The 108934-nt window shown below is 41.7% G+C and overlaps 3 protein-coding genes, 1 long non-coding RNA gene and 1 other non-coding gene across 5 annotated transcripts; 2 read left to right on the forward strand and 3 right to left on the reverse strand.

The window, feature by feature from the left end:
• Window positions 1-6684: 6684 nt before the first annotated feature.
• On the forward strand, window positions 6685-7864 carry C4H6orf141 (chromosome 4 C6orf141 homolog). Its single transcript, XM_007523300.2, has one exon. The coding sequence runs from the start codon at window positions 6788-6790 to the stop codon at window positions 7298-7300; it is 513 nt and encodes a 170-aa protein (XP_007523362.1). The 5' UTR covers window positions 6685-6787; the 3' UTR covers window positions 7301-7864.
• Window positions 7865-7882: 18 nt separating this feature from the next.
• LOC132537983 (uncharacterized) lies at window positions 7883-17851 on the forward strand. Its single transcript, XR_009549380.1, has 3 exons — window positions 7883-8174; window positions 12427-12651; window positions 16277-17851. It is a non-coding gene; the product is annotated as an uncharacterized LOC132537983 (long non-coding RNA).
• Window positions 17852-18895: 1044 nt separating this feature from the next.
• Window positions 18896-46129, reverse strand: LOC103113740 (cytochrome P450 2K6-like). Its single transcript, XM_007523299.1, has 9 exons — window positions 45944-46129; window positions 40862-41024; window positions 34901-35050; window positions 32651-32811; window positions 29955-30128; window positions 28936-29077; window positions 28011-28195; window positions 25075-25216; window positions 18896-19083 (listed from the first exon to the last, which is right to left on the reverse strand). The coding sequence occupies exons 1-9, from the start codon at window positions 46127-46129 to the stop codon at window positions 18896-18898; spliced, it is 1491 nt and encodes a 496-aa protein (XP_007523361.1).
• A 10185-nt stretch (window positions 46130-56314) lies between these two features.
• On the reverse strand, window positions 56315-56421 carry LOC132538397 (U6 spliceosomal RNA). The gene has a single exon (XR_009549765.1). It is a non-coding gene; the product is annotated as a U6 spliceosomal RNA (small nuclear RNA).
• Window positions 56422-56567: 146 nt separating this feature from the next.
• On the reverse strand, window positions 56568-80148 carry RHAG (Rh associated glycoprotein). Its single transcript, XM_007523298.2, has 10 exons — window positions 79985-80148; window positions 70235-70418; window positions 68929-69079; window positions 66172-66319; window positions 65759-65925; window positions 61114-61251; window positions 60194-60315; window positions 58189-58262; window positions 57893-57966; window positions 56568-57260 (listed from the first exon to the last, which is right to left on the reverse strand). Exons 1-10 carry the CDS (start codon window positions 80139-80141, stop codon window positions 57186-57188), a joined length of 1290 nt encoding a protein of 429 aa, XP_007523360.1. The 5' UTR covers window positions 80142-80148; the 3' UTR covers window positions 56568-57185.
• Window positions 80149-108934: the final 28786 nt, after the last annotated feature.

The raw sequence follows: 108934 nt of genomic DNA on the forward strand, positions 1-108934 counted from the left end.
GTTTTGGAAATAGTTAGTAGATCTATTTTAGGTATATTTTAAGGGGCCCATGACTTCATTAGTTTTTGCCTGATCCTGACATCTAATATGCAGGTAGATACAAGTTATTGTCTGGGGAGATGATGTCATGGCTGGAAAAAGGCCTAGAGAGCTGGATCATGGCAGAGAGTAGCTCATAAATATGGGGAAAGTTTCTGAATATTGTTGACTGTAAACCCCATCGATTTGATCTGGGGTCCAAATTCAGCACAGGAGCCTGTGTAGCCTCTGCATCCCTGTAGGTCCGAACGTGCATTCTGTGGCCATCAATAGGCACATTCCGAGTTGCACCAATCTCTGCTTTTAAATGTGCATAGTTGTAAAGATCTATGCATAATCAAGCTGCATTCTCTTTACAGAGAGTAACTGTCGGGCTGAGCTTCACTGATGGGAGACAGACGACCAGGGACTCATGGTTGAGCTGTAGGCAGGATCTCTTTATTCATGCAGAACACAGCGCAATCTAAGCCGAGCTAAACTAAACTAAAAACTAAACTAAAACGAACAATGCTGTCCTTATATATACTTTCCAAGTAGGGTGGGAACAGGATGTGACATAGAGAGGGTGGAGAGAAAAGTGACTGGTGAAAATCAGGGTGTGACAAGGAGAGGGGGCGGAGCAAAAAGACATCATGAACCAATGGGGATTAAACCTATGCCATGCAGTGGTTATGTAAATAGAATACAGTGGTTATGTAAATAGAATGCAGTGTTAAGCAGGGGGGATTAAACCAAATGAAACAGAAGGGGTTTTTAGAAGCAGAATTAGAAGCATACCAACAAGTAACCTCATACTATTCTCAAACTTACACTTGGTGTTCACTTGGGCGGCTTGTTTGGTCCTTCCTCCATTTATTTACTTATTTAATCATAGACAGCTATAGACTGAGTGATACTATGTTTATGTCACTACTGAATAGGAATATTTTCTCACCAGACTATGTGGTGTTAATTTTCTTGGTCCGTGATAACAAAAGTATTTCTAGTCAGTATACGAATGACTCACAATAACTCCACTGGCTTCTACTCAGTACAGCTGTTTCATTGTTGGCTTTATTTTCGGATATAACTGAGCAAGCAGCTCAGTCTGGGATAGGCTCAGACTTTGCAATGTTTCTTCAAGTTTCTGTTCAGAAGTAGCCTATGGCATGTGCTTGCATCTTATACGCTGAAAACAAGTCACATGACCAAAATTAACATCCGTGGATATGGAGTGTCAGAAATCATGATGCGCTTTTGCATAGAAAACCATAGAAAAATAGGTCATGTATTTTTCCAACTTCCCAAAAAAAAAAAAAAAAAAAAAGCATGACTTTTCCAACAACCCAGTAGAAAAATTTCCTATCAAAGAAGCTCTATGTGGGAGTCAAGAGGTAGTGCTGCAGTGGGTTAAGCACACTTGGCACAAAGCGCAAGGATTGGTGTAAGGATCCTGGTTCAAGCCCCGGCTCCCCACCCACAGGGGAATCGCTTAACAGGCATCAACAGGTGTCTATCATTCTCTCCCCCTCCCAGTCTTCCCCTCCTCTCTCCATGTCTCTCTGTCCTATCCAACAACGACAACATCAACAATAACAATAATAACTACAACAATAAAAAAGGGCAACAACAACAACAAAAAGGGAATAAACAAAGAAGCTCTATGCATTCCGTGGTGCAAAAGAAGGAAGAGGAGGAGGAGAACAGAGGAAAGGAAGAAAAAAAATAAATATAGGCAGGAAGAAAGAAAGGAGAGAAAAGAAAGAGAGGGAAGGAGGGAAGAAAGGAGGGGAAAATGAAGAGAGTTAAAAAAAAAAAAAGAAAGAAGTCTCAAAATATGACCCTTTTTCAGGAAGAGGAAGGAAAACCTTTGAGATAATAATGCAAAGCACCATACACTCCAGAACTAAGGAACATAGTCTATACTAGAGCTATTTTTAAAAATCATAATTGTACACATTGCAGATGAAGAATGTCAATGTTTGAAAACAAAGACATTATTTTAGACCTATGAAAAAAGAAATAAATGTCAGGTCAAAACTATCCTCTCTCTCTCTCTCTCTCTCTTTCCCTTCTTCCCCTTATTTGTTTCTTGATTTATTTATCCCATCACCAAAGGTCTGTGTTCCCATTCCCACCCCCATAGATCGCCACTATAGTTCTGTGACCATTTTTCACATTGATATAGTCAGTTGTCCATATTCCGCATTTGAGTGAAAACATCCTGTAGTTGTCCTTCACCTCTTCACTTGCTTCACTGGGCATCATCTTCTCTAATTACCAGTCATCTTCTCCTTTATCCCAAGGACACAATGTCATCTTTTCTTATTGCTGAGCAATACTCTGTTGAGTATATGTCCTGTAACTTTTTTTTTAAAAGACTGAATTTCTTTTTTTTTTAATATTTATTTATTTATTTCTTCCCTTTTGTTGCCCTTGTTTTCCCATCACTTTTTTATCCAGTCATCTGTTGAAGGGCATTTTGGTTTTTTCAAAACTATTCACTATAGATACTTATATTTTCATTACTGCACCATTTCTTAGAATACTACTTTATTCAGAATACCCCACTGGTCACTTCTGTCTTTTAGTTATGTGGTAGTGGTGAGTTTAATAACTTCATGCTAGCTATCAAGCTGAAGCAAAAATTACTATATGTTAACTGTATTTTCAACCACCAGGTTCCAGATGTTAGCATGATGCCAACCAGACTTCCCTGGACAGACAACCCCACCAATGTGTCCTGGAGCTCCACTTACCCAGAGCTCACTAGGGAAAAAGAAAGACAGGCTGGCAGTATGGACCGACCTGTCAATGCCCATGTTCAGCGGGGAAGCAATTACAGAAGCCAGACCTTCCACCTTCTGCATCCCACAATGACCCTGGGTCCATACTCCCAGAGGGATAAAGAAAAGGAAAGCTATCAGGGGAGGGGAGGGGATACAGAGATCTGGTGGTGGGAATTGTGTGCAGTTGAACCCCTCTTATCCTATGGTTTAGTCAATGTTTCCTTTTTATAAATAAAAAATTAAATTTAAAACAATTACTAAAGTCATGGCTCCCTTGTAATATACCTAAAATGGACTTCCTAGCTTCTCTCTACCTGAAGACTCCTATTCTTATCTGCTCTATTTTTACTTTTTGGCTCCTGTTTATTAAGTATTTTGTCCTTCTTTATATCTTACCATATCTCAACCACCAAGTTACAGATGCTATCATGACTCTATCCTGACCTCCCTGGGTGGACAGCCTCACCAATGTGTCCTGGAACCCTGCAAGCAACAAATGCTGGAGAGGCTGTGGGGACAGAGGAACCCTTCTGCACTGCTGGTGGGAATGTAAATTGGTCCAGCCTCTGTGGAGAGCAGTCTGGAGAATTCTCACAAGGCTAGACATGGACCTCCCATATGACCTAGTAATTCCTCTCCTGGGGATATGCCCCAAGGATTCCATAACACCCAGTCAAAATGATATGTGTACGCTTATGTTCATAGAAGCACAATTCATAATAGCTAAAACTGGAAAGAACCCAGGTGCCCAACAACAGATGAGTGGCTGAGAAAGCTGTGGTACATATACACAGTGGAATACTACACAGCTATTAAGAACAATAACCCACCTTCTCTGACCCATCTTGGACAGAGCTAGAATGAATTATATTAAGTGAGCTAAGTCAGAAAGATAAAGATGAGTATGGGATGATCCCACTCATCAACAGAAGTTGAGAAAGAAGAACAGAATCTTTGCCCTGCAGGGGGAAACGCTTGAACCCTTGTCCATGTGCGCTGTAATGTGTACACTTAACTAGGTGCTCCATCACCTGGCCCACTTCATTAACATAATTTGCCATCACTTTATCCTTGAGGGATAAAAAAAAAAAAAAAAAAGCTCTGACCTTATCAAATGAAACGAAGTTAGTCCAGGTACCCGCTTTCCTCATAGACTGATTTGCTTAAAGTAGAACTTACAATGTTAAGGGAGGACTTCTTAAAAACAGCAAAAACTTCAAGATGCCATTTGGATGGTTTCCTCCCATGTCCCTGTCTCCTGGAACTGTGGCTGCAATTTAGCACAAATCCAGTAATTACCGGTTAAAGAAATGCATAGCAAAGAGCGTGACATCCTAGACTTAATATCGACAGGTAATCGAAAACAGACGAAGCCTTTAAAGATGTCCTTATGTGTTCTTTCCTTGTTTGTGGCAGAAGTTTTTCTTTATTTGGGACTCCATTGTTTACCAGAACTCGACTGGTGTTTTTCAAAGTTCGCAAGGAAACTACATTCTGGTTGGTCGTTAAAGAATATGTTTAAATATATAGAATATCTGAAACAAGTCTTTCTAAAATACTCACAAAAAAAATGCAGCTGTGATTTAATAGAAAATTAGTTCAAAGATCAGGCTCCGAAGTAGCCAAATCTAAGGCTGGTCTTCTCACACCTCCTTTTTTTGTTGTTGTTGTTGTTGAATCAGGGAATTCTCTTTCCAAATTTCTTTCATCCTACTACTTAGTTCACCATATACTGGCAGAAGTTCCTAGGATTGCAGTTGTTTTGCTCAGTCAGACAGAAAAACAGTTGTTTTTTTTTTTTCTTATAGATAAAGGCCCCATTACCAAGTACAGACTAGAAATCGCAAAGTAACATTCCCTTTCTATTAGCTAGCTTTTCCCCAGTAACCTCAAGCAAAGATTAGTGTCAGAGATTAGCTAAGCAGTAGATACAAGACTACACAGAGCCGTCGGGCTGCGCGGCCGGGGAGGAGAGAGAAGAGACAGGAGCGAGAGGGGAGACAAATCTTTATTCAGCAGGCACCTCAGAGTTAGGTGAGCTACAGTGGTTCGGGCCACATGGAGCTAGCAAGATGGCCGCCTCAAAGAGGGCTAACCGGAACAGCATGGGGCTGTATAGGATAAAAGCCGGAAGTGGCGAGTCGGATGGGATTGGCTAGGAAACAAGGCAGTCAGGGTAGGAACCAAGGCACTCTGGGAAGCTTGGGTTTCAGCTCTCACCGGACTTGGCGATGCCCTGAGGGTATCTGTACAATACCCTAACACAGAGACACAATTTTTTTTTTTAACCTCTAAGATTAAAGAAAAGGGGAAAAACTTTAAAATGTGTATAAAAAGTAAATTCCTTTAAGGGTTTTTGGTTTGTTTGATCACTTATCTTAAATTATAGAAACTAATTTCCTGGGGAAAAATTATATAGAGAGAAGATAGGTGGAATCATTTACCTACAAATCTTGACAATCAAAGAATGAACAACAAACTAACTCATTATCCACTTTCTCAGTGTCAGCAATTTCCAATCCGATTCTTTGATTGACACTGAATAACCTTAACATAAGGGGATAAGGGGGAGGGTGGATTCAGAGTGGACACAAAACTCTTTTCTTGCTGACACCTATTTTGTAGAAATATAAACTCCAGACAACAATCCTGCAAGTCAATATTTCCTCAATAAAGTAAATAAAGTGATAAAGAAGCTGGGAGGGGGAGCAAAAGATTAATTACCCTTTTCAGAAAAAAATTAATTAAATCAAAATATATATTCAGATTTCCATAGTCTGTTACTTTGATGGGGTCTCCTTAGCCGTGGGCTTTTCAGGAAACTAGTACTACCTTGGTTTTGGCTCCAGGAAAAAAAAAAAAAAAAAAGAAGGGGTGTGCGGTGCGGTAGACTGGCAACCAATGTTGAGCTTAGAAGAAAGGACAGAACCGGGCAGGGGTAGATAGCATAATGGTTATGCATAGACTCTCGTGCCTCCAAAGTCCCAGGTTCAATCTCCTGCACCACCATAAGCCAGAGCTGAGCAGTGCTCTAGTAAAAAAAAAAAAAGAACAGAGAAGAAAAAAAATAGAAAGGACAGAACCAGAAATACAGCAAGGCATCAATCAGGTCAGAGGTTAAGAAGGTGAAAAGGGGGAGTTGGGCTTTAGCGCAGCGGCTTAAGGGCATATGGCGCAAAGCGCAGCGGCTTAAGGGCATATGGCGCAAAGCACAAGGATTAGCGTAAGAATCCTGGTTCGAGCCCCCGGCTCCCCACCTGCAGGGGAGTCGCTTCACAGGCGGTGAAGCAGGTCTGCAGGTGTCTGTCTTTCTCTCCCCCTCTCTGTCTTCCCCTCCTCTCTCCATTTCTCTCTGTCCTATCCAACAACAAACGACTTCAACAACAACAATAATAATAACCACAACAAGGCTACAACAACGTAAGGATCCCGGTTCGAGCCCCCGGCTCCCCACCTGCAGGGGAGTCGCTTCACAGGCGGTGAAGCAGGTCTGCAGGTGTCTGTCTTTCTCTCCCCCTCTCTGTCTTCCCCTCCTCTCTTCATTTCTATGTGTTCTATCCAACAACGACAATAACTACAACAATAAAACAACAAGGGCAACAAAAGGGAATAAAAAACTAATAAAATAAAATATTTAAAAAAAGAAGAAGAAGGAGGAGGAGGAGGAGGAGGAGGAGGAGAAGGAGAAGGAGGAGAAGGAGAAGGAGAAGAAGAAGAGGAAGAAGAATGTGAAAAGGAACTAGCAGTGTGGGAGGAGGAGAAAGGTGAGTTTCTGCGCTGAGAGGACAGACAGCAGCTGTGTGAACTCCTGCAGGGCCCGAGGCAGCAGGCGGAGCTCAGCTCTGCCCCGACCTCCTCCGCCTGCCCAGGTCTCCAGCTCTCCCGAAGTTGCCCCGGGAGACACACCCTGGATCTGTCATTTCCGCGCTTTCCGGAGCTCAGAGCGAATGTGCGGTATGAACCCGTGAAAGAACCGAGGCATGAATGAGCCTCCTCCCCGCAGGCTGGGGGCCCGGAGTCCGCGGGGAGCCGAGAACCCCGCAGACCTGCGCCCCCCGGAGCGCGCGCCCTGGGGAGGGGGGGTGGCGCGCGGCTTCCAGGGCGCCCCCCGCGCTGAGCCCCGCAGCTGCGGGCATGGAGGGGGCCCGGACGGCGCCCCGGAGGACGGAGACTCCGAGTCCTGGGTGAGGGACAAGGTGCTTTTCCTATTGCACCCGGAGAGGTGGCTGGGAACTCCGGGGCAGCCTGCGCGGGCAGAGGGGCCGCCTGGAGAGCAGCTGCCCGGGGCGCTGGGGTCACAACACCCGGGGCTCCACGGCCCGCCTCCTGCGGGTCCGCCGGGGGATCGGGTGCCTAGGCCCGTGCTGGTGCGGGTGGAGGACTACCAGGTGACCCGGGAGGTGATGCAGACCGCGTGGACGCGGGCCCGGCTGACCACGCGCACCGAGGAGCGCTCCGTGACCGCAGTCACCTTCCGGGCCAGCCGCGCCTGAGGCTGGATGCGGGCGCTGCGCCTCGCCGCGGACCCCAAGCGCAGGCTGTGGGGAGGAGCTTTTCCAGATCCCCAAAGCCAGGGACTCCTCTCCCACCCACCCCACGCCGAGGATACTTCAACAGGAAGGAGAAACCCCTGGAATGTTCATGGCTGGCAAGATAATCCTTAAAAAAACAAAAGAAGAAGGAGAAGGAGAAGGAGAAGGAGAAGAAAGAAAGTTCTTCTGGGACCTCCAACTTTAAGAAACTGAGGCTCTGTGTCTAGGGAAGCAGAAATACCCAATACTGATTGCAGCAGTGAAGACAACATTAGTACCTCCTTTACGGCATAAGCACTGGGACAGTTTTTGCCAACTCAAAAGAAGAAGGAAAAAAGGTGATTTTTTTTTTTTTCAAATGGACAAAGTGCAGGGAAAAAAAATAAATAAGAAAATCTGTTAACTTTTCATTTTGCAGTAGTTATCAGTGGATCTAGTCCCTGCCTACCCCCATTTCTCTAAGAATGCAAACAAAGCAGGGGAATCCAGCGGTAGTGCAGCTGGTTAGGCGCACGTGGCGCGAAGCACAAGGATCCAGGTTCGAGGCCCCGGTTCCCCACCTTATAGGGGCGTCCCATCACAGGCGGTGAAGCAGGTCTGCAGGTGTCTCTCTCTCCCTCTCTGTCTTCCCGTCTTCTCTCCATTTCTCTCTGCCCTAACAACGACGACACCAATAACAACAACAATAATAACTATGACAAGGGCAACGAAATGGAAAATAAATTAATTAAAAAGGAAGAAAGCAAAGCAGAAGAGAAATGTCGGGTCTGCTCAGGGGTGGGACTAGATGGAGAAGTTTGTAAAGAAAAAAAAAAGAAATCTGCAGCTTAAAGCGGTAAGTAAATAAAAGCTTTTACTTTTTTACTTGTTCCCTTTTTTAATGAGTGCTTTAATAGTGATAAACATGATAACAAGATTGTGGGATAATAGGGGTACAATTCCACACAGTTCCCACCACCAGAGTTCCGTGTCCCCTCCCCTCCATTGGAAGCTTCCCTTGTCTTTTGCTCTTTATAGACCTTTATTAAAAAATACTTGAATCCAATAAACATGCTTTTGATTAGATTTTTTAATTATTTTTTAAAGAATTCATTTATTTATTCATGAGAAAGATAGGAGGAGAGAAAGAACCAGACATCACTCTGGTACATGTGCTGCCGGGGATCGAACCCAGGACCTCATGGTTGAGAATCCAATGCTTTATCCACTTGGCCACCTCTCGTACCACAGATTTTTAAAAATTATTTAAATATTTAAATGGTCCTATAAATCTTACGATGTAAAAGTTGACAAATGTTTGGTTTTCCACAAAATGACTTCTATCTTCTTCCTGTGCTTAGTTTTTTTTATTACTATTTGCCATCAAGATTGATGTTCTTAAAAAATCTCCTCGGAGTCGGGCGGTAGCGCAGCAGGTTAAGCGGAGGTGGCGCAAAGCACAAGGACCAGCGTAAGGATCCCTGTTCGAGCCCCTGGCTCCTCACCTGCAGGGGAGTCGCTTCACAGGCGGTGAAGCAGGTCTGCAGGTGTCTATCTTTCCCCTCCTCTCTCAATTTCTCTCTCTCCTATCCAACAATGACGACATCAATAACAACAACAATAACTGCAACAATGAAAAAAAAAAAAACAGCCAGCGCAACAAAAGGGAATAAATAAATATTTTTAAAAATCTCATGTCTACCGCAACAAGTTATTTTATTTATTCCTTTAAAAAATTAAACACTTGCCTTTGCTTATTCTTTAATACTCTGACCGGGTTTGGAGCAGAGCACTCATTCTGGAGATAAACTGCTGGAATTTATCACTGTTCAAAGGGCATTTAGTTACTGTGAAACTAACAAAACCTGTGGAACTCTGACTTTTGAAACCTAGATTAAATATGCTACATGCTACACGTTTTGTTCATGCTTACTAAGATGTAAAAATGATCACCTTCCTCCTAAAAGGTTGAGGATGACCTTTAGAAAATGTATTATTATTCATTTCTTTTATTTTTATTATTTATTTATTTATTCCCTTTTGTTGCCCTTGTTTTATTGTTGTAGTAATTATTGTTGTTGTTATTGATGTCGTCATTGTTGGATAGGACAGAGAGAAATGGAGAAAGAAGGGGAAGACAGAGGGGGGAGAGAAAGACAGACACCTGCAGACCTGCTTCACCGCCTGTGAAGTGACTCCCCTGCAGGTGGGGGCTCAAACCGGGATCCTTACGCTTGCTTGCTGGTCCTTGTGCTTTGCGCCACCTGCGCTTAACCTACTGCGCTACTGCCTGACTCCCCTTATTATTATTTATTTACATTTATTTCTTGCCAGAGCCCTGTTCAACTCTGGCTTATGGTAGGGTGAGGGATAGAACCTGGACTACCAAGCCTTAGGCAAGAAAGTCTCTTTGTATAACTGTTATGCCATCCCCCTGCCCAGAAAACACTTAACCTCTATGGAGTCAAAAGATGACTGAGGACATCCTGTGTTTTCTAACTCATGTTTATAAGAAGCACTAAGGGAGTCGGGCGGTAGCATAGAGGGTTAAGTGCAGGTAGCACAAAGCACAAGAATCGGCAATAAGGATCCCGGTTCCAGCCCCCGGCTCCCCACCTGCAGGGGAGTCATTTCACAGGAAGTGAAGCAGGTGTGCAGGTGTCTGTCTTTCTCTTGCCCTCCTCTCTCCATTTCTCTCTGTCCTATACAGCAGCAACAACAATAATAACTACAACAACAATGAAACAACGAAGGCAACAAAAGGGAATGAATAAACTTTTTTTTTTTAAAAAAAAAGAGGAAGTACTATAATCAGGCTGATGTCCATGGCCTATGAGCTGGAGAATCATCACTAGCAGTTTTCAGGCTTTTGAGGTTCTCACATGAAAGAGGATTCAGAACCTTAGGCCACATGTGTTCAGAATTGTTTTATAGGTAGAAAGGGTAATAATGGGCCCCGTAAAACAAATAATTTTTTTCCTCCAACAGTCCTGGCTACTGCGTGAGATTAAAAATTCTGGACAAATTTCATGTTTCAATACATTTGGTTGTGTTTTGTCATATGCTTCCATCAATCATGGAGCACTACCCAAAGTGAGTCTCTTTAACAGTGACCAAAAACAGTGGCAGCGTCATTTAGTTACCTTGTTTATGGAGCCAAACTCAACTGCATTTTCCTGGGTTCAAAACAGACTTCGTTCAGGTGACTTAGGATGAGTGCTAGCCTCAGTGCCCTTATTTGTTAGTTAGGGATAATAGGTGCTTCCAACCTCATTACTCCCTCACCTGAGATTAATAAATGTAAAAATATGTATTTTTAAAGTTTTTTTTCCTTGCCTCCGGAGCTATTGCTGGGACTCAGTGCCTGCACCATGAATCCACCATTCCTGGAGGCTATCTCCCCCCCCCCTTTGTTGCCCCCGTTGCCGTAGCCCTGCTGTGGTCAGCATTGTTGACGCTGATGTCATTCACTGTTGCATAGGACAGAGAGAAATCAAGAGGAGGGGAAGAGAAGACAGAGAGGGGGAGAGAAAGACAGACACCAGCAGACCCGATACACCACCTGTGAAGCGACTCCCCTGCAGGTGGGGAGCTGGGGGCTCGAACCTGGATCCTTACTCTGGTCCTTGCGCTTTGCGCCATGCGCACCCAACCCACAGCGCTACCACTCAACCGCCTATTTTTAAAGTTTTAATTAGTGATTTAATGATGATTAACAAGACTGTAACATAACAGGGGTACAATTCCACACAGTCCCCACTACCAGAGTCCCCATCCCCTCCATTGGAAACCTCCCTATTCTTTATCCCTCTGGGAGTATGGACCAAAATTCTTTATAGGGTGCAGAAAAGTGGGAGTTTTGGCTTCTATAATTGCTTCTCTGCTGGACATGGATATTAGCAGGTGGATCCCTACCCCCCAGCCTGTCTCTTATCTTTCACTAGTGGGGCAGGGCTCTGGAGAGGTGAGGTTCCAGGACACATTGGTGAGGTTGTCTGCTCAAGGAAGTCAGGATGGCGTCATGGTAGCATCTGCAACTTGGTGGCTGAAAGATGATAAGATATAAAGCAGGACAAATTTTTTAATAAACAGGAGCAAAAAAATATTGAAAACAGTGCTTGACATATAGCAAATGCTCACAGTCAATTCTTCATATTATTAATGCTGTTATTTTTCATCCTAGTCAGATTTTAGTGGCTTTGTTTATTACAGGAAAACAAAACGGCAGGCCAGAATGGTTCCTGCTTTCTTATCTATGTCCATTCTTCTTCTGTCACTGGGCACCTAGGTTGTTTCCAGCTCTCGACTATTGTAAATAATGCTACAATAATTGTATGTTAGGGAGGGGTGTTCCTTCAAGTTAGAGACTGTACTTTTCAGTAGATACTCAAAGACGGGATAATTGGATCATATCAAACTTTTACCCATGTTATTTTCCATAATGGCTAAACCAATATACAATCAAACTGAAAAATTATTATTATTATTATATTATTATTACTATTATTATTTTGCCTCCAGGGTTATTGCTGGGGCTCAGTGCCTGCACCATGAACCCACTGCTCCTAGAGGCCTTTTTTTTGTTTCCTCTTTTGTTGCCCTTGTTGTTGTAGCCTTGTTGTGGTTTATTGTTGTTGTTGATGTCATTCGTTCTTGGATAGGACAGAGAGAAATGAAGAGAGATGGGGAAGACAGAGAGGGGGAGAGGAAGACAGACATCTGCAGACCTGCTTCACTACCTGTGAAGGTGGGGAGCCAGGGGCTCGAACTGGGATCCTTATGCCAGCCCTTGCACTTTGCGTCATGTGTGCTTAACCCACTACACTACCGCCCTACCCCCCAAATTATTATTATTTATTTACTTATTTTGTATTTTTCCTTTTGCCTCAGGATTACTGCTGGGGCTTGGGGCCTGCACTATGTATCCACTGTTCCTGGCAGCCTGTCTTTTAAGGGGAGGGGAAGATAGAGAGGGAGACAGCAAGAGAGACACCTGCAGACCTGCTTCACTGCTTCCACCCTACCTGGTAATGTGCTTACAGGTTTTCTTTAAACAGCTAACCACTGAAATGAAAGTCAGTTGAAATACTGTTGAATTTACTTCACAGGCTTACATCTTCCAAGCAGAAGCCCGTCTTGTGATGAGCCTGAGGGAGCTTTTCTCATTCACAGTGTCCTGGAAGGACATGAAGGAGAAGGAGAAGGTGTTACATTCACTGCAAAAAAAAAAAAAAAAAAAAAGAATTGAGGAAGTGATATTCTACAAGGAAAGAGGAAAGTGAAGTAGAGAAAATAAAAGCTCACGTCCACCCCTGGATGTCTTTTGAGATTTGGTATGTTTACAGTCTGGTTTTATTTATGTGACACTTTTTTTTTGGTGAGTTTTTGTACAAACATACATGCATTTCTTTTTCTAAACATAAGCAATATTCATCATATGTAGATGGTTGATTGTATAAATTCTGAAAAAAAAGATATTTAAAGTGACTTCATCACGGTGCAAACAGTTATAGTAATCATGGATTTTGCATGCTTAGGGGTTGTGATGAAAAAAAACAGAAGAAATAATGAAACACAGGGCCCGTGATGCCATCAAGAGCTGCTGTCTGAGCCGGCTGTCAGCATAAACCTCTGTGAAGCTACATGGCCACGAGTCAACAGGAATCAAGAGCACTGTGTGTGTGTGTGCGTGTGTGTGTATGTGTGTGTGTGTGTGGCCTTTGACCTGAGATGCCGTTACGTGACACATGACTAAAGGGAGAGCATCATCTCTGCATAAACTAACATAGACTGATGTTGTGTAAGGTGTGGGTTGTGAAGTAGTAATTCGGGCATCTCCGAAATGGTACTAAGGTGGTGTAGTGGGTAAAGCATTGGACGCTCACGCATGAGGTCCCAAGTTCAATCCCCAGCAGCACATGTACCAGAGTGATGACTGGTCCCCCCCCCTTAGTCTCCCACCGTTCTCATTAATAAATAGGTTTTTTTTCCCAAAAAATGGTACTTAGGGCACAGTGCCATAGCACAATCCCACGTAACACTGAGGCTCAAACCTGGCCCCAGGAGCACTCAGCCCAGTGAGTTGCACAGACTGGTACATTGGTAGAGTACAGACTGGAACATAAGCTTGGAGCCCAAGGTTCTATCTTGGCACCACGTACAACAGAGTCAATACTTCTCATTAAAAAAAAAAAGAAGTGAGATAGATTTAGGAGCTGAGCCAACTCTGTGGTATCTCTTTCTTCTCTCATCTCTGTCTCTGAAAATGTGGCCAGTAGTGATGATATCACTCGTGCTTAGAGTCCAATTACTTCCTCCTCTGTCTCTTGTCACTCTCTCTCTCTCTGAAATTCTTTAGCAATCTGAAGATATTTAAAAATGGACAACTCTTAGCCCCCATCCAACTCTATTGAATGAGAACTTGAATTCTTGCTAGATTCCTAGATGACGTGCTAAAACTTGAGAAACTGATATATACAGTCTATTGAATTCTTACCTATTTTGCCATTCACAAAACACAGTTTTTCCCCTATATTCCCTGCATTAGCATTATTATCTCTATGTTGTCATCATAGAAATAATACCTTGCAGGGATATTAAAATATTCAGAGATTTTACAAACTGAACTTTTATTGATAGTGATTTGTAAATCAGGAAAAATAACTCCAAAATGCTTTGTCGTTTAAAAAAATGTATTAAAGTTTCTTTTTTTCCTAATGAAACATTAATTGTGTTTAATTTCTTTCAGTAATGCAGTCCTTTTATTATCTAAGAAATACATATACTTAAAAAATATATATATATATACTTAAACTACATATACTTAAAATCTCCCTAAGGGGGAGTCAAGCAGTAGCGCAGCAGGTTAAGTACACGTGGCGCAAAGCACAAGGACCGGCATAAGGGTCCTGGTTTGAGCCCCTGACTCCCCACCTGCAGGGGTGTTGCTTCACAAGCAGTGAAGCGGGTCTGCAGGTGTCTGTCTTTCTCTCCCCCTCTCTGTCTTCCCCTCCTCTCTCCATTTCTCTCTGTCCTATCCAACAAGGATAACATCAGTAACAACAACAATAATAACCACAACAAAAAGACAACAAGGGCAACAAAGGGGAATAAATAAATAAATGAAAATCTCCCCAAGGGGAAGAAGACAGGGAATCATTAAAGAACGCAGCACAGTTGCAACACCTCTGAGTCAGGACTTGTCAGCCATCTCTGAATTACGAGGGGGTAAGAGAAAAAGATGGAGCAAGAATTGTAATCTCCTGACTCAGATAGGAAAACAAATGCTATCACTCTTAGGCACCCTGAATCTTTATGACTCCTCTCTGTACTATGCTCTTTAATTAGGAAGGGCAAATCTTGAACTACTTCTCTAGATGAAGATAAGAAACAGTTCAGTTTACTTTGGAGAGAGGAAGGAATTAAGATCACTTCTCATGCTGACAGTGCTTACCAGCAAATCTAGGGCTTGGTTAGCTTCAAAGCAAGGAATTTAAATTCAAACTTAGATGTGTACTCTAAAACAGAGTTAGTATTTTTGGAAAATGCATTCACTGCAAAGAAAAAATAGAGACTTTTTTTTTCCCAAACGTTGATATAGGAAGGGAGTCGGCCAATACTGCCTGTGCTTGTCAGGCAAGTGAAGGCAGGCAGAGCAGTGGGGAATATTTATAGCAACCAAGGTGACCTTAAGGTCCTCAGCTTGGCTATTTTTTTTTTTTCAGTGTGGTCTCGGGAGCATGTCTGTGGACTTATGACTAGGCCAGTATTAACTCAGATCCTTGAGACTGTAAGATTAACACTGTACAGGCCTTTCTAGCCCAAAAGGAGAGATGGTTAAATGTACAAATTTACAAGTAAGGGGACCAGGCAGTGGCACACCTGGTTAAGCATGCATAGTACTAAGTGTAAGGACCGAGGCTGGAGCCCCCAGACCCCGCCTGCAAGGGGGGGACGTTTCATGAGCAGTGAAGCAGGTCTGCAGGTGTTTCTCTCTCTCTCCCTTTCGATCTCCCTTCCCTTCTCAATTTCTCTCTGTCCTGTCAAATAAAAATTGAAAGAAAAAAAATGGCCACCGGGAGCTGTGGATTCGTAGTGCTGGCACCAATCCCCAGCAATAACTCTGGTGGCAAAAAAAAAAAGACAACTAATCAACATGTTGGCATGGAAGAAGGATTCTGTAACCTCTTCTTAGTAGCACACCAAGAACTAGGGGGTGAGCAGGATTTATCTCAAGGGGTGAACAATAAACAGTACATTGCTTTCAGAGATTTTGAAATGATGAATCGGGAGTAAAAGTGTGTCTGCTTTTTATTTTTACCATATACTAAGTTACCAAATGTTCTTCTCTTGAAAAACAAAAACCTTCTGATCTAAATTATAAAACCATCTTGTAAATACAGTTTGAATTCTAATAACATAAACGGAAATTTCAAATTAGCACAGCCTTTTTTTTTTTCTTTACTACTTATCTCTGTATGGAAGGGAACTTAAAGACCTCTCCATGCTTTTCTAATACCTGACGCTCTTCCCCTCCCCTGCCACACACAGATTCAGATACAGGTATTTACTTTTGGAATAAAAAGACTATACTTTCAGAGATCGTGTCTATAGTTCTTTATTTTCAGAGTAAATTCCCTGGGGTTCAGAATATGTGGAATTCACTTATGCTACAATTTGTTTCTTCAATCTCTGTATATTTCCCTGTGTACAATTCAAGGGTAGATTCAGGGTGAATGCTAACACAGCAATTATTATGATTACGAGTCAGGATTACTTCACTTTTGACATATATGACATGTACAATTTTAAATAGGAAAGCAACCAAATGATTTTGCTTGATAGCTGCAAATTTTGTTCCTATGCGAAATATTTTGCTGAATTTGAAAATATATTTAACCTGAAATTTCTTTTTTTTTTCCCCTCTTTTCACTCTCCCCCCCTTCTCTTTTCCAACAGGGATACCCCCTAGGACTCAGTGTCTGCATTACTCCACTGTTCCTGGCACCCATTTTTGTTTGTTTGTTTGTTTGACAGAGGGTAAGGGACTGAGAGAAAGAGGAGATACAGAGAGAAGGAGACACCACAGCTCTGCTCCAAAGCTTGTGAAAATTCCCCTGTAAGTGGGAAGCAGTGACTCGAACCTGAGTCTTTTTATCTGCTAACACATATCCACTATTAGGTGCACCACCACCACACCCCATAGATTTATGTCTTTTATTTTTCAACTAAAGCATGAATCAAGTTGCATGAGTGGTACAATTTAGTCCCTTTTACTTTTACAGACTTTCTGATTTTGTTACCGTTTATTTCTTAGCTACTTGACAGTTATTTACATGTTATTATATCAGGCAAAGGGATTAAATCATTTGCTTTGCTTTAAAACTGTTGCTGGACATTATTGTCTCACACTGGTGTTCAAGATTATCTGTCATTATTTAGGTCATGGCCCAGATATAGGCGTAAAGACAGCTGACCTAAGGGGCTGGAATGAAAACTCACCTTTCCTGACCTCTCACTGAAACAGGCTCTGTTTCTCTCCGTGTGACAGAAGGCAGCCCGCTAATGAAAACTATGAGCTTTTATTTACAGTTGATAGACTCTTGAGCCCCAGCTGAACACTGACAACGTGCAACCTATTGAACGTGTTCAAACAATAAATTAAAGGAAGCACATTCCTTCTCTTTATCATTTGCAATTTCTTTTTTTTTAATCTTTAATATTTATTTATTTTCCCTTTTGTTGCCTTTGTGGTTTGTTGTTGTTGTTGTTGTTGGTGTAGTTATTGTTGTTGTTATTGATGCCGTCGTTGTTAGATAGGACAGAGAAAAATGGAGAGGAGAGGGGGAGACAAAGATAGACACCTGCAGACTTGCTTCACCGCCATTGAAGCGACTCCCCTGCAAGTGGGGAGCCAGGGCTCAAACCAGGATCCTTACACCGGTCCTTGCGCTTCACACCACGTGCGCTTAACCCGCTGCTCTACTGCCCGACTCCCTATCATTTGCAATTTTATCTAATTCACCTGGGACTTCAGGGAACCTTATTCTCTGTTAACCTATTCTAAGATGATTTTATGGAAATCCTTTGGTTTAAGATGACCAAGAAGACAGTAATAATAACTAACCCTTAGTTTGGACTTTGTTTAGATAAGTTTCTTTTTAACTCCTCTTCTTAGGATGAAAACTTTCCACTGTAAATTCTTTCTCTGGCATTTTGAGAAGGATCGTTAAAATATCTCTTAACAGAAAGAATAATATGGGCTGATCTCACTCATAAACAGAAGTTGAAAAACAAAAGCAGAAGGGAAAACACAAGCATAACTTGGACTGGAGTTGGTGTATTGCACCAAAGTAAAAAAGACTGGGGGGCAGGGGGTGAGGGAGTTCAGGTCCTGGAAGACAGAGGAGGAACTAGTAGGGTTTGAACTGTTATTTGGAAAACTGAGAAATGTTACACGTGTACAAACTACTGTATTTTATTTTACTGTTGACTGTAAGCCATTAATTCCCCAATAAAGGAATTTAAAAAAGATATCTCTTAGCACTTTCCAAAGACTATCTTTCTCAAGAACCTGGGAGTCATACCTTTGAAATACAATCCTTAAAGAAGATAAAACCCATTATCTCCCAGAGTCTGTGGGAGGGTAGGAGCCTAAAGTCTATGGACATTAATTAGAGAACACAAATACCTTGTTTAATCACAGAGAGAAGAAACAGTCTCCCTCTCTAGTACCTTTCACTTGGTCTGCTCAGCTGTAAAAACCTTTTCCCACATTCTTTCAGCAGGGCTGAATTCACACTAAGTCCTGTCATCTCTTCACTACTGCAACAGCCTTACACATAATGATTCTTGACAGCTTAACTTTGATGCGTTGTTTGCTTTACTAGAAATTAGTTGAGAACAGGAAAGGAGCAGTATCTTTGACTTCATCGTGGCTAAAGACGTTTGCATCTCAGAGGAACTCGGAGTAATTTCTTCGTGCTACTGACAGTGACTATATACTCTCGATATTCTTTGCTGGAGCTTCACAGGACAGAACACAGGTAGGTGTCTGTGGTTTTCAGGATCCAGTTACATCTAGAGCAGAGCAGTCACCTTCTGTGCCACACTTGTTATACTCACAGCCAATTACTATTATTAATGCCCCCACCGCTTTTATTATTCACAAAATGAAGTCAGTGGACTATGCTTGTTGTTATCCTCATTTAAGTCTTGAAATTTTTTATTTCATTTTAAAGCTGTTCATGGACAGCTTGGGTCAAATCATAATCAAATGCCCCTTCCCCCAACCAGTCAGAATTATTAAATGCTGATATTCAGATATCCACATGCAGAGGTTCTACTTCTCATCAGTTCTGTTCATTTTGCTCAGTCTTAGAGAATGGTAGAAAAGTATGGAGCTTAACACATGGACAGCCTGACCTGACATTAAGAACTTTCTGCCACGATGCACTTGTTTACTTAATTTTTAACGTGTTTCACAAGATATCGGTTCTGGCAAAGTAGAGAAAGGAAGTCCATGCTAAGGACCATAAGACAAAACCAAGACCTGAGACTGCACCTCTTGTGCAAAACCTAGGTCCTAAGCAGAGCACATATCTTCTGTGGCATCGGTTGACTGGTGAAGCCAATATCTGGGCTTAAGTCCAGGTCCAGATGGGAAACCCCAGGAGGTGGCTGGAAGGTGAATTTCTGCATGAGACTGGTGAAGAAAAGGAAGAGTTCCATTTTGGCCAGAGATTCACCAGCACACATCCGGCGACCTGGGAAGAGAAACATGGTGATGGGTGAAGGACCTATCAGCATAATAATCTGGGGAAAAATCTTTATATCTAGACAAAGGCAAATCCATTCTACACTTGACTTTCCTGCTTTTGAATGTCTGCGTCATTCATTTTACCTCATCTGAATATTGTGGACTCTGCTTCCAACCATAAGCACTGGAAATATAAAATTGAGTACACCTTGCAGGATGCCAGGAGGGAACAGAGCAATTAGACATTTACCTGTAAGTATAAGAATATTAGGACAAGTCGGGGATGGGGGATAGCGCAGCGGGTTAAGCGCACGTGGTGCAAATGCAAGGACCGGCCAGCGTAAGGATCCTGGCTGAGCCCCCGGCTCCCCACCTGCAGGGGAGTCGCTTCACAAGTGGTGAAGCAGGTCTGCAGGTGTCTATCTTTCTATGCCCCCTCTGCCTTCCCCTCCTCTCTCCATTTCTTTCTGTCCTATCCAACGATAACATCAATAACAACACCAACAACTATAACAAAACAACAAGGGCATAAATAAATATTAAAAATAATAATAAAAGAATATTAGGACACAAAGTCAAGTGTGGAGTGAGAACAAATAGCTAATGACAGCAAAACAACTCATCCTTTCTGAAAGAGCTTTCTATCTCTGCTCTTGTATAAAGAGGTAACAGATGTGGAAGTTGTAGGAGTGGTCATGACACATTTGAAGGAAGAAAGCAATTTAACTCGAGATAAAGCATAGACCAGGAGATATAAATCTCACATCTGAGAACTGAAGGATTGGTAGAAATTAATGCAGAAGCACTTTAAGAAGAGAAACTTGTTTGATATTATTTTTAAACCAGAAATTATTTAGGAATATGTCAAACTGTCTGAAAAGTGAAGTGTGTTAAAATTGAAGCAAGAGGTCTCCTAGGTAATTTATTTTTTTTGCTAAGGCAACTGAGATCTTTAGAGTATATGTTTCTTAAAACGTGATGTGTAGGGGGCTGGGCGGTAGCACAGCAGGTTAAGTGCACATAGCACAAAGCACAAGGGCTGACGTAAGGATCCCGGTTCAAGCCTCCAGATCCCCACCAGCAGTGGGTTCGCTTCACAAGCGGTGAAGCAAGTCTACAGATATCTAGCTTTCTCTCCCCCTCTTTCTTCCCCTCCTCCCTCCATTTCTCTCTGCCCTATCCAACAACAATGACAGCAATAATAATAACAACAACAATAACAATAAACAACAAGGACAAGAGGGAAAAATAGCCTCCAGGAGCAGCGGATTTGTAGTTCAGGCACTGAGCCCCAGCAATAACCCTGGAGGCACACATACACACACACACACACACACACATACACACACACATACACACACACACACACACACACACACACACACACACAAAAGTGATGTGTTGAGAAAAGTATGTTGTTGTTTTTTCCCCAACTTGCAGTGAGTGAGTCTTGTGGTCACATTATAGAGCAGAGGCAATATAGTTGATTAAAATGTAGCATTAATATGGTGTGGTGTCTGCTTATAGTCCTTCTGAGACCTAGATAGATCTTTTCATTCCTGCTCTCAGAATCCATAAATCTCAAAGATTTATTTGTTGGATAGAGACAGAGAAATCAAGAGGAAACGGGGAGCTAGAGAGGGGCAGAGAAAGAGAGGTACCTGCAACAGCTCAGCTTCACCTCTCATGAAGCTTCCTGGCAGATGGGGACCAGGCCTTGAACCCAGGACCTTGTACACTGAAATGTGCTAGAATGTGCACTCAGTTGGTGTTCCACTGGTCAGTCCCCGGATCTGTACATCTTATACCTGCTATGCTTCAAGTAAAATTTCATGAACAGTTAATTTCTTTTTCTCTGTTCCTTTATTTACTTTGGGAGATAACTCCATAAGTATTCTGGGCACAGAATATTCTAAAGTTTAAATTTATATTAAAATGTATATATTTTACAAGCAGTGAAAATATCTTAAATGCACACCTAATTTGTATAGGCTGTCCAGTGACTACATTAACTTCACAAATGAGAGAACATTTTCTTAGTGTGCCAAGTAAGGATGCCAGGATTTTAAGCTATGGTAAGCCATAGATAAAATACATTTGCCTTCTGGAAGTGTTAATTAAATAAAAGTGGCCATTCAAATCTAAAAATCTATGCTTCATGTCAGTGACATACATACAGGTACTGAGCTTAACTTTGAGAATACTGATGTCAAAGGACCTATTGCCAAGGAGTTGAATCTAGCAGAGAACTCAGTAATTATATTACAGTGTTGCAAACTATACAGTAGGAAGCTGAAGGAGTCCATGAAAAGGAAATCTTTTTTTTTTTTTCCAGTCATATCATTTTACTGATTCCAGAAGAAATGCATGATCGAATAATGTCACCTAAGTGCATGATGAACAGAACACATGTCATCTACCATATGGTTAGTTTTTGTCTTGTTACCTAATAAGATAAAGCTTGTGACATTATAATTACTATTAAGGATAAACAGGTGACAATGTTGACGTGTCTAAAATAGTCTTAGGAAATGAATGTAAGTATTATTTAAATAAGAAATGATCTCATAGGGGCTGGGTGGTGGTGCGCCTGATTAAGCGTACATATTCCCAAGCACGAGTAAAGCTTCACAGCGGTGAAGCAGGGCTGCAGGTGTCTCTCTCTCTCTTCCTCTGTGTCTCTCCTCTCCTCTCAGTTTCCCTCTGTGCTATGGAATAAAGTGGAGGGGAAAAAAATAAAGGAAAAATGCTCATCAGGAATAGTGGATTCATAGTACTGGCACTGAGCCCCAGTGATAACCCTGGAGGCAAAAAAAAAAAAATTATGTATTTTTGAAAGGAAATGCTTTATGCAAAACTAATTAGGAATGATCTTTGAGGGAGTTGGGTGGTAGCGCAGCCAAGTTAGGTGCAGCAAAGACCGGTGTAAGGAATGATCTTTGAGGCTTTACTTAATCGTGTAAGACTGAGTAAAGACTTTTTTTTTAAGTAGTTTTTTGTTTGTTTGTTTTTAAATTTATTATTTATTTATTTATTCCCTTTTGTTGCCCTTGTTGTTTTATTGTTGTAGTTATTATTGTTGTTGCTGTTGTTATTGGATAGGACAGAGAGAAATGGAGAGAGGAGGGGAAGACAGAGAGAGAGGGGAGAGAAAGACAGACACCTGCAGACCTGTTTCACCGCCTGGGAAGCGACTTCCCTGCAGGTGGGGAGCCGGGGGCTGGAACCGGGATCCTTATGCCGGTCCTTGTGCTTTACGCCACCTGCGCTTAACCCGCTGCGCTACAGCCCGACTCCCAAGACTTTTTTGTTTACATCAAGTAAGAACTGCAGAGAGCAAAATCCACATGTTAAAGTTAGAAAAGAATTGGGGAAGAGTGCCTTAAATGGAATTAGAGGAACATGGAGATTTAAAGAGAGTTCAAACACAAAATTATCTCTGTAGCATGATTTTTCATACTGTAGCAATTTTGCGATAATCATGCCAAGGCATAATGTCTACGAGATAAAATTGTTACCACTGTGGCCAGAGAGAGATCTCACCAGATAGGATGCATGCAAGCGGCCCATGTTGGAGTCTCAGCACCTTACGGAAGAACCATGATGGCCTGAGGGAAGCCGTGGTGTGAAGGAAGCTATAGTCCTATTCTGTGGTCTCTCTGTCTTCCTTAGTCTCTCTCTCACCTTCCCACCCTCCTTCCTTCCCTCCCTCTCTCATCCCTTCTCTGTAATTTTCTCTTGAATGAAAACGAGCTGATGTGGAAGTAGTAAAGCCCTGGTTCACATAAATAAATTCTTAATATTCCTGGATTTATTATTGTTGTTGTTGTTATTAGAATAATTGTTGAAAGAGAGATAGAGACAGAGAGAAAATAGAGCCCTGATCAACTCTAGCTTATGGTGGTGCTGGGGACAAAACCGGGACCTCGGACCCTCAGGCATGAATGTCTTCTACACCACCATTATGCTGTCTCCCCAGTCCTATGCCTGAATTTCTGAAAGTTGAAACAAATAAGTCAATTAACTAATTAAAAACTCCAGAATACCTAGTGATTCCAGAATTTCTTCTTTTTATTTTAATTTTTAAAATATTTATTTATTTTCCCTTTTGTTGCCCTTGTTTTTGATTGTTGTAGTTATTATTGTTGTTGTTGATGATGCCCTCATTGTTAGATATGACAAAGAGAAATGGAGAGAGGAGGAGAAGTCAGAGAAGTGGAGAGAAAGATAGACACCTGCAGACCTGCTTCACCTCTTATGAAGTGACTCCCCTGCAGGTGTGGAGCCGGGGGCTCAAACTGGGATCCTTACTGGGTCCTTGTGCTTCACGCCAAGTGTGCTTAACCCACTGTGCTACTGCCCGACTCTCTGATTCCAGAATTTCTAAGGTAAGCTGGGTGAAGTGTGTTGAGGATCAGTCATTCTAAAAAGTTGAGGCCAGAGGCCAGGTGGTGGAGCACATGATTGAGCACACATGTCACCGGGCACAAGGACCCAGATTCAAGGCCCCCAGTCCCCACCTGCAAAAGGAAAGCTTTGAGGGTGGTGAAGCAGGGCTGCAGGTGTCTCTCTTTCTCCCTCTCTACTAACCCCTTCACTCTTTGATTTCTAGCTGCCTCTATCCAATAAATAAATAGATAATTTTTAAAAAATTAAATATATGTCTAAATTTAATTAATTAATTAATTAAAAATAAATATTCTGGCTACTGTTAGTCATTTAAATTAATTAATTAAAAATAAATATTATGGCTACTGTTAGTCATTTCTTATCTAAAGAAACCTGCAGGCACAGGTGTGGAAGAAACCACAGTGACCTGGGCATAAGGTTTCTCAGAGTTCCACAGAAAATGAGTAATTGTTTTATTGTTCACAGGGGAAAGGGTGTGTTAAGTAGAACGTAATCTTCTCTCTAAATGTTAACTACTAAAAGTCTAAGATGTGATAAAGGTATCTGGTAAACAACCTTATGTGTAATAAAATAGCAGCTCCATCTCTTCACTGTAAAATAAGGAATTGAAGTTAAGTGCAATTCAAGTGTCCCCTAGAGATAACTTATCTATGTCACTGTGGCTTTTTTTTTCAAAATACAATTCAAGAGAGTGAGAATAATGCTGTATTTACATATAGTTTCCCTTTAGCTCTGATTTCAGATGTGAAATTTCATTTTTATTACAACGTATGAGTCACTAGCACTTGTAACATTTTCTTATATAGTCACTGTATGTGTGTGTGTGTTTGAGAGAGAGAGAGAGAGAGAGGGAGGGAGAGAGAGAGGGAGGGAGAGAGAGAGAGGGAGGGAGAGGGAGAGGGAGAGGGAGAGGGAGAGGGAGAGGGAGAGGGAGAGGGAGAGGGAGAGGGAGAGGGAGAGGGAGAGGGAGAGGGAGAGGGAGAGGGAGAGGGAGAGGGAGAGGGAGAGGGAGAGGGAGAGGGAGAGGTCTGATTGTGGTTTGTATCTCTCTGTGTGTGGTAGTTACCAGAGCTGCAGAAAACCCACCCCCTTAGTGTTGAGTTGTTTTCCTATTACTGATTAGGTGTCTGGAGTAAGTGCTAAGTCATTGTTTGTATAAATTCAAGGATCAAGTCCTGTTCTGCTAAAACTCCTGGCAAGGGAACATTTTTATCAGGATCTTAGGTCTCCAGGTAATTACAGAGAAACTTCGTTAAGATCCCTGCATTTCAACTTGTGCTGGACCCACACACTTCCTCCTCTTCCTATCTTCCACAAAGAAGTCTAAGAAACACTGATATTTATACACACGATAACATTTCTCTGGTCAGAGCAAAGTACCCTTCCTGTTGCCTCCTTGCTGAACTTTCTCTTCAAATTCCTGAGGTTCTAAGTCTAGACTCAGCTGTAAAGAATTTGCAAAATGTCTGGGAGAGAACCATGGCATGGCTATTTCTACATGGAAAAACAAACACCTTAACATAATTCTAAAACAAGGTCAAATCTCTTCAGATTTTCCCAGTCACTTTTCTCAGTTAAGATATCCTACCAGCTGAGAAAGGCATGAATGCTTCTTTCTTGACAAACTTTCCAGAAGAATTGAGGAAATGCTCAGGATTAAATGTGTCTGGCTTTTCCCACTGTGTTTGATCTTGAAGAACAGAGGTCAGCAAAGCAACAATCTCAGTGCCCTAAAAATTAAAGAAAAAAAAATTATTTGTGACAGAGATTAGATTCTTCCATGAATAAATAATAAATACAATTCTTTAGAGATGTAGAGTTATTTTGACTGGTCATTTCTGAGAAGCAGTAATGCTAGAAGAACATGGATAAACATGGGACTAGGGAAGTGCAGGAGTGTTAGATGTTAGTTGTTTTTTTTTTGAGTTAGTGTTAGTTGAGATTTTGGAATATTCACTTACTCTACCAAATTTTCTTTCCGTTTCTACTTGAAACAGAATTCAGAACTGGAAAAAATTCTTTTTTTTTTTTAAAGTTATATTTATTTATTTATTGGATAGAGACAACCAGAAATCGAGAGGGAAGGGAGTGGTGGAGAGGGAGAGAGACAGAGAGACACCTGCAACCTTGCTTCACCACTTGTGAAGCTTTTCCCCCTGCAGGTGGGTGCTGGGGACTTGAACCTGAGTCCTTGTACATTGTAACATGTGCGCTCAATCAGATGAGCTACAGCCTGGCCCCCAAAATGGTGATTCTTCTTTTTTTTTTTTTTTTTGGTCTTTTTTTTTTAATTTACTTATTTAAAAAGCCATAGGGTAAGAGGGATACAACTCCACACAGTTCCCACCACCAGAACTCTGTATCCCATCCCCTCCCCCTGAAAGCTTTCCTATTCTTTATCCCTCTGGGAGCATGGATCCAGGGTCATTGTGGGATGCAGAAGGTGGAAGGTCTGGCTTCTGTAATTGCTTCCCCACTGAACATGGGCATTGACAGGTCGATCCATACTCCCAGCCTGCCTCTCTCTTTCCCTAGTGTGGCGGGGTTCTGGAGAAGCAGGGCTCCAGGACACACTGATGGGGTCGTCTGCCCAGGGAGGTCCAGTTAGCATTATCTTAGCATCTGGAACCTGGTGGCTAAAAAAAGAGTTAACATACAAAGCCAAACAAATTGTTGATTAATCATGAACCTAATGGCTAGAATAGTGCAGATGAAGAGCTGGGGGGTCTCCATTTTGTAGATAGTAGGCCTATTTTAGTTATACTCCATGACTATACTAGTTTTTTTTTCTTTTTTTTTTCTTTTTTTTTTTCTGAGCTTGACATCTAATATGCAGGTGGAACCAAGTTATTGTTTGGGGAGATGATGTCATGGCTGGAAAAAGGACGAGAAAGCTAGATCAGGGAAGAGAGTAGCTCCCAATTATGGGAAAGGGGTATAAATATTGTTGACTGTAAACACCATTGATTTGATGTGATCTGGGACCCATATTCAGCTTAGGAGCCTATGTGACCTCTGCATCCCTATAGATCTGAGCTCACATTCTGTGGTCATGAGTAGGAACGTTCCAAGCTGCCCCAATATCAGGATCCATCTTCCTCAGGTGTAGCAAAGAGTATGTTGTCCAGCCTCCCTTCAGAGGATGGAACATTCTCTACCGTTGTTGATCCAAGTTGAGGGCAAGGTCCTATGGGGGCCCACAAAGGGGTCTATTGTGTTGTGGAAAAAAATTCTTACTTTGTCATTTTTTTTGCTAAGTGACAATAGTATAGTGTTTGACTTGATAAGTTCTAGTTCCTAAATTTCTATAGTAGGTTTTCTCTGTCTTCATCAGGTAGCTGTGAACCTCAGGTGAAATGGTCCTTAATGAAAGAAGCGGGTGTCTTTTTTGGCAGGTTTGGAGGCTCAGTCAAGGTTTGCTAACAAAGTTAGAAAATATTGCAGTTATAACTGTGTTATCACATGAATGTATAATCTTGAGTCATGAAACACAAGTACCTGTTTTAAAATATTTTGTTTTAAATTATATCTATTTACATAGGCATTATTTTTTAAATTTTTTAAATATTTATTTATTTTCCCTTTTGCTGCCCTTGTTATGTTTACTGATGTCATTGTTGTTGGATAGGACAGATAGAAATGGAGAGAGAAGGGGAAGCCAGAGACGGAGAGAGAAAGACAGACACCTGCAGACCTGCTGCACCGCCTGTGAAGTGACTCTCCTGCAGGTGGGGAGCCGGGGGCTCGAACCGGGATCCTTACACCTGTCCTTGTGCTTTGCGCCACGTGGGCTTAACCCGCTGCGCCACTACCCGACTCCCTTACATAGGCATTATAAAGAGACTTTCTCTTCATCATAACCACTGTATTAGATTAACTTGTTTTCACAAAGAGAAGATTGGGACTCAGTGAAGGTGACCATCCTAAAACGCAGTAACCTTATAGGTCAACTATATCCCTTGTAACTGTGACCTTTTCTAACTAGATTCCAGCCAGGGCTATTCCAAGAACTAAAGTCCCACTACTTACCACTGTTGCCTTACTGATCTTTTTCTTCCTTCCTTCCTTTATTTATTTGTTAGTTAGAGACCGAGAGAAATTGAGAGGAGAGAAGGAGATAGAGAGGAAAAGAGACAGAGACACCTTTAGCCCTGCTTCACCACGCGTGAAGTTGCTTAAAAGAATCACAAATATGGTGTCCAGCAGCAGTTCAGTATATTTCTGCTTGAGTCCTTCTCTCTCTCCCACAGCCTGCTCTCACTCTCAAGGAATAACCATCAACCTCCAGACAGTGATTTTCCTGTCTTTACCAGAAATTCCAGCTATTCTCTGATAAAATTCCTTAAGTTACTTTGTTGTCATATTTTTTTGCGGGGGGGGGGCAACTTTCTATGGTTAAGGTGCCACAGTTCCACCTCAGAAGTGCCCCTCTATCAACTTCATTCAGAGATTCTGTGATTTACAATAGCTGACATTTTTCCCCTAGCCCCTCGCCCGTTGTCCCACCCTCCTTCAACCTTTTACCTTTGGAATAAAGAAATTTTTGAAGGTGACATCCATGGTGGTTGCATGAGGTAAGCCCACTGGTAGGATGTTAGCCACTCTCTGTATCTCGTGAATGACGGCATCTGTGTACGGCATTTGAACGCTGTGTGCTATTTGAGGCCGGGCGGACCCCACGACTCTGGTGATCTCATCATGAACCTTTTCTGGATACAATGGAAACAGAGTGATTACAATTTCAGGTGGTGATCAGTGTTGCCACAATCGTCCTCGTTTTTTTTATGTGTGAAAGTCAAACCCAAGTGCTCTCTGAGTTCTGGCTCATCCTTCACTCGGGACAATGCCCACTCCTTATCTCTACTCAACCTCTCTTCCTAACAGTCCTATGGGGCCGCCTAGAGACTGAGTAATGTCTTCAAACTGTTCAGGAGGCATATGGTACAAAATCTACTATCCCACAATGAAAGAGAGAGAGAAAGAGAAAGAAAGAGTGAGAGAAAGAGAGAGTGAGAGAGAAAAAGAGAGAGAAAGAAAGGAAGGAAGGAGGGAGGGAAGGAAGAAGTGTCTAGACTATCCTTTAGGATGTGAACAAAAGGTGTCCACTATAGCAGTGCCATTCTACACCATCCAACTTCAGGGTATTTCAGACCCCTTCCTTCCAGTCAGTACTCTGAAATCTTTTTTTTTTTTAATTAATCTTTTTTCCCTTTTGTTGCCCTTGCTTACTGTTACTGTTATTATTGTTGGATAGGACAGAGAGAAATGGAGAGAGGAGGGGAAGACAGAGAGGGGGAGAGAAAGACAGACACCTGCAGACCTGCTTCACTGCCTGTAGGGAGCCAGGGGCTCGAATGGGATCTCTATGCCGGTCCTTGCACTTTGTGCCATATACACTTAATCCACTGCCACCCAGCACCCCGTACTCTGGACTCTTTAAGTGACTTACTCTGGACCTCTGGATGACGCATCATAAGCAGAATCCCCCAGCGCAGTGTAGAACTTGTGGTCTCTGTACCCGCCCCAAAGAGATTACTAACCATTGCCACTAAGTTTTCGTCACTAAAATAGTTCGTAGATTCATTTTTCTCCTGAAAGCAGATAAAATGTTAATAGTGAAATAATTATATAATGAACAATCATAACAAGTAACTTATTGTTAATTTAAAAAAATAAGCTGTTGTATTTTTCCCCAAGTGGGGTAGATTTTTTTTTACATAATACTGTTTTGAGATTGTTCTGCAGAATTGTACTATTAAACACATCTCACATGTTGATGACAATAAAGAATCCTAATTTCAGTAAAGACTCTTTGCCACTTAAAATGATCGGAAAGCAGTTACACTTGAGTGCCTAGAATATTAGTGGCACCATTTCTTTAAGACAAATAATCTTTCTCAGATTTAAGAACTAAAACTCATTTTTTCAAGTCTTGGAATAAAAAGAACACTAACTATGAAAACTAACATATCCAAATGGTGCGAGCGCAAGGTCCAGCTTAAGGATCCCGGTTCGAGCCCCCGGTTCCCCACCTGCAGGGTAGTCGCTTCACAGGCGGTGAAGCAGGTTTACAGGTGTCTGTCTTTCTCTCCCCCTCTCTGTCTTCCCCTCCTCTCTCCATTTCTCTCTCTCCTATCCAACAACGATGGCAGCAATTAACAACAACAATAACAACAACAATGACACAATAAGCAAAGGCAACAAAACAAGGACAACAAAAGGGAAGAAAAAAAACTAATATATCTAGGAGTTTGTCAGTTTTCCCCAGATAGAGACATGAAAAGTGGTGGAAAATATTCCAGTATGTAAAATGTAAAAACATTCTTTATAGTATACAGAGTGGGCATTAAATCAATAACTGAACTGAGTCTGGCTGTTCTTCAGAAGGAATGTTTTTATTCAGATGCTATTAATTGCACCGAGTAGTAAACACAACACTTAGGTCACTCCCAAAGAAAACACTATTACCTCCTGTTGTCTGATCAAAAAGGCATCAATAAAACTTCTTGGATCGTTTTTGTCTAAGTTCTGGCGATGATCTAGGAAAGTTGTCCTTATAAAAGAATATAATTCATCTCTATTCCTGAGTACTTTTTTATGGCTTTCCAGGAGGAACCCCAAAGCAGGAAACATATTAAATAGCTAAAATAAAAAAATAATAAATAAGCATATGTAAGCCTTGTAAGAATGATATTATTATTATTATTATAGAGGACATTATAATAGTCCGTACAGAGTGAATGTTACCTCAGCTAACAATAGCAGACTAAAATAGACAAAAAATATTCTATACTCACTGGAGTTTCAATTCTGACATAACTTACAGTGAACTATGTGTTGATGGGCTATTTTGCAAACTATGCTAGTTAGATACGACATGGAGCCACACTGATTTCATAAAGAGAACTGAAAACCTGTTTTTCTTTTTAAATTCCAGGTAATTTCAGGTAACTAGTTTAGATCTCTGTAACACACTAAATTACTTACTTTTTGGTGTTTTGAAAGATTTATTTATGTCATGAGAGAGGCCAGGAAAATGCACAATTCTGGCATCTAGCTGGGTCAGCATTGACTCTGTTGTCTATGGGGCATTAGACATGAGAGCCTCATGCTCTAGGACTGAGCTGTCTACCTAGCACCCAAGATAGCTTTAGTTCCCACATCGACACTTAACCTAATACTCCTTGATCCACAGAATGTTTAAGGAAGATTTCCCTATCTATTAAGTTTTTTGGTTTTGTCATTATGTTCATTTTTTGAAAGGTAAGCTTTCTATATTCTAACAAATTCTAATAGGAGTTCCTAACTTCCCCCCAAATGATTAAATAAACATCAGATATAAAAGTTTATGCCTAAGGGCCAGGTGGTGGCAGACCTGGTTGAGTGCACACTTTACCAAGGGGAAACCTCTGTTTCCCAACTATAAGGGGGAAGACTTCTGAGTGCTGAGGCAGTTCTGCGGGTGTCTGTCTTTCTCTCTCCCTCTCTATCTCCCACTCTTCTCTCGATTGCTCTCTATTCTATCAAATAAAATAGAAGAGGGGGCAGGGAGAGGAGACAAGAAGAGAGGAGAAGAGAGAAGAGGGGAGGGGAGGGGAGGGGAGGGGAGGGGAGGGGAAGAGAGAAGAGGCAAGGGGAGGATGGGAGGGGGAGGGGAGGAGAGGAGAGGGGAGGAGAGGGGAGGGGAGGAGAGGAGAGGAGAGAGGAGGGAGGAGAGGAGGGGAAGGGAAGGGAGGGCAGGAGAGGAGAGGAGAGGAGAGGAGAGGAGAGGAGAGGAGAGGAGAGGAGAGGAGAGGAGAGGAGAGGAGAGGAGAGGAGAGGAGAGGAGAGGAGAGGAGAAAGGGAGGGGAGGCTGCCTGGAACAGAAGATTCATTTTGCAGTCACCAAGCTCCAGTGGTAACCCTGATAGCAATTAAAAAACAACAGTTTGTGCCTGAAGTTAAACATTGTCATTGCCTGAACAATGCATAAGTAGAGTAAATCTGCATCATAAAATACTTGAAGCAGTAATTTGCACTGGGAGGCTTATATGCACAAACCAACCAAATTTATGCCAGCTCTCTACTAGAAATGTTTGAAAAGGAAATTCTCCAATAAGTATCTTCCCATGATCTTTTGAAGTGTTGAGTACTTTTTAAAAAGTTCAAAAGTAGGAACAAAGTCCTACTAACAAAGTCCCAAAACCTAGATATAGGCCAGTTCCCATAAGATAGAGCATATGTGCACATGTATCCATAAATTAGGGCAAAATATAGACCTGAAAGCAAAAATACACAATAGTCTGTAGTGAGTCAGTATCAAGTTCATAATGAAATAGTGTCTACTTAGACTTAGATACCCTCCTCACCTACTTCCTATTACAATTCTCTCACTCACTCCAAAGCTAACTTTATCAAAGCAAGGACTGCAAAAGCTGAATAAGGGCAAGAGACTGGCATACTTTAACGATGACTCTTTAGTCACTATCAGGCCACCCAGTCAGCTGGGGCCTAATGGGGGAGTCCTGAATCTCCCAAACAGTCATGATGGGCCTAGACCTCAAATAAATCCCTCTCTCCATTGTTTCTGGTCATCTCTATCAGGAACAACACAATAGACCCTGTTGTAGGACCCATAGGACCTTGCCCTCAACTTGGGTCAACAATGGCAGAGAATGTGCCATCCTCTGAAGGGAGGCTGGACAACATACTCTATGCTACACCTGAGGAAGATGGGTTGATATTGAGGCAGCTTGGAATGTTCCTACTCATGACCACGGAATGTGAGCTCAGATCTACATGGATGCAGAGGTCACACAGGCTCCTAAGCTAATTGTGGGCCCCCAGATCACATCAAATCGATGGGGTTTACAATCAACAATATTTATACCCCTTTCCCATATTAGGGAGCAAAAAACAAAAAAGTAGGAACTATACAGTGGTTCACCTGCTTAAGCACTCACATTACAGTACACAAGGACCCAGGTTCAAGCCCTTCATAGCCACCTGCAAAGGGAAACCTTCACAAGGGGTGAAGCAAGGCTGTGGGTGTCTCTGTCTCTCTCCCTCTTTATCTCCTCCTCCCCTCTCAATTTCTGTCTCTATCAAATAATAAATAAATAAAAATATTTTAAAAGATCATTTTTTAAAAAACACTGAAAGTAAAATATGAATGGTGCAGTTACCACAATTTTAGGATGTCCAAGAAGTTTGACGTTTTCACCGATCAAGGACAAAAGTCTCAGGAATTGAGTGTCTTCATAGTTAAATCGCTTCCCAAATAGGATAGACACAATGACATTAGCAACAGAAGCATTCATCACTGTCTTGATCTCAAAGGGCTTTCCTACAGCAACAACAAAAATCTATTAATCGTATTGAAAATGTCCACATAGAATGTTAAATTAGAGGAGTCGGGTGGTAGTGCAGTGGGTTAAGCACACATGGTGCAAAGCGCAAGGACTGACGTGAGGATCCCTGTTAGAGCCCCCAGCTCCCCACCTGCAGGGGAGTCGATTTACAGGCGGTGAAGCAGGTCTGCAGGTGTCTATCTTTCTCTCCCCCTCTTTGTCTTCCCCTCCTCTCTCCATTTCTCTCTGCCCTATCCAACAATGACAACATCAATAACAACAATAATAACTACAACAACAATAAAAAACAAGGGCAACAAAAAGGAAATAAATAAATAAGAATGTTAAATTAGTTTGTTGACTGATTTCACAGAAAGATACTGATTATTGGTGCCTAGGTCTTTCAATAAGAGGTGAGACTAAAGTGAACCTTGAAAAAGACCAAAAATTTGGTCAAAAGATTGACACAAGGAATACTAAAATTAAATGACAAAAAAAAAAAAAAGTCTACCTGCGACTTAGTTAAATAATCAGTCGGTGCCAGGTGAGACGTTTCAGTACTTGTGTGGCTGAGGAGGGGAGAGCTGAGGTTGACTGTCTGGGATAACTTCACTTCAGCTACTAAGCTGCATTCAAGTTTAGAAGCCATAAAAGTTGAAATCGATTTACCTCAAAGAACTTCACTGAGAAAATATCTTGTTTCAGTCTCTTCTGCTACTGGATCTGGGTTTCCTCAACATCACAGAAGGCTTCTTAGAGTAAAAATATGTATGGGGGGGGGGGGGGGGGAGCCGGGCGGTAGCGCAGCCGGTTAAGCGCACGTGGCCGCAAAGTGCAAGGATCAGCTTAAGGATCCTGGTTCGAGCCCCCAGCTCCCCACCTGCAGGGGAGCTGCTTCACTGGCTTCCCCTTCTGTCTCCATTTCTCTCTATCCTATCCAACTACAACGACATCAATAACAAAACAATAATAACTACAAAAACAATGAAGAGCAACAAGGGCAACAAAAGGGAAAATTAAAAAGTTAAAAAATATATACGTCTGGGGGCCAGGTGGTGGCAGACCTGGTTGACTGCACATATTACGGTTCACAAAGGCCTGGGTTTAAGTCCCTGGTCCTTCCTTTCTTCCTTCATCTCTCCTTCCCTCCCTACTTCTCTCTCTTCTTTCTTTCTTTTATTAAATAGGACAAAGAGAAATTGAGAGAGGAGTAGAAGACAGAGAAGGAAAGAGAAAGACACCTGCAGACCTGCTTCATCGCTTTTGAAATGTCTCCGCTGCAGTGAGGGTTGGACTGGAACCCTTGCTTATGGTAACGTGTGCTTTTACCAGTGTCTGGAGGCCCTCAACATTATTTCTTGAAGGGCATGTCATTCTAGCGGCTGTGGTTCAACTTTCTTTCTTTCTTTTTTTTTTTTTGATATTTATTTATTTTCTTTTGTTGCCCTTGTTTTGTTGTTGTAGTTATTATTGTTGTTGATGTCGTTGTTGTTGGATAGGACAGAGAGACATGGAGAGAGGAAGGGAAGACAGAGAGAAGGAGAGAAAGACAGACACCTGCAGACCTGCTTCACCGCCTGTGAAGTGACTCCCCTCCTGGTGGGGAGCCAGGGGCTCCAACCGGGATCCATACTCCAGACCTTGCGCTCTGCGCCACGTGCCCTTAACCCACTGCACCACATCCTGGCTCCCCTGTGATTCAACTTTCATATCAGCACATGCATTTACTGTGGAGACTCTAATCTAGGGACTACATACGTAGTCATCAGGGCTATCCTGTTGATGTTAATTTCCTGATTTTGAAATCCATATATTGGTTATGTAAGAATATATGTATGCTTATTTTAGGGAAACACATTAAAGTTTTTGCAGAATAAAAGGACAGAGATCTGCAAAGTGCCCTCACTTATAAAAGGAGGAGCCAGAAATGTATACTACTGACATTTAGGAAAACTTTCACAAGAGCATGTATATCTTGGAATCTTCCTAAAATGTCTAAAATCCTGTCAAAACTTTAAAAAATACCATTTGTTGCTTTCTTTCTTATGAAGCATTGGATGTGGTATTAGTGTTCTGGCTACGCACCTCTGTGGGATTCAAAGTTCTTTAGGAGATGTTTGCATTCCTCTGTGATTGTGTCTTCTATGATTCGCTTGCCCATACCAAAGTTCCTTAAGGTAGTCAAGCTGAATCTTCTCATGGTTTTCCAAGTTTTCCCATGAGAGAAAACAATTCCTAGTGATGGAAAAGGTTTTGAAAATAGTTAATCGGAGTTGGGTGGTGCCAAGCGCAAGGACCGGCGGAAGGATCCCGGTTTGAGCCTCCGGCTCCCCACCTGCAGGGGAGTAGCTTCGCAGTCGGTGAAGCAGGTCTGCAGGTGTCTGTCTTTCTCTTCCCCTCTCTGTCTTCCCCTCCTCTTTCCATTTCTCTCTGTCCTATCCAACAACGACGACATCTATAACAAGAACAATAGTAACTACAACAACAACAACAAAGGGCAACAAAAGGAAATAAATAAATAAATACAAAAAAATTTTTAAAAAGGAAATAGTTCATCGAAGCTTTTACAATTCAACTGACAGAGACAAACAACAATTTGTTGAATTTTAATTCCCTTGTTGAAAGTTCAGTGCTTGGGGGGACAGGTCAGTGTCAGAACACACCGGCAAGGCCAAGGTCATGAATTTGATCCCCAAGCACTGCAGGGGCCAAAGCCGATCAGCGCTTTGGTCTATCTCTTATTGAAAGCATAGAGGGGGGAAATTGCATTAAAAGAATATTGAGACATTACCTATTTGTCATAGATAGATTACTTTCGAAAACTTCATAAGCTTTCTCTTTAAATCACATAAATCATTTTGAACTAAATCGGTCTTTTGTCAGGTTTATGACCTGGGAACTCTTCTTCAGTGACCTAGGAGCTTTCTCTTAGGAATATAAATATCGATGGAGAGTACTTCATTTGCGTCAGCTTAATTTCAGGGAGTATATTCCTCCAAGTTATACAACTACCACCTGTCATAAAAGTAACAGAAACTTATTTTAAAATTTTTAATCTTTATTTATTTATTGGATAGAGACTGCCAGAAATCAAGAGGGAAGGGGGTGAGAGAGGAAAAGAGACAGCGAGACACCTGCAACCATGCTTCACCACTCACAAAGCTTTCCCCTTGCAAGTGGAGACTGGAGCCTCGAACCCCGGGTCCTTGCACATTGTAACATGTGCGTTTAACCAAGTGCTCCACCCCCTGGCCCCAAGTAACTTATTTTTCTTCCATAGAAAGCTGATAAGCACAGATGGTGACTCCAGGTCTCCGGTGAATCTAGCAGGGTGTGAGTAGACCTCAGTGTGCTGGTAAGCCCTCACACTTCAGGCACAGTTGCTGCTGTCTTGAGGACACGTTCACAGCACGAGCTGTATACAAGAGTGAGATCTCTGCTTTCATTTGGTTCTAAATTAATATTAATATACAATATTTTAAATTTTTAAGAATTTTTTAATTAATTCAATTTTTTATTTCTTTACTGGGGAATTAGTATTTTACATTAATTAGTAAATACAATAGTTTGTACATGCATAACACTTCCCAGTTTTCCACATAACAATACAACCCCCACTAGGTCCTCTGTCATTCTTCTTGGACCTGTATTCTCCCCACCCACACACCCCAGAGTCTTTCACTTTGATGCAGTACGCCAACTCCAGTTCAGGTTCTACTTGTGTTTTCTCTTCTGATCTTGTTTTTCAGCTTCTGCCTAAGAGTGAGATCATCCCATATTCATCCTTCGTTTCTGACTTATTTCACTTAACATGAATTTTTCACGGTCCATTCAAGATCGGCTGAAAACGGTGAAGTCACCATTTTTTACAGCTGAGTAGTATTCCATTATATATATATACCACAACTTGCTCAGCCACTCATCTGTTGTTGGACACCTGGGTTGCTTCCAGGTTTTGGCTATTACAAAGTGTGCTGCCAAGATCATATGTGTACACAGATCTTTTTGGATGGGTGTGTTGTGTTCCTTAGGATATATCCCCAGGAGAGGAATTACAGGATCATAGGGCAGGTCCATTTCTAGCCTTCTGAGAGTTCTCCTGACTGTTCTCCACAGAGGTTGGACCAATTTACATCCCCACCAGCAGTGTAGGAGGGTTCCTTTGACCCCACAACCTCTCCAGCATTTGCTGCTGTTACCTTTTCTGATGTGTGACATTCTCACAGGAGTGAAGTACAGTAAAGCTTCACACACTGACTCTCTCTATCCACTTTTAAAGTTCCATAGCCAGGGGGCTGGGTCAGCATAAGCCCCCCGGCTGCCCACCTGCAGGGGGGGATCACTTTGCAAGCGGTGAAGCAGGTCTGCAGGTGTCTGTCTTTCTCTCCTCCTCTCTGTCTTCCCCTCCTCTCTTGACTTCTCTCTGTCCTATCCAACAACAACAACAGCTATAACCACAATAACAACCACAACAAGGGCAACAAAATGGAAAAAATGGCTTCCAGGAGGCTATGAGTCCAGTAGACTTGTAGTGCAGGCACTGAGCCCCAGTGATAACCTGGAGGCAAAAAAATAAAATAAAACAAAGAAAGAAAGAACATTCCATAGCCATTATATCAACAAGGCCTCTATGTCTTCCTCCTCACCCCTCCTATATTTGGTGTAGCTTTCACAGTCTGAGAATCAGCTTAGTATTATTATTATTTATTTATTTATTTTTGAATAGAGACAGAGAAATTGAGAAATAAGAGGAAGATAGAGAGGGAGAGAGACAGAGAGACACTTACAGCCCTGCTTCACCACTCATGAAGCTTTCCCCCAGAGGTGGGGACCAAGGGCTTGAACCGGGGTCCTCGCACACTGTAATGGGAGTCCTTAACCAGGTGCCCCACCCACCCCCTGCACAGAATCATTTTAGTTATCATTATTTGAAGTATGAGCTACTTTTCTGTCTTTGCAATCTCTCAATCAGGTGTCTGCAAACTACAGCACATTCTGGCTTAATACTTATTTAATAATAATTTTGTGGTTTGGAGGGAGATCTCATCAGAAAGATCATGTGACTTGCTGGGGCTCAAACCTGATTCACATTCGCAGCAAGTGCGTGTACCATATCTGCTGAAACAACTGGCTTTTCCATGTGTCTTGGCTAAAAGAACCAATAGTGATCATTTAGTATAATCTATCTACTGAAAACATAATGAAAGAAGTTTCCAAGGTTACCCACATCTCTCCATGTGAGAATTTGTGGTGATAGTGACACTATTCTTTGTGTTCCAGAACTTCCCCTCAGCCCTTCCTTCACTTTTTTTTTTTCACTTTTCCTATGAAGACTTAAGAGATGGAAAAAATTTCTGAGTTTGACTGAGAGCCATAAATAGTACATAAGAAAAGACAAATGAAAGTAAAGTATTAGACATGAGGCAGTATTCGTCTTACTAGTCTCAACATAAAATTAAAAAAAGAAGAAAAGAAAGAAAGAAAGAAAGAAAGAGAAAGAAAGAAAGAAAGAAAGAGAAAGAAAGAAAGAAAGAAAGAAAGAAAGAAAGAAAGAAAGAAAGAAAGAAAAGAGTGTCTCTCTAGAACTGTCATGGCTCCCACATGGTAGAAAAACTTTCTGTGAAAAGTAACCGGTGAAGGTAATATTCCACTCACATTCAATTTTTACATTAATATATTATTCTGCATTTTGATTCTGTAGTACTCTTTTCAAATATGTGACACTCAGACGATCCTCATAATTAAAGATTTACATTTTGTGTTGTTATTTTTTCCAGTTTACACTTCAGAAGAGTCAAAAGTTTGCCTAGAGTTCTGAGTAAAGCAACAGCTTCACGTTCTTGCAGCTACAAAGACCATCAGTTTAGCGACATGTGCAAGTGACTTTTTCTTCATTACTTGTCCCAAAGTCATAAATATATATTTTATGTAGCAAAATAACTTTAAAGCTAAGCCACAAATACTCTAAAATTATCAAATGGCAGCAAAATATTAAATTTTCCTTCTGTTTCTTCAAAATGGCTCTGGACAATTTTTATCCCCTTTTGAATGGTTTTGCCTCACTGGACTGTGAGGGAGGGCCTACAGCTGTTTTATTCTTTGCACAGTATTCCCTATGACTTTTTAAGCTATTTTTTAAAAGTTTGTTTAATCATTAAAATGAGTGCCTTGGGGTATAAAATCAGGTGTATTAAGGATAAAGATTAGAAAGATCTTGTTTGTAGTTATAAAATCTGTCAGCAATACTGAGGTATTGTGGTAAATAACAAATATTCCAAAATTTAAAAAAAATCACAAGTACTAAGAAATATGAGCACACTGGATAAATTAAATTTGTTTTCAGTGATTTTTCTCAAAATTTTTAATACATTAAATGAATCCAAAGAGAGAGAAGCCCATGGCATGCAGCATATTTCAAATTCAATTCACTCTTACTGCTTTTTCCATATAGAACATCTAACTGCATCTTCTGAATGTCCTCATATTTTGACAGCAATAATACAGAAAAAGATTTTTTTACAAAGATTAAAGCATTAAAATGACTAAGTGGTGTTACTAGAAGCCAATATTAGTGAACTAAAATTAATGTCAAAGTGAAATCATTCCTGTTTTTAAACTTATTAAGTCAATATCATGGAGTTACTGTTGGTATTTAAGAGTTAATTCAGGGAGTCCGGCAGTAGCACAGTGGGTTAAACCAAGTGGCCCAAAGTGCAAGGACCGGCGAAAGGATCCTGGTTCGAGTCCCTGGCTCCCCACCTGCAGGGGAGTCACCTCACAGGCGGTGAAGCAGGTATGCAGGTGTCTGTCTTTCTCTCCCCCTCTCTGTCTTCCCCTTCTCCTATTTCTCTCTGTCCTGTCCAGCAACAATGACATCAATAATAGCTACAACAATAAAAAAACAACAAGGGGAACAAAAGGGAATAAATATTTTTAAAAAGAGTTACTTTAATAACTAAGAGTTATTAGCATAGTGAAATGTCATAAAATGTCATGAAATGTCATGAACATCACCAAAGTACTTAGCAAAAGCCTTATGAACAAGGGAAAACACAAAGCAGAACTTGGTCTGGAGTTGGTGTATTGCTCCTAAATAAAAGACTCTGGGGTAGGAGAAGAATTCAGGTCCTGGAAGACAGAAGAGGACCTAGTGGGGTGTGAATTGTTATGTGGATAACTGGGAAATGTTACACAGGTATAAACTGTTGTATTTTACTGTCAACTATAAATCATTAATTCCCCAATAAAGAAATTAAAAAAAAAATTCTTCTGAACAAGATACTGCATATCCACAAGGGTTCAGTGTATTTATAAGCTGAGTGTACTCTTTAATAGCTCCATGTCAGCCACTGAGACTTTATTTTATTAGATAAAAACAGGGAGGAGACGAGAGGAAGCAGCAGTGCTTCACCACTTGTGAAGCTTCTCCCCCTACAGATGAGGAGCTAGGGCTGGAATATGGGAACATCTGTGCTCAGTCAGATGTGCCACCAGCAGGCTCCCAATTCTGACCTCTTGGAGCTGATGATCTCTTTATTTTTACATTTCCCTGGCACTGTGCTTTCACCTAGTAGGTGGTAAATAGTTATTTGTCCACGATCAGCAATTATCATGTACAATGAAATTAAAGCATAAATCATTAAAAAATTCCCCAAGCAAATCTTAGTTATAAATATATATGTTGGGGAGTCGGGCGGTCGGGCTGTAGCGCAGGGAGCAAAGCGCAAGGACCAGCGTAAGGATCCTGGTTTGAGCCCCCGGCTCCCCACCTGCAGAGGAGTCGCTTCACAAGCTGTGAAGCAGGTCTGCAGGTGCCTGTCTTTCTCTCCCCTTCTCTGTCTTCCCCTCCTCTCTCCATTTCTCTCTGTCCTATCTAACAACGATGACATCAACAATAATTACAACAATAAAACAACGAGGGGATATTTCCCCATCTATATAATGGGGAGAAATTGAAACCATTGTGGAAATTGTGCAAGAGAACACAGTGCAATTAGTGCAGTAATCTTAGACACTAATGTGCCGTCTCAGTTTAGTGTTCATTACCTTTCCCTTCAAAAAGCCTTTCAAATATCGGCACTCGGGGTCGTTCTTCAAACTGATCGGCATGATTGACCAAGGCATCCTTCACTGTTTCGTATCCAGAGAGCACCACCACCTTCTTTGGTCCCATGTGTAAACTATAAATAGAGCCATACTTCTGGGAGAGCTTAGGTGCATGACAAAAACAGAAGCAATACATAATCTTTTCGATAGATATTTCCATTTTATGAATAAAGATTTAAAAACAAAAAAAAAGCAACTAAAACATCATGCCATGGTACAAAATTAACCAAATTTTATTCTTTGATAATTTAGCTACTTTCCTCAAACTAGTTTCATGATCTTACAAAATGAGAGTATGGGAATCGTTCACGAGAGACTCCTGTTTCTGCGCTATCATGTGGTTATTTCCAGCTGGTGGCTCCAATGCTTTTTGCTTTGAGATTTCATTGTCATACTTCTCTGGTATCATGCCATTGGCTGGTAGTGTCTCCTTATCACATTTCTTTTTTAAAATTTTTATTTATTTATAAAAAAGAAACACTGACAAAAACCATAGGATAAGAGGAGTACAACTCCACACAGTTCCCACCACCAGAATTCCATACCCCATCCCTTCCCCTGATAGCTTTCCTATTCTCTGTCCCTCTGGGAGGATGGACCCAGGGTCATTATGGGGTACAGAAGGTGGAAGGTCTGGCTTCTGTAATTGCTTCCCTGCTGAACATGGATGTTGGCAGGTGGATCCATACTCCTAGCCTGTTTCTCTCTTTCCCTAGTGAAGCTCTGGGTAAGTGGGGCTCCAGGACACATTGGTGGGGTGCATCACTGTGTGGGGGAGGATTGGATGGGACACCGTCTGGTGGTAGGAATGGTGATTATGTACACTCCTATTAACTCGTAGTCATATAAATCACTATTTAATTAATATGAGAGAGGAAAATTTGATTGAATGACTCAAACTTTTTAATGAGTCTTTGAAATGTTGACTCTTTTAAAAGCTTAGACCAGGGAGAATAGAAGCAACCGGGTGACACAGCTATATACAAATAATGTCAAAGGAGATAAATTATGGTGGTGTTGTGTATGATACAGCAAATCCTAACAAAGGGATATTTCAAAGTTAACCCAACTGCTAAATAATTTGATGACAGCAATAACTATCTACTGCCTTCTTAAACCCTAAGACAGCAGGAACCTCCTGCTCCCTCTATAGAGCCTATATTTCCCCCAGTCCTGGAACCTCTAGAGTGGGCCTCACTTTCCTTATCATATTCCTGTTTGTTCTCGAGGGAAGAAAAACAGTCCCTGATTGCCAGACTAGATTCCTCTTCACCGTACTTGTGTTCAGCTCAGTGGAGGGTTCTAGGATTCGAGAAAGCACAGCCCAGTTCAGCTTTACAATACTATGCTTCTGACTGCATTTTTGTAATGGAATGTAAAAGATATAGGGTTTTTTTTTTTTTTGGTTATTAAACTATAACAAAAACCAACATTTACTGTCTCCTAACTGTTTTTTCAGCATCTTTATCTCCTTCAGAGAGATTTTTATAAACCAATAGAATAAATGTTATCATCATCTCCCTTGACTTCAAGAAATCACACAGCTTGTGGGAGGCAGTGCAAGGAGTGCATTTTCTGGCAGCTGAGATTATGGTCTTAACTTGACTGAGGATTAGCAAGAGAATGAGGTGGAGATGTATAAAGTTTCTTTCACTAATAAATTTTATTTTGGGGATGGTGCATCTGGTTAAGTGCACACATTATAATGTTCCAGGACCCAGGTTCAAGACCCTGGTCTCCTGCAGGGGGAAAGCTTCACAAGTAGTAAAGCAGGGCTATACCCACCCCTCTCAATTTCTCTCTGTCTCCATCCATCCAATCATAAAATTAAAATACCTGGAAAAAAAAGAGAAATTTGACATTAAAAAATAAAGCTAGAGTCATAATAGGAAGAAACGAATGGCATAGATAATTTAATTGAAATTCTAGGAAAGTGAAAATTAAAATAGAAATTCAAAATTGTCAGAAGAGTCTCTCAGGTGAGAACTACTAAAATGATATCACATGACAGTAAAAGAACAGGTGCCAGCGACATCAATTTAAGGGGAAAATGGTAGTTGGTTTAGAACAAGTGGATAAAGGGCATTTGTGTGTGAAATTAGTAGAGAAAGGAGGGAGGGAATAAACAGTAAACAGATTAGGCTGATGCTTCTATTTCTGTCTGAAAAAGTTGGCCTGAATTTGTGACTTCTCAATAATAGCAAAGTGAAAGAAAGAAAGAAAGAAAGAAAGAAAGAGAGAGAGAGAGAGAGAGGTGGAGGGGCTTGGTTAATATGTAAACAAAGAAAAGGTATATTGAACATCCAACCAAATGCATTTGGGATATATGAAATTAGATTATGGACTTTACTGAAAGAACGTATTTAGTCCTCTAAGGAACTAGCCTGTAATATGACTTTGAGCCTTGGACCAATAACCAACAAAGGAGTATCAAAAAATCTGAATACCCAAGTCCTATTTTTTTAATTACTAAAAAGTTGATCATTGTGAATAACACTAATCTGTCAAACTGAGATAAACTTATTTTATTTCTGGGAGTCGGGCAATAGTGCAGTGGGTTAAGCACACGTGGCGCAAAGCACAAGGACCGGCGTAAGGATCCCGGTTCGAGACCCTGGCTCCCCACCTGCAGGGGAGTCGCTTCACAGGCAGTGAAGCAGGTCTGCAGGTGTCTGTCTTTCTCTCCCCCTCTGTCTTCCCCTCCTCTCTCCATTTCTCTCTGTCCTATCCAACAACGACGACATCAATAACAACAATGATGATAACTACAACAACAATGAAAAACAATAAAGACAACAAAAGGGAAATAAATAAATATTTTTTAAACTTATTTTATTTCTAAAGTTGTTCAGAGGAATAAGAGAAATATTTGCAATATGTTTCAGTGCTCAAGGACCTGGGTTCGAGCCCCCTGACCCACCAGCAGGGGGAGAAACCTTCATGATTGGTGAAGCAGGGCTGCAGGTGTCTCTCTGTCCTCTCTATCACCTCTTTCTCTCTTGATTTCTGGATGCCTCTATCCAATAAATAAAGATAACAAAAAATTAAAACAGATATTTTTAAAAAGAAATATTTGCAATGAATATATAATATAAATAAGGGGACAGGCACCCTACTGAGTGTACATGTTACTATGCACAAGTTCCCAGGTTCAAGCCCCTGCTTCCCACTTGCAGAGAGCACACTTCTTGAATGGTGAAGCAAGTCTGCATGTGTTTGTCTTTCTCTCTTGCTTTCTATCCTGTTCCCTCACAATTTCTCACTGTCCTATCAAGTAAATGCTAAAGAGAAAGAAAGAAAGAAAGAAAGAAAGAAAGAAAGAAAGAAAGAAAGAAAGAGAGAAAGAAAGAGAGGAGGAGGAATGGCCACTAGAAGCAGTGGAGTTGTAGTGTCTGCACCTAGCCCCAGTGATAACCTTGGTGGCAATAAATAACAAAACAAAAGAAAATAATAATAATATAAAGACATAATTATTATAGTGTTGTTCACTGAGGTGATGACTCTTCCCATCACCTTAAATACTCATGGGATTTTTTGTTGTTGTTGTTGTTTGGTTTTTTTTTTTTTTTTTTTTTTTTTTTTTGGTTTTCAGCAAAGAAATAATACAGAACTCAACTTCAGGGCTGGGTGGTGGCACACCTGGTTCAGCACATATGTTACAATGTGCAAGGACCCAGGTTCAAACCACTGGTCCCCACCTGTGAGGGAAAAGCTTGACAAGTGGTGAAGCAGGGCTGCAGATGTCTCTCTCTCCCTCTCTATCTCCCCCTTTCCTCTCAATTTCTGGCCATCTCTAACCAATAAATAAATAAAGATAATTTTAAAAATTTTCAAATACAGAATTCAACTTCAATTATCTGTCTTTCATAACAAAAAAAGTTTAAATGTATGAGCAAATACCAGCAAAGGACTTTTTTTATCTGCCACATATCATTTGTCGAATCTATCATCTTCTGTCTTACTCCTCAATGAAAAACTATAACATATTTGAAGTGAACATTAGAGACAACTGGCCTAGTATTTGTTGTAGTCCTGTAATTTTACAGCTGAGGAAACAGACAATTCTTACATCAATTCATACAGTCAGTTAATGGCAGACACGGAGCATAACAAGTCTCACATTTTGAGGCAATGAACTGGCATGTTTGGTGGTTTAGTTTATTGTTTTATCCAAAAGTCTTTTTTTTTTCCTCCAGGGTTATCGCTGGGGCTCAGTGCCTGCACCAGGAATCCACTGCTCCTGGAGGCTATTTTTTTCCCCTTTTATTGCCCTTGTTGTTTATTGTTGCTTTTATCATTATTGTTAGTATTATTATTGTTGGATAGGACAGAGAGAAATGGAGAGAGGAGGGGAAGACAGAGAGAGAGGGGAGAGAAAGATAGACACCTGCAGACCTGCTTCACCGCCTGTGAAGCGATCCCCCTGAAGGTGGGAAGCCAGGGGCTCGAACCGGGATCCTTACACCATGCATGCTTAACCTGCTGCGCCACCGCCCGGCACCCCTAGTGCTAAACATTTTACTGCCGACTTTATCAGAGAGATAGACAGACAGACAAGGAGAACATCAAAGTTTCTCCCAGTGCTTCAGTGCCCCCAGTAGAAGACTGAGGACCTGAACCTATGTCACACGTTTGACAAAGCAGAAACCCTGCCAGGTGACCAACCTCGCTGACGACCTCCTGGTTGTTCATTTTATACAAACTGTTTTGAGCAATTCACTAAAATATTCTAGAGTAAGGTATGATCACAATTCAGTTCTTTTGTAGGAAGATATGTATAAAATATGTAGGTGAAGGTAATACATCATAAATATTCCAAAAACTCATCCTAAGTAAGAAGCATATATTTGCTAATGTATGTATTACATATACAAAATTAATAAAAATTAAATGAAAATCAGCTCGATTAGCTTCAGATCTCATTGACTTTACTCACTGGGCATCTATGAACTCATTGTAAATACATGCATTCTAGCAGAAATTCTGAACACGCATGAAATAAATCATTACTTGTGTCTTTACCTCCAGCATGGTGAGATATGGCCTCTTCAGATTCAGCATGTGAAGATTTCCGATGACTGGTAATGGCCTGGGTCCTGGAGGAAAAGGTTGCTTGGATCTTCTAGTCATAATGACCTTGATATTTAAAATTAAAATAAGAATCAGGCTCAGAATTGAAAGTGTGACAAAAGGGTCAAAGCCACTCATCCTGAATTTGAAGTAATTATCAAAGCGATAATACGAATCCTCGTGCTTGCCGCAAGATAGAAGTTCTGGTGTGAATCAGAACTCTGGAGACTCCGTTAATAACATTTGCTTTTTTCACCTATAATCAACTATCTGCTTTATGCTAAAAATGAAATCACGTGCACTACTGTAAGCTTGGCTGATTTGAATTCTTCCCCTTCCAACTCGCCTTTCTTCCTTTTTCATTTCTCAGTACTGTTTGTTTTATTCCTTCAGTAAAGCCTAGAAGGAATTTTTTTTAAGCCGGGATTTATATTTTAAGATTAAGTTAAAATTTCAGAGCAATTAAAATTATAGGGAAATACAGCCGTTTAATCCCTGATGTGAAATCTACACTTAAACAATACAATACAATTCCTTGTATTGTTTGCTTAGAGGTGTGTGTGTGTGTGTGTGTTCTGCTAACAGCCTTAGACCAAGAACTTCAAATTTCTGGGCAGGGGTAGATAGCATAGTGGCTATGCAAAGAGACTCTCATGCCTGAGGCTCTAAAGTCCCAGGTTCAATCCCCTGCACCACCACAAACCTGAGCTGAGCAGTGCTCTGGTAAAAAAAAAAAAAAAAAAAAAGAACTTCAAATTTCTTTCAAATATCCATAACAGTCAGACCTTTGCTTACTGTCTTTCCTAGTAATCTCTCATAACTGGTCTTCTCCTCCCTCTCCCCAATATCTTTTTTTTTTATTGAGATTTTTTTATTTATTCCCTTTTGTTGCCCTTGTTGTTTTATTGTTGTAGTTATTGATGTCATTGTTGTTGGATAGACAGAGAGAAATGGAGAGAGGAGGAGAAGACAGAGAGGGGGAGAGAAAGATAGACACCTGCAGACCTGCTTCACGGCCTGCAAAGCGACTCCCCTGCAGGTGGGGAGCCAGGGGCTCAAACTGGGATTCTTCCGCTGGTCCTTGCGCTTTGTGCCATGTGCACTTAACTTGCTGCAATACCGCCTGACTCCCGAGATTTTTTTTTTTTAACTGTCACCAAACCTTCTGCCTTTGTGCTCCTAAAACAAAAACATCCTACATCTTCCCACCGGAGCCTGGCATTCCTTAAAAAACATTAAGCCTGCTCCACTCTAAATTTCCTATACTATGACCATTAGATAAAAAGAAAGGGGGAGGTGTTGGGAAATTGTACAGATGTGGCTGAACATTGGCAGGACCCACAAACCACTAAATTTCCATGCAAGTATTATTTACAGCTCTCTACCACGTTATCCCCTCAGGGTATTGCTAATTCAGTTAAAAACATTGCAACAGTTGCTAAGGACACTTCCACCTTCCCAACATGCCTTTTGCCTCTCTCCACCCCCTTTCCTAGTCAATCCCTTCTGGACTTGCCACTTCCAGAATTCTCCTATAAAAGTTGCTCCTGTTTGCGCTTCCTCTCTCTTCCTCTCTCTTTCCCCCTCTCCTTCCCCTCTTTTCTCTCTTCCACAACCCGACCTAGAGAAGGGCTGATGGGCATAGTGGGAGGCGGCCAGGGTTGAACTCAGGACTTCAAGGCCTCAGGCATGAGAGTCTCTTTGCATAACCATTATGCTATCTCCCCACCCAAAAGAAATTGACTGATAACACATGTATCCACTACATATATGTATGAGAGAGACCTAGGGATTGTGGAAAACTTATGTCACCTGCTTAGACAACATCTTAAAAGCTTCTAGTGTACAGAACTTGGTAAAGAAGAGAGTCAAGAAGTCACAGGCTAGGGGCCCAGGTTGAGGAGGAAGTGCTATGGGTTTTCTCTGTCTCCCTCTCTATCTCCCCTTATTCTCTCAATCTCTAGCTGTCTCTATCCAATAAATGTTTTTTTTTTTAAAAAAATGTTGGATGGGGGGTAGATAGTGTTATGGTTAGGCAAAGAGACTTTCATGCCTGAGACTCCAAAGACCCAGGTTCGATCCTCTGTATCACCATAAACTACAGCTGATCAGTGCTCTGGTAAAGAGACCAAAAAAAAAAAAAAAAAAAAAGTCACAGTCTCACTAGTTCTGCTTTATCCAGGAAGAAGTTCAGTTTGTAAGGAAAGTTATCAAAATAGGACATGGCATACACCCTGTTTAGAATAGGACTTGGCACTTAATACATTTATTATAGTGAATAAATTACTGATTAAATTCTTTCAGACAGTTTCTATCTTTCCCTAGTGGGTAGGGCTTTGGAGAGGTGGGAGTCTGGGACGTATTAGTGAGGTTGTCTTCCCAGAGAAGTCAGGATGGAATCCTAGTAGCATCTGCAACTTGGTGGCTGAAAGACAATAAGATATAAAGCAGGACAAATTGTTGAATAAATAGGAACCAAAAAATAGGAAGAGAGCAGATGAAATTAGAGGTCTTCATGTGGGAAGAAGATAGGAAGTATATTTTAGGTATGTTCCAATGGTTCTGTGACTTTAGTAATTTTTGCCTGAGCCTGATAGCTAACATACAGGTGAACTAAATATATGGACTGGCAAAGTGATGTCAGAGTTTAGACTAGGGATAAAGGTATTTTCCCCTCAGAAAAATAATAAAATCACACAACTAGAATAATGATATGGATTTTTGTTGGTAAGAGTCACCAAAAAAAAAAGTAAATTATTGGGGAGTCACGCGGTAGCGCAGCAGGTTAAGTGCAGGTGGCGCAAAGCACAAGGACCGGCGCAAGGATCCCGGTTCAAGCCCCTGGCTCCCCACCTGCAAGGGAGTCGCTTCACAGGCAGTGAAGCAGGTCTGCAGGTGTCTATCTTTCTCTCCCTCTCTCTGTCTTCCCCTCCTCTCTCCATTTCTCTCTGTCCTAACAAGGACGACCTCAATAACAACAACAATAACTACAACAACAATAAAAAGACAACAAGGGCAACAAAAGGGAATAAATAAATATTTTTTAAAAAGTAAATTATTTTAGAATAATTTTCTATTATATTTATTTACTGGATAGAGACAGCCAGAAATCGAGAGAGAGGGGGATGATACAGAGGGAGAGAGACGCCTGCAGCCCTGCTTCACCACTCAAAAAGTTTTCCCCCTGCAGGTGGGGACCGGGGGCTTGAACCCAGGTCATCATGCACTGTAACATGTGCATTCAACCAGGTGTGCTACCACCTGACCCCCTTTGGAATATTTTTTTAAGTAATTTGCATATTCACATATTCAAATGAACTCTGGAGTAGACTGGAGTCTTCATTTACTGAAAGGCAGAAACGTAATCATGATTGAAAGGTTTTCCCTTAGCTCTGACTTTGTGTGTTGAAAATTATTCTGTATGAAGCAAATGTGAAAGAATTTCAATTGAATATGGAATCAAAGGACATAAAATGGAAACTCTCAGACATGTATCCTTGAGGAAACAAAAATCCACCCTTAGATCCCCGCTCTCCTCTGCTCCATTCGTCCTTTTTGGCTCCTGATCATTAATGACTCTGTCCTGCTTGATATCTCACCACCTGTCACCCACCAAGATCAGATGCCACCATGATTTCATCTTGCCTTCCCTGGGCAGACCACCTCACCCCTATGTCCCAGAAACTCACCGCTCCAGAGCCCTGCCCCACTAGGGAAAGACAGAAACAGACTGGGCGTATGGATCCCATGGTAATTGTCCATGGAAGAAGCAATTACAGAAGCCAAAACTCCCACCTTCTGTACCCCCAAAATAATTTTGGTCCATACTCCCAGTGAGGGAGAAGTGACAGGGAGAAGATGATCGGAGGGCTCTGAATTCCAACTTTATCAGGACCCAGAGAGAAGAATTTAAAAAGGGGGAGAGGCATTCAGAAGTAGTAATAGTAATAAAGGAAGATAAGGTGGGACCATTAAAAAATGGGAAAGTATATAGAAATATAGATACAGAAATAATAGTCAGTGGTCCAGAAGGTGGTACAGTGGCTAAGGCATTAGACTCTCAAGCATGAGGTCCTGAGTTCAATCCCCAGCAGCACATGTACCAGAGTGATGTCTAGTTCTTTATTTCTCTCCTATCTTTATCATTAATAAATAAATAAAATCTTTTTAAAAAAATAATATTCAGTCCATATCTGCAACCTTGGGAGAACTATTGTAGTTTCCAGTGGAGGGAAGGGGGGTATAGAACATTGGTGGTGAGAACAGTGCAGAAATGTAACCCTGTTATCTTATAGTTTTGTAAATCAAAATATTAAGTCACTAATAAAATTTAATAAGTTGAACTGGTCCAGAGTAATTTTTTTAAAAAAAGGTAAAATCTAGCTAATACCTCTTATAGGTGAATAAGGCAACATGTACAGAGAAAAACTAGTTACTAAAAGCAATTAAATGCATGGCCTGGCATACTAATGGATAGGCAAAGGAAGATGTTGCACCCAGTGGATTTGTGAGAGATAGTCTTACGATCGAGTTAAAGGTGAGGCATGTTTGGGTGTCACCTGCAAGGCTGGCGCATACTACTATGCACACTGCCGTAGCAGCTCTCAGTGAGGTTGGCTGAAACTGGGTTAGGTACATGCTGAGAGATTTTCAGTAAATGTGTATAAAATAAGGCACGACCAGAACTCAGAAATGAGCAAGTGCTCTGGGCTCGCTCATAAAAACTAATATATTTGTTTCGTCACCAGGGAGCTATTACTGGGATTCGGTACACTCCAGCCATTTTCTTTTCCTTTTTTTTTTTTCTTTTCTTCACTGTGCTTAGTGAAGTAAGTCAGACAGCAAAAGGCAGATGGCTGTATAGCTCTGTTTACATGTGAGATTTCGAAAACTCAAACTTACAGAAACGGAAGCTTGCCCGTGACTAGGCATTGAGGACAAGAAGGAAGTGTTGCTCAGAAAGTATGAATTGGGGGGCCTGACGGTGATATGCCTGGCTAAGCACACGCATTACAAAGACTCAGGTTTGAGCTCCCACCTGCAGAAGGGAAGCTTTACGAGTGGTGAAGCAGGGCTGCTGGCATCTCTCTGTCTTTTTCCATCTTTATGTCCTCCCATCTCTTAATTTCTCTCTGTCTCTATACGTAAATAAATAAATAATAAAGTTAAAAAAAAAAAAGAACTGAGGGACCAGGAGGTGGTGCACCGGTTAAATGCACACACTACAGTATGCAAGGATCTGGGTTCAAGCCCCTGGTCCCCACCCGCAGGAGGAAAGCTTCACAAATGGTGAAGCAGGGCTGCAGGTGTCTCTCTCTGTCTCTTTCCCTCTCTACTTTCCCCTCCTCTCTCAATTTTTCTCTGTCTCTATCTAATAATAAATAAATAAAGGATGTTTTAAAAATTAATTTTAAAAAAAGAACTGAAGTTTTTAAAAAGTGTGAATCACTATTGTAAATCCATGAAATCTGGGCCCTTATGCATGGTATGAAGACCAGTTCAAGAGGGGCCGGGCAGGAGCACAGATGTTTAAGTGCATCGACCAGCATGAGGATCTGGATTTGAGCCTCTGGCTCCCCACCTGCAGGGAGGTCGCCTCACAAGCGGTGAAGCAGGTCTGCTGGTGTCTGTCTTTCTCTCCTCCTTTCTGTCTTCCCCTCCTTTCTCCATTTCTCTCTGTCCTATCCAACAACAACAACAATAACAATAATAATAACAACAATGAAAAAAATGGTCTCAAGAAGCAGTGGATTCCTAGTGCAGGCACCAAGCCCCAAAGATTACCCTGGAGGAAAAAAAAAAAAAAAGCCAATACAATACAATACTATGTTGAAAGCTGCAGAGAATGAACTCTAAATGTTCTCATCAATCCCATGATAAAAATGGTGACTGTGTGAGAGGACAGGTACTTTAACTAACTTTATTATGATGATCATTTCATAATGCATACCTGGGTAGTTTGTCCTATTGTGTACCTTAAACTTCTGCGATCTTCTATTTTCAATTATGTATCAATAAAGCTAGAAAAGAAATGTCATTGACAAAGTACCTCAGCTGTTGGAACTTAATTCTTTAGTGAGCGGACAAAGTAGACATCTTTCTTTCCTTTTTTTTTCTTTTGTTGCCCTTGTTGTTTATCATTGTTGTTGTTGTTATTGCTGTCGCTATTGGATAGGAGAGAGAGAAATTAAGAGAGGAGGGGAAGAGAGAGGAGGGGGAAAAGATAGACACTGTAGACTCTCTTCACCACTTGTGAAGCGACCCCCCCTGCAGATAGGGAGCCAGGGGCTTGAACTGGGATGGTTAGACGGGTCCTTGGGCTTTGTGCCACCTGCGCTTAACCTGCTGCGCTACCACCCGGCCACCTACTAGACATCTTTCCAACAGACGCCAGCCACCAAACAAAGAGAATCAAGAGAATATACAAGCTGGGTTGTTTCTTGCAAAACAGAATTATAGGAAAAGTTTTAAATCTTTCTTATATTGTGCAATAAACGTGTAATGACATTGGACCTAAGTGCTGAGGAAGCCTGAAGATATTTCAGCTTTACCCAACTATAAAATTGCACTTAATATCTCTAGGCCAATCTTTCTGACCTAGGCAATAAAAAAAAGCATAACAAAGACTTCCGGAAATTGATCATCTAAGTACAGCTGAAAATTATCCAGTTAGTGTAAATCCGTCAAAATATAAATATCGTTTGACATCTTAAATGTCTTAGGGAAAGATAAGGTACAAATAATCTGGCATGAATAGGTTGGACTTTGAACTTGAGCAAAAAATAATGCCCTGAGTTCCAATAAACAAAATCATAGTCACAGTCATATAGCACATGGACCTATGCACGCACAGAGAAGACATACACATGTGTACATGCGATTTTAAGTTGGTCTCATTGAAGTGGCTCATAGCTTGCAAAGCAGTCACTAAATAAGCTGAAGGAGCAAGAATTAAAACCAATGGAATTAAATTTCATTACTCATTACTGATAACATTTTAAAACTAATGAAATTAAGATGGGGAAAAATGAGACGTTTAGATAACAGATCCAGTAACTTTCTACTAAAAATTAGCTGTGCTAGCAGGGGGATTATTATTGAGCAGGTGAAATCCTTTTTTTTTTTCCCTCCAGGGTTATCACTGGAGCACGGTGCCTGCACTACAAGTCCACTGCTCCTAGAGACTATTTTTTTCCATTGTTATTGGCATTGTTGGATAGGACAGAGAGAAGAGGGGAAGACAGAGAGGAAGAGAGAAGGATAGACACCTGAAGACCTGCTTCGCCGCTTGTGAAGTGACTCCCCTACAGGTGGAAAGCAGGGGCTTACAGTCCTTGTGCTTCACGCCATGTGCGCTTAACCCAGTGCACTACCAACCAGGCCCCTAAAATAAAGATAATTTTGAAAAGAGCAGATAGAAGTTTATCCAAGTGGAAGAGACTATAGTCTTTAAATGTTTTACTACAAAAAGAACATATACCATATGGAGAAAAGATGACTAATTTACAATTTAAAGAAAGAGTCTGTTCATGATGGGCCTAGACCTCGAATAAATCCCTCTCCATTGTTACTAGTCATATCTATCAGGAACAACAAACAGACCCCTTTGTGGGCCCCCATAGGACCTTGCCTTCAATTTGGATCAACAACAGTAGAGAATGTTCCATCCTGAAGGGAGGCTGGACAACAGACTCTATGCTACTCCTGAGGAAGATGGGTCCTGATATTGGGGCAGCTTGGAATGTTCCTACTCATGACCACAGAATGTGAGCTCAGATCTACAGGGATGTAGAGGTCACATAGGCTCCTAAGCTGAATATAAGCCCCAGATCACATCAAATTGATGGGGTTTACAGTTAACAATATTTATACATCTTTCCCATATTTGGGAGCTACTCTCTCCCCTGATCCAGATTTCTGATCCTTCTGCCAGCCATGACATCATCTCCCCAGACGATAACTTAGATCCACCTGCATATCAGATTTCAGGGGGGAAAAAAACTAGTATAGCCACAGGCTCTTTGGACTATAACTAAAATGTGCCTACTAGCTACCTACAAAATGGAGACGCCCCCCTCCAACTCTTCATCTGCACTACTCCAACCTTTAGGTTCATGATTAGTCAACAACTTGTTTGGTTTTATATGTTAACTCTATTTTCAGCCACCAGGTTCCAGATGTTAGCATGATGCAGACCAGACTTCCCTGGACAGATAACCCCACCAATGTGTCCTAGAGCTCCGATTCCCCAGAATCCCACCCCACTAGGGAAAGAGAGAGACAGGCTGGGAATATGGATCCATCTGTCAACGCCCATGTTCAGTGGGGAAGCAATTACAGAAACCAGACCTTCCACCTTCTGCATCCCACAATGACCTTGGGTTCATACTCCCAGAGGGATAAAGAATAGGAAAGCTATCAGGGGAGAGGGTGGGATATGGAGTTCTGGTGGTGGGTTGTGTGGAGTTGTACCCCTCTTATCCTATGGTTTAGTCAATGTTTCCTTTTCATAAATAAAATTAAAATAAAATAGAAAGAATTCTGTTTATAGGAACTGTATTCCAAGAAAGCAAGTGTTCACAAGCTAGAATCATTGGCCATCAATCACATCCTAGTTCCTTAACCCGTTAGCATCATAAGCTTTGTCAAGATCCTCTGAAGTTTGTCTTGTAATCAGCTGAGCACTGGAGAGCCTCAGTATGTTCAGAGGGGAAGGATGGTCCTTGGTGAACATTAGCAGAGGAGAGGACAGTGCACTTGACCAGTGGACTGACTCGTTCAAAGGCTCATCGGGAAGAGAAGCTGATATACAACTGAAAGTGGCAATGCATTTGGCTCATAAAATGTTTAGGGCATCTGAGTGAGTAGTGATGTTTGGCAGAGGAATAAAAGAGTATATGATTTATTGTCAACTGAAACTTTTTAAAACTTTTTTCTAAATATTTTATTTATTAATGAGAGGGGTAGGAAGAGAGAGAAAGAACCGGACATCACTCTGGTACATATGCTACTGGGGACTGAACTCAGGACCTCATGCTTGAGAGTCCAACGCTTTATTCATTGTGCCACCTCCTAGACCAGTCTTTTTTAACTCTTTAAAAACCGTATTTCATTATTATTGAATAGAGACTGAAAGAAATTGAGAGGAGAGGGGAGCTAGAAAGGGAGAGAGACAGAGAGACTCCTGCAGCCCTGCTTCACTGCTTGTGAAGCTTTCCCCCAGCAGGTGGGGACCAGAGGCTTCAACGTGAGTCCTTGTGCATTGTAATGTGAGCACTTAACCAGGTGCGCCATCATCTGTCCCCTAATTAATTAGTTAATTAATCAGGGATTAAGTGCTTATCACCACTCCTGATAGTCAAATACTTTTATAGAGAAAGACAAAACTGAAAGGGGTGGAGAGGAAGAGAAAGAGAGAGAGATACCTGTAGCAAAGCTGATGAAGCCCTCCTCCGCCCCAAGAGTGAGGACTGGGGTTTGGGGGGCCAGGGGCTTGAACCTGGTTATTTGCGCTTGGTAATATGTAAAGCTGTACTGGGCGCTACAGAAAGAAAGGGTTTTCTTCATTTCTTCAGAAATGGTTTTATAAGGGTATTTTAGTTTTAAAATTCAGATATTTAAAGCTTATCCTGTGGCCAGGTAGTGGTACACCTGGTTAAGTGCACATACTACAAGTGTCTAAGAGCCCGGGTTCAAGCCCCTGGTCCCCACCTGCAAGTGGTGAAGCAGGGCTGCAGGTGTCTCTCTGTCTCGCTGTTTCCCCATCCACTCCCCTCTCAAATTATGTCTCTATCCAATAATAAATAAAGATAAACTTTAAAAAGCTTATCCTATAACACAACATTTACTTGATTTTCATCATCTGTAATATGATTATTTATTTAGATAATGTTGCTGGGAAGGGAGGGCAAGAGGTTAACAGAACAAAGGGCACCTGAGCTCCACTGGTAGGTTCTAGACTGACATCTACATAAAAGAATCACAAGAGAGATGTCCGTGTTTCAGGGAGATGAGTGTTTATTGAGACAAAGCAGGGACAGATAAGAAAGGAAAATGCACGTTTTAGAGGCATGTAGAGCACTCCCCCAAGAGAGTGTGGGAGGGAGGGTGATTCCTGAGTTTCCTGGTCAGCTGACTGTTCTGGTGGGCTTGGGGGGATGCTGAAGCTGCCCTGAGGGGATTAACTTTAGTCACTGTCTGTGTGCACCTGTTCATCTGTGTTTTATGGCATTAGCAGTCAAGTGGGAAGGGGCATAACACCGGATGAAGACATCTGGCCCTCGTAGGGTGCAGCAGGAGTGGTTTTTGTTTTTGTTTTTTTTTTTAAATATGGAACGCTTCACGAATTTGCGTGTCATCCTTGCGCAGGGGCCATGCTAATCTTCTCTGTATCGTTCCAATTTTAGTATATGTGCTGCCGAAGCGAGCACAGGAGGAGTGGTTTTTAATCTTCTTTCAGAGAAGTCCCCCTAACAGATAAAAGAAGTGAAGATTAAAAAGAGTATGTGTGTGTCTGTGTGCACTTGTTAATAAAGTAAATTCAAGCCACTAAAAGAAAGAGACTCAAAGAACAATGTTTTATTTTACAGTAATATTTAATTCATTGATATTTTATACAAAACAAACATTGGTCAGGTAGGATTGAGCTCTTGTTGAAAGTAGTAAACACACAAAAGAAATAAAAGAAGATTATTCAAGTAAAAGTATAACATTATAAGTCTCTCCTTTTGAAAGTAGACTACTAAAACAATATTGCTATTTTATATACATACATTTCTTTCATTTTATTTATACGGATTCCTTGCATAGACTGTAAGCTAATTAGCTTTCATTTTATAATATTTTGGACTTATGATACAGTGTCAACATTTTAGAAACTGATATGAATTAAAATTTATTGACTTCCTTATAAACCACATCTAAGCAGAAAACATACAGAAATAAACATGAAGTGCCCACCCTGTACCCATCAACTGTGCCAAGTAGAGTCCATCGAATTATATTTTGTGAGTCACATTTTGTCAATGAAATCACTGAATATCAAGAAGCAGCACTGGGATAAGACATTTTCCAGGGGATTTGTATACTGAGAATCTACATATTGCGGCCCTTATTTGCTTTGAATGCTCCCTGTTTATTTACATCAATGTGACTATAGATAATAAGATGCGAAGCCAAGGCCCAGGAATGGTATTTAGAGTTCAGGTTCCAGTTGTTTATGGATGATAGGTTCATGGAAATGTCTGTCATGTTCTCTCCATCTAGGGACCTTCAAAGGAAAAAAAGATTGGGGCACTTTAGAGAATCATTACCTGTGTGTTCCAGAAATTGATGTTGAAAAGAAGTCATTTCTTGAATTACTTACTATCCAAGATTAGAAACAAATAAAAATCTCTTGACTTGGGGAAAGTAAAAGAACAAAATAGTCATCCTACTTGCCCTACTTTCTCTTTCTCAAAATAGGAAAATCATAACGAATACTCAAGCATCTATCACTATTAGCGGCTTGTGGGAAGTTATTTGGGAGAAAAAGTCAATGAAGGAATATTTGAGAAAAAGAAAGGAAAGTTTTTCACTGAACCTCTGCATCCATCTTCTGGGTTCTACCGTTTTTGTCTACTTTCATTTGTTCGATTTAGCCCATACCACAGTCTGGAATTTCCATGATTTTTATGAAGTAGCTTTTTAAAGTTATCTCAGAAGAGCAAAAGAACCATTGACAGAGAAATGTGGTCGTTATTTAATTACCACTTTGGAAGATAACGTCTGATATTTTCTGTCTGGACACATCATCTTTAATTTTCTCTATGAATGGGAAATGCATCCAATCGCAACACACAGAGGTTTGACTGAGCAGAGCGAGTCCCCACTTAGATAAACAGAGAGAGAACTGCACAGTACCTCCCAGTAGACAGAGTCGTCATAGCACTGCTCATCTGATGGTTGTCCCAAAATAGGTATCTTGAGAATTAAGCCTGTGAACGTGGGGAGGAAATGATGCTGTAGAGAAAAATTTACTCGCAAATTCATAAAATAATTATAACAATAATAATAATATTGGAAAATAATTTCCTTTGAATTAACATAATTACTCTCAGAAGATTAGAACAGTTTCAAGAGTATCGATGCTATATTCATCACAACCACCCGCGATCGTGAGGAAAAGCTGCAAGGATGTGTTCGCTCTTTGCACTGACCTGTAATCAGACCTCCAACAAGTGCTGTCCCGATGGAGGAACCTACAGCAGCTGCTTGCATGGCCGTAGTAGACCTAAGAAATCCAGGGGGAAATGGGGGGGGGGGAAGGATTGTTGTTATTTTTTAGATGTTTTTAGTTGTTATTTTTTAGGATGATATTGAGGTACCTGAAGGGGACCGCCTAGAAAATGGGCGTGGTGACAGGTGTGGCTTGGAAAGGTGGAGGCGAGGCTTGAGTGTAAAAAGCTAGACCATGGGCGTGGCTTGCTGTCTGTGCTGGTCACCCTGTGAGTTTGAGCAGGACTCCTCTCCTCTCTCTCTCTCTCTCTCTCTCTCTCTCTCTCTCTCTCTCTCCTCTCCCCGCTCCCCTCTTCCCTCTCCCCTCTCCCCTCTCTCCTCTCTCCTCCTCCTCACTACTCTCTCCCCTCTCTCTCCTCCTTCCTCCTCTCTCCTCCTACCCTCCCCCCTCCTCTCTCCTCTCTCTTCCTCTCTCCTCTCTCCTCTCCTCTTCTCTCTCCTCAATTCTTTGTTGAGATAATGCGTGACAAATTTTTTAAATGTTGGGAAAACAAATATCGCCACCCCTCTCCCCCCCCAAAAAAACTCGTCTCCTGAATTGTAGGTGCCTTCCATCTTCAGGCCAGAGTGCAACATTACACAGCAGTGAACAAACATCTGTTACCATTTTTCTTCTACTTCATATTTTTATTTAAAGTATTTATTAATTAGTGAGAGAGAGGAGCAGAGTGCCAGGAACTGAGGTTTTGTTTATGAACCCTCGTTAAGTACATTGAAAAGTTGTTGACTAACCATACAGACAGAAGGGCTAGACTCTTAAAACCTAACCAAAAATATAGCCACCCAGTGTGTGAAAGGTGATAGACTAGTTTGACAACATTCATGGAACAGGTCTAGACTTGATATTCAAGGATTCCTGCTCCTATCCCTGAGGCAGCTCTGAAGTGTTCCTGGAATGTTTACACACTTTAACACTCTGAGTTGAGCTCATTGGCTCAACAGTCCAGATTTGCATTGCAGTCTTATTTACACAAGAATACGCTAGTGCCTAGTCTCATTCTGTAAGATCCTTGCAGAACTCCCCTGAAAAATGTAGCTATCTGGGGGTCTGCCCTCCTAATCTGCCAATGTTGACACCAAAACCAAAACAGAAAAACAAAATGGGTCAACATTAGACAATGGTGGAAGAGGAAGTCGATTTTTCCCCTTATACTTTGTTTTTATTTTTTAAAGATATATTCATTGTAAAAGAGAGGAGAGAGGTACCAGAGCACTGCAAGGGTAAGACTACTGTTTTCTGACTGTGTTAATTAAATTGCTGTATCTAATAGAAAGCTGGTGTGAGTGGTGGAGAAATTTAAATTAACAATTAAAACACTGGAAGGAAAGCTCAGGTTAAAGAGAGCATAGGTGTTGTAAATGTGAAATCACAGGTTGAATTCCTTTAATACCACATAAGCCAGAATTGAGTAGTGCTTTCCTCTCCTTCTCTCTTTCCTATATAAATAAAAATATTTTTTTAGGGTGTCGGGTGGTAACTCAATAGGTTAAGCAGACATGGCGCAAAGGGCAAGGACCGGCATTGGAATCCAGGTTTGAGCCCCGGCTCCCCACCTGCAGGGGAGTCACTTCACAGGCGGTGAAGCAGGTCTGCAGGTGTCTATCTTTCTCTCCCCCTCTCTGTCTTCCCCTCCTCTCTCCATTTCCCTCTGTCCTATCCAACAATGATGACATCAATAACAACAACAATAATAAGTACAACAATAAAAAACAAGGGCAACAAAAGAGAAAATATATATATATATATTAAAAATAAATAAATCTTTAAAGATCCATCTTCCAACACCACTCTAGTCTCTGAATTTTGCAAAGATAGTACTTACAGTCTGGTTTGATGGATATGGAAAAAGACTCTCTCAGCTTTAAAATGGGAGATGACACCGTATTGTTGGACGGGGGAGGGGGCAGGAGAGCTCCTTGACTCACTTGTCAGAGGCTCCCAGGGCCACGGCCACAATGCCTGCGAGTCCTCCTACCAGCCCAGGTAAGCCGTGCAAGTTATGGACGCCACACGTGTCTTGTATCCTCAGTCTAGAAGCAAAAAATGGCTAAAGGAGGAAAGAGATTATTAGTTTGTTAGGTCTAGAGTTCTGCAGCTGCAAGGAAGCAACATGTAGGAGACAAAATCCACCTGTATTAAAGAAGCTAAGACAGTGGTGACAAAACTACTCATGTCTGTCTTCAGTAATGGGGTTTGAAGGTTAGGGACTGCAAGTCCTAGACCTTCTTACCTACTGATGATAGGCTAAATCCTTTTAAAAGGGTAGAGTGACCTCAGTTATATAAAACAAACAAGAAAAACTCCCATGAAACTACTCCAGGGGAAAGTAACGTAAGTACTTGACATTTTCTTTTTTTTTGTAATTTGTAAATTACCATTATTTATTTATTTATTGGATAGAGACAGCCAGAAACTGAGAGTGGAGGGAGAGATAGAGAGAGAGACAGAGAGACACCTGCAGCCCTGCTTCACCACTTGCAAAGTTTTCCCCTACAGATGGGGACTGGGGACTCGAACCTGAGTCCTTTGTGCACTGTAACGTGTGCGTTCAACCAGGTGCGCCACCACCCGGCCCCAATACTTGATATTTTCAATTCACACGAAGTCTCAGATAACTGCTATCAGCCTTTGTTCTTCTATACTAATATTTCAGCAAAGAATGGAGATGTCTGGGCTTCTGCAATGTGAATAGTACTTCCGTCAGGAAGGCAGATGACACCACCGCCACCACCACCACAAAAGGAGAGGAGCTTAGCAAACTTCTTGCCGTAACATTCTCTACGAGAATATGTGAGAAAGGGACTGTGCAGATTCAAACTTGGATTCCAACATCTGTCAGACTGACCGTCAGAAACTTGAACCCAATCACTGAAACAAGGCCTGCCACACTCCCGATAATCATAGAGCCGTATGGATGGATCTTCATGTCTGCACAAGTGCCCACGGCAACTCCTCCAGCTAGGGTTGCGTTCTGAATGTGAACCTGTGTGGAAGGCAGAGGCAAATGAAGTGAGATCAAAGTGGCAGAGCCCAGCGGGCCACATGGCACAGGCTTCAGCTGCAAGGGTTACCTATTGTTTTTTTTAATGTAATTTTTTATTTATAAAAAGGAAACATGGACTAAACCATGGGATAAGAGGGGTACAACTACACACAGGTCCCACCACCAGAACTGCGTATCCCATCCTCTCCCCTGATAGCTTTCCTATTCTTTATCCCTCTGGGAGTATGGACCCAGGGTCATTGTGGGATGCAGAAGGTGGAAGGTCTGGCTTCTATAATTGTTTCCCTTGCTGAACATGGGCGTTGACAGGTCGATCCATACTCCCAGCCTGTCTCTCTCTTTCCCTAGTGGGGTAGGGCTCTGGGGAAGCTGAGCTCTAGGACATATTGGTGGGGTCGTCTTCGTCTGTCCAGGGAAGTTTGGTTGGCATCATGTTAATATCTGAAACCTGGTGGCTGAAAAAGAGTTAACATACAAAGCCAAACAAATTGTTGACCAATCACGGACCTAAAGGCTGGCAAAGTGCAGATGAAGAGTTGGGGGGGGGGGTGCTCCATTCTGTAGATAGCTAGTAGGCATATTTTAGTTGTATTCCAAAGGGCCTGAGGCTATACTAGTTTTTTCTTTTTCTTTTTCTTTTTTCCCCTGAGCCTGAAATCTGATATGCAGGTGGATCCAAGTTATTGCCTGGAGAGATGATGTTATGGCTGGAAAAAGGACCAGAAAGCTGGATGAGGGAAGAGAGTAGCTTCCAAATATAGGAAAGATGTATAAATATTGTTGACTGTAAACCCCATCCATTTGATGTGATGTGGGTCCCATATTCAGCTTAGGAGCCTATGTGACCTCTGCATCCCTGTAGATCTGAGCTCACATTCTGTGGCCATGAGTAGGATCATTCCAAGCTGCCCCAATATCAGGACCCATCTTCCTCAGGTATAGGATAGAGTATACTGCCCAACCTCCCTCCCTTTGGAGGATGGAACATTCTCTACTGTTGTTGATACAAGTTGAGGGTAAGGTCCTATGGGGGCCCACAAAGGGGTCTATTGTGTTGTTCCTGATAGAGATGACTGGTGACAATGAAGAGAGGGATTTATTCGAGGTCTAGGCCCATCATGTCTGTTTGGGAATCTGAGGACTCCCCGAATAGGGTCCCAGCGGATGGGGTGGCCTGATAGTGACTAAAGAGTCATTGTTAAAGTATGCCAGTCTCTTGCCCTTATTCAGGTTTTGCAGCCCTTGCCTTGATAGTAACAATGGAGTGAGTGAGGGAACTGTAATATGAAGTAGGTAAGGAGAGTATCTAAGTCTAAGTAGACACTATTTCATTATGAACTTTATACTGACTCACTACAGACTATTGTGTATTTTTACTTTCAGGCATCTATTGTTTTTAAAAAGACTAACAGAACCCGAAGCTCCCCACCTACAGGGAAGTCATTTCACAGGCAGTGAAGCAGGTCTGCAAGTGTCTGTCTTTCTTTCCTCCTCTCTGTCTTCCCCTCCTCTCTCCATTTCTCTCTGTCTTATCCAACAACAATGACATCAATAATAACTACAACAACAATAAAAAAAAAAAAAACAAGGGCAACAAAAGGGAAAATAAATAAATAAATATAAAAAATGTTTTAAAAATTAAAAAAGGACTAATGGAGATATAGCTATCGCAAATCATGCAGAAACCTGTGTGACCGCGGAAGGCGTTTCTTCCAAGTGGTTGACGCTGGATGTCTTTTACCCCTTGCATTCTTCTCTTCTTGCCTTTTCTTTCTTGCCTTTTCTTTCCTCTCCACTCTTCTCCTTTCTTTCCTTTTCTTACCAAGTTTCCTAGCTTGTGCTTAAGTGATTGGACTAGATGAACCCAGTATGTCGTAGGAGGGTAGTAGCACCCAGAGCGGCAGCGTTAGCCAATGCATGTTGTTTTGCGCTTGTGGTTATAAGAAGCCAAAAGAGGTCGGTTGCTGCTATGTGTGTTGTATCATTTGGGTGTCCGGTATTTACAAAAAGAAGAAGAATGTGAAGACACATCAATGTACATATGATATGTAAAACACAACAGCTTTCAGAGCTGATAGTACTGAGAACAGTTAAGGATGGAGGAAAAAAATCCATTTCCATTGACCAGAAATTCCCAGAAATATCATATATGGTTATTCTGCTTAAAGCAAAAAGATCCTGGGGCTGGGTGGGGGTGCAGCTGGTTGAACACACACATTACAATGTATAAGGACCCAGGTTCAAGCCCCCAGTCCCCACCTGCAGGAGGGAAGTTACACAGGTGGTGAAACAGGGCTGCAGGTGTCTCTCTTTTAATCTCCCCCTCCCTCTCAATTTCTGTCTGCCACCATCCAAAATAAAATTTTTAAAAAGAAAAAGGTTAAAGCAAAAAGATCCTCAAAGATTTTAAAAGAAAGTCGCTGAACTATACCTGTATGATAATTTTTTTTTCATTCTTTTGTATTTTTCTCCAAAGAAGCAACGTATAGGAAATTGAATTGAAATAACACATCCTTAACTTGGAAAAAAAAAAAAAAAGAAATTGCTATAGCTGTTTTTTTTTTCTCAGATGGGAAAAAAAAAGATGCTAATCTGAGGATGACTTCACAGGTCAGAAGCTCAAAGAACCAACTTGAGGATTTAACAGTCTGTTCAAGAGCATTTCATTTTGAAATAATTTTAAATCTATGTGAAAATAATTGCAGAAACACTGCAGAGGGTTTCCACTTGTGGCTACACAGTTTTCCCTAATGGTAACATCTTACAGGATCACAGGGCCAGAAAAGTAACATTGCTCCTTGGTAATGAATGCTGTCAAGAACCTTACTTGAATTTCACCAGTATTCCCACTGATGTTCTGTTTTCGTATTCAGAATCTTATCTCTTTGAAAGAAATATTTGCAGGAAGTTTTCCCTATGCGGGTGCTCTCGTGTGATGACTGAAAATTTGTTCTCAAATTTTCACACATGTTGGAGTGTGTACTATTCTGGTCAAGCTAACTCCTGGCCTCCTCTCTCTCTCTCTCTCTCCCTATGTCTCTCTCTCTCCTCCAACTCATTTCTTTTTTTTTTAAGATTTTTTTTTATTTTTCCCTTGTTTATTGTTGTCGTCATTATTGTTGTTGTTGTTATTGCTGTTGTTGTTGCATACGACAGAGAGAAATGGAGAGAGGAGGGGAAGACAGAGAGGGGGAGAGAAAGATAGACACCTGCAGACCTGCTTCACCGCCTGGGAAGCGACTCCCCTGCAGGTGGGGAGCCGGGGGGCTCCAACCAGGATCCTGATGCGGGTCCTTGTGCTTTGTGCCATGTGAGTTTAACCCGCTGTGCCACCGCCCAGCTCCCAAGATTTTTTCTTTTTATATTTTTATTTATTATTGGCTAGGGGCAGAGAAGTTGAAAGAGAAGGGGGAGACAGAGGAAAAGAGACAGAGATCCCTTCTTCACCACTTATGAAGCTTTCCCCCTGCAAGTGGGGACTGGAGGCATTTTGCACACTGTAATGTGAGTGCTTAACCAGGTGTGCCTGGCCCCAATAAGTCTTGTTTCTAAGGGAGATTTTAGAAGTGCTTGAGGATAGTTAGCGATAGCATTAAAGATCTATACTTCAAACTGTTTTTTTTTTTTGCATGACTATGTGTTCTAGAGTGAAAACCCCTTCAGAACAACTTTTAATTTGTCAAGAGTACACATTTAATGAAAGAAAGAATGAATGAGATTTAAAAAAAAAAAAAGTCGGCTTTTGGAAAGAAAATATTTTATTTCAGATTTCTCTTTATTTTTATTTTACTGAGGAAATTTTGCTTTACAAGTTTCCGGTCACAAGACTAAAGCCTCATATTTCCCTAAAATAGGTGCTAGGGTTCCTCACCCACCAGCAAACTGGCGCCTGCTTCTGCCATAGGCCTCTGAGCTCCCCGCCCCCTTTCACGTCCCTCCTGCAGCCCCTAACCTGAATTCTTCGATCTGATTAAAGGCTACAGTTTAACCTTGTTTTTATGTCTTCGTTCTTTCTTAAATCTCACCTATAAGTGAAATATTCCACCCTAGTCTTTTTTTTACTGTTAATTCCACTTAACACAACTCTGCAGTTTTGTGATCTGTTTGAAAACTCATTGATAATGGAGAAATGGCCTACTTATCTGAGCAGCTCTGTTTTGTTTTTCTTTTCTTTTTTTTTTTTTCCCAGGCTATCACTGGGGCCTGGTCTATTCTATTATAGAATAGAACAGAGAGAAATTGAGAGAGAGAGAGAGACAGAGAGAGAGAGAGACAGAGAGAGAGGGAGAGAGAGGCAGAGAAACACAGAGACACCTGCTTCACAGTTTGTGAAGCATCCCCCTGCAGGTGGGGAGCAGGGGCTCGAACCGGGATCGTTGTGCTTAGTAGTACTATGTGTGCTTAACGGGTGTCGCACCTCCGCGGGGCCCCTCAACCAACCGTCTTCAACTCAGTGAGGTTCACAGTGAGTTAGCACAGCACTTACCATATCCAACCTGCCCCGGGGGTCAACAAGGCTAGAGAACGCGTAGGCTGTGAGCACGCAGGCTGCAAGCGAGAAGTATGTGTTCACGATGGCCCTGACCTGTCCCTCCGTAGTTCCGGCAATGGCAGAGTTGAAGCTGGGCCAAAACACCCAGAGGAAGAGAGTGCCTGCAGCAAACCACAAAACGGCTATGAGTTCTGAATATGGAAGCCAGGCTAGGAGGAGGTTTTTAGTTCCCTAAGTCAGGGAAATAGCATCAGCAAACACAAAGTACTGTACAGAGGACGTTATTTCTTGTATATCTTAATATATAACTTTGAGTCAACTTCTCATGCATCTTATCAGATACACAGGAATCTGGCAATCTCTCTCTCTCTCTCTCTCTGTGTGTGTGTGTGTGTGTGTCTACTCACCAATCATTGCAAACAAGTCTGAGTGGTACACAGACTCCTCATTCTCATGTCCATTTTTGAGTCTAGGTCGATATAGGACACCTGCTACAGTCAAGCCAAAATACGCCCCAAAGGCATGAATAGTCATCGATGCTCCAACATCCGATGCCTGAAAGACAAAAAATTCACGTGAATCAATAGCACTGACTTTCCCTACGTACAGTACCTGAGTCAGTGAATGGACAGATTCTTTTTTTATTATTATTATTTTTTGGATACAGGCAAATAAAAACTAAGAGGGACAAGGGAGATAGAGAGAAAGAGAGACACCTGCAGCACTGTTTCTGCAGCTTCCCCTATGCAGGCCGGCATGAGGGCTTGAACCTAGGTCCTTGCATATATGGTCATGTGTGTGCTCAACTGGGTGCACCACTGCTGACCCCCTGAGGGACAGAGTCTTTGGCTGAATTTTTTTAAAAGTCATAAATTAAGAGAAAGGAAAATTATGGGAGCCGGGTGGTGGCACAGCGGGTTAAGCACACGTGGCACAAAGCACAATAAGGATCCCGGTTCAAGCCCCCAATTCCCCACCTGCAGGGAGTCGCTTCACCAGCGGTGAATCAGGTCTGCAGGTGTCTATCTTTCTCTCCCCCTCTCTTTCTTCCCCTCCTCTATCCATTTCTCTCTGTCCTATCCAACAGCAACGACAACAGTAACAATAACTACAATAATGACGATAAACAGCAAGGGCAACAAAAGGGGAAACATTTTTAAAAAGAGAAAGGAAAATTATAACAAAAAAAGATAGTTTTCTAAAAAACGAGATATACATGTTCCCAAGACATAGGGGATAATTTTCCACTTGACTTATCTGTAGAGAAACGCCAGTTAAAACTACACTGAGATTCCACCTCAGACCAGTGAGAACAGCCCAAGAAAAGAGGAAATGACAGGTGCTGATGAGGTTGTGGAGAAAAAGATGGTTCACATGAGCTCGGAGCTCAGATCAATAGGGACTCAGAGATTACACAGCTATTGTGCTAAATATAGATATGCCCTGTGTTGGGTGGATGGAGGTAAACAGTTAATTCTATCCACAGAATTTTTTCAAGAATGGGAGCTACTCTTTGCCCTAATCCAACTTTCTAGCCCTTCTCTCTATTCTGACACCATTTTTTGCCAGACAAAATTTTTATCCCACTTCATCCTAGCTATCAAAGTCAAGCAAAAACTACCATAGTCGTGGGCCCCTAGAAACATGCCTAAGATAGACTTCCTAGCTTTTCTCCACCTTAAGATTCCTAATCTCATCTGCTTTGTTCCTACTTTTTGGTTCCTGTTCATTAACTATTTTGTCTCACTTTATGTCCTGCCACCTTCCAGACACCAAGTTGCAGATGCTACCATGATTCCATGCTGACTTCTCTGGGCATATGACCCCACCAATGTGTCCTGGAAACTCACCTCTCCAGAGCCCTGCCCCACGAGGGAAAGATAGAAACAGGCTGGGAGTATGGCTCGATGTGCCAATGCTCATGTCCAGTAGAGAAGCAATTACAGAAGTCAGATCTCCTATCTTCTGCACTCCAAAAACAATTTGGATCCATACTCCCAGTAAGGGAGAAGTAATAGGAAAGAGATGGCCAGAGGGCTCTGAACTCCAACTCTGTCAGAACCCACAGAGAGAGGAGAAAGGAGAGAGGAACATTTGGATGTAGTAATAGGGTCATGAGTGGTTTGGAGGGGAGGAGAGGACATGACCTGAAAGTAAAAGGGGACAATTATGTACGAATCTAGACAGTTGTAGAGATGCTAGTCAACCCATGTCTGCAACCTTGAGAGAACCAAGGTGGTTAGCAATGGAAAGACTGGGGTTTAGAACTCTAATGACGGGAACAGTGTGGAATTATAGCTCTGTTGACATGTAATTGTGTAGCTCAATACACAATCACTAATAAAAAATTTAAAAAAGAAAAAGATGGTTCACAAGCTCATCTACCTTTCAGGTCCAGCTATTTGTCACTTCCTCCGAGAGCCCTTCCTTGACTTCATCATTTAAATTATGTCTGCCAGTCACACTGTCAGTCTTCTCAACATATTTTCGGAGAATGTAAGATATACCATCAATAGCAATGCATGTATGGGTTGGGGGATGGATGTATGACTATTTGTTTTATGTCTGTTGTCCCCACTAGACTGTTAACTCTACAAAGACAGAGCTTGAACTATTTATTTGTCATTGAATCACTAACACATGACACCTAGAAAGTTTGCCTAAAGCACTCTCCATGGAAGTAGACATCTGTTAGAAGCATTCATAATATATTGGAGAGTGGCAGGAAATGGACAGTCAGTTCATTATCCTTGGGGAACAATCAATGAGATTCTCATTGAGATAAAGATATTTCCCCTAGGCTATAATTAGTGTCTCCATAACTCTGAGTCACTTAGTAGTTGAAATAACAGACCATTGTTAGAAAATATAGAATAATAAAAAAGGGAGTATTAAAAATTCTGGATTTGAATCTAAAATTAAGCAAGTCATCTAAGATCTTCAGTTTTATTAGGAATAAACAAAATAGCAATACTCACCTTAAAGTGTTATGATAATACAATGAGGTGTTTATGAAATTCATAATAATGAAAACTCAGATAACTGATGATGATTATTATTATTTGCTATAGTATCACTCTCACTAAAATGTGTTCTTACATGGCATAAGGATCTGTCATATACTGGATTCAAAGCTACGTGAATATAAATTCTGTGGTCCTTACCTTAAACTGCTCGGCAACCAGATACTCATTGCCAGCAAATACAGTGATTTCTATAATTGCCATGATCAACATTTGTATTGGACTTGTTTTCCCTAAAACAGCTCCAAACGAAATCAGAACGGTGGCTGTGCTGAAGTCTGCATTTATCATGCTGAAAGGAAGAGAAGGAATAGATGAAAATTAATGCACATTCAAAGGAGGGGGAAAACTATGAACTGGGGAGTTGGGTGGTAGCACAGTGGGTTAAGAACACGTGGAGCAAAGCGCAAGGACTGGCGTAAGGATCCCAGTTCAAGTTCCTGCCTTCCACCTGTAGGGGAGTCGCTTCACAGACGGTGAAGCAGGTCTGCAGGTGTCTATCTTTCTCCCCCCCCTCTCTGTCTTCCCCTCCTCTCTCCATTTCTCTCTCTTTCCCATCCAATAACAATAATAACCACAACAAGGGCAACACAAGGTGGGGAAATGGCCTCTAGGAGCAGTGGATTCATGGTGCAGGCACTGAGCCCCAGCAGTAACCCTGGAGGCAGAAAAAAAAAAAAACACCTATGAACTGACTGATGAAGAGTTTCCTTTCATCTAGGGTGCAGGGTCCTGTCATTTCCCCACTAGCCTTACAAGGCCCTTTTTCCAGACCAACTTTTGTTCCTTCCTTTATCTTTTTAACTACCTGTTCCTTGTATCATCTATGGGTAAATTCTACTTAGATATAACCAACAGTTGTTTCCCCCTCATTAGGATGTAAGAAATCATAATTTGGGGGATTTTTTTCAGACTCTTAAAATCAGAATACAGAAGACACAGACGTAAACGAATGGTATATCTTAGAAGAATACAGCACTGATCTGGGTCCTTAGATGCCAATAGTTCCTTTCATTCTTTCTTTTCTTTTTTTCTTTTCTCTTCTTTTTATTGACTTCAGGGTTATCACTGGAGCTTGGTGCCTGCACTACAAATCCACTGCTAGGGGGGTCATCTTTATCGATTTTTGTGGCTAGGACAGAGAGAAATGGAGAGAGGAGGGGAAGACAGAGAGGGAGAGAGGAAGATAAGACACCTGCAGACCTGCTTCACTGCTTGAGAAATGACCCCTGCAGGTGGGGAGCCCAGAGCTTGAACCGGGATCCTTGCGTGGGGGGGGGGGGGATCCTTACACTCACTTAACCCGGTACACCACCGCCTGGCCCCAGCCAGTAGTTTTCTGTTGGCCTAAGGAAGATCATTTTCCAGTCATTTTAAATGCTGACTAGCTTAACATAGAAACTACTAAAAGTGAAATGGCTGAAAAATAAGGGGGGGAGCGGCTCACCTGTTGATTCCAACATGGACTGTGTGCCCGTGGCTGTGCAGGAGGCCCTGCACAAGTGTGCCCCACTGGAGACCCAGAGCAGCAATGAGCAGGTTGATGCCCACACTGCTGAAACCATATTTCTTCAGGAAAGTCATCAAGAAGCCAAACCCAACAAATATCATGACATGCACATCTTGGAACACTGAAAATAAACAGAGAAAAGTCTGCATTAAGGGAGCCTTAAAAAAAAAAAGTCTTACCACAGAGCAGTGGAATAAAATTAAAGATCCGGAAATAAGCCCCCACATCTACATGCAGCTAATGGGGGCCCAAACTATTAAATGACAGTAGGAAAATCTCTTCAACCAATGGCGCTGGGAACAAATGGATTGAGACATTCAAGTGGATGAAGTTGAACCATCACTTATCACCATGCACAAAAGTCAACCCCAAGTAGATCAAGGACACGGACATTAGCCTAGAAAGTATCAAATACGTAGAAGAAAACATCGGCAGGATAATTCATGGCCTAGGTTTAAAAGAAAAAAATCTTCAAGGATTCAAACACAACAGCAAAGAAAACAAAAATGAAAATCAACCAATGTGACTACATCAAACTAAAAAGCTTCTGCACAGCAAAGTACTTGTACTACATCCAAACAGAAAAATACTCAACGGCATGGAAGATTTTTATACAACACACATCAGGCAAAAAAAAAAAAGACTAATAAGCAAAATACATAAACAGTTTAGTAAACGAAGCACCAAAGAAACAGCAACCCCATTAGAAAGTAGGGTCAGCCCCTTTGGAATATAACTAAAATATGCCTACTAGCTATCCACAAAATGGAGGGCCCGCCAACTCTTCATCTGCACTCTTCCAGCTTTTAGGTCCATGATTGCTCAACAATTTGTTTGGCTTTATATGTTAACTCTCTTTTCAGTCACTAGGTTCCAGATGCTAGCATGATGCCGACCAGACTTCCCTGGACAGACAACCCCACCAATGTGTCCTGGAGCTCAGCTTCCCCACAGCCCTTCCCCACTAGGGAAAGAGAGAGGCAGGCTGGGAGTATGGATCGACCTGTCAATTCCCATGTTCAGTGGGGAAGCAATTACAGAAGCCAGACCTTCTACCTTCTGCATCCCACAACGACCTTGGGTCCATACTCCCAAAGAGATCCAAAAGGCTGAGATACACATGAAAAAATGCTCCAAGTCTTTGATTGTCAGAGAAATGCAAATCAAGACAACAATGAGATATCACTTCACTCCTGTGAGAATGTCATACATCAGAAAAGGGAACAGCAGCAAATGCTGGAGAGGGTGTGGGGTCAAAGGAACCCTCCTGCACTGCTGGTGGGAATGTCAATTGGTCCAACCTCTGTGGAGAACAGTCTGGAGAACTCTCAGAAGGCTAGAAATAGACCTACCCTATGATCCTGCAATTCCTCTCTGGCAGATATGCCCTAAGGAACCCAACATACCCATCCAAAAAGATATGTTCTTGACAGCCCAATTTGTAATAGCCAAAACCTGGGAGCAACCCAGATGTCCAACAACAGATGAATGGCTGAGCAAGTTGTAGTCTATATACACAATGGAATACTACTTAGCTATAAAAATGGTGACTTCAATGTTTTCATCCAATCTTGGATGGACCTTGAAAAATTCATGTTAAGTGAAATAAGTCAGAAACAGAAGGATGAATATGGGATGATCTCACTCACAGACAGATGTTGAAAAACAAGATCAGAAGAGCAAACACAAGTAGAACCTGAACTGGAATTGGTGTATTGCACCAAAGTAAAAGACTCTGGGATGGATAGGCAGGAGAATACAGATCCAAGAAGGATGACAGAGGACCTAGTGGGGGTTGTATTATTATATAGAAAACTGAGAAATATTATGCATGTACAAACTATTGTATTCACTGTCGAATGTAAAACATGAATCCCCCAGTAAAGAAATAAAAAAAAAACAAAAAACTGTGGTAGAGGTGGCCGGGAGATGCACACTGGGTTAAGTGTACATAGTACAAAGCTCAAGGACCCATGCAATGATCCCCGTCGGATCTCCCCACCCTCAGTGGGTCACTTCACAAGTGCTGAAACAGGTCTGCTGGTGTCTTTCTCTCTCCCTCTCTATCTTCCCTTCCCCTCTCAGTTTCTCTCTGTCCTAGCCAAAAAATCAGGGGCAAAAAATGGCCACAGTTGCAGCGAATTCATAGTGCTGGCATCGACCCCTTGAAATAAACTTGAAGGAAAAAAAAATACTGTGATATATATACATACAGGATGGAATACCACTCAGCTATTAAAAATTACAAAGTTGCCTCTTTTGCATCCTCTTGGATGAAACTTGAGGGCATCGTGATGAGTGAGATAAGCCAAATAAAAGATGAATATCAAATGGTCTCATTTATCAGCAAGACTTAATAAAGTAGGGATGGGGAGGGAGAGAGCACAGAGTGAAACATGGACCTGACATGATGTGTTACACCAGAGCAAAGGACTCTGAGGAGGGAGGAGAAGAAGAGAACTCTGGGAGCCTGGTACAATGACATTGTATGCACATGTCAGCAACTGCACTGTAAAGAAAATATATACTAACTAAAAAAAAAAAAAGGGTGTTCTGTCGAAGTTTATCCCAGACATTAGATGCTACAGCCTTTACACAAAGCAGTTGAAAGGGAGAGCATTAACAGAGCAGCAAATGACTGGATTCCAGAGGGCTTTGATTCCCTGTTGGCCATAAAATCTGGGTCAAACAGATGACCTCTCCAGTGTGTCTCGGAACCTTACCTCTCAAGAGCCCTACGCCACTATGGAAATACAAAGACAAGCTTGGGTGGGGATTGGGAAGGGGGGGGGGGGAATGGACTGTCCTCACTACAAAGTAGCAATGATAGAGACTGCCTCAGTCTCCGAAGGGAAGCTGGTCATCCTACCCTGCCATTCCAGGAAAACTGGTCCTGAAATGAGTGCACCTAGAATGTTCCCACCTGTGACCATGGACTGCAAGCTCACACCGACAGGAATTCAGAGGTTATACAGGCTCCTGTGCTAAATATAAATAGATATGGGCCCTGGGCCAGGTTGATGAGATAAACAGTTAATTTTATTTATAGATTTTCTTCAAGTTGGGGAGCTGCCCTCTGCCCTAATCCAGCTTTCTAGCCTTATCTTCAACTCTGACACTGTCTTCCCAGATGATAGTTTTGGTCCACCTCCATGCTAGCTATCAAACTCAAGCAAAAACTACCAAATCACAGACACCTAGGAACTTACCCAGAATAACTTCTTTCCACCCCAAGATCCCTATTCTCAACTGATCTATTCCTTTTTTGGTTCCTGTTGATTAATCATTTTGTTCTGCTTTGTACCTCGCTGCCTATATCTCGCTGCCGCCAAGTTGCAGACACTGTCATGATTCCATCCTGACCTCACTGGGCAGATGACCTCATCTCTCCAGAGCCCCTACCCCACTAGGGAAAGATTGAAACAGGCTGGGGGTGTGAGTGAACCTGCCAACACCCATGTCCAGTAGAAAAATCAGTTATAGAAGTCAAAACTCCCACTTTCTGCACCCCAAAAATAATTTTGTCTCATACTCCCAGAGGGGTATAAATGATAGCGGAAGATGACCAGAGGTCTCTGAACTCCCATCAAGACCTGGAGAGAGAGAAGAGGAAAAGAGGAAGGACACTCAGAAGTAGTAACAGGTGTAGGTGTGACTTAGAAAGGAAGAGAAGGCAGGACAAAAAGTGGGCAAAATAAATGATAGATAGATAGATAGATAGATAGATAGACAGACAGACAGACAGACAGACAGACAGACATAGAAATACTAGTCAACCCCTATGTGTGACCTTGGGAGAACCACTGTAGTTTCCAAAGGAGGGAATAGAGACACAGAATTCTGGTGATGGGAACAGTGTATAATTGTACCCCTGTTATCTTGTAGTTTTATAATCCAATATTAAATCACTAACATAAAAAATGGGAAAAAAATGAAACAGTCTTTCTTTAGAGGACTTATCCAACAACATTAATCTACAGAAAACAACGGGAAAGACAAATTTGGCTGGCATCATGACTTAAATAGCAAAGTCTTTGGTGATCTAGAAATCAGTCTAACTTTTCCTTGTGTATGCTAAATCTAAAAATAAAGAGAATGAGGACCTAGACCAAACCCCCATGCTGTTGGTATCAGTGACTTGACGCTTTGCATGCACTCAGCCTGTTGACTTGGTTTCCCAATAATCATTCATGATAGCTGCCTCCTGAAGCAGACAGATAAAGGAAAATGCAGATCTCTGAAAGTCATCCTTCATATGTGCCTCAGGGAGGTCTCAATAAGGAGGCTGTTGCAGCTTTTTTTTTTTTCCTAGTGAGGTAACACATGTGGGACTATGTGAAAGCTTGGTAGAGCTTAGGGGACCTCTTACATCCTTGGATGGAGATCTGGAAAGACACCCCACTTGTTAGCCTCTCTCCTTATAGAGATGAGTCAAGAGGGAAAAGTCTCCCAGACCCAGTTTCTCCTTGTTAGTCTCTCAAGCTCACAGAAATCCTACAAGCCTCTCACACTTAGTTTCCCCTGCTAGCAGCAGGCCAAATGGCTGCCTGCTTGAGGGTTCACTCAAAGTTCACACATCCACTTCACCTTTGATCATATAGGAGAACACACTCTATCGTACACCTCCCCAACACCAGGCAGTGAAACCCCAAATCCTATTTCCTTGTGTCCTTTGATATCTGTGATTTACATCAAGATTTGTTTTTTTTTCTCTGCCTCACCTTACTGGTTTAACCCTTATGCTTCTCTCAAATGCCTTTGGATAATTAACTTGCCTGCATCATGGAGACTAATTGTTTTTTCCTTTATGTATCTCATCAGTTCTTGTCATACCAGCCCCCTACCTTTAAGAAACCTGTAATTTCTGACATATGTGAAAAATGTTCGTTTAACTCTCTATATAAGCCTGTACCCATCGCCAAATAAATGAGTGTCCGTACCAGAATACTCCCCAATGCCTCCTTTCTGAATCACGTGGTCTCTAAGAGCCAGCGAGGGAGGTCTCAATGGCTTACCCCCTGGTTGGAGTCACTCCATGTGAACGCCAGCAAACACAGATTGCCAGCGTCTCCCACTCTAGCATTCAGAACACTCCTCATCCCAAATCAACCTAGGGAACTTCAGAATCAGACTTGACCAGAACTCATGATGAACAACTGTCAACTCATATCAACTCTGATTTTTAAAGACAACGATATGTACTCACTGTCATTTTCAATTTGTTTTTTCTTCTAGTTCTTGATAGAATCATATGATTTACATCATGGGGTAAGTTAGAATATGCAAGACTTACTAGCTGGCTATGATTTTCCTAGACTGTTATGGAACTCAGTTTTACCTTCCTTAAAGAATGGTTCAGACTAGGGTCCAGCATTATTTAGCAGGGAAAGCTACACCTTAATTTGTGTGAGACGATAGGTTTGATGCCTGGCACCAAGTGTTAGCAATATGGATAATATCAAAGAAACTCCCTGGATAACAGAGCAACCCCCAAGTTAGGATTGCAATCCCACCCCCAACCCCCAAGTTAAGATTAAAATTGAGCCAGAAATGTAGTTCAGCTGGTATTTTTAGTTATTTTGTTATTTGATAGAACAGAGAGGAATTGAAAGGGGAAGGGGACATAGAGAGGGAGAGAGAATAGCAGACACTTGCAGCACTGCTTCACTGCTTATGAAGCTCCCCCCACCTGCAGGTGACATGCAGGAGCTTGAACCCAGGTCCCTTTGCTTGATAACAGCTGAGCACACCACCACCCATCTGGCTTTATATATATGTACGATTCTGCCCAGCATGGGCACTGTACCAGTAAATAAAAATAAATAAATAAATAAATAAATAAAGGTTGGAGAGAAATGAAGCAAAAATCTCTGCCTCTAAAGCCTGTTCGTAGTCTCAAAGCTAGAATGAAATTAAAAACAAGGTTTACTGCATTCACTGCTTTTTAAATGTCATTCTTTAATTCTCTTAAGTTATTGTTTCCCCTTAGAGTATGCTTCCCTCTGTAATTTAATGATTTTAAAACATGTAGAAACCAATTAACTAAAAAAATGCAATGTTATTTTGTATCATCTTACAATGGGATTAATAAATAATTCTTCAGAGGCTGTTCCTATCATCGATGGAAAATGGGTATTTTATATATTCCTATATGGAAGATTTTCTTTCTTTCTGTGTGTGTGTGTGTATTAACCAGTATTTTTCCAGTTCTTAATTTATTAATACTGTTTTTAGCCACTGGGGGGCACAAGAACTTCATCTATTATTTAAGTTACTAGCGATTTTACGAAGTTGTGAAGGTGCTTGATGGATGACTGTATAATAAAAGGTGTTCATACATAGTCTATAAGTGACTAGGATTGTATATCTTTTATCCAGCTGCAGAGTGAATTGGGACTGGGGTCTCGAATTTAGTGTTGTGATGCAAAACTTCTGTCAAAGAAATAGAATATCTTCTTTGTAGAGGAGGAGGAGAAGGAGGAAAATGAGGAGGAGGAGGAGGAGGAAGAGAAGGAGGAGGAGAAAGAGGAGGAGGAAGAGGAGAAGGAAGAGGAAGAAGATGAGGAAGAGAGAGAAATGGCTGCTAGGAGCGGTGGATTCATAATGCAGGCATCAAGCCCCAGAAATAACTCTGGTGGCAATAAAAAAAATAATTAAAAAAAAGAATGAAAGGAAAGATAAAATGAATGAAAAATGAGTTATCACAGTGATTAAACAAGTGAAAGATCATCAATTGGTGCTTTGGTTATGGTTTAAATTTTGTGGTTTTTTTGCTCCTGACAAAAGATTTGAGATTTGAAATTGATTTGAGATTGGAAACTTGAACCTGCCAAGATACAATTACAATCACCACTTCCACTAGAAATCTTCGACTTACTTGGTTGTTTTTCTTGTCTCACGTCTACATTCTTGAACCGCCTGATAATTCAACTTGTTTAACAAGCAACTTGAGGGGGCCCGGCGGTGATGCACACGTAAGGACCTGGGTTTCAGCCTGCACTCCGCACCTTCAGGGGAACACTATGCTTCACAAGCGGTGAAGCAGATTTGAAGTTGTCTATCTCTCTCCCTCTCCATCTCCCTCGCCCCTTACAATTTCTCTGTCCTATGATATAAAATAGAAAGGGGGGGGAAATCCCCCCTAGGAGCAATGGGTTTGTAGCACCAGCAGTGAGCCTCAGTGATAACCTTGGTAGCAATAATAAAGTAAAATATACTAAAATAGGGGTTTGGGCGGTGGCGCAGCAGGTTAAGCCCACTTGGCGCAAAGCGCAAGGACCGGCGTCAGGATCCCGGTTTGAGCCCCAGGCTCCCCACCTGCAGGGGAGTCGCTTCACAGGCGGTGAAGCAGGTCTGCAGGTGTCTGTCTTTCTCTCCCCCTCTCTGTCTTCCCCTCCTCTCTCCATTTCTCTCTGTCCTATCCAACAACGAACGACATCAACAATAACAATAATAACCACAACAAGGCTACAACAACAAGGGTAACAAAAGGGGAGAAAATGGCCTCCAGGAGCAGTGGATTCATGGTGCAGGCACTGAGTCCCAGCAATAACCCTGGAGATTATATATATATATATATATATATGCAGTTGATTATTCATGTTCCCCTGTCAAATTTGGACAAGTGAAAAGGAGTAGTAACAACCCCCTTTTTTTTTTGCACTTCCAATAGATGCCCACTGCCTAGAATGTCTTCTGCATTCCACACATAATACTTCTCTACCCAGCAAAGGTCTAGACAGTTGACCCTTAGTCACTGGAGGTGTTACTTGACACAGTTAAAATGTTGCACAAAACCCTCATCTTATTTCATTTAAGTTTTTACTTTGTTACTCCACGTGTTCACTTATCATTTATTGCCACCAGGGTTATCACACACACACACACACACACACACACACACACACACACACCACATGCACACACACACACTTTGAGTTGTTTGAGTTGTAAGCTGAGTGAGGAGTTTTTTTTTTTTCATGGAATACCATCTTTATTTGAGAGAAAGATTGACATGAGCATTTTCAAGGAGTTTTTTTAACCCGTGATGAGCAGAGTGCAAGGTTCTAGATAGTTTCCCCAAAATGCTTGTTACATTTTTGAACATTTCCTCATACTGAAATGTTTAACTAAGCAGAACTTGGACTGGAGTTGGTGTATTGCACCAAAGTCAAAGATTCTGGGGTCCTATGTGCTAATGCCAAGCCGTTTCCTCAGGCTCTCAACTTAGTATTTTATCTCAGATCCTGAACTAAAGTTTTATGTGGGATTTTTGACACTAGAACATAGAGAATTCACTTTGACTTTTAAAATTATGAAGCCCTGGACTTGGTAGTATGGTTTTATTTGAAGAACACAAACCTTTGATTACACTTTTGGCATTTTTTTTTTGTACTGTATTGTAGTTGTCTGTTTATATGCCTACCAGATAGTGAAATCTCAAAATAAAGACAGCATTTTGTACTATCATTGAATAAGCTTCCTGTAAGATGTTTTGTGCTAAATAAAAATACTAGATGAAGAAGACACTGGGGAGTTGGGCAGTAGCACACTGGGTTAAGTAGACATAACCCAAAACGCAAGGACCTTACACTTTCTTTCTCTATCCAAAATAACAAAATACATCATGAAAGAACAAATGTCACATTGTTTTGAAAAAAGCTTAGAGGTATGCTAAATAATGATAATAAACATTACTATTACTTTCAATATTTTTTAAATTATTGGAGTTTAAAAGAAATAATCCCTATGAGTATATTACAACCTTCCTCTCTGATTACTAAGGGAATGAATATGCTTCACTTACATTAGACAATCAATAAACAGTAACAACAGTTATGGTAGCATCTATTTCATAGCATTTCTTCCATATTTGACACTGAATGCCTTCTTTCAGTCAGTCACCATTTCCAATCAGAATTCTGCATTTACTTACTTTATAGAGTTCAGAAATTTATTCTTAAGATTATAGTATGTGTTTACATTTTTTCTTCTGATCTTAAAGAATCTATCCTCCTTCACATTATTATAAAATCTTGAGTTATTCACTTTTGATTAAAACTCTCTTTATTCCCATGTCATTCTAAAAAAAAAATTTTTTATCTAAGGGCTCCAAATGAAACCCAGGACCCCTTATCAATAGTTCATTTTTTTCCCTCTAAAAATCACTCAAAAGTTTTTAAAATGGGGGGTTGGTATTCTTAGACTTTGTAGACTAGTGATCAGTTCGGTGGAAATGTCAAACCATTTCAGAGCAGGCAGGCAATGGGAGAAACTGATCATTATTTCAGTCTTCAATTTCTATGTCTGATATTCTAATTGACACAAATAATATTTAACATAATCATAGAAAGACCACATGTCGTGGTCAGGGAGATGGCACAGTGAATAAAGCATTGGACTCTCAAGCATGAGGTCCTGAGTTCGATCCCCGGCAGCACATGTACCAGAGTGATGTCTGGTTCTTTCTCTCTCCTCCTACCTACCTCATTAATAAATAAATAAAATCTTTAAAACAAAATCACATGCCACAGCACAAACATAAATACCCTTAGCACACATAAATGCCACAAACACATAATTCTGTAAGCAGTCCCAGTGCTGAGCTCGAGTCGACACAATATTCAAAGGTTTCTCATTCTGAGAACCTCAACATCGTTTGAATAGATTAGTAGACTGTCAACTCACGAGGATATAACTCCATGGATCTATCCGCGCCAGTGGCGTTGGTTCTGTTGAGTTGCTGGTTTGTAGTCTGATCCGTTTCATATTCGACATAGAAGAAAAATAAAATAATTATGGCCACCTCCAGGCCAATGGCCATGAGAGGGAATTTGAACCTCATGTCTGTGGTAAAGGACAGAGGCACAGTGAGGGTTTCACAGGCTGTGGGAGGTTGATAAGAACAGAGAGCCTGCTCTGGGTGTCCAAGGCACTCCACACAAAAAAATAAATAAATGAATGAAAAGCAAGCCTGGTGAGAATGCTCCACCCACAGGACAGAACCAGCTTTTATAACTAAATTGTTGCTCTAAAGGTAGATTTTCAAAATACATCAAGTAGACTGGGGGAAAAAGGCAGGTGATAGCAAAGATCTAGTGTTCAAAGTGTTTAAGCTCTGTTTAACTTAATTTAGGAGACTGTTGTCATGTCTTGTCTGACAGGCCCTGCGTAATGTTCTATAAGAGACACAACACTAAACAAAATATAGAATGTTCTTTTAACTTTCTTAAGAAGAAGAATCCTGACTTCCCTGGGAAGGCAACCTCACCAATGAGTCCTGAAATCCCACCTTTCCAGAGCCTTACCTCACTAGGGAAAGATAGAGATGGGCTGGGGGTATGTCCTTGTCCAGTGAAGAGGCTATTATAGAAGACAGACCTCCCACCTTCTGCTCCCCATAAAAAATGTTGGTCCATACTTTCAGAGAGATAAAAAAAAAAAATAAGGAAACTTCCAATGGAGGAGATGGGACACAGAACTCTGGAGGTAGAAATTGTGTGGGATTGTACCCTTTTATTCCACAATCTTGTTGATCATTATTTAAATTACTAATACATTTAAAATAATAAAGAAGAAAAAGAAGCATCAAATTGGGAAGATGAGCATATAAACAAATGATTGTGTAGAAGCAGATAATGAAACAGTGGTTAGAAATTATTATAGGGAGCCGGGCTGTAGTGCAGCGGGTTAAGCGCAGGTGGCGCAAAGCATAAGGACCGGCATAAGGATCCCGGTTCGAACCCCGGCTCCCCACCTGCAGGGGAGTCGCTTCACAGGCGGTGAAGCAGGTCTGCAGGTGTCTATCTTTCTCTCCTCCTCTCTGTCTTCCCCTCCCTCTCTACATTTCTCTCTGTCCTATGCAACAACGACAACAACAATAATAACTACAACAATAAAACAACAAGGGCAACAAAAGGGAATAAATATATATAAAAAAAATAAAAAAAAGAAATTATTATGAAGGGAGTCGGTGGTAGGGCAGCAGGTTAAGCACAGGTGGTACAAAACGCAAGGACTGACATCAGGATCTCAGTTCGAGTCCCCGGCTCCCCACCTGCAGGGGCGTTGCTTCACAGGCGGTGAAGCAGGTCTGCAGGTGTCTTTCTTTCCCCCTCTCTGTCTTCCCCTCCTCTCTCCATGTCTCTCTGTCCTATCCAACAACGATAACATCAGTAACAAAAACAATAATAACTACAACAACAATAAAAAAACAACAACAAGGGCAACAAAAGGGAAATAAATAAATAAATATATATTAAAAAAATTTTTAAAAAGAGACAGAGACAAAGAGGCAGAGAGGGAGTGAGAGACCAGAGGGCTTACTTCCTGTCCAACAACAATGACATCAATAACAACAATAGCTACAACAATGAAAAACAAAGGCAATAACAACAAAAAAGGAAAATAAATATTTTTTAAAAGAAATTATAATGAAGTTTAAATGAGGCAGCAATTGATTTTGCCTGAGTTCAAAAATATTTGCATATGGAACCATTTATATGGGCTGATTAATAGTGTAGGCATTTACCTTAACACAGAGGAAGCAGAATCACACTTAGAAAAGCGTGGTGTATTTGAGGGGCAACAATTAATTAGGTAAAATTGACTACAGGAAAGACGGCCAGCGGTGAATTACAATGGTGAGCTCACCAGGTTGGAAGGGCCTTGCAATTAAGATGGAGCATACTTAGAAACGTGAACTCACGAACAGAGGAAGACTATGAAGTGATAGGAGAAGTGATTCTGCTTATTTAGGACAATCTTTTTCTTCAATCCTTAATTCGTCTCACATTAATGTGTACGTATGAGTACAAACATGTTAAAGTAAGTTTTTAGTCTTAAGAAAAAGGGACCTAGATTTGTTGACAATCACATGTAGATAAAATGCTGAGTGACTCTCAACACTACCATGATAATTTGATATCCATTCTAATTGCTTCTCGATCTTTTGACTAAGAGCAAGTTCTTATCAGTTTAATATCTGATACATCCACAATCCGTTCTAAAATCATTCTCATAACAGAATAGAACAGTGTTTAAAAACGTACATTGAGAAATTAAACAAATTTTCAGCTCCAGAAGATCATGTAAATAATATAAAGGTAGAGAAACATGAAAATGATGGATGTCTAGACCAGATTTTGCTTCACAATAAATGCTAATAAAAGACAGAAATGGGGGCCAGGTGGTGGCTCGCCTGGTTGAGTGCACATATTACAATGCACAAGGCCCCGGGTTCAAGCCCCTGGTCCTCACCTGAAGGGGGAAAGTTTCATGAGTGGTGAAGCAGGGCTGCAGGTGTCTGTCTCTCTCCTTCTCTATCACCCCCTTCCCTCTTGATTTCTGGCTGTCTCTATCCAATAAATAAATATAATTAAAAAAAATTTTTAAGACAGAAATGGGCACACAATTTTTTCTTCTTTTACTTACCAGAGCACTGCTATTCTCTGGCTTATGGAGGTGCCCCTGTCATGAAAGTCTGTGCTGTGACCCTGAATTTGGATTTTGTCAAACTCTTCAGATTTATGGAGATGTTGATATGAATTTACATTTTAGTGATATGAATTTACATTTTAGTTGAATAATGTGGTGAATCTCATTAATTGATTTTCATTTTCTTAATTTTATTTTTATTCTCTTTTTCTTTAAAATTTTTAAACATTATTTTTATTTATTGGATAAAGAATCATAAATTGGGGCCGGGCAATGGTGCACCTGGTTAAGAGCACACATTACAGTCCGTAAAGACCCAGGTTCAAGCCTCTGGTCCCCACGTGCAGGGGAAAAGTTTCATGAGTGATGAAGTAGGAATGCAGGTGTCTGTCTCCCTCTCTATCCCCCTTCCCTCTAAATTTCTCTCTGTCCTATCAAATTAATAAAAGAAGTTAAAAAAGAAAAAGAAAAAAAAACCGACAAACGGGTTCATTTTGAATTCTGCTATGTTTCTGTAGCAAAGCATGAGACACTAGAACTAAGTGACTTCCACTATATCAACCTATAATTAAAACCTTTTGAAAATGGCTATTTCTAAAACATTTCCCATCCCTTTCATTGGAAGCTTTGCTATTCTTTATCCCTCTGGGAATATGGACCCAGGATCTTTATGGGGTGAAGAAAGTGGGAGTTCTGATTTCTGTAATTGCTTCTCTGCTGGACATGGACGTTGATAGGTCACTGCTTACTCCCATTCTATTCCTATCTTTCCCTAGTGAGTCAGGGCTCTGGGAAGGTGGGGTTCCAGGACTCATTGGTGAGGTCTTCTGCCCTTGGAAGTCAGGTTGGTCTCATGGTAGCATCTGCAGCTTGGTAGCTGAAAAGCTTTAAGATATAAAGCAGAACCTATTGTTTAATAATCAGGAGCCTAAAGGTAAGAATATAGCACATGGTATTTGGAGTCTTCATGTTGGACAACATTAGGAAGTCTATCTATGTTAGGTATATTCCAATAACTACTAATTTGTATATGCCCGTGACTACTAATTATTGCCTGAGCTCAATAGCTAACATTCAAGTGGGCTAAAAATATTGTCTGGGAAGGTGTTGCCAGAGTTACAAACAGGACTAGAAAGTTAGATCGGGGCAGAGAGTAGCTCCCAAGTATGGAAAAAGTTATAAGTACCATTAACTAAGCCCCATCAATCTGCCCTAGGGCCCATGTCTATTCATATTTAGCACAGGAGCCTATGTAACCCCTGCATCTCTGTTGGTCTGAACTCATAGCCCAAGGTCACAGTTAGGAACGTTCTAGGCTGCACTCAGTTCAGGGCCCATCTTCAGAGAGTGGCAGAGTATGTTGACCCAGCCTCCCTTTAGAGAGTGGGGCAGTTTCTGCCACTGTTGGTCTACACTAAGGGCAAAATCCTGGAGAGGCTCACAAGAGAGCTTATGATGTTGTTCCTCATGGAGATGACCAGTGATGGTGGAGAGAAGGATCCGTTAGAAGTCTAAGCCCATTGCAAAGACCAGTATAAGGATCCCAGTTCAAGCCCCCAGCTCCCCACCTGCAGGGGTGTCACTTGACAAGCAGTGAAGCAGGTCTGCAGGTGTCTATCTTTCTCTCTCCCTCTCTGTCTTCCCCTCCTCTCTCCATTTCTCTCTGTCCTATCCAACAATGATGACATCAACAACAACAATAATAATTACAACAATAAAAATAAAAGAAGTCTAAGCCCATCATATCTATGTGGGAATCTCAGGATTCCCTGACTAGAGCTCTGGATGATGGAATGGCCTGGTAGTGACCAAAAGGGCCATCATTGAAATGTGTCGGTCTCTTGCCCTTCTAAAGCTTCTGTAGTCCTTACTTTATCTGACAGTGATTAAGGGAGATGAGATAGGAAGTAGGCTAGGAGGCTGTCGAAGTCTAAGTAGTGCCACAAGGACATGTTTCACCTCAGACTATGTCTAGAGACTCCAGGCCTGGAATGTCAACCCTCCAGCTCCATTACTCTGGTGAGAACTTTCCTAGCTCACAGGACTCCTTAGTTCCATTTCAGGTGGTACACTTCTTAACAAAGTTAGAACCTAGATACAGACCGGGGCCCAAGGGGTAAGGCACATGTGCACATGCATCCAGAAGTTGGGGGAAATTTATACCTTAAAAGGAGAGTGCACAATCATGAGTAGTGACTCAATAAGTGCAGCAAGGGAGTAGAAAGACCTAAAAAAGACACCATAAAGTACTTAATCAGGTTAATATTTTTAAGTGTTGAGTTATACTGGCCGTAGAACTCATAACATGATCTCTCCATTTTTGCAACTTCAGATTCACTTTACCTTAGAAAAGTTGGTACACAGGATTGTTGCTGTGTGGACCAGGATTCTTCATGGGATGCAGAAGGTGGAAGGTCTGTCTTCTGTGACTGCTTCTCCGCTGGACATGGATGTTGGCAGGTTGATCTATACAAAGCCCTAGAACAGAAATCTGCACTCACTGTTTTTGATTATTGCTTTTTGTCTGGTTTTTTTCTTTTTTTTTTTCTTACTCCCTTTGCTGGAAGGTTAATGGTTTACAGTACAGGTGTTAACATGGAGACAATACTTTATGTCCCTATGATAGTTGTCTTTAAAACACACTTATGCCCAGTTTAAGCCCTTCAAGGTTGTAGCTCAAAGTAGAGCCTTTTGATGTCCTTTTGTGAGTGATAACTGAGGCATCTCTGCCCAGAGTTTAATAACACATAATTGAAATAGCAAGAATTACTCCAGGCCCTGGCAGATTGTTTGCCTGAAATAAAAAAAAAAAAATGTTTAGGAGGGGCCAGGCAGTGGTGCACCTGGTTCAGAGCACACATTAACATTTGCAAGGATCTGGGTTCAAGCCCTTGGTCCCCACCTGTGGGGGTGAAGGGGAAGGTTTGCTAGCAGTAAAGCAGGGATGCAGGTGTCTGTCTCTCTCCCTCTCTATCTCCCTCCTCCTCTCTTAATTTCTCTTTGTCTCTATCAAAAAATAAATAACAATACTTTTTTTACTTATTTTTATTTATTTTTATTTTCCCTTTTGTTGCCCTTGTTTAACACTATTGTGGTTATTGATGTCGTTATTGTTGGATAGGACAGAGAGAAGTGAAGGGGGGGAAAGAGAGGGGGAGAGAAAGACAGATACCTGCAGACCTGCTTCACCACTTGTGAAGCGACTCCTCTGCAGGTGGGGAGCCGGGCGATCCTTATGCCGGTCCTTGTGCTTTGTGCCAGGTGCGCTTAACCTGCTGGCCACCACCAGATGCCCAAATAACAATATTTTTAAAAGAATGTATAGGAGAGGATACCAACTGCATTTCTCCCTTGACCTGAAGTCTCACATGTACAGCAAATACCTGTCTTGGAGTAATCATTTTAGAACTCTCCTGTGTAACTTGGTAGGAGAGCCATGTCTTCACCCCCTTCAACCCAAATGTAGAGGATAAGGAACATTCCAAACTGCACAAATGAAAACTGTCACTGGTGGGAACAACGATCTTAGAAACAGCGAGTTTACACCAGTCTTTATTAATGCAAATAAATACACACTCAATGTGTGTGTGGGGGGGGGAAGGAGATTATATGCAAAATAAACTGCCCTAAATTAATAAATAATAAAATATTTGCAGTAGCTGCTATTCCGGTGCACAGAATTAAAATAAAGAGCAAAAGAGAATCAAGAGGGAGTGGAGGGAGCAGGCAAGTGGGTTCTAGGAGATCCCGCCTGATTAGTGTCCCTGCAGTTGGGTCCAAGGAGTTTATAACAACAGTGAAAGTTAGGGCAGGGACACAAGCATGACTTTGAGCAAGCTGCTTTTCGAAGATAAGGTTAAAAGGGACTCCCCCAAAAAACACGACAGGCTTCTTTTTTTTTAAGCTCCAGAACATGATCTCTTTTCCTACCACTGCGTTTTATCACTGCGTTTATCGACTTGCTTCAGCTTGCCGAGCTCTCCCTACTGATGCAGAGAGTTAAGCTGTGGTGGCATTTTTTAAGATCCGCGGGCACTTGTAAGCTAATTACTGTCCTTAAAATAAACCAAGGTAGCCAGCAAGAACGTTAATGCTATTCAAAATTTAACACCATTCAATAAAGTTGGGGGGGGGGGCGTGGAGTGGTGGTGCACCTGTTTGAGTTCACACATTACAGTGTGCAAGGCCCCTGGTTCAAGCCCCTGGTCCCCACCTGCAGGAGTGAAGGTTCACAAATGGTGAAGCTACTGCTGAAGGTTTCTCTCTCTCCCTATGTCCCCCTCCCTTCTCAATTTCTCTCTGTCACTGTGTCCTGAATAAATAAAAATATTTAAAAACTAGTCAACCGGGAGTCCGGCGGTAGCGCAGTGGGTTAAGTGCACGTGGCACAAAGCGCAAGGACCGGCATAAGGATCCCGGTTTGAGCCCCCGCCTCCCCAGCTTCACAGGCGGTGTCTTTCTCTCCCTGTCTTCCCCTCCCCTCTCCATTTCTCTCTGTCCTACCCAACAACGACGACGATAATAACTACAACAATAAAACAAGGGCAACAAAAGGGAATAAATAAATAAATGTCTTTAAAAAAAAAAAAGTGGTCAACTAAATAATAAATAATAATAATGAATTCCAGGGCCCAAACTGAAATGCAAAGCTGTCTGATTCTGTACCTGTCCCCCTCTTCTTTCACTAGTGTTCTTCTATTCATCTTTTTTTCCTGCTTTCCTTTCTTTTTTCTTCATTTTTTTTTTTTTGTGTGTGTGTGTCCAGAACATCGTACATGCATGATCTCACAGCTCCAAGGCCAGCTTTTTTGTTCAGATAGAAAGACAGATCTTTCCCTGATGCCATGGCAAGACACGTGCCCTCTCTGTCAGGTGAGCCATATTTCTGAATCAACCTTAGTGTCCATCTAGTGAAAACACTTCGGGTCTTACCCACATTCTCTGGCAACAATCAGGTTTGCATGTCTCCATCTGACCTTGTCAATTTCCAGAAGTAGGACTAGTCTTAGAGACAGGGCTATTCAGTCATCTGCTGAAGTCCAGAGGAGAACCTCATCTCTTGCTTTCAGCCTTGTTTGAGGTCTAAATGCAATGCTGGATTTCTCCCAGTCTCTGCTGTTACTGACAGTTGTTGGACATGAGGTTGTCAAGTGTGTTCTTGATCAGAAGAAAAGCTTGACTCTCATCCAGACTGCTGTGTCACATAGTAACCTTATTCTCTTTTTTTAATATTTATTTATTCCCTTTTGTTGCCCTTGTTGGTTTATTTTTGTAGTCGTTGTTGGATAGGACAGAGAGAAACAGAGAGAGGAGGGGAAGACAGAGAAGGGGAGAGAAAGACAGACACCTGCAGACCTGCTTCACCGCCTGGGAAGCGACTCCCCTGCAGGTGGGGAGCCGGGGGCTCGAACTGGGATCCTTACTGTGTCCTTGCGCTTTGCGCCACCTGCACTTAACCCGCTGCGCTACCGCCCGACTCCCACTATTCTTATTCTTATAAAGTATCCTAAGCATTCATATAACCACATTTTTCTTTTCCTTTCATGTTGTTGTTTATGTGTTTTGTTTTTGTTACCACCAGGGTTATCATTGGGGGTTGGTGCCTGGACAACAATCCCAAAGGTTCTGTCAGCCATTTTTTCCCCAAGTTGGTTTTTGATAAGGACAGAGAGAAACAGAGAGGGAATGTGGGGACAGAATAGGAGAGAATTTCACTGCTTTGCTGCTGGTGAAGCTTCCTCCCTGCACATATTGACAAGGTCTTGTGCCCAGGTCCTGCACATGGCATGTGACCACGTTCTACTGAGCGTACCACCAGCAGGCTCCAACTTACTCTCTTTTTTACATAAAGAACCTCTATTTCCAGTCTTTGTGGTTGTAACCCTGGTGCTATCATCCTCCGCTTCAGGTTGCAGGGAAAAGTTGAGGTGATACAAAAAAAGAAAGGGTATGTGGGGGCAGGGGGAGATGCAGTTACTATTACCAGTCTTGTCCCATCTTGGCAAGATTTGCTTAGTCAGACTAGCATAGTCCCCCACCACAGCTTGTCCGGAGCCATCAGAAAAGTCCAGGAATCTAGTGGGAACTCTCCCCTAGCCCCACTCATGTATGGTGGAAGTTAAGACTGGTGAAGGTGTGCAAACCAGTCCTTCATGATTTTACCACCCAATTTTAGAGATTTTTTTATTTTTATTTTATTTATTTTTCTTTTTGTTGCCCTTGTTTTTATCCTTGTTGTGGTTATTATTGTTGTTACTGATGTCATTGTTGCCAGATAAGACAGAGAGAAATGGAGAGAGATGGGGAAGACAGAGAGGAGGAGAGAAAAATAGACACCTTGCAGACCTGCTTCACCGCTTGTGAAGGGACTCCCCTGCAGGCAGGGAGCTGGGGGCTCGAACCAGGATCCTTACTCTGGTCCTTCCTCTTTGCACCACGTGCGCTTACCCTGCTGTGCTACCGCCCGACCCCCGGGTGATTTTTTTTTTTCTTTTCTATTGACTGTTGCATTTTCTTTTATTATTATTATTATTTCTTTATTGGGGAATTAATGTTTTACATTTGACAGTAAATACAACAGCTTGTACATGCATAACATTTCTCAGTTTTCCACGTAACAATACAACCCCCACTAGGTCCTCTGTCATCCTTTTTGTATTCTCCCCCCCACCCACCCACCCACCACAGAGTCTTTTACTTCGGTGCAATGACTGTTGCATTTTCTATCAAATGATCACTTGTAAGAGAAACATAAGGTGAAACTTGGACCGGATGTGGTGAATTGCACCAAAGCAAAGGACTCTGGGGAAGAAAAGAAAGGGATGGGGGGAAGGGACTTTGATGGAGAAGGAAGGCCTGGGTTAGGGGGAGCGTGGGCCTTCCTCATACCGAGACACTTATCATGGAAGACGAGGATTTGTACCTAAGTGTCAACAACTGCACTGTAAACTATACCCCCCCATACAGTATATATTTAAAAGATATTTCTTTAAGTAGATTACCTCTCTAGCCATTGTTGTACCTCATGAATTGTAAACTCTTTTCTTGGTCTGAAAAAAAGATGGCTGCTCATCGGAACTGCTGGGGCAAACACTATTCGTATTCACACTCAGAATGGGTAACCAGAGTCGAACTCAGAGGGTCAGCATTACTCATTTATCATTGCCAGGGCTATCAATATCATTCTGAACTTGTCATTCCTACTCAAGGCTTTCCACTAGGGAATCCACCAAACAATTTTTTTTCTTGCCTCCAGGGTTATTGCTGGGGCTGGATGCCTGCGCTATGAAGTCACTTCTCCATTTTGGTTGCCCTTGTTGCTATTATTGTTATTGTTGTTATAGTTGTTGTTGTTGTTGTTGAATAGAATAGAGAGAAATCGAGAGAGATGGGGAAGACAGAGAGGGGAAGAGAAAGACAGACACCTGCAGTTCTGCTTTACCACGTGTGAAGCAATTCCCCACTCCCTTCCCCCCCCCAAACATGGGGAGGTGGGTGGTTCAAACCCAGATTCTCATGCGAGTCCTTGCGAATAGCACTATGTGTGTTGAATTGGGTGCACCACTGCCCAGCCACGGTATGAATTAATTATGTTCGGTAAGCGTATCCCTTTAGTATGTAATGATCTGACTGCCCTTCTGCCTGACCATACGGCCAGATCACTGAGCATAAGTCAATAAGTCAAAAAATTCAAACTTGAGGGCGATTTTTTTTTTCCCTGTTCCGTGTTTCATCCCTGCTAAGAAAGAAAGCATGGAGTTTAACATAACCAGCTAACTTACTTTCTTCTATCAGAATGGAGGCAGCGTCTGTTGACTTTAAAGTACCATCGCAAAGTAAGCGACTCTTTTTGCGGTAGGTTGAGAGCAATTACATGGTGTTGGCCAGGCGATAACAGAGCCCAGTGGCTCCTGACCCCAGGGCAAAAAAAAGATCCTGCTGGTCATTATCTCCTGCATTCTTCCTTAAAAAAATTTTTTTTTTAGCTATCTTTATTGATTGATTGGATAGAGACAGCCAGAAATCAAAAGGGAAGGCAGAGATAGAGAGACACCCGCAGACCTCCTTCACCACTAGCGAAGCCTGCCCCTGCAGGTGGGAAGCAGGGGCTCAAACCCTGGTCCTTGCACATGGTAAGGGATACACTTAACCAGATGAGCCACCACCTGGCCCCCTCCTGCGTTCTTCCAATAACAAGATTCTATATGAATCATTTCCATGTGTTATGGAATATCTTCTGGGCACTGAAATTCCAATGAGAGCACTTGTCTCACATGCTTCTGGAGCTGTGGTTAGTTCAAATGCTAAATCACCTTAAGTACCTCCGTCATGAGCTGGCATTAACTTCTGAGAACTAAGGCTTTCAAATTGAGTTTCTAGTCCAAAAATTCATGTGTCGGTCACTAGGTGGCAGTGTTGGGCTTTTTCTGTTAATCTCATTCTAAATTCAATTTGTTACCAATACTTTTGTTTTTTAGTTTCTTTTTTACTTTTTTCTTCTCCCTTTCTTTCTCTCTCTCTCTCTCTCTCTCTCTCTCTCTCTCTCTCTCTCTCTCTTTCTCTCTCTCTCTCTCTGCATTATCTTTATTTATTTCATAGAAACAGCCAGAAATCGAGAGGGAAGGGGGTGGTAGACAGAGAGACCACTGCAGCTCTGCTTCACCACTAGTGAAGCTTTCCCCATGGAAGTGGGGGCTGGCAGCTTGAGCCTGAGTCCTTGCACATTGTCAAGTGTGTGTTCAACCAGATGCACCGCCACCAAGTCCCAAAAAAGCTTTTACCTGCTAGTAGTACCTGAGCCTCTCTCTAGCCACACTAGCTAAAGTCAGGCAGTCTTTTTGTTTCTTACTTCACATCCCAGTGAGGATTGCTGGAGGATTGGTTTGCACAAATTCTGCTTTATAATAACAGAGAAATTCTCCAGTTGGGCACCATTCATTACATAATACTGTCAAATAGAAGAAATGTAATCCCTTATTATAAAGCCTTTGGGGGGGCCATAATTCTATTTATCCTACCTTCCTACTTGCCACCTCCATTAGAATTTCCTCGACAGGCTTTGATTTTACAAGACTGGGTATGGGTGAGTTCTTCAGAGTGACATAATAGCTACTCCCATATAATTTTACGCAACTTTCTCCTGAATGCCTGCTAAATCACCCCAACATCTGCAATGCTACCAACCACATCACACTTTTATTTTCTGTCTGTCTAACAATAGACTGAGTTCAGAAAGAATTAACGTATTGTGATAACACAGCTGACAGAACTCCCACATTAAGGAAGCCTCCTAAGTTCCCTAACCCGCTGACCATTGCACCTACTCTTGCATAAAAGGCTTTGGGCTCTGAGAAGTTGAAAAGGAATCCAGGCTTTTGTTAATCTTGAGCCAATTATCAATAATTTGGCCAACGACTGTCCTAAAAGACTGCTAGTCAAGTTTTCTCATGCTCTTTTTTTTCTAGCAAGTTTATTACTTCCCTTTGTGTTATTGTTGCTAACAGCTATTTTTCATTCTTTATTTTGATAGAGGGACACATACACACACCGAGAGAGAGAGAGAGAGAGAGAGAGAGGGGAAGGAGGGAGGAGACACCTACAGAATTGTTCTACTGCTTATAAAGACCCCCTCCACACACGCGTGCGCGCGCACACGCGCACACACACACACCTGCAGGTGAGAACTGGGAGCTTGAACCCAGCTCCTCAAACACAGAATGTGCATTCTGTCACCCAGCCCGTCTCATATTGATTTGTACATTACAATTTAAAATTTTTTCAAGTAAGTCAACAGAGAAAAATCCTTGAGATTCTTTATGTTGCAAGGGCAGTAGGGAGTCTGGGGCACATCTAGCTCTGACTGTTACTAGCCTGTCTTAACCATATGAATGCCTTTTTTGTCGTTTTTGTTGTTGATTCCATTTATTTTATGGCTGTCCCTGGGGTTTCACCACTCTAGAAGACATTTTCAGATAAGAAACAGAAACACAGAGAAAGAGAGGAGGGAAGAGGGAGAGAGGGAAAGAGGGGAGGGGAGGGAGACGGCGACTAAGAGGGAGGGAGAACAGAACTAAGCTACCCCAGTGTCTTGGAGACTGGGGTCTTAAACATCTAATAAATCCTATTATTCTGACAAGAACTGGGAGTCATTCTTCCAATTACGAAGCCAAGAACAAGGTAGGGAACTTTCCCACACCAATAAGGGGCTTTTGGATACCAGCTGAGTGTCCTACAATTCAGTCCAGTTCTGACATGACTTACCTGCTAATCGCATCTGATGCCGCCATTCAAGAAGTCAGTCTTCTAAGATTGCCCTCAACTTGGCATAGAAACCATCGGTCTAGGTGTGACTTGTGCTGCCACCCTACACATGCATTATTACACTCCCTTGTGTTTGATTTTTTTATTAGATCTCAGCTAAGTATCTTCTTTACCAAATTACTGGCTTGTAATAAAAAAAATAAAATTCAGTAACACCCAAATTGAAGAGATACCAAGGGAGATATAGGGAAGTGTCTCGAAGCATTCATACTGTATCATAGCTGGCCACTCTGCAGTCGTCCATGTGATCACCAACTAATAAACTCTTCAACCAGGTCCTTCTTCTTATTGTTGTTGTTGTTCAGACATGATTGATGGAATCATTGACCACCAGGACTGAGATAAATTATTCCCCAGTCCTTCTTCCCACTCCGGAGTTCCAGGATGTCTAGATCCCTTGGCGGCACTGACATTACAGTGTCAGATACTTTTCATTCGTAACTTAACTGTAAAGCCAAAATCATGCAAGCTTGTCACTCTACCTCTATACTATCTCCTCAGACCTGAATTATCTTCTCCTTTGGAAACCAAAAGGAGAAACTAGTGTTTTCTTATTCTTTGGGCATCTTCCTTTCTTCTCTATATGGTCCACTTGTTTCATCTAGTTCTGTGATTTCATTGCGAAAAACCTCTGTTTCTATGCTGCTGATATCTAAATCCCAGTTATATAGGGGCTGAGTAATGGGCCATCTTGTAAAGATGCATTATAATGCTCAGGAATCTGGGTTCCTGCAGGGGAGAATGTTATAAGCAGTGAATCAATACTACAGGTGTCTCTTTTCTTCTCTTTCTCTCCCTCTCTCTCTCTCTCTTTCTTGCCTCTAGAGTTATCGCTGGGGCTCTGTGCCTGCACTACGAATCCACTGCTCCAACAAGCATTTTTATTTTATTTATTTATTTTGAATAGGACAGAGAGAAATTGATAGAGGAAGGAAGACAGAGAGGGGGAGAGAAAGATAGACCTGCAGACCTGCTTCACCGCCTGTGAAGCGACTCCCCTGCAGGTGCGAGTGGGGTTGGAACCAGGATCCTTGCATGGGTCCTTGTGCTACTGCGTGTGCTTAACCTGCTGCGCTACTGCCAGGCTTATCTTGCTTAGAGACTTCAGGCCACTTAAAAGTGCATCCTGGGCTGGTGAAATAGCTCACTGGGTAGTGTGTTGCTGAGTCATGTGCATGGCCTCAGGTTCAAGCCTGGTCCCCAGTGCTTTGAAGGCAGCATTGCTGCTCTGTTCTCTCTCTCTCTCTCTCTCTCTCTCTCTCTCTCTCTCTCTCTCTGCCTTTCTGTCTCTACCTAAAAGAAAATAATGTGTGTCCTGTGATCTATTGATTATATATTCTTGTAAGGTTTTGCAAGAAAGTTGCAGTAAGGGGAGGTCTCTTATCTTGGGGGGTGGGGATAAATTAAGGATAAGGAGAATTAAGATGCCACCTGTCTTTTGGTTGTTGTTTGTTCACATGCTTGCTTGGTTTTTGTTGTCATCACTTCTTCACCTTCCCAGGCTGACTCCGGGAGTGGTGGTGTCCTTGTGCAGGCACTGAGCTGTGACACTTGGCAGTGGAGTGGAGGAAAGCCCTAGCTGATTTAGATTACACTGACATTGTGTATATGTGGGCTTTTGATTTTTTTAATCTTTATTTATTGGATACAGGCAGTCAGAAATCAAGAGGGAAGGGAGAGAGACAGAGAGAGAGAAAGGAAGAGGGAGAGGGAGAGGGAGAGGGAGAGGGAGAGGGGGAGGGGGAGGGGAGGGAGAGGGAGAGGGGGAGGGAGAGGGGGAGGGGGAGGGGAGGGAGAAGGGAGGGGGGAGGGAGGGGGAAGGAGAAGGGAGGGGGAGGGAGGGGAGGGGGAGGAAGAGGGAGAGGGAGAGGGAGAGGGAGAGGGAGAGGGAGAGGGAGAGGGAGAGGGAGAGGGAGAGGGAGAGGGAGAGGGAGAGGGAGAGGGAGAGGGAGAGAGCTGCAGCTTTGCTTTGCCACTCACAAATCTTTCCCCCTGCAGGTGCGGATGGGGGCTCAAACCCAGGCCCTTGTGCATTGTAACATCTGCGCTCAACCAGGTGTGCCACGGACACAGGGAGTCCTGGAGAGCAGAGACACTGTTTTCACTGGGTTTGCACGCGTGGAACTGAGACACTTGGTGAAGGGTTCTTTTTCTCTGTGTAAAGGGGGAGGAGTTTGCTCCATCGGCCCCAGTGTGACATAAGAAGGGTAGAAAGGAGAGGGCCGTGTCCAGAGAGGGGTCTTTTGGTCTTGGTCTTTTGCCATTTTGGACTAGGTCCAGAGACCCTCGGGAACCTGTCGCCTGAGCTTTCTTTATTCTAACTTTACATTTACTTTACTTTTGATGTAGTTCACCTCGGACTGTAATCAAGGACTAATTTAGAAACTGCACATCTGTCTCGCATGTTCTCTTGAAATTCTTTTCGACAGAACCCAGATCGAACCCCAGGAAGAAATCCTTAACTCTTACCCTTCTGCACTACCGCCCAACCCCAAGTGTGGACTTTTGACATAGTGGTGGGAACAGAACAGTAGCAGGAAGTGAATAAGAGAAGTGAATAAGAGAAGTGGTGAATAAGAGAAGTGAAAAACAAGATTTCTGACTTCTTCTATAAAGCAGTGATCCATTGTTGTCAGTTGAACGGTCCAACAGACATTGGTTTAGGGGTCTGCTAACAAATGCAGAATGTTTTAGGAGAGAGGAGACAGTAATAAAAACAATGAGAACAGTGAAGGTTGGTACAGCGGTCAGCCAAGAGTTGGTGGAGATATGGACTAGGTTTATAGCAGTGGAAATGAAAGAAATGAACTATAGTGAGAAATACTTTGCAGAAGAAAATAAATAATGTGATAGACTGCATGCAGCCAATGAACTGAAGACAAGAGTGAAAATCAACGTCAGCAGCGTCTTCATGGAGGAAGAGGCAAGAAGATTGATTTCAACCTGAAGTGGGAATGTTGTCACCAGTTTAAAATGAGAATTGGGGCTCTTGACATTCTCACAGCAAGTGAGAGCATTTCTACCACATCCGATACACTACACAGTAAAGAGAACAGCAGTGAAAATATTCCAAATCATGGGGGGCCAGGTAGTGGCACACCTGGTTAAGTGCACACATTACAGTACACAAGGTCCCGGGTTCAAGCCCCTGGTCCCCACTTGCAGGGGGAAAGTTTTCACAAATGGTGAAGTAGAGCTGCAGGTGTCTTTCTTTCTCCCTCTCTATCTCCCCTGCCTTTCTCAATTTCTCTCTGTCTCTATCAACTAATTAATTAATTAAAAAATAAAAGATATTCCAAACCTCAACCTCAAATAACGGACAAGTTGCATTATATTTGGTAAACAGTTCCAAAGTGATGGTCATATCATTTCCTCTTTAGAAAGTCAAGCCATCAAAAATTTTTATCCTATGCAGTTTTATTTTATTATTTTTATTATTTTTTTAAATATTTATTTTATTTTATTTATTCCCTTTTGTTGCCCTTGTTGTTTTATTGTTGTAGTTATTATTGTTGTTGTCGTTGTTGGATTGTTGGATAAGAGAGAAATAGAGGAGGGGAAGACAGAGAGGAGGAGAGAAAGACAGACACCTGCAGACCTGCTTCATCGCCTGTGAAGCGACTCCTCTGCAGGTGGGGAGCCGGGGTTGGAACCGGGATCCTTATGCCGGTCCTTGTGCTTTGCGCCACCTGCACTTAACCCGCTGCGCTACAGCCCGACTCCCCCTATGCAGTTTTATCAGAAGAAAGAACTGACAAAAACTCAGTACATCCAACCTTAATACTTGCGTCTCTTAAACATCTTGTTATGAATTCTGTAGCGGGGAGTCGGGGGGTAGCGCAGCAGGTTAAGCGCACATGGTGCAAAGCACAAGGATTGGAGGAAGGATCCCGGTTCGAGCCCCCGGCTCCCCACCTGCAGGGGAGTCGCTTCACAGGCGATGAAGCAGGTCTGCATGTGTCTGTCTTTCTCTCCCCCTCTCTGTCTTCCCTTCCTCTCTCCATTTCTCTCTGTCCTATCCAACAATAAAGATATCAGTAATAACTACAACAATAAAACAACAAAGGGAATAAATAATAAAAATTTTTTTAAAGAATTCTGTAGCAAATATATAAAATAAAAGAAGCTAGAGGGCACCAAAGTAAAAACCCAGTGGTGAGGGGTAGACATGTAGCTTCCTGGGCCAGTGGGGGGTGGGAGTGGGCGGGAGGGATGGGTCACAGTCCTTTGGTGGTGGGAATGGTGTTTATGCACACTCCTAGCAAAATGTAGACATATAAATCAGTAGTTAATTAATATGAGAGGGGGAAAATCAATTGTATGTCTCAAAGTTTCTCAAAACACAAACTGGATCCTTTTAATATATAGGCTGTGTATTTGATATGCAGACTCTCTCAAAAGCCTAGATCAAGTAGATTAGAAGCATCCAATAGCACAGCTATATACAAGATACTGGGTACTGTACAGCAAACCCTAACAAAAGGACTTTTCAAAGTTAACCCAATTACCAAATAATGTGATAACAATAACTATCGATTGTCTTTTGGAACCCTAAGACAGCAGGAACCTCACATCTCCACTATAGAGCCCCTACTTCCCCCAGTCCTGGAACCCTTGGATAGGGCCCACTTTCCCGTATGCATCTCCCAATCCAAACCAAATAATATTGCATCCACCGATCACAACCTAACCAACGAAACGATTTCCACCTCAACATGCTTCACCTCAGACTGTGTCCAGAGACTTCACGTGTGGAATGACAACCCTTCAGCTTCATTACTCGGATGAGACCTTTCCTTTTATAGTACACTCTAATTTCATCTCAGGTAGTTCACTTTCTAACAAAGTCCCATAACCTAGATATACACCAGTTTCTGTGAGAGAGAGCTTATGTGCACACGTATCCATAAACTACTGCAAAATATATACCTGAAAGCAGTAGTACACTAGAGTTTGCAGTGAGTACCTCCCTAACACTTCCTCTCCACTATTCCAAGCTTGGGATCCATGATTGCTCAACAAATCGTTTGGCTTCGTATGTTTACTCTCTTTTCAATCACCAGGTTCCAGATGCCACCAGGATGCTGGCCAGGCTTCCCTGGATTGAAGACCCCACCAGTGTGTCCTGGAGCTCAGCTTCCCCAGAGACACACCTTACTAGGGAAAGAGAGAGGCAGACTGGGAGTATGGACAGACCAGTCAACACCCATGTTCAGCGGGGAAGCAATTACAGAAACCAGACCTTCTACCTTCTGCAACCCTCAACGACCCTGGGTCCATGCTCCCAGAGGGCTAGAGAATGGGAAAGCTATCATGGGAGGGGGTGGGTTATGGAGATTGGGTGGTGGGAATTGTGTGGAGTTGTACCCCTCCTACCTTATGTTTTTGTTCATTAATCCTTTCTTAAATAAAAAAATTTAAAAAAAATAAATAAATAAAAGAAGCTAGAAGAGCTTAACGACTCATGTTCATCAATTCCCGTATGCTCTGAGAAAAACAACTGTGAGAGTTATGACAACATGCAAACACATCATTGGGCTGAGTTTCAAAAACATCTGGAATGTGTCAGTGAGATGAATGACTCAAAATTACTTGGCTTCTCTGCTTGGTGAATTGTCCCACTCAGAGTCAAACACCAATCATTACAGACACTGTACTGAGTAGGATCAGTGATGGAAAAGTCCAGGTCACTGGGAGGTCAAGTAAAAGAAAGATGCCCCAAGTCTTTGGATGGCCACACACAGCGTGAGTTTGGCAGCGGCTTGAAGATGCCAAGGGGTCGGTCACGTAGGGTCCTGGCATGACTGTGGGGACTCGTCCGTTCACCTTCATCAACCTCAGCCACCCAAGCCCAGGATTTGAATGTATGTGAACAGAAGCCAACTTGTCTGAGCATGGAGTTTCCTTGTCCATTCTGCCTTCTCTCCTCCGCCCTCCTGGTGATGGAGAGTCAGGCTTATAATGGAGACTCTTGTGTTGCTCCTTCAGTCAGTGAGGCCCAGCAGTTATTCAGGTGCAAGCCTGGATCCACAGCACTTGCACAACTTGGAAGGTATTAAAATTGACAATTCTCAGGGGGTCGGGCGGTGGCGCAGCGGGTTAAGAGCAGGTGGCACAAAGTGCAAGGACCGGCGTAAGGATCCGGGTTGGAGCCCCCGGCTCCCCACCTGCAGGGGAGTCGCTTCCCAGGCGGTGAAGCAGGTCTGCAGGTGTCTGTCTTTCTCTCCCCCTCTCTGTCTTCCTCTCCTCTCTCCATTTCTCTCTGTCCTGTCCAACAACGAACAACATCAACAATGGTAATAATAATAAGCACAACAAGGCTACAACAACAAGGGCAACAAAAGGGGGGAAAAATGGCCTCCAGGAGCAGTGGATTCATGGTGCAGGCACTGAGCCCTCGCAATAACCCTGGAGGCAAAAAAAAAAAAAATACAATTCTCAGGCCTTCCTCCAGCTATTCTCAATTGGATTCAAAGGGGGGCACCCGGTTTAACAGGGCTCAGTAACTCTGAGTACTTGCCAAATTAGGAAAACAGACCATGTCTTTGTCAGATGCCCCTTTTTGTTTTGTTTTGTTTTATTTTTTCTTTCATTTCTCTTCTTTAGACAGAGAGTTAAAAACAGAGAGATAGAAATGGGAGAGAGAGAGAGAGACAGAGAGGAACTGAAGCAGCACTGCAGCTCCTGAAACTTCGTCCCTGCATTTGCTCCCATGTACAGGCCCAGCCCAGACCCCTGGGAGTTAACCTGCGCTCTACCAGGTGGGCCACCTGACAGTCCCCCATGGGTCTGCTTCTGAGTCTTCCTTTCTAGACTGGTTTCCAGTGTCCCACTCTTTGGGGACTGACTATGGGTCTCAGAGCTGACGAAGTTCTGTTTCAGATTACTACAAACCTGTTTAGCTGTGTTTTAAACATTCATACATTCTCTTCCTTCACAGATCTTGGAAGTGCAGACTGTAGAGTTACCTCAAGTAGGCATCTCTCTAGTAGATGGGTATTTTTTCTTTTTTATTATTATTATCTTTATTTATTGGATAGAGACAGCCAGAAATCAAGAGGGAAAGGGATGATAGAGAGGGAAAGACACAGAGACACCTGCAGCCCTACTTCACCACTCATGAAGCTTTCCCCCTGCAGGTGGGGACTAGGGGCTCAAACCCGGGTCCTTGTGCATTATAAGACAAGTGCTCAACCAGGTGCACCGCCACCCAACCCTGGTACTTTTATTTTCTGACATGTGTTCAGTATATACCTGTGAACTCCAGAAACTCCAGAAGGACCACAGTTGAGGCTCTATTAGGTCTAAATTAAAGGGAGAGGAGACTACCTTCATCCCTTGGGGAGTAGGCAGAGCACTCTAGATATTGCGTAAAATATTTTTACAACATCAGTCCACTCAACAATATCATGTACCTGAATGATCAGGTTTTGTAATCGCAGATATCTGTCATCATCAGCACAGGGGGCACGAAGGGCCAGGACTCTGAGAGGAGAGTTGGACAAGATGGTAGTGCCAACTTCCCAGGGGTATTAAAGTTTATTCAGGCTTCCACAGAGACCAGGAACAATGTTTATATTGACAATCTGTTTACAATAGTATGACATTTTAGGAGTGTAATTTCATACCTAGGCATGTATGACACAGACATACCTCACAACACCTCCACAAATTTTGTGTGCTAGGAATATAGAAGATTGTCTTCTTCAACAGTGAAAGGACATTAGGAGACTTTGGTGGTGAATCTTACGCACCTATAGAGACGTAAAGATATTTCACTGCTGTGGTCCGGGAGGTGGCGTAGTAATAGGGCTTTGGACTCTCAAGCGTGAGGTCCCGAGTTTGATCCCTGGCAGCATATGTGCCAGAGTGATATCTGGTTCTTGCTCTCTCCTATCTTTCTCATATATTAATTAATTAATTAATTAAAGATATTTCACTATTTGTTTTAATCCCAGTACCACTTTATGAAAGAAAGGCTATGGTTTTGTTAATTTATCCTTTCTTAAATAAAAAATAAATCTAAAAAAAAAGAAATGTTGATTAACAAAATTTTTGTTGTCACAAGGGTACATTTTCCCCGAAGAGAAGCATATTTCACACACGTACCCAGCGAGGCCACACACACACACAATTAATGTATTAGGAAAAGAAAGTGTTTAGAAATAATTTAACATTCAGGGGAGATAGCATAATGGTTATACAAACAGACTCTCGTGCCTGAAGCTCTGATGTCAAAGCTTCAATCCACTGCACCACCATAAACCAGAGCTGAACAGTGGTCTGGTAAAAAATAAAAAAGAAAGAAAAAGAAAGAAAGAAAGAAAGAAAGAAAGAAAGAAAGAAAGAAAGAAAGAAAGAAAGAAAGAAAGAGTCGGAAGGTAGCACAGCGGTTTAAGAGCAGGTAGTGCAAAGTGCAAGGACCGGCGTAAGGATCTCGGTTCGAGCCCCTGGCTCCCCACCAGTAGGGGAGTCACTTCACAGGCGGTGAAGCAGGTCTGCAGGTGTCTGTCTTTCTCTCCTCCTCTCTGTCTTCCCCTCCTCTCTCCATTTCTCTCTGTCCTATCCAACAACAACAATAATAACTACAACAATAAAACAAGGGCAACAAAAGGGAATAAATAAATATTTTTTTAAAAGAAAGGAAGGAAGGAAGGAAGGAAGGAAGGAAGGAAGGAAGGAAGGAAGGAAGGGAGGAAGGAGGAATAACTCAACAATACAACATAACAAACACTCCCTGAACATCAAATGTTGGGCTATAGGGTTCTAAGTGCTTTAGGAAACAAAAGAGAATATCCATCTCTACCTCCACAAAGCCCAATTGACCTGATAAAACAAACCATTCACAGGAGTAAAGACCTGGAAATGGAATGTTATGTTCTGGTTTCAGCATGGAAACACTTAGAAAAGTTAGTTCTGCAAGGATACAACTTTTCTGAACCTCTGTGGAATAAAAATTTCCACCTAGTTACATCTTTTCTAAGACAGAAACTTGATGTGAATGTAGATCTGTTGTTTTGTTTATTTTTTAATCTAAGAAGTGAGAAAAAATTGCTTATGACCCATGAAACTGTTCATCTTACATCACAAATACCCTCTTCCCTGACTTCTATTTTTTTTCTATGTAGCTGCAGTATTTGTCATTGTGGAGGCACAAATGTAATAAAATCAGAATTTTTAAAATCTCTCACTTGAGGTAAGTGTCACAGGATTTGCCATTGGAACTGGTTCTCTTCACACATGCGCACACTGTGAACAGTGTCCAACTGATATATTCCGGTTTTCATTCCTGCGTAGCGATGCAAAAAGCTAACAGTGAGAGAAAGAAGAGTATCTAGTAGTGCTATCTCAATGGGCCTGGGCCACGTCAGAAGCGATGATATTGTCTCAATATGCATCTCACTTCTCTGTTACGATCCTTTGGAGACCAGGAAATGTTCCCTATCAAAAGTCAACATCAGAACGGAGTACAGTATCCTCATTATGTTCTCTGTGGTGCACAGGAGAACAGATTTTATTTGCCTTGAGTGAATACTGCCTCATAAAATGCACTTTACATTTACACTGACAATTTCTGTCATGCTGTTGTCATATGTTATTTTTGTATTTAATAAAAAAATTCTTGACCTTTTTCAAATAAAATACTCATGCACCCAGATTGCCTGACTTGGCTCGGTGCCTACACTATGAATCCACTGCTCCTGGGGGCCATTTTTCTATTTTTGTTGTTGTTGGATAGGGCAGAAAGAAATTGAGAGAGGATGGGAAGACAGAGGGACAGAAAGAAATAGACACCTGCACACCTGCTTCAACGCTTGTGAGGCGACTCACTGGAGGTGGGGAGACAGGTGCTTGAACCCAGTTCCTTGCTCTTCATACTATGTGTGCTTGAACTGGTGCGCCACCACCTGGCCCCCTGACTTGGTTTTCCACAATTTATTTTTGAGCTTAAATTCCATCTGAACTACTGCCACATTCCAGCCTCCACTGCTTACTACTCTTGATTCCATCGTTGATGTACTTCACACTTTGACTCCTATTTTCTCATTTCAAAATGTAAAACAGTAGGAGTCGGGTGGTAGCACAGTGCGTTAAGCTCATGTGGCACGAAGAGCAAGGATCCCGGTTCGAGCCCCTGGCTCCCCAACTGCAGGGGAGTCGCTTCACAGGCAGTGAAGCAGGTCTGCTGGTGTCTTTCTCTCCCTCTCTGTCTTCCCCTCCTCTCTCCATTTCTCTGTCCTATCTAACGACGACAACATTAATAACAACAATAATAACTACAACAACAATAAAAAAACAAGGGCAACAAAAGGGAAAATAAATATTAAAAAAAAAGAAAAAGAAAGCAAATAGGCAAAATGAATCCATGGATTCAGCACAGCGGCTGTGCTGAATTGTATCATTCTGTAAATTGCTTTTGTTGTGTGAAGGAGAAAATGAGCTGACTACAATTTATCTTAATTGATAAAGAGGAAAATCATCTCAATTTGAAATAAATAGATCCAGATGACATTTTATAAAGAGACAACAAATAAACCAAGGCTACACTTTGTAACCACATTTCACAACACTGGGCATTGTAGTTTGAAGATAGCTCCCACCCATTGTTTTGTTGGGTTTTTTTTTTTTTTCAGGTATGCATGTGAACAGATGTATGAGAAATGGAGAGAAAAAAGTGTTCACTTCTACCTGCTACTGAATGATATATAAACTTGGGGCTAGGTGGTGGTGCACCTGGTTGAGTGCACATGTTACAATGCTCAAGGACCTAGGTTCCAGGCCCCAGTACCCACCTGCAGAGGGAAAGCTTTGTGAGTGGTGAAGCAGGGCTAGAGGTGTCTCTCTGCTTCTCTCCATCTTGCCCACCCCCTTCCCTCTTGATTTCTGATGGTCTCTATCCAATAAATACAGATAATTTTAAAAAATTTAATGAGGGGAAGAAAGCATTCTTCAGGACATAATAGCTGAGAACTTCCACAGTCTAGACAACATAAAAGACATAAAGGTTCAAGAAGCCCAGAGGGTCCCAAAGAGAATTAACCCAGACTTAAAGACACCAAGACACATCATATTTAGAATGGAAAGGAATAAGGATAAAGAAAGGCTCCTGAAGGCTGCAAGAGAAAAACAAAGAGTCACCTACAGAGGAAAACCCATAAGATTAGCAGCAGACTTCTCCACACAAACACTATAGGCCAGAAGAGAATGGCAAGATATCGATCGAGTGCTCAATGAGAGAGGCTTTCAACCAAGACTACTGTATCCTGATAGACTATCATTCAGACTAGATGACATAAAAACCTTTTCAGACAAGCAACAGTTGAAGGAATCAACTATCATCAAGCCTGCCCTGAAAGAAGTTCTGAGAGGTCTCCTATAAAATTGCCATATATCAGAACACTCTAAAGATCTACAAGAATGGCATTCAAATATCTTTGATCTTTGATAGCAATAAGTGTCAATGGCCTGAATTCACCTATTAAAAGGCACAGAGTAGAAGATGGATGAGTAAACACAGCCCAACGATATGCTGTCTACAGGAAACCCACCTAACTCAACAAGACAAACACAGATTCAAAGTGAAAGGACTGAAAACTACCATACAAGCTAATGGCCCACAAAAAAAGGGCAGGAACAGCTATTCTCATATCTGACATGATAGACTTTAAAATAAATAGAATTTAAAAAGATAGGAATGGACACTACTTAATGCTCAGAGGATCAGTCAATCAAGAGGACTTAACAATTGCTAACATCTATGCACCCAATGAGAAGCCATCTAAATACATCAAACATCTACTGAAAGAGCTACAGCAGTATAGTTACAGCAACACAGTAATAATAGGAGACTTCAACACCCCACTCTCTCAACTTGACAGATAATCCAGGCAGAAAATCAATAAAGACATGAAGGAGCTAAATGAGGAGATAGATAAACTAGAACTATTGGACATTTTCAGAGTCATTCATCCCAAGAAACTGGAATGCACATTTTACTCAAGTCCACATGGGTCATTCTCAAGGATAGACCATATGTTAGGCCACAAAGACAGCATCAGCAAATTCAAGAGCATTGAAATCATGTCAAGCATCTTCTCAGACCACAGTGGAATTAAACTAACACTTAACAATCAACAAAAAATTAGTAATAGTCCCAAAATGTGGAAGCTCAACAGTACACCACTTAACAACTACTGGGTCAAAGAGGAAATAAAGAAAAAAAATCAACATGTTTTGAGAGTTAAATGAAAATGAAGACACAAGCTATCAAAATATTTGGGACACAGCTAAGGCAGTACTGAGAGGGAAGTTCATAGCCATACAAGCACACATTAGGAAACCAGAAAAAGGACAAATAAACAGCCTGATTTCACATCTTAAAGACCTAGAAGAAGAAGAACAAAGGAACCCTAAAGCAACCAGAAGAACAGAATTCACTAAAGTTAGGGCAGAAATAAATAACAATTAAGATAAGAAAACCATACAAAAAATCAACAAAAGTAAGTGTTGTTTCTTTGAAAAAGTGAACAAAATCGACAAACCTTTAGCCAGACTCACAAAAAAAAAGGGGAGAAGACACAAATAAATCAGATAGTAAATGAAAGAGGAGATATCACAACAGACACCACAGAAATTCAGCATATCATGCGAGTCTTCTATGAACAACTCTATGGCACCAAGCTAGAGAACCTGAAAGAAATGAATAATTTCCTAGATACCTACCAACTTCCAAAATTAAGTAAAGAGGAACTAGATAACATGAACAGGCCCATCACAGCTAATGAAATTTAAAGTTATCAAAAACCTTCTCAAGAATAAAAGTCCTGGACCAAATGGTTTTACAAATGAATTCTACAAAACCTTAAAAGAAGAACAAATACCTCTACTTTTAAAAGTCTTCCAGAAGATTGAAGACACTGGAATACTCCCTTCCAGCTTCTATCAAGGCAACATCATTTTGATACCAAAAGCAGACAGTAACACAACCAAAGAAGAAAACTACAGACCAATATCTCTGATGAACATAGATGCTAAAATATTGAACAAAATTCTAGCCAACCAGATACAGCAATATATTAAAAAGATTGTTCATCATTACCAAGTGGGGTTTATCCCAGGCATGCAAGTTTGGGTTAATATACGTAAATCAAGCAACATGATCCACCACATCAATAAAAGCAAGACCAAAAACCACATGATCATATCAATAGATGTAGAGATAGCCTTTGACAAAATACAACATCTCTTTAGTATCAAAACTCTACAGAAAATGGGAACAGATGGAAAATTCCTGAAGATAGTGGAGTCTATATATAGCAAACCTACAGCCAACATCATACTCAGAGGTGAAAAACTGGAAGCATTTCCCCTCAGATCAGGTACTAGACAGGGCTGCCCACTATCACCACTACTATCAACATAGTGTTGGAAGTTCTTGCCATAGCAATCAGGCAGGAGCAAAGAATTAAAGGGATACAGATTGGAAGAGAAGAAGTCAAACTCTCCTTATTTGCAGATGTCATGATAGTATACACAGAAAAACCTAAGGAATACAGCAAGAAGCTTTTGGAAATCATCAGGCAATACAGTAAGGTATCAGGCTACAAAATTAACATTCAAAAGTCAGTGGCATTCCTCTATACAAACACAAAGTTAGTAGAAGTTGAAATCCAGAAATCAATTCCTTTTACTATAGCAACAAAAACATTAAAATATCTACGAATAAACCTAACCAAAGAAGTGAAAGACTTGTATACTGAAAATTATGAGTCACTACTCAAGGAAATTGAAAAAGACACAAAGAAGTGGAAAGATATTCCATGTTCATGGGTAGACAGAATTAACATAATCAAAATGAATATATTACCCAGAGCCATCTACAAATTTAATGCTATCCCCATCAAGATCCCAACCACATTTTTAGGAGAATAGAACAAATGCTACAAATGTTTATCTGGAACCAGAAAAGACCTAGAATTGCCAAAACAATCGTGAGAAGAACAGAACTGGAGGCATCACACTCCCAGATCTCAAATAATATTATAGGGTCATTGTCATCAAAACTGCTTGGTTATAGTAGGGCACCAAAGTAAAAACCCTGGGTGAAGGGTGAGGGTGGATGTTCAGCTTCATGGGGCAGGGGGGTTGGGGGGGGGGAGTTGGGGGAATGAGATGGGACACAGTCTTTTGGTGGTGGGGATGTTTATGCACTCCTATTAATTTGCAGTCATATAAATCACTATTTACGTTATATGGAGGGGAAAAACTGAATGTCTCGGACTTTTTAAAGCACAGACTGAGTCTTTTTAATACATAGGCTGAGTCTTTGATATATTGGACAGAATATTCACCACAGAAGAGATACAAAATGCTGAGAAACACATGAAAAAATGCTCCAAGTCTTTGTGTCAGAGAAATGCAAATAAAGACAACAGTGAAATACCACTTCACTCCTGTGAGAATGTCATACATCAGAAAAGGTAGCAGCAGCAAATGTTGGAGAGGTTGTGGGGTAAAAGGAACCCTCCTGCACTGCTGGTGGGAATGTCAATTGGTCCAGCCTCTGTGGAGAACAGTCTGGAGAACTCTCAGAAGGCTAGAAATGGACCTACCCTATGATCCTACAATTCCTCTCCTGCAGACATACCCTAAGGAACCCAGCACACCCATCCAAAAAGATCTGTGTACACATATGTCCTTAGCAGCACAATCTGTAATAGCCAAAACCTGGAAGCAACCCAGGTGTCCAACTGCCAGCACTCACATGGGGTGGATCCAACCGAGAAGGTAAGCCTCTGACCCTCCCTCACCAGTTCTAGTGACTGCATGAAATAGAAAGAGGCATCGGGAGTTATTCTGGTATAAACATCTGCTTATTTAGAGATGGGTAAAGGCTTTTATACTGAGTTAAACAAAAAACATTTTTCACATATGTCAGAAATTATAGGTTTCTTAAAGGTAAGCTTGCCCCCGTAGTAAGGGGTTGGTATGATAAGAATTGATAAGATACATAAAGGTCAAGACAATCAGTTTCCTTGATGCAGGCAAGTTAATTATCCAAAGGTGTTTGAGAAAAGCATAGGAGTTAAACCAGTAAGGTGAGGTAGAGAAGGAGAAAAACAAATCTTGATGTAAATCACAGATATCAAAGGACACAAGGAACTAGAATATGGGATAACACTGCCAGGTACTGGCAGGGGCGTATGATAGAGTGTGTTCTCCTATATGATCAAAAGATGAAGCTATAGTTAATGTGAGAACTTTGAATGAACTTTGAAGCAAGCAGCCACTTAGTCTGATAGCAAGAGAATGAACTAAGTATGAGAGGCAGTAGGCATTCTGTGAGCTTGAGAGACTAACAAGTGTGGGAGACTAACAAACTGAGTCTGGGAGACTTTTACTCTGGCTCATCTCTATAAGGAGAGAGGCTAACAAGTGGGGTGTCTTTCCAGACCTCCACCCAAGGATGGGAGAGCTCCCCTAAGCTCTACCAAGCTTTCACATAGTCCCACATCCAACAACAGATGAGTAGCTGAGCAAGTTGTGGTCTATATATACAGAATGGAATACTATTCAGCTATAAAAAAAAATGGTGACTTCACCATTTTCAGCCAATCTTGGATCGATCTTGAAAAATTCATGTTAAGTGAAATAAGTCAGAAACAGAAGGATGAATATGCGATGATCTCACTCTCAGGCAGAAGTTGAGAAACAAGAAAGAAGAGAAAACACAAGTAGAACCTAAAGTGGAATTGGCATGTTGCACCAAAGTAAAAGACTCTGGGGTAGGTGGGGGTGGGGGGAATACAGGTCCAAAAAGGATGACAGAGGACTCTGGGGTGGGTGGGGGTTGTATTGTTATATGGAAAACTGGGAAATGTT

Source organism: Erinaceus europaeus, chromosome 4 (genome assembly GCF_950295315.1).
Source record: "Erinaceus europaeus chromosome 4, mEriEur2.1, whole genome shotgun sequence".
Taxonomy (NCBI): domain Eukaryota; kingdom Metazoa; phylum Chordata; class Mammalia; order Eulipotyphla; family Erinaceidae; genus Erinaceus; species Erinaceus europaeus.

Bases quoted from the DNA above. Each gene is read 5' to 3' on its own strand.
- C4H6orf141 (XM_007523300.2), top strand. From the start codon at position 6,788: ATGAATGAGCCTCCTCCCCGCAGGCTGGGGGCCCGGAGTCCGCGGGGA.
- LOC103113740 (XM_007523299.1), bottom strand. From the start codon at position 46,129: ATGAGTGGCTTTGACCCTTTTGTCACACTTTCAATTCTGAGCCTGATT. The intron at 28,196-28,935 runs GTAAGTCACTTA...CATTGTATCCAG, and splicing joins GCGTCATCCAGAGGTCCAGA to AAAAGGTTCATGATGAGATC. The intron at 19,084-25,074 runs GTAGGATATCTT...TTCTCTTCCCAG, and splicing joins ATTCATGCCTTTCTCAGCTG to GTCGCCGGATGTGTGCTGGT.
- RHAG (XM_007523298.2), bottom strand. From the start codon at position 80,141: ATGAGGTTCAAATTCCCTCTCATGGCCATTGGCCTGGAGGTGGCCATA. The intron at 69,080-70,234 runs GTGAGCCGCTCC...TCTTCCTTTCAG, and splicing joins GTCCATGTTGGAATCAACAG to CATGATAAATGCAGACTTCA. The intron at 66,320-68,928 runs GTAAGGACCACA...TTTGTCTTTCAG, and splicing joins TGGTTGCCGAGCAGTTTAAG to GCATCGGATGTTGGAGCATC.